The 142,273-nt window shown below is 44.2% G+C and overlaps 13 protein-coding genes and 1 long non-coding RNA gene across 15 annotated transcripts; 5 read left to right on the top strand and 9 right to left on the bottom strand.

Moving 5' to 3' along the window:
* The first annotated feature begins 18,029 nt into the window (after positions 1-18,029).
* Positions 18,030-26,291, top strand: LOC129582807 (tyramine/octopamine receptor-like). The gene is made up of 9 exons (XM_055474421.1): positions 18,030-18,235; positions 18,319-18,436; positions 18,623-18,743; positions 19,597-19,937; positions 20,056-20,329; positions 24,364-24,427; positions 24,471-24,588; positions 24,856-24,976; positions 26,270-26,291. The coding sequence occupies exons 1-9, from the start codon at positions 18,194-18,196 to the stop codon at positions 26,289-26,291; spliced, it is 1,221 nt and encodes a 406-aa protein (XP_055330396.1). The 5' UTR covers positions 18,030-18,193.
* Positions 26,292-31,422: 5,131 nt separating this feature from the next.
* LOC129582808 (blue-sensitive opsin-like) lies at positions 31,423-32,418 on the top strand. The gene has a single exon (XM_055474422.1). The coding sequence runs from the start codon at positions 31,423-31,425 to the stop codon at positions 32,416-32,418; it is 996 nt and encodes a 331-aa protein (XP_055330397.1).
* A 3,406-nt stretch (positions 32,419-35,824) lies between these two features.
* LOC129582635 (trans-Golgi network integral membrane protein 2-like) lies at positions 35,825-37,792 on the top strand. The gene is made up of 2 exons (XM_055474194.1): positions 35,825-36,090; positions 36,535-37,792. Exon 2 carries the CDS (start codon positions 36,553-36,555, stop codon positions 37,654-37,656), a length of 1,104 nt encoding a protein of 367 aa, XP_055330169.1. The 5' UTR covers positions 35,825-36,090; positions 36,535-36,552; the 3' UTR covers positions 37,657-37,792.
* A 9,901-nt stretch (positions 37,793-47,693) lies between these two features.
* On the top strand, positions 47,694-48,035 carry LOC129582809 (uncharacterized). Its single transcript, XM_055474424.1, has one exon. It carries the CDS (start codon positions 47,694-47,696, stop codon positions 48,033-48,035), a length of 342 nt encoding a protein of 113 aa, XP_055330399.1.
* Positions 48,036-48,757: 722 nt separating this feature from the next.
* On the bottom strand, positions 48,758-50,582 carry LOC129582810 (uncharacterized). Its single transcript, XM_055474425.1, has 4 exons — positions 50,006-50,582; positions 49,205-49,646; positions 49,017-49,154; positions 48,758-48,910 (listed from the first exon to the last, which is right to left on the bottom strand). The coding sequence occupies exons 1-4, from the start codon at positions 50,518-50,520 to the stop codon at positions 48,758-48,760; spliced, it is 1,248 nt and encodes a 415-aa protein (XP_055330400.1). The 5' UTR covers positions 50,521-50,582.
* Positions 50,583-65,032: 14,450 nt separating this feature from the next.
* Positions 65,033-66,019, top strand: LOC129582811 (pyroglutamylated RF-amide peptide receptor-like). The gene has a single exon (XM_055474426.1). It carries the CDS (start codon positions 65,033-65,035, stop codon positions 66,017-66,019), a length of 987 nt encoding a protein of 328 aa, XP_055330401.1.
* Positions 66,020-70,403: 4,384 nt separating this feature from the next.
* Positions 70,404-78,925, bottom strand: LOC129582569 (WAS/WASL-interacting protein family member 3-like). Its single transcript, XM_055474096.1, has 5 exons — positions 78,534-78,925; positions 75,560-75,742; positions 74,185-74,648; positions 71,459-71,891; positions 70,404-70,862 (listed from the first exon to the last, which is right to left on the bottom strand). The coding sequence occupies exons 1-5, from the start codon at positions 78,739-78,741 to the stop codon at positions 70,714-70,716; spliced, it is 1,437 nt and encodes a 478-aa protein (XP_055330071.1). The 5' UTR covers positions 78,742-78,925; the 3' UTR covers positions 70,404-70,713.
* A 4,557-nt stretch (positions 78,926-83,482) lies between these two features.
* Positions 83,483-86,702, bottom strand: LOC129582724 (uncharacterized). Its single transcript, XR_008689666.1, has 4 exons — positions 85,674-86,702; positions 85,350-85,452; positions 84,464-85,092; positions 83,483-84,248 (listed from the first exon to the last, which is right to left on the bottom strand). It is a non-coding gene; the product is annotated as an uncharacterized LOC129582724 (long non-coding RNA).
* Positions 86,703-87,621: 919 nt separating this feature from the next.
* On the bottom strand, positions 87,622-89,240 carry LOC129582812 (allatostatin-A receptor-like). Its single transcript, XM_055474427.1, has 3 exons — positions 88,773-89,240; positions 87,784-88,248; positions 87,622-87,633 (listed from the first exon to the last, which is right to left on the bottom strand). The coding sequence occupies exons 1-3, from the start codon at positions 89,184-89,186 to the stop codon at positions 87,622-87,624; spliced, it is 891 nt and encodes a 296-aa protein (XP_055330402.1). The 5' UTR covers positions 89,187-89,240.
* Positions 89,241-90,291: 1,051 nt separating this feature from the next.
* On the bottom strand, positions 90,292-91,755 carry LOC129582566 (uncharacterized). Its single transcript, XM_055474093.1, has 3 exons — positions 91,391-91,755; positions 90,840-90,989; positions 90,292-90,730 (listed from the first exon to the last, which is right to left on the bottom strand). Exons 1-3 carry the CDS (start codon positions 91,733-91,735, stop codon positions 90,596-90,598), a joined length of 630 nt encoding a protein of 209 aa, XP_055330068.1. The 5' UTR covers positions 91,736-91,755; the 3' UTR covers positions 90,292-90,595.
* Positions 91,756-92,147: 392 nt separating this feature from the next.
* On the bottom strand, positions 92,148-94,611 carry LOC129582562 (uncharacterized). The gene is made up of 3 exons (XM_055474087.1): positions 93,605-94,611; positions 93,302-93,457; positions 92,148-93,211 (listed from the first exon to the last, which is right to left on the bottom strand). The coding sequence occupies exons 1-3, from the start codon at positions 94,535-94,537 to the stop codon at positions 93,086-93,088; spliced, it is 1,215 nt and encodes a 404-aa protein (XP_055330062.1). The 5' UTR covers positions 94,538-94,611; the 3' UTR covers positions 92,148-93,085.
* A 3,365-nt stretch (positions 94,612-97,976) lies between these two features.
* LOC129582564 (uncharacterized) lies at positions 97,977-101,073 on the bottom strand. 2 transcript variants are annotated; one of them, XM_055474090.1, is made up of 6 exons: positions 100,620-101,073; positions 99,933-100,075; positions 99,024-99,247; positions 98,694-98,937; positions 98,488-98,537; positions 97,977-98,352 (listed from the first exon to the last, which is right to left on the bottom strand). In XM_055474090.1, the coding sequence occupies exons 1-6, from the start codon at positions 100,661-100,663 to the stop codon at positions 98,224-98,226; spliced, it is 834 nt and encodes a 277-aa protein (XP_055330065.1). In that variant the 5' UTR covers positions 100,664-101,073; the 3' UTR covers positions 97,977-98,223. The 2 variants fall into 2 exon arrangements, with proteins under 2 accessions (XP_055330065.1, XP_055330064.1); XM_055474089.1 differs by having other exon boundaries at positions 99,933-100,100.
* A 2,999-nt stretch (positions 101,074-104,072) lies between these two features.
* Positions 104,073-104,993, bottom strand: LOC129582814 (uncharacterized). The gene has a single exon (XM_055474428.1). The coding sequence runs from the start codon at positions 104,991-104,993 to the stop codon at positions 104,073-104,075; it is 921 nt and encodes a 306-aa protein (XP_055330403.1).
* A 21,597-nt stretch (positions 104,994-126,590) lies between these two features.
* Positions 126,591-127,571, bottom strand: LOC129582815 (uncharacterized). The gene has a single exon (XM_055474429.1). The coding sequence runs from the start codon at positions 127,569-127,571 to the stop codon at positions 126,591-126,593; it is 981 nt and encodes a 326-aa protein (XP_055330404.1).
* Positions 127,572-142,273: the final 14,702 nt, after the last annotated feature.

A 142,273-nucleotide genomic window follows, 5' to 3' on the forward strand; every position in this document is an offset into this window, starting at 1 on the left:
CTGGTCATCATGTATTCGGTGTATGTGGGATGGGCGGCCGGCCCGAAAGTCCTTCAGCTGATGATTGACATGGAAAAGAAATTGCGCTGGCAGTTAACCGCTGTGCAACGCCGCAGCCTGCTAAGGACGATGGCGTTCTGGGGTATACTGAACGCGGTCTTGACGGTATTTAATATTGCCAATAACGACATCCCCGTTTGTTATGGCATTGGCAGCGCAGAGTGTCAAACGTCCGGGTGCAAAATGTGGACTGCACTGCATTGTGGCTTGTGGCGGGTGGACGTCGTATGGGAGCGAGGACTACAGTCACTGGTGTTCTTCACGGCAGTATTCTTGGCGGCAAGAGTGCGGCAATTGAATGAGAAAGCGGTGGCATCTTTAGAAAGCAGCGAGAAAACGGCTGCGTGCCTTGCTTCGTACAAATACATGCGGCAGAGCATTCTGTTCTTCGATCGGCAGTTCGCTTCTTTCAACCTGGCGTGTAATTTTCAGAATGTGGCGTGGGTTATTACGGCGGCGTACCGTCTGGGCGATCACTACGCTCATGAGCAGGCGATAAACTGGCAGAGTTTTATGAATGCATTTCGTGGTACACTCATGCTAACGATCATTGCCGTGGCGTTTATACACCTAAGCGAACAAGTAAGTAAATATGTAATAAGTAAGAAAATAATTTTGCAAATTAGGCATTAGGCAAATAAATTTTTAAAGGCCTCTTATCTTTGCCCTAAACTTTTAGGGCACGTACTCATTCGCACATTAAATTACGTATTGAAATAACAGATAGATAAAATTTGATGGTTCACATTACTACAAATATTTATTATTTGATTACAGATGTCGGCAAGTTTGGCTGTTCTTCGATCAATTACCGCAAAATACGGAAAAAATTTCGAAGATGTGAAACAGCTGGCTGATAAGTTAAAAGTCAGCCCCAGCACCTTCTCAATTGGCGGATTACTTCTAACTCGAGATTTTTGCCTGGGAGTGAGTTTAGTCGACAGCATTAACTGAATGCGGCTTGAGTGCTTCATGAACTTGGTTTTTCAGGTCGCGGGAATGATATTTACTAATGTAATTCTGTTTGCTGAACTCGGCCACGGTGGTCGGATGCCGCCTACGGACTGGTTCATAGAAAGTCTGGGAAATGTCATTTCCAATGGATCAGTTGTGATATTTAGGAATACTTCCAAGCTGGTCACTGCTGAATCATTCTGACGAAAGGCATGTTTTTGTAGATGATTACTTGTACATAAAGGAATATTTCTTGCTTGGAATATTTTTCGTTTCATTTTGTGTTAACTGCTTCCTTTCGTTAATTATAGAATTTTGAACCAGAATCACTGCATCAGGTGTTCACTGGTTTTATTTATTCCTGAAGGCCTTTAATTGTATGCACTAAATATTATTACGTAACGTGCGGAGTTTTGACTTCAGAAAAGAATAAATTGTGCATTATATCAAACAAAACTGCATCCATCAGTGATTTAATGTAATCTTCCGAATACAAATAAGATTAAATCTGACTTCTACAAAACCACCGTTTTTTAAGTGCTGCCAAGTACCAGTTGCCATTTTGAGAAGCATACTAACGAGCACTTAATTATCATAGTCTGTAATTGTATACAGTTACAGACTATGGCCGCTGTTACACTGCATACTATGTAATTTTTCGCTGTATAGTGTATACTATAACCACTAATGTATTGTCGGTTATCAATTGGTTATTGATGGACCTATGCGATCTAGTCAACCCTGCGAGTGTTCAGTGCTGAATTATCGTGCAGAAATTGTTAAGAAGTTCTACTACAAATGTCCACCAGAACTTTTAAAAATTGTAGGCAGTGACCGGGTTAATATTAATATGCGAGGAAATACAAGTGCTCATTAGGTAGAATAAAAGTTAGCAATGCTGCTAATGACTACCACAACACGAAGGTGTCGTCAGTGGGATACGGAGGATGCGGAATATTTCATGTCGTACATCATCCAGACACAAGCCAAATATCACCGGATCCAGAACCGCTTGCAGATAGTAAGTCGCGTCCTTCATATACTGCAGCCATTCGGGGTCGGCGAAAGTTGTGAAGCGGCGCGCAATAAACGGTATTTGCGACGGCGAATAGCAGCACACCACACTGACGGTCATAAAGGTCATAACCGCCAACGATCTTCTTGATTCTTTTAATCGCTTTTTTTGCCTCAGAACGATGCCATTGACCTCGTTACTGGAAATATGGGATGACGTACTCGTTGCCGGTCTACAGATTTTTATAATCACGAACGGATAAGCAACAATCATTAGGAGTACCGGAAGACCGTACACAATTGTTAATAAATCCAGGTAAAGACTACTTGCGTTCTTTTCAAATGAACAAACAGCTATTTCATCTGGCTCATAGATCAGTCTAATAATGACAACTGGAACTGTCAGAAAATTGAGGACTACGAATTCCATTAAGCATACCGCGATCGCAGTTTTGATGTTGTGATATTGCCGGTAATGAAGCGGGAAATACGCAGCCCACAGCCTGTTGGCAGCGATTAAGACATGGCAATACATCGTCACACCAAACAAAACGTAATCACCATACAGATAGATAATGCAGCTGACAAGACGGGTTTTAGTAAACTCAGGGGGAAATAACACTGCTGTGAAAGAGTACGGCAGCACACAAATATCGTCGTTTAAGATGTTGGATAGCAGAAGAAAAATTACGTACACGGTAAACGGCGTAACTAGATGCTTTCGGAAAGCAAATAGTGTCAGCAAAAAAGCGTTGGATGACAAGATTACGCACCACCAAACGATCTCCGTGCTGTAAAGCTCTTTATTTGAATACCAAGTCCATGAAGTGCCGTTGTAAGGGTAGCTGGTGGAAGAATTGGACAGGAAAGCCATTTACTTCTGGTTCGAAAATCACGCGCTCAAGTACAGAAAATTTACATGAAAATGTGTTTCATATTCTGCGATACTTCACTGTTGAGCAACAGTGACAGTGACAGGCCAGTAGTCCGATGGCAATGTAAATTAAGCGTACCGTATACATTACACTTAGTAGGCTTTTTGTTCGCGTATTTAATTACAGTTTTGAGGTTATCCGCGAGGATTTCTGAATAGGCCGCTTTCCAAAGCACTTTTAGCTACGTCCGTTTCTAAGATTTAACGCGCAAGTAAACTTTATCAGATCCGTTACATAACTTTGCAACATTTTTTTTTGGCCTCCGGTATCCGAAAAACGATGCCGTATGCAAACGTGGTTTCCGGACAAGTGCGTGTGCGATCAATTACAAACCAATAATTATTTATAACGGCCGTATTTATTTTATTACTCCGTGTACAGAAATTCGCAGACCATAGTTTTTTAGGCACTGCATTCCGTGTTATATCACTGTTTGATGTTCAAATTTTGTTCCCAGTGTACACAAACAATAACAAAACGATGGATAACAACAAACCAAGGTCAAGGATCGAGCTCAAATCCTGTTCTAGACGTAATGGAAGTCAGCCGTAATGGACGTAGTGGACCTTTGAAATTTCCTGGTTCATGTGCCTAATGTCGCACTAGTGCACAAGGGTGGCCGTCGTTGGCACTACAACTCGCAAAAAAATCCTCCATACTCCAAGGCCGAAAGAGGCATCATGAGGATATCGGCATACCTGCAGAATATCGCAAGATATTCTTAGTTACAGCCAGCAACCTAACGAGAAGCGCCACGCGCCTGACACGTGCTACTAGATACTGACTCAAACGCTACAGTGAGCAAACAATTCTCTTTCTTGTGCTGCTGAACACACATTCTTTAAACAAACAGCGGAAATATGTACACGGCACTTCTCTTGCAGATTCTACCCTGGGAGACAAAATCGGTCATTAGGAATATTAACACTGCGCTTAGAAAACAGTTTTCCTTTGTTATCCTTTTCTATTCTTTTGCACATTTGGATTCTGGAGTAGGAGTCTTGCTACAGACTTGCAAGTAATGGCGTTGTCAATTAACGATTCTATACTGTTACAAAACGCATCACTCAGTAGGTCTGACAGCGAGAACGACGACAATTACTACTATTTGGCAATTGTACTATGGTTTGCGATAATAATAACAAACGGTCTTATTGTTGGCTGCTGCATTCTCCACAGACACCTCATCACACCGTTCTCCGTCTACGTGATCGTACTGCTGTCGCTCAATACATATTTTAACAAACAACGTGTGTATGCTTCCCTATACTATTTTTCTGCGGCACATTCCCGTAGATTCCTCGGCCACGCGCATTTTCCTAGAAATATCAAACCTCTACGGAAGCTGGGCTGCAACTGGGCTTACAATGTATGCTCATCTAATAATCACTCTGAACAGAATATGGGCAATTTATTTCCCAGTACATTACCGACAACACCATAAACGAAAAACAGCGGTGTGTATTGTCCTGGCAATGTCGGTGATTATTCATATTCTCACGTTTCCACCCATGCTGTTGCGGTTGCTGTGTGAGACATCGTTTGGTTTCTCTTGTCCTGTTGATGCAAAACTACGTCATGGGTGGCAGGGTGTCGTTGATATTGCTGCTTATACGTTTCCACCAGTGTTTGTCGTATGCGCCTACCCGTTTATTCTGTATCGCACCATCCGGAATAGCAAGATGAGAACTGTGAAAGAGACATCGGTGATTTCCCATTCCACAGATACCAACCCGCGATTCTGCCCTGGTCGAGATTCAACACGACCGTTTGTAGCCCTGACATTTATGACAATTAGTATAGCGTGTTTCTATCTGCCGTCAGTCATACCTTCCATTGTTGACCACTTTGCGACCTTTGACCGAACTTACTGGTTGGCATTTGTTGAGGATTTTTCGGCCTATTTCCAGGCGCTCATCGACCCGATCGTATTTGGCCTCTGTCTGAAAGACATCCGGCAAGAGTTCGTTTCTATTTTTATGCGATTTTATCATGCATTTTCTTATTTTACTGATTACAAGCGTTGAATACAAGCTACCTATTACAACGGAAATTTGAGTAAAATATTTGAGCCGCTGACTACAAGATTTGATGTAGAATCTCATTCGCTTAGTAAAATGGGGTGAACAATGTGTTCCCGTACTGCTACCTACTAGAACCGGAATTTTACATTTTGTTACTTTTCAGTGATCACTGTTTGTGTGGCAATGTGCATAGAATAATCTGCGACTCAAGCCACTAACGCACTAACTGTACTGTTACTATAGTAGTATAGGCACCTAGAAGTGTTTGTTTATGTGCGCTAGAGCCCGGCACGAGCCGAGCAGCTCGGCTCGGCTCGCGAGCGCTCGGTGCTCGCGAGCACTTCGAGCGAGCAGGCGCTGTTTTGCAAATTTATGAACGAGCCGAGCAACAGGAAAAAAATATGCGAGCGAGCCGAGCGAGCGGGATCGCCGGGTGCGAGCGATCACGAGCTTATAGGCTGACTTTATGCGAACTGAAAGAGTTTCCTGCGTAAAAATCAGCTTGACCAAGCTGAAACGGGTCGTAAATCACCGTCACCTTCGCGCTTCGCGCGAACTAGTTTACTAAATTTTTCCTTGATATGTTAGACTCGGGAGTCGGGACTAAGTAACGATAATCCGTAACCAACAAAGAGAAATTATTGAACCCGTTTCTTAATTCCTTTATTGCCTGGTAAACATTTCAAACATTTTTATTGCATTTCAAAATACAAAAGAAAATGGGAATCAGTTCAAACTGCAGAAAGCTGTCAGCGAAAAAACGAAGAAAAAATTAACTGCCGATGTGGAAGAGAAGTTATTTTAGATATCCTTTTTTGACTAAGATTTTGCTTTTTGGTGAGACTAAAATTTTGGAATATCTGATTCGCGCAAAAAAATTTGAAACGTTAAATTAACTCCGCTCCCGAGCGAGCCGATTTGCAAAAATAAGAATACGATCGAGTCGAGCGAGCGACAACAAGGGAAAATTGAAAAACGAGCGAGCCGAGCGAGCGGCGGTTCGGCCGCGAGCGAGCTGAACGAGCGGAAAGTTTTGGCAAGTGAAAACGAGCGAGCCGAGCAGCACTTCTGCTGCTCGTGCCGGGCTCTAATGTGCGCTATTCCTGAAGATTTTTTTGTCAGTTTCTCGTCAGCGAGTTACTACAAAATTATAAATTTCGCTGACATCCTACTAATCCTGCTCGCAAAGATTTTTGTGCGAATGTGTCTAGTTTCTTCGGGGTTTTAGGCACCATGTACCTGCTATGAAATTTACAAGCAGCATGTTACCAGGTGAATAAAAGCAGAATATACCATTCCCGAAGTATAGGAAGTAGGAAACGATATAGGACAGCTAGGTTTAAAAAACGATGTAAAGGTTTTGATATTTTATCATATCAGGTTAGAGAACGCTGTGCTGCTGTTTCTTAGAAAACTGTTATGCCGTTTTATAGTTCAACGTAGAGAATCTAGAGATGAAAACATACCGGTAGGGCACGTTTTCGAACCGAATCAACAGCAAATTTGTTCTAATAGCACTGTTCAGCACTCACAGAACAAAAAAGTTCCAATACAATAATCGGGTTCTTCGGAAATCTTTAATAAGTTATCAAAAGATCGTGACCTAACCTCAAAGAACCGTAAAAGCAACTAAACCGTTGTCAATGTATTGCGAAAAGGATAAAACCTTTCATGCTTCATACACAGGCCAAAACCAACGGGTCCATTACCGCCTGGGTACGCCGCCGACTGCATTACGAACTGTAACCAATCGGGTGCAACAAACGTATCACCAAAAATAACCGCCCTCCCAGCAGCCGGGATACGGTGCGCATAGTAGATTCCGGGAGCGGTTACATTAGTAACAATTTCGGCGGCACAGTTTTGCTGACGATGAAACGTACATTGGTGACTCTTAACAACGGGATGCCAGTTAACTTGGTATTATGGCAGTACCGAATGCAGTACACTGGGTGGAGACACTGGAGAGTAATTGAAAATGCCACCATCGCGGTGGCTTACCAGTTAACCATATGGTAGCAGGCAATAGCCATGAAATTCGATCGCTGGACGTTTTACAAATTATCCGTAAGTCCGTGATCATCGATAGTTGTTAGGTATTACCGAATACTACAGTGCTTCACGGTGCTCCGAACGATCAGTATTTACAAAGTCAAGTAAGCAATTCCCTTTGCTTCCGGGCTGATCCTACACCAGTGAAACGGATACATGACGGTAGGTCTGCAACATTGTATCTGCATACCCCAGAAAATGGGTTTATGAATATGGTCTTAAAGCAGCTCACAGATCTTTGGTTCGCCAGTTACAGAACACATTTAGAGTAGACGCTCTAGGTCTACACTATGGCGCTAGTATTTGACACCAGTATACTTCGTCACAATGCTTCTCTTAATATGTCACTGACTGAAGATGACAATGAGAGCGACGATAACTATTACTATCTGGCAATTGTTCTATGGTTTATCATATTGATTACAAATGGACTTGTCCTTGCGTGCTTTTTTGTCCATAGATATCTCATCACGGCCTTTTCCGTTTACGTCATCCTTCTGTTATTGTTTAATATTGTATGCAGCAACTTGTGCATACTTCCTTATACCATATTCTTGCGACATATTCCCGTTACTCATTTAGCTACGCACATTTTTCTGGAAATATCTGCGTTGTACGGTGAATGGCCCGCAATGGGCATCGCATTGTCCGCTCATCTTTTAATTACTTTGAACAGAATTTGGGCAGTTTACTTCCCACTGCATTACCGACAACGCCATAACCGTAAAACAGCCGTGTTTATCGTCCTAGCTACGTCGGTGATTATTCACATTCTCACCTTTCCGTCGATGCTGTTAAGTTTCCTTTGTGCGACTTCGTACGGTTTTTCTTGTCCTGTGGATGAGAAACAAAGGCATTATTTGATGAGTGCCGCTGAGATCGCTGTCGATACATTCCCGACAGTGTTTGTCGTGTGTGCATATCCGTTCATTCTGTACCGGACCACGAAGAATCGCAAAGTCAAAATTGTGCAGGCAATGGCAATTTCTAGTGCCACAGATGCCGGTCAACAAGCCCGCCGTGGCCGAGACTCGATGCGACCGTTTGTGGCTTTGACATTTATGACAATCAGTATAGCATGCTTTTATTTACCGTCAATCATACCATCGATTGTTGATAACTTTGTGACATACACGCGATCTTACTGGCTGGCGTTTATCGAGGAATTTGCGGGATATTTCCAGGCTGTCATTGATCCAATCGTGTTTGGTCTCTGCCTAAAGGATATTCGAAGGGAGCTCGTTTCAGATTTTACCATAATTCGTCGTGTGCTTGCCGCTTCGTTGATTGCGAATGTTGATCGCAAAGCTCGGGTACAGATCGTGTAATATAAGCAGACCAATTTATTTACGAACAGTGTAAGAAACCGCCCTGGAAACAATGTATTCCTCTATTATAACGCATCGGAATCGGAGCGCTAGTCTTTGATTACTATTGTTTTGTGCTTTTTTAGCTGAATCGTGAGTGTACAATAACGGTGTGCAGCCATCGGTTAACGGTATCATGTTATTAATCATCCACATAATATGAGTTAACAGTCAACTGTCGAGGGTCAACGTAACAGCTTGTCTTCATGTAAAGAATCCGATACTGACTCAGTTGTACTACACCTCCTCGTACCTCATTTTACGACAAAAGTTTACGATATCCTATAACTAGCGGTGGTTGCCAACCACATTATTGCACGAGCGCGAGCGCCAGCACCACTGAGAAATGGTATCGGGATTGTGGAAATGGAAAAGCGTGACGTACGCTCTTCGTGGCTTCAGACAAATTTTATGCTCTTGACGAAGACTTATTGCAGCACCTCGCGCTTCGCGCTCGGTGCAAAATATTGAGACTGTACTATCGGGGCTGCACTTTACAAATACTATCGGTGACATGTTGGATAAAATGTTCAGGAGGAACTGTCGTAAAAAACAATTCAATAAGAAAAAGCGCCTTCATAAAACGATATTTAAATTACTATACTTGTAGACGGCAAAGAATGATAGAAGAGATAAGAAAAACTTTTGAATTTCCAAGTGAAGCGACATTTCGAGCTCACCATCGCAACGGCTGTTTCTCTTAAATTTACCGGCAATTTTCCGACAAACAACGTGTCGGCGAGTGTCATACAACGGGGTGCAGGCAGTGAAAATCGACGGTTAATTCGAAACAAAGGGTACACAATCATTTTGGCCTGATAAATGATTTCGTTTTCAGGGTTTGTCGGTTGAGCCCATCAGTTTAGAGAAACGGTATGCACCAGGCATAACTCAAATTGAAAAAATTTCTACAAGGAAAAACGATTGTTAGTTCTCTGGACTTTTAATTAGCATCGAGATTGGTGTGTTCATTTATTGGCGATCATAATAAGATCATTCCAGATATCAATTTTCCAACCCTTTGAATTTAACAGTGCAGCGAAACGATTGGTCGAAATTCAACAAAACAAGAGCGTTCAAAGTTTGAAACTGTGGATGGCATACATGTAATACAATATTTTAATGCCCTCACGATATCGATGCTAACGCGGATCCAGCACCGCCTGCAAGTAATATGTCGCATCCTTTACAAACTCCAACCAATCGGGTTCAGTAAGCGTCGTGAAGCGCTTCATAACGAATATTAATGGGACGTTGGACGGCAAACAGCAACAAACCACACTGATTCGAAGGTCATAAAAGTCATAGCCGCCAGGGATCGTGCCGATTCATTTGATCGCTTTTTTCGTTTTTTCTTCTGCACAGCCGATTTTAGGATAATCTTTCCTGTTATACACGGATAAGCAGCGACCACGAAACATACTGGGAGCCCATAAGCGACCGCTAGTACATCCAAGTACGTGCTAAACAATTCTCCATCGAATGTGCAAATCGCAATTTTATCGACTTCGTATATCAGCCTGAAAAACACCATTGGTACACTTAGGAGATGAACAACCGTGATTAAAATCAAGCAAATCTTAATGGCTGTTCTAGTGGTGTGACGTTGTCGGTAATGGAAAGGAAAATACACCGCCCAAAGCCTATTGGCAGCAATCAACACATGACAATACAACGTCACATCCATAATAACGTAGTCACCATACAGATAAAGAAGGCAACCGGCAAAATGTGTTTTCGTGTATTCAGCCGGAAATAATGCTGTCGTGAAAGAATATGGCAGAAGGCAAATATTATCGTTTACAATATTAGATACCAAGAGGAAAATCATATAGACGGTAAACGATGTGACAAGATGCTTCCGGGTAGCAAACAAAAGAAGAAGAAAACTGTTGGACGATAAAACCAAACACCACCAGACAATCTGGGTAATGTAGTACTCTTTGCGCGGGGAACGCGGACCCTGACGTTTTATTGCAATAGTCGTTGGCGGAAGAATTCGTTACACAAGCCATTATGCTTGTTATAAAACAGAAATCACTAACGGTTCCGATATGGACACTCAAAAGTAGGTCTAAACGTTGTGATACTTTACTTTGCTGGTGTCAACCAGGGAAGTATTACGTAGGATTACGTGATACGCTGTCGCCATACGTGCATGTGTTTCGCTTATCACCGCGCCTGTCAGAGTTACAATGTACGACAAAAAGAGGTTGAACCGATCAGTCGGTCCGCGGTTCAAAATAACCTCGCAAGCGTCCAAGTTTTAGTGGTGGCGTGTCGTTGCGAGGTTATTTTGAACCGCGGACCGACTGATCGGTTCAACCTCTTTTTGTCGTACATTGTAATTTCTCGTCGCATTACCTTATTTGGCCATTGACATCTGCTTGCCAAAAATGGGCGACCATATTGATCTACAGCGCGTTCGTAACTGAACCTCTGCAAGTCGATCTGAAATGCGTAACTCATCACTCAGATCACTGACATTCACCAATCCATCACTGCTATCGTACATATCAGCTACTCGGGACTACATACATCAAGATTTGCAGTTTCTTGTTCCAGCTTCCCATCATCTGGCGACCAAAGTGGTCTGTGATTGATTAACGCCATCGTTTCAAATAAAAATATTTACGTATTTGTATTTAAGCTGACTTGACTGGTTATTACGAGGAGTTTCAAGGAATACTACAAATTTAGAGGACTTTCGATGAGTTATTTATGGCTGGCTACGGTAATGCTTTTATAATTTCATGGATCATGGCAGAATATGGAAAATAACTTCCCAAAAATGCCCAAAACGATTTTTAAATTTAAAATATTCATGATTTGCCAGGAAAATGAGAGGTGACATATGCTGAATTTTTGTAACATTTACTGATCTTTGCGAGCAAAGTTGGATATGAGCAATTCAATCATTATTACTGAGGGTTCTACAGCTTAAGGAAATGACTCAAAGTTGCATTAAAATACGCGAAGCTGTTGTCGTTGTTCAAGTTGTTGTACGCGAAGCTTGTTGTTGCTGTTGATGAAAGATAAAATACTCTTTGTGCGGAGTAGTACTGCTCCGCAATTAAGAGCCGCTAGCTGATCAAAAAGGTTAACCTCAAAGCGTTGGCAAACCACACCGCTTTTTTTACATTAATGAATACGCATACGTAATTAAAGTTTATTCAAAAATTTCAAGTCCTTGCCATTAATTTAAAGCAAGTGAAACACCGAAACCACAATCAATTTCCCAAGCCAACAGCAAAGTTTTAAAATTTTGCCAGTGCAAAAGGCCAAACGCAGCATGTTAGCGAGAAGCAAAGAAGGCGCAGTGCTGACAGAAGAAATAAGTCAACATACAGAACGATTACTGATGATTAAGCGCAATAATAAACGCAAGCAAGCATTACCAAGTACAACGATGCACCAAGCGGAAAATATGACTGGAAATAAGACGCAAGCTTTTCAACAATCAGATTCAGCTGTTTGACGGCGGAGAGCACAACTAAAATGTCATTATCAATTAATTCAACCCCTTTTGTGAGTACGCTGCTTAACAGATCATTGAGTGAACGCGACAATGTGAACGATGAATATTATTACGGTTTCGCAAGTTTTCTGTGGCTTGCTGTATTATTTACAAATGGAACTCTTCTGTTTTGCTTTTTCTACCATCAGCACCTTGTCACAACCTTTTCTGTTTATGTTATCTTCCTACTGACCTTCAATATTTTATCAAACAACGTGTGCACACTTCCGTATATCATATTAATGCGCCATGTTCCCACCAGTTACGAAACGACACAGTTGTCCATGGAAGTAGTAAGAATGTACGGGGAATGGGTCGCAGATGGGATCTTAATGTATGCTCATGTTCTAATAACTTTAAACCGTTTATGGGCAGTTTATTTCCCAGTGTTTTATCGCCAAAGGCACAACCAAAGAACAGCGTTGACTATCGTCTTCGTTACGACGGTATTAGTTCACATTTTAACATTTCCAAGTATGATGTTGTATATCTTCTGCTCGACAAAAGTAAATTTAGACTTTTTCTGTCGCGTTGATAAGCGTCTCGTGCAATCATTAACAAACGTCGCGGATATTTTGGCCTATACCTTTCCGACCGTGTTCGTAATGTGCGCTTATCCATTTATTTTATGGCGCACCATACGGAATCGGAACACTTTAACTGTGGCAACGACAACCGATGCTTCTCACACTGCAAGTACCGGCAAACCGACCCGGCGTGGCAGAGACTCAACTCGACCCTTTATCGCTCTGACTTTCATGACAATCAGTGTAGCCTGCTTCTATTTACCCTCGAATATACCATCCGTTGTTGAACATTTTGCGACCTACGAGCGATCTTACTGGTTGCACTTTGTTGAGAATTTTGCATTGTGTTTCCAGGCGGTTGTTGATCCAGTCGTATTTGGTCTCTGTCTCAAGGATATACGCCAAGAGCTTATTTCTGGGTTTATTCGTTTTTGCCGTGTAATTTATGGATTCCTTCGCTGAACTGCTGACTGCAGACACTTCTACTTTAGGCAGGTGTATTTGGATCACTACCAGTTCATCCACTGTGCAGTTTCATGGAGATATGTTCCGTAATTTTGCAACAGATTTACTACGTAGTCTTTGTAGCTGTGCTGCATCGAGTACCCATGCTTGCAGGTTAAACCTCAGAGCGTCCGAACGAGGAAACACCACACGAACAGTGGGTGCACTGTTCATGGGCATATAATTTTACGCTTTCCGATGTGCTGCTTTCCTGTGTGCACACACTACAAGCCTGTGATCTAACTTGGGAGCGTCGCCCGTCGCTACAGTATGCATGACGCATGTAAGTTCGACTTATACCGCAGTGCTTACTTTGTTGAATTACGTTTCCAACTTTCATTACGCTCGGCAATGATTAAATATTTGATGACAAATAAACGTATCCCTTGTTGTTGTTTCAGCTGCTTGAATTTTGGCACAAACACACTGCAAAGTCTAACCTTATCACTGAAGACAGTCCATAATAAAATAATAATACGTATAAACTCAGTTATTTTTTCGCTATCAGCGACTGCAAACAACAAAAATGTAAATTATGTAAAAATAAACCCGCACAATTAGCTATGCGAAACCCGCACAACTGTCTTAGAAAGAGTGATTTGTGAGTGATTATCTTAGAAAGTGATTTGTGAACAAAATATACAGGAAGAATGCAAAGCGTTTATCAAATGCAAGAAAAAACCCTCGGCGTCTTTCTTAATCGCTGTTAGCGAACATACAGCCGCACACCAGCCGCGATAATTAAGTTACGAAACAGGCTTAATATTTCGTGTCTAACATCTTCAAGGCACAAGCTGAAAATCACCGGATCCAGGATCGCTTGCATGTAATATGCCGCATCTTTGACATAATCCAGCCAATCTGGCTCGATGAAGGCCATAAATCGTCGCAGAATAAACGGAACCTGTGGCGGTAAGTAACAGCAAATCAGACTGATAGTCATTACAGTCATCGCTACCACAGATCGTGTCGATTCCTTTGATCGCTTGTTTGGGTTTGGTGCAACCAAACGATTTGTCGCATTACGCGTAGGATGCACTGAACGTTTCCGAAAAGCCTTGATAATTAGGAACGGATAGGCAGCAACCACCAGGCATACCGGAAGGCCATACAAAATGGCCAGTATGTCTTGATATGCACCAAATAAATCCCGGCCAACTGAACAAATAGCACTTCCATCGTGTCCATAAATCAACCTCAAGAAAATTATCGGAAGAGCGAGGAAATGAATCGCCGTGAATTCGATTACGCAAATCACTATAGCTGTTCTGACGCTGTGATGTTGCCGGTAATGAAGAGGAAGGTATGCCGCCCACAGTCTGTTAACAGCAATTAGAACGTGGCTGAACATGGTCACACCCGTAACGACATAGTCACCGTACAAGAACAGAAGGCAACCGACGAAATGTGTTTTAGTGTATTCAAGAGGAAATAATGCTGCCGTGAAAGAGTACGGCAACAAGCAAATATCGTCGTTCAAGATGTTGGATAACAGAAGAAAAATTACATACACGGTGAACGACGTAAATAGATGCCTTCTAGCAGCAAACAGTATCAGAAGACCAGCATTGGAGAGCAGGGTTAAACACCACCAGACAATCTCCGCACTGTACAGCTCCTTATCAGAATTCCGAACCGGTGAGGTGTTGTTAGAAGAGGCGTTGGTGGACGAATTGGATCCGTTTATCATTTTGCTTCCGCAAACACACAAACAGGTTCCCAAAAATTTAAAATAGACCCATACAATCCACGTGCTGCGCGAGAACCACTTATCTGGAATCCAGTCCTTTTACTCTAATAATATATTTAAATCTGGTGTTCGCTGTTCATGTTCTCATGGTAAGGACAACTGGTCAAGCTTGTTAATCCTTAATCAATGCTGTGACGTTAGTAATATCACACTAAAGACATCGATTTGTAAAAACTTGTAATTTCAGTTACCGTTACCGGCGTTACGTAACAAAGCGCCCATACCAACGCTAGTCTGGGGAACGGCGTAATTACTATTGTATCAGCTGCGTCGTATTACTCGTAAATTTGGTTTTATGGTGCACAAGATCCACAGATCGAACGGCGAATAATTGGTTGTTTAAATACCAACCTTGAATTTTTCATGCGTTGTGCAAGAGTAACGTTTTTGAAACAGAAGCTTGAAGGTCTAGAAATTTGTAATTGTAACCGTTACAATGAATGTGTACCAAAACAACGTTTTTGGATCGATGCTGTATGCATTTTGTAATGAAATTCAGAGGTACCACATTCAGGTTCGCCTGTTAATCTGCACTTTTTTTTTGGCGTATCCCGTAAAGCTTTGAAAGGTAATTAAACTGAATTAAAGTAATTATTTGTGACATTCTCTGTAAAACAGAAGTTGAAAAGATTCTTAGCATTTTACAGAGCCGTTGCGGAAAAACTTTCTGAATCGGGAAATAGCTGTTAAAGAGTTGCGAAGTAGATGGAATATCTCTCGTCTAACGTCTTTTAAACACAAGCCGAAAACCACCGGATCCAATATGGCTTGCAGCGAGTACGTAGCGTCCTGTAGCACACCCAACCAGTCCGGCTGGGATAACGGTGTAAAACGCCGAATAACATACGGTAAATTCGTAGGCAGATAACAACAAACCACACTAGCAGTCATAAAGGTCACTGCCGCCAACGAGCGTGTCGATTCCTGTGATCGTTTTCGATGCTTTCGTGCGCTGATTACAGTGTTGGGAATGCCATCACTAAAGGTACTGTTCGACGTAACCGCATCCGATGCGATTTTCTTCTGTACTGACGATTTACAAAGAGTTTTTCGGAGTATGAATGGATAAGCAACGACAATCAAACAAACCGGAAGCCCATACGCAATGGCCAAGATATCCAAATACAAATTTGCTGATTCCTGATCGAAAACACATTCTATAATTTGTGTAGGCTCATAAATCAGTCGCATAAACACCATTGGAACTGTCAAGAAATGAATAACCGTAAATTCCAATAAGCAAATTAAAATGGCTGCTTTGACGGTGTGATGTTGCCGGTAGTGAATTGGACAATATGCTGCCCATAATCTGTTGGCAGCGATTAACACATGACAATATCCAGTGACACTCGTTATAACGTAGTCGCCGTAGAGATACAGGAGACAACTGATAAAGTGGGTTTTATTGTATTCAGGAGGAAATAATGCTGCCGTAAAAGAATACGGCAGCATGCAAATATCGTCCGCTATAATATTGGATAAGAGTAAAAAAATTACATAGACGGCAAAAGATGTAACAAGATGCTTGTAGAAAGAAAAGCATATAAGAAGCATCGCGTTTGGCAACAGCGTTAAGCACCACCAGGCAGCGTCCGCTATATACAATTCCGGGTCTGAAAACCAAGCTGGTAAGGTGTTGTTATAAGATAAAGAGTGGTTAGTCGTCAAATTAGGCGCGTACGTCATTTTGGCATCGGTTAAAACGTGGTGAGTTCTGACATGGCAAGTGACCTTATTAATTACGAACAAGACTATTAGACAGCAAGGAAAACCTTTAAGTCTGTCAAACGCCTTTTCAGCACTGATCTGCTGCCATGGCGCTATCTGCCATGGTGTTCAAACACGCTGATTGATGTAGCGCTTGAAAACGCATCTGTTTTTGGAAACCAGTATGCGATGATTGCGATCGATTACCTCTAAAGTGCCAGGAGTTCTATTGTACCAGCTTTTTTATGACAAATGACTAATCCATTTACTATCGGTTCCGATTGTCCCGTAAGTAAAGCTGTATGACGACGTACTCCCAGAAATTAGAGTACTATTAATTTTTTTAGTTTTACCGCATGTTTTTGTACGACATTAGCGAATCATACGCATTACGCGGTACGCGAATCGTTTATTAAGTGTACGATTAATTTTATTTCGAGCCACTTTATACGCTGTGCTAGGATGCCTATGTGTTTAATATTTTCCGTTAGCCCGTCTTGTTTCTGAAGCGGACTTGAAGCTGTTAGTTAATTTAATGATTTCTATGTGATTGATCTGTACGTGCTAACCCTTCCATTTAAATTTGCGGTATCTGATATTAGCATAAAAATTTTGCAAGCGCGAAAGCCAAAATATGAAGGACTTACAGGCCTATCTCTAATAAAGGTAATTTTTAACTGCCATCTAAAAGCCCGTTTCAGAAATGGGTATATGTACCAAGAATGTTGAATGCACATGGGCCTCGTATAAAGAAATTTACGAAGCAGCTCGTTTTAGATGGCATACTTAATAACGTAAGAAGCAGTGCAATGGCCAAAGCATAGCGCAAATTTAACTTTTGAATTTTGTTTGGTCACGCCCTGTGAACTATGGCAGATAAAAGTATTTTTTATGTATACTCTATTGTTACTCTACCATCCTGCAAAAATCAAACTTTCTGAGAAGGGGGCCGGTGACACTGCCCTGGTTAGAATAACTGACGCCGATGGGTTGAGTAAAAGAAATGTAAGGAGTGTTGTATTTCATTTCCGCCGATAGGACAACAATTATTCAACAGGAGTTATTTAATACGTCCTGCGAAAAGTATTTAAGGCGTTGATACCCGCAACTTTTCAAGGTTTGATCCATATTGATGAACAAAGGCAAAGACCATCAATATGGATTCTACATATACGGGGCATGCTGCTTCACGTCTTATAAATAACTGGCACGTATTAAAGGAGCGATGCACTTGGTTTCGCGAACTACGCGTAGTAGTTACTTATTCTGCAAGTGTCATTACCATCGCTAACCAGACATGGTCGCTTTTACAGTGAAACTGGATAATGTAATTACCTACTTTCGGGAGCGGATGTACAGATACGTTCATCCGTTTCCGAAAACAGATTAAATTGTTGCGTCCGATTTCAGTCTTACACTAGTCCCAGTGTGGAATGGAATTACGTGTTGCAAAAGACCTACATAACACTCGATCAGGCGATGAAAATGTTTGCCGACTATCTTCGTCCTGTTTCTGTCGGATTCATTTTTAATTTCTTTTAATGTATGCATGGCATCAGCCATACGTCAAAGGTTTGCTTGTGTTTTAGTTTAGCTGCAATTTTAAGTTGCACGCCGCGACATTCTTATGTTATTTGTAGTAGAATGTTTAACACAAGTCACCAGTCTCCAACTTCCTACGTTTTTCCGGTTACTAATCTAACCTTATGGGAAGCGCATTACTCAGCATTCCACATTCAATGGCGCCAGCAGCCAACACTGCACTATGTTTTCGTCTCGATAATGAGCATTTTGGCGGTTCTGGGAACATTGATCAATTTCATAGTAAGTTTTCTTAATTTTTGTTTTTAACTGGCCTACCTCACTGCGAAACAACTCTGAATTTGTTACTCGCATCTGAGTTATAGGTCATTGTGTCCTTGCTTATAATCCGTGACCTGCATAAGGTTGAATACGTCTTTGTTGGAAATCTGGCGGCTGCCGATATTCTGGTCACTGGAATAATTATTCCAGTTAACGTATTAGGTAGGCGTTTCATGATTTATCTGTACTCGCCATGGTTTTTGGTGTTTTATGCCGAAGGGACTTTTATATGTGAACAGCAGAATGGCGTTGTTGTTTAGAATTATTTGTACTTAATTTACGCATATAGGAGTACTTAATTTACGCATAAGGGATGTTGAAAGCTGATGCAAAAAATGTGATTTATAGTCACCGTTCGTGGACCATCCATTTTCCGCGATCATCCTTGGTTCTGCCAACTCGACGGAACTATCTGCTCCGCGGCCTGTATCGGATCAATCTGGTGCATCACGGCAATCAGCGTAGAAAGGTACGGCAAAATTGGCCAGTACTTAGTACTATTTTAAACCGTTTTTAGCCCTCGCTATTGAGGAAAAAAATGCTGAATATGCAGTATTAACGTATTATTAATGATTCAGGGTACCTATAACCTTCCGTTTGTTCACGTTCACGCAAAGAGACATTCCGATTCGTTGCTCGTAAATAGTAACTTCATGTTGTAATGCTGGCGCTGTCCAAATTTAAAATTATTGAATAATTTGTACTTACATGTATTTAACTGAAACGAAAGAGCCTAATTCGATGGCCTGCTTTCTCAACTTGACTGCTCAATTTCGCATTGATTACCTGAAGTGAGCAGCAGGCGCAAAGTAATTAACTGAAGAACGATACAATGTCATCAGGGTTGCTGGGAATAAGGATCAGCATAATTAAGGAAAGGTCAGGAAAACAACCTCGTTATACCTGGTTAGAGCGCCGCACGTGCAGTAGAAACGCTAAAGTTATCCTCAAAACTCATGATAGCTTCCTACGTACTTAAATGAGCTCTTATTATAGCCATACAGAGTTTCTAATGCGCTAATCAAAAACGCTATCACAGTTGCTGTAATACGACAAGACGCAGCATGTCGTCTTACAGGTGTTTAACGAGTTGTGGTTGCTTTACTAGCCCAATAGCATATTTGATGTTCTTCAACGGATAAGAATACTTCTATGTGAGAATGTCACTTTGCGGGCCTGGCTGCTCTAAAATAAATTCAATCGAATTTAATCAAATCAATGTATGCAGAAATGTTCCTTATATGCCTTATGCGTTTGTTTTTAAACGAAGTGTCTCATTTGCTAACGGAATGTACCGCGGAATTAAGTGTTTTTCACGACAGGTACATATGCATCTGCCACTACCACTCTGTCTATCAGAAACTGTTTACCCCGCCCAAAGCAGCATTAATGATCATTGGCATGTGGATCGCTGCACATGGGCTGCATCTGCCCAATTTTGTGGGATGGGGTAGCACCGCTTATTCCGGTGACCTGTATCTATGCACCACGGAACTACATGTGCGGTCGTACTCTGTTTTTTATGGAGCCACCGGGATTCTGCTACCCATTGGCATCAGTTTCTATGCATACCTAATGATTTATCTGCGCGTACGCCGCAGTCAGGCTGTGCGTCGACACTTCATTGGTAACAAGAGCGCAAGACCTTCGAGCACTATTACGAGTAAGCTGCCCAGTTTGTCACTTATACGTGTATCACGTTGCAAATGCAGGATTGCAAATCCGAGCTGCGCGACACACTAAAACTACCAACTTACAACGGAATAATGGTTGCCTTGTAGGTCTACCACCGGACGCAGGTCTCAAGAACGCCAGGGAGGAGGCCACCACTACCAGTGTGCAGGATGAGATGAAACTGTTGAGGGCACTCTTCAAGGTGTTCCTCATATTTTTGACATCGTGGCTGGTAATGGGGATGTTCTTCGTGCTGCGAGCCTGGATGTACTTTCCCAAGTGGTATACATGTATCGGACTGATTCTATCACACGGAAGCAGCGCCACGAATTCAGTGGTCTACTTTTGGATGACTGATTTATTGCAGATTACGAAAAACGGGTACATACGATTGTGGAGACAGTTTCGAGCGGCGCGAACAGAACCACAGCTCTTTTGATTTAAACAGTTTAAAGCCTCTATATTTGTGTGCTAGTTGCTGGACTGCATTATCTCAAAATTAATCTTTTGAATAACAACGACGGGTAGCGTAATCAACGATTTAGAGCAAAATATAACTTTCGTCAAGAAGGCGAATAAAAATGTCGTTGCTGAGACAATTTTAAGTTACCGAAACGGACACACTGGACTTATAAAGAAAGAAGCCGCGCTATACTCTCATTCAGTAAAATGAGAAACCAAATTTTATTCCAATCTCCGCACGGTTAATCTTTTGTAGAGATAAGTTGCAAAATCTTCAAACCAAATGCCAACTGGAATCAGTTCGCTTTTGTCCGCTTTCGCCGGCAAATAAAGGAAAGTATCTCTCCTAACACTAAACACATCTCATGTCTAATATCTTGCAAGCACAAACTAAACACCACCGGGTCCAGCACAGCCTGCAGATAGTACGTTGCATCTTGTAGCACCTCCAGCCAGTCTGGTTCGAAAAGTGTCGTAAAACGGCAAACCAAGAACGGAAAGTTCGTCGGCAAGTAGCAGCAGACCACACTGACAGTCATAAAAGTCACCGCAACAAAGGAACGTGTTGACGCTCTTGACGACCTTCTTAACTTCTGCTCGGAGATTGTCGCCCCCGTTTGACTAATGGGTCCTTGATAGGCTGTGGAAAACTCTTTCCGTCGCCAAAATGTTTTAACCAGAATAAACGGATACGCCGCAATAATCAAAGCAATAGGCAAACCGTATCCACCCAGCGCCAGCGCATCCAAATACCAATCTATCGTTGTATCTCCAAATGTGCAGGTAGGAATTCCCTCCGGTTGATAAATTAGATAGAGAAACACCATTGGCGTAGTAGTTACAGTAATGATTGTCCAAGCCGTCACGCAGATAATAAAACCCATCCGCTTTGTGTGACGCTGTCGGTACTGAACAGGAAAATACACAGCCCACAGCCGGTTCGCGGAGATGAGAACATGACAATATATTGTAATGCTCATAATCACCCATTCACCGCACAGATACAAAACGCACCGAATAAAGTTGGTTTTCGTGTGCTCAGACGACACGAACGGTCTTGTTAATGAGTATGGTAGAGTGCACACATCATCCGCTAAGATGTTTGAAATTAACAGCGAAATAATGTAAATAGTGAATGGCGTGATAAGGTGCCGACGCAGAACAAAGAGCAGCAGGAGGAAACAATTCGGCAGCAGTGTAAAAATCCACCAGATTATGGTAATACGATAGTAATGTGGACTAGAATGCCAGTTCGGTGAGAGACGAGCATTGAGGGACACGCCTTCTGCCGAAAAATTGGTGTGATTGTCCATTGCGGCAAAAAGTGGTGTGGTCGTCCATTGGTGTTACTTATTATGCCAGTAACAGTCTGCAGTTTCATGGAACACAATTAAAACTTTAAAAGGCGCATACTCAGTCTCGAATAAAGCTTTTTTTTATCTAAATATCTCGTGTATAAAAGAGGACGTTTGACACTTGAATGGGATACTGACATGCAGCTCTGACGTATTGAAAATAGAGCAAAAATACTCGCTACCATGTCCTATCATTTTTAACCGTACCTTCTCAAAGGTGTTTGCACGCGTTTGTGAGGCACTAGTCCCATTTTGTTGCTAAATTTTATCTGCGTAGGTTCCTCAAAATAGGTGGCAGGTGACAAGCAAAATGAGTTCAATTGCGCTGAAACAACAGGCCGTGTTCAAACAACAAGGTACCTCCACTGTAAGAAGCTATAATCTAAAACACGAGAATCGAGAAATTGACACTGTATGGTTGATTACCGAAACGGTGAACTTACTGTACGTACTTATATGATTGAGTGATTTCAGTTGTTACTCAGACAGGTAAAAATTCAAACCGGCAACATTCATAAGTGTTTATTTACTTTAATGTAATCAAGTACTACATAGCCAACTCGGTCCACTTCTCTTTGGTTGTGGTGTAGTCGTTAAGATTTTGAGATTACAAGCGCGATGTGGTTCTCACTTCCGGTAAAAGGTGGCTGGGCAATAATACATATAATCGTATAATCTGGGTTGGTCGATTCAGATCGAAACGTTGATCCACTTCAGAATCTGTACTGCTCCGCCGGTATGGTGAAGGACTTAACTGCCATTGCGATTTGCGCCTTTATTGTATAACAGCCCTCTTATTCTCATTAAACTGAGTAAGAACTGTTCTGGACTTCTGGTACACTCAGTACAGATGGTCACGTTGTCATTCAGCTCATAGTCAGGTGCTGCCGTCTCGCCAAACTACGCTCTTAAAGAAACCAAAAAGCAGCATCTGCCATTCCAAAAAGGATATACGGTGCTAAAAGGGAAATTTTTGTACCATGTCGGTTGCTGTGATGAGATTTCAAATAAAAAATTGTGTATTAATGTTTTGGTTGCATAATCAAATTCTTAATCAATAATCAAGTGTGGGAAAGTTTGTTCTGGATTTCTTCTAATCGCTTTTCGTCGCGTTAATATAGGGATTAGAGAAAATGCATTATGTCCCACGGTCAGTGGAATACAGTTGCAACGCTTTGACTTCAAAGGCCGGGTACCTACTTCCGGGTGAAAATGGGTCGCGCCAGCAAAAGAGCAGCTGTGAGGGAAGGTCTGTCGCGGACGAGCGAACAGATGGGTAAAACTGTACAAGACGCCGGCTCGGTCTCATTGAAATACCTGAATAACGGCCAGAGCTGCATATGGAACTGCTTTTGTATCTCCAGTGTTTTACCGCTTGCTCGAAACAGTGCCAGTGTCAGTGGCAACAGCCGGTGGCAGGTGCCCACCGCCAACCTTTACATCCTGCATATCAGCACTATCTGTCCGCAGACTGATTTAGCACATTCACTTTAACGGGACGTTAATCCGCTTCTTTCAAACAATTAGTGCGCAATTGCATTTAGTGATGCTGGCACCTGAACAGAAGTCTTGCACGTGTTGGTTCTTATGCTCATGAGTCGGATAAAATGTTTACTCCTGCAAACTGGCCTCCTAATATTGGGGTGCGCGAGTGGTTGTTCGCCCCCAAGGATGCTCAGTGATTCCTAATCCCTAAAAACGCATTTTCCCCTCACTAATTTCAGTTCGATTTAACCAATAGAGAATCGGCTTATGTTGCGAGCTCTTTCTGTCCTTACCGAAAAACGCTACAGCTAATCAGACTATTATTGCATGGCACTTGCAACGTTGACCACCGAAGTAAAAGTGACCTTTTTTCTGCCATGCAAAACTTTTATGGTTGTCTTGAAATCTCTTCCCGCTCTGATGTTCCTATTCCACATGGAACATGGAACTGAAGCACATTCTCATTACCGCTAACAGGATGTGAACTTTTCTAAACTCAGCCGGAGTTACACGGCAATAACCGAAACTTTATACTGAAAGCATTTCAACCGGCAGCTTAATTGAGCTCATTCACTTTAGCGGGACGGTATAATCCCCTTTCTTATAAACAAGTGGGACGCATTTTAATGGGTGACGCTGACACTTGAAAATAAGTCAAATCCGCCAATGATACGACTGTAAGATAGCTTTTCGAATCGCACATATTCGCTTGGATAACTTCGGAAGGATTTATGTGTTAGTTATCTTTTCCCTCCGACGGATGTACGTACGAGCACTTGCTTCTCGAAGGCATAAACTTAAATTTAACGACATTCACAATCATACGTGGCCTTAGTGTGATGAGTCTTTTCGCGCTGCAGGTGTTGAAAGGGAATAATCAATACACAATCCCGTAGTGAAATAATCACCGATTGTCTTTTTGCTTTGTCAATAATTATGTTGAAATTTCTCTTATATTGGATGATAAGATGCCGAACACAACATCCTCCTTTTATACGAACTCTAATATCACCTTTTGGGAATCGCAAATTTTAGCCTTCGAGCTACAATGGCACCAGCAGTCAACGTTGAATTATTTTTTCGTAGCCATTATGACCCTTTTGGCGATTGTAGGAATATTGGTCAATGTATTAGTAAGAGTTTTTCCGGATGCAAATTTTCGCTGACCCAGGCCAATGTACAGAATTTTATGTATTTTACCAAAATTAACATTGTTACAGGTGATCGTTTCCTTGCTGGTGATCCGCGAACTGCATATAATCGAATACGCTTTCGTCGTAAATCTGGCGGCTGCCGACCTGCTGGTCACGGGAATACTCCTTCCAGTAAATATTTTAGGTACATAAATGTCTTCGGTTACCAGAGGTACGTGCCATGTATTACCGGTAACAGCTAACAGGCACCCTTACCACTAGTCATTCTTCTTTGTGCTGGTCGTATAAATTTAAAAAAACGATTTGCTGATGGGTAACAAATGCAGGTAACTGAAGGGTAGTATCCCCACGTTAGTACTTCTGCGGCTGTTAGTTCATTTCTGATCTCATGTGTTCGTGAAACGTTTTAAATTAATACTATAATTATATTGAGTAATTGTATGTTTTATAGTGACCGTTTCGGGGCCTACCGTTTTCCGCGATCATCCCTGGTTCTGTGAATTGGATGGCACCATCTGCGTTGCGGCCTGTACCGGATCCATCTGGTGCATTACGGCAATTAGCATGGAAAGGTAAGTATTAAGTAGTGTAGAAAAGTGTAAAACAAGTATTCGCTCATGATCACTATTAATTTTGGCCACCCCTGACCAGCCCAGCCCAGCCTTAAGGAAATATTTCAGTGGCTAGCAGCCAACGGCTATTCTGTTGTGGATTTTTATTTATTTATTTTGTTTGGAGAATAGCGACGCGGTAATGTGTAGTTTAACAGAACAATATTTTTCAATTCTGCCCTGTGATACCGAGCTATTGATCTCAACAAGTCAAAGTTAATATTTGAAACAGATTCTAGCAACTTTAACTTAAAGTTACAGAAGTACACCCGAAAATAATATTGGGAAAGGCATAGTGTTATAAAGCAGTAGAGCCGCAAGGGGATGAGAATAGCCAAAGGTGATGCGAGTAGCCAAAAACGGGGTGAAAGGGGTGACTATAGCCCACGGCGATGTCAGGGTGGTGAGAATAGCCATTTCCATATCTATGAAATTTTGTCGAATAAATCGTGCTTATACAAATATTGTGCTTATATGTACAAGCACATCGGGCTTATACAAAAAATATAAAAGCGCTCATTAAGACAAGCTCAGCACGGGCATAGCCGTCCAAAACATCTGTCGTAAATTTTGCCAAGACTTTTACGATCATGACCTGAAGGAAACATCTGGATACGACTTTTGTACCTAAACCAAAGTGCCCAGATACCACAGTATAATTAGTGAAGCGGTGTTTTTTCGAAAACGCAAGTAAACCAGGGCTGGAAGAATTGCAAGGATGACGTGATCTGTAATCCCTCGAACGTTATAGACTTTCACACATTAAGAATGGTGTGAGATTACAATGCAACGAAAATATTAACGTTCTAAATTTTTTTTGTACACGGTGATTCAGTAAATTAACAAAACCGTTTTCCAGTCTTCCGGGTCACTCTTCCCTACAAACAGTTTACGTTAAACATTACTTCTGTTCCAAATGCTGAAGCGTAGCTTGCAAACGTTTTCTTTTAACAGATACATCTGCATTTGCCACTATAGCAACTGTCAAATTTACCACTATTTGGATTCAGATGCGAATTGTATCTAGGTCAAAACGCTCGAGTGCGCTCCAACTCACGCATTGATTTGTGAGTCAGGCAGATTCACTGATAACGCTGCGCGCATTGGTCAGATGGAGAATCAGTTGCTGAATTATAAAACCGAGCTGTTGAGCTCGGTTTTATAATTCGTGGCCACATTCACGACCGCACATCAACTCGTTAAAATTATCCTGAGCTGCTTATAAATGTTCGTAATGATTCCGTGCTGCATTAGGCTGTATGAAATTACGCTGTAGTCCGTAATTAAGTGTTGAGATAATATGGTTTAATTAACTAAATTACTAATTAGTAATTAAGCAAAACTTTGATGAACTTTGAATAACTGGAATCATTTACGCCTAATTAGAACATTTACACCTACTTAATTAGCAAATTTTGCACCTAATTAGTAATTTTGCACCTGAATTTTTAGCGCCTAATTAGCAAATTTTGCACACACGAAGAAAAATTTAATTATTGCATGTCATTAAGCTTAAATTATTTTCTCAATAAGTTTGCACTTGTTGTGTTTTGTTGACCGTGGCAGTAAACGGCAATGATAGCTGATTTATTGCAGAATTCACGGTGCTCTCAGATATGGTATTTATTTCTACTCGTGTATCCGTTATCACTGGTGGGAACATATTTCAGTTTTTTCTCTTAGTCATAGAAGAAAGATGAGTAACAGATACGTGCGCAGCAGTCGTGTCGCAGATACAAGCGGGCTGCTGATATTTGACAGTTGCTATAAGCAACTGTCAAATATCAGCAGGCAAAAACAGCATTAATGCTTATTGGCATGTGGATCATTGTACACGGCCTGCATCTGCCCAATTACGTGGGATGGGGTAGCACCGGTTACTCCGATGATCTGTATCTCTGCACTACGAAATTACATTTGTGGTCGTACTCTCTTTTCTTGGGAATCAGCTCTATTCTCCTACCAATCGGCATCAGTTTCTATGCGTACTTAATGATCTATCTCCGGGTGCGTCGTAGTCAAGCGGTGCGCCGACAAATCATCGGTAACAAAAGTGCAAAACCTTCCAGCACGAGTACGGGTAAGCTGTATCTTTTGCATAAACGCACAGTAACTATCGTACGTTTCGTACCACTCTGAAAATGAGACTTCTTTTCTTGCTGTGTATTATTGTATTCCTGATTTCCATTGTATGTGACCTGTACACCGCTTTCTGTGCTCGATATTCGTCATGCGATACAGTTCTGGACGAACACCACCTGTATTCTTGCTTTATTCCACTTGTATTACGCCTACATTCTGGTTTAATGCATGTATTAGTATTTTCAATAACCTTGCATGTATAGCCAAAATCTACGTGTAATGTACGTATTCCTGTTTACCGCGCACTGAAACTTCTTACCATTCGAGCTTCTTATTAGGGTAGGTTTTTTATGCTTAAGATTTTTTTAAGGTTTCTTATATTATATTTGTGAAATAAAACAATAGGGGATGCGCTAGAAAACTGCAGTTCATTACTTAAAAGAATGACGTAAGCACGCAAGCGAGGTAACGGAAAATTAACCAAAAATACGACAGAAAGCAAGTGGGATACGCTGAAATACCGGCGCCGCTTTGTGTCAGATATATCGAGCTCTTGGCACAAAAGGAAGTAATATACATTTGTCGAAATACCTCAAAATGTCAGTAGGCGAGCAGAAATAGCAAGAATAACTTATCTGGAAAAAATGGATCGTATTTTGTTTGAGGTATTTTCAATTTTGGTTGTCGTTCATATATCGATATTATTTCCCTTCTCTCTACGAGGGACGTATCCGACTTGTTTCTATCTTTCCGGCCTATCTGTACACGAGCGACAGCAGACTGACACTTCTTATTGTTAAATTTTCTGCCCTTGCATTTGCAAAGTAAAGTAGAAGTTTTAATAGGACGAATTCAAGGACTTTCGAAGTGCGAAACCATTACAGCAGTTTGGTGCCAATCAGGCCAGCACGAAATGCCAAAACATCCAAAGTAATAAAGGGAATATTTAATTTGTAGGGCAAGAATCGGATGCATGCACCAGGACTGTTAAACCGGAGACCACCACTGTGCACGATGAGGTGAAACTACTGAAGGCATTTGTCAAGGGCACGGGCTGTACGACGTGCCCTGACGTGGCGGGACGACACAACTGAAGCTGGACCTTTATTGGCTACTCTCTGCTCTAGCATATTATAATGCGCTAGCATTATATAGGAAGGCAACAAACAAACAAACAAACTAGCCGAAGGCTAGATTGCACAACGAACGATGATCATTAGCAGCGCTAATGATCAAAAGCACTGAGCTTGAAACAATGAAGGATGACACATAGAACAAGAGGATCGCCATATATAGAAGCATCTAAGCAAGCTATGGCACGAGGAGTACTCGTGACACATTGTTTAAAGTGTTCCTCATATTTGTGGCATCGTGGCTGATGATGGGGCTCGTTTTTGTGCTGCGAGCCTGGATGGACTTTCCAAAGTGGTATTCATACATCGCATTAATCCTGTCGCACGGAAGTAGCGCCACCAATTCTGTGGTGTGCTTTTAGATGGCAAATTTGGTACAAAAAACGAAAAATGGATACATCCGATTGTGGAGGAAATTTCGACCGGCACGAACGGGACCAGGATCGTTTTGATAGAAGTACAAGCTCTTGTAGTAAAAGGATGTTTCAACTATGCTAACAAGCACGAGGACCCAGTTGTGGTTGGACTTCAGGTTCGAGCTTAGGCTCAAAATGAAGCTTAGAAAGTACTTTATTTTTTACCATTTTTATCAATGCCACTGATATTATAGATAAGTTTAAAAAAGCACTCAAAGTTAGTATTGAGTAGCGTTCCATGACGTCGGTATGCGCAGATCAAAAGCACCGCCTTCACATGCGCAGCCGCCGCACCGCTGCTGAAACTCAGGTAACCGCCCACCCAAATTGCAGCATGCGAAAACTAAATTGATTTTACTTTCTTGACTGATCATACATATTTTAATGTTTTTAAAAATGATATTGATATGGAAAACGTTTTCGGTAAATCGAGTGTGTGTAAATATAGCAAGTTGAACTGTGAAACCACTGCCCCTCACACCAGGGGCGCCCCAGAAACCACAACAAACTCGGATTCACACTTGAATGGAACAATATCAGAGCCTGGAATTCGTCGATTCTTTTAATTTCTGTTGCCAATAATTAGGTTAAATTGTATCTCTGTTTAAACATACCTAAATCCTAGTTTGTTGTGGTTTCTGGGGCGCCCCTGGTGTGAGGGGCAGTGGTTTCACAGTTCAACTTGCTATATTTACACACACTCGATTTACCGAAAACGTTTTCCATATCAATATCATTTTTAAAAACATTAAAATATGTATGATCAGTCAAGAAAGTAAAATCAATTTAGTTTTCGCATGCTGCAATTTGGGTGGGCGGTTACCTGAGTTTCAGCAGCGGTGCGGCGGCTGCGCATGTGAAGGCGGTGCTTTTGATCTGCGCATACCGACGTCATGGAACGCTACTCAATACTAACTTTGAGTGCTTTTTTAAACTTATCTATAATATCAGTGGCATTGATAAAAATGGTAAAAAATAAAGTACTTTCTAAGCTTCATTTTGAGCCTAAGCTCGAACCTGAAGTCCAACCACAACTGGGTCCTCGTGCTTGTAAGGACCATGCTAATTCAGAAATAATTGAATTCTGCAATTAAAAAAAATCTACTTTTGTCAACTAATCAGCGACGTTTTGTTTTAAAACGCAAAAGCTTACTTTGTTTTGTGCTAGGCGCTTGGCTCCATAATCTTTGAAATTATCTTTGAATGACGAAAATTGCCGATCTGTTTGACCGTAGAATTTATAAACGGTATTGTTCGTCAAGAACGCGGGCTTGCTCTACGCCTGCACGTGCACTGTACATAAAACATCGTATTAAACTAGCCCTGAATTCGCGATAATTTGTGTCCCAGGTAGGGTGTGAGTCGACTTCGAAGAGCGGTTAAGGGAGTTTGAAGTATACCGGCATCCAGAGGTGCGCAATTGCAGTCAGGATCTTACCTAGGGTAGGTGGCTGTGGGTACAGCGCACTCACTGCTGTTTTGGGCACTGCATATGTCGATTAATTAGCGGGATCCGTACTGCACAGACTTATGATCGTTGTTGTGGCTGCGGTTGCGACGTAAAAAAGGCATCGGCACTGCATGGCTTTGTAAAGAAGACCGAGGCAGTATATAAGTGACAGAATGCAGCAAAATAGAAGCAAAGCAAAATTCACACGTGAGTAACAACCGAAGACTGTCATCAACAATCACATTACATATTGTGATTTAGTGTTTCTTTAAATATGACTAATGAATAATGATACGGGAGCTTTGCCAAAATGTCAACCATTTGGGTAGAGCAACAAGTTTTTTCGTCTATTTATCAAGTACTTACTAGTGTACTTCAGTAAACACTCTCTTTTGTTGAAGAGCAGCCGATGACTTGATGTTGAGCTTTCATACTGAAAGTGCTGCTCTCTTCGGCAATACGAGTACAGATGAAATTTTAATCGTCGTCGGCATTGGTACTGATCTGCCAGTAGGAATCGACCGTATCGTGTACATATCGCAAGCGGATTAGACTGGGTATAAATTATTATTTTGAGCTGTATCGTATAAAACACTGAGTACTGAGTTTCCAATACACTGAGTACGGCCTGTAGTACGGGACCTGGACCTACTCCGCACAGATAGTGCTGACGATGAGTTACCAATACACTGAGTACGGCCTGTACGGGACCTGGACCTACTCCGCAGTCCGCACAGATAGTGCTTTCTAGGTCTGCTCAGATGCTACCGTCTCATCAAACGGACATTTGAAACGAATCCAAAAACAGCATCGGCCATTGCAAAAAAGTAAAATCATAGTATTTTGGCGGTATAACGACGATGTGACATTTCAGTACACAATAAGAATGACAATGTGGCGAGGAACGGCAGGGGAAAATATAATACTCGGCAAACAACTTTAATACTCGACCAGAACTGAAACACTAACACACTCTCTTGGAACCCGTGCACATCATCGCTATATTATATACTCCCAAATAAGGGGCGGAAACAGAGATACTGGAACATACATAGAGGCGTATCATACAACTGCAAGGGGAGGGACGATTCCCTTCACAACAATACCGTCACACCTGTTTTTGGTAAAGTTCATTCTGACAGTAAAATGTCAAATCAAATGAAACAGCAAAGCAGCCAACCAGTTAAAATTTCCCAACAAAGCGGTCGCGCAAAGGCGCAGCCTGTTAGAATTTTCCGTCTATGCCGCAGCTTTTCCAGTAATACAAGTTCGTAGTTTTTGCGGCCGCATCTTCTTAAGCCGATCTTCACAAAATTCCAAGCAACAATGAGCTACGACTACAACATCTCCCGGGAGGAACGTGAGTTTTTCCTGTCCTCAATGAAAAACGCCAGCGTCAACCAGACTCTAAATGCCTTGCACATCTGCGCGCCATTAACGCCGGAAGTAATTTTTCTTCTGACGTGCGGTATCCTTATGGTTGTTTTGAATTCTCTTCTCGTGGTAATTTTCATATTCCACCGCGAACTCCGTTCCCCGTTCTCTGTGTACCTCATTGCTTTGTCCATCGCCAATGTCCTGTGTTCGGGTCGCAGCTTTTGCAACGCGATACAAGAAGTCTGCCCTCATTTTCTCTACCATCCAGTTTTATGCGATTTGCGGCTGTACGTTGGATGGTGTCTATCCGGATTGCCGGAAAACGTCCACCTTCTGATAGCGGTTAACCGAATCTGGGCGGTCGCCCTACCCATATCGTACCGCAATCACCATAGCATCAAACTGGCGATTGTTTTAAGTGCAGCAGCATTCGTATATGTGCAGGTTCTAACGATACCGAGTGTAGCGATAAATGCCTGGTACTATCGCCCACCACTGGATAAATACGGTTGCTTTGTTAATACATTTAGAATGCCGGTGTGGTACGAGATCTCCATCATTCTCATCTTTGAGTTCCCTGTAGTGTTTGTTCTGTTTACGTGGATTTATCTCATGGTGAGACTGCATCGCAGCGCCAAAAGAGCAGCTATGAGAAAAGGTCTATCGCAGATGAGCGAACAGATGGGTGCCATTCGGCAGAACAAGTTCAACGGATCGTTCGCAGTATTTTCTTTTCTGACAATAGGTGCGGTGGTATGTTGGCTCCCCTACGAGACCATGTACGTGGTGTGGGGATTCCGCAACCGCACGGAAAGCGAGCGGAAACTGCCTTTGAATCTACTGGCAGTGTATACGCTTCAGCAGGTGCTGGATCCGGTGCTGATTGTGCTCACCAGTAAACCGCTGCGATTATGCGTGAGGCGCATTGTCGGCTGCAGGACGTAAAACGTCATGAAAGAGTACACGGGTTTTGTATGGAAAGTACGAGTACTTAGTTTTTGCCGAGTCTAATGTGGATGTTTTCTAGGTACAGAGAGTTGCTCTGCTAGTCTGCTGTGTGTTCAACCAACTGACTTCGTTATTTCCAAAGCAAGGTCTCTTTTACATTTACTGCGGTCTTGAGTATGCCCATCTTGTAATAGCTTGCAACCTTGGTTCAGCTGATGATCTTTGTTTATTGTGGTGAATATTGCAACTGTCCATCGGAAGGTTCGGGTGTACTCTTTACAAAGTCAGTGGGTCTTTCTTGTTGCTCGCACTTGTCTAGTAGTGAATTAAATCGTGTTGCCTGGCATCTTTCAGTCAACTGACCGACGAGTTTTGCAGAACTTATTAGAGAAACCTTCTTTGTGCCCTGCTTAGATTGCAGCCTGAATAACTGACTTATTATTTAACCCATTTTTATTTTAGATTGCATTATTAACTTGGCAGCTCTGTCCTACAGATGGATTAACATGGCATGAAAAAAGGACTATGATAATAAAATAATGTATTACCGGGCTATTTGATTCATCAGTGTTTGCAATAAAATTAATATTTATTACTAGTAGGCCCCGCGCAAACTGCGCGGAAGAGATTTAATGAACTACTGTATACATAAGGGTATAACTTACCTTACGGCTACTTACTGCACACTACTTGCGTCGCTGAAAAGACTGTTTTTCTAACTTATTTCTAAGCGTATTCAGGAATACTTCTATACTTAATTTTTACAATAAATGTGATGCTGGATTAAATGATCTGTCATTTAACCCAGGACTTCCCGGTGCCCGATCCCGTGCGAATTAGACCATGAAAATTAAGAATTGTCGATACAATAATTCAATCAAGAAATCAAATTTTTTTCAGAATTTTGCTAGCCATAGGTCAGCTACAGCAGAATGGTATCAATTTGACAACAACGGGCGGATTGGTACGCGTGACAAATTTAATTTTTGTTTGTTAAGGTTGAAATATAAAATATTTTTGGCTAACAAACATTTTAAACTAGACAGTTTTCAAGGGGCTATTTGTGAGCATAGTATTGGTAGCCGTCGAAATGACCACCGGTCAGCAACACAATATTCCATCTCTGACTGCTTCAAATCGTTTGGCTATACAGAAACTGTACAGAAAACAATCAAAAACCGTCTGTGGGAATACTGGACACTGTCCAGTTAACGCTGCGGGTCACTAGAAGAGCATTCAATCGTCACACAGCTAAAATTATAGCCCACAGGGGCGAAATCGCATCGGTATTTGATTTCCGGTCAATGATTAACGCCAAAAGCTCAATGTTAACTTGATTACCTCAGACCACGCTCGTATCAGAGCAGTCAGCAAGCCTCGCTGACCACTATAGAAGGTAGCCACTACTAGCCCGCAGTCAGTGGTCAAGCTTCGGACGCTTTCCTGGACGTTAGAGCAACAGCCCTCATAAATAACCGGAAATTTATGCGTATACTTGCAGGTTATGCGCTCGTATTCTACGGTATAGCGCACGCAGATAAACGCACAGTGCCGAATAAGTGACCACTGACCACCGTTTGCTTGTCCCATTTGTCTGCATGCATGTTGTCCTGCGACAATAACTTTCGGCAGCAAAAAAGGCAAAAAATATCTGTTTCATGGGGCATCCATTTTCCCAACTGGACGGTGGTCACTTCGGTGACCACCAACACATTTCCAGTTGAAAGCCCATAAAAGGTTGTCTTAGAATACCAACCTGCAGAATGTTGCGACTTAAACTGAGTTTACTAGAAAATCTTGTACTGTAGCCGCTAGATGAAGTGAGACCACAGTTAGATCCGGGCGCTGCCTTCCACTCGTCAGGCATTGAGCACGAGCCTTCCTCCCACCGGGTGGCGCACACTTTGCACTGCATTTAGTATTGTGCTGCCCCTGCCAGGGGCACCCCAGAAACCACAACAAATCGGATTTATAAACAGAAAACTATCAGAGCTCTGTCACTGTGCTCTTAAAACTAATATCTTTCATTGCAAAGAATTAAAAAAATAGCAAAGAACAGTAAAACATGTCAAATGTTGGTAGCAGCAGAGGGAAATCAAAAACATTTTTGCATGGAGCAAAGTATGTATATTGAGCTTGCATTTTTCCGTACACCAGACTCTGTGGTCTCACTTCATCTAGCGGCTACAGTATTTTGGATGTAATGTACCCCATTGCCCGTTGTTGTCAAAATGGGTAGCACGTCAATTCGCCGACCTACAATTTGCTGACCGTCATGTTGCTGACTTATACAACTACCATGTTTTTTAAAAGATCACCAGTGGTCACCCATTTCACATAATACAAAAATTTAAGTTGTGTCAGGTAACACATAAAGTCAACTATCTAATTCATTTATTTACATTTTTCCCATCACGCGAATGGCCAGGAGGTGTTAGCGAACTTCGGTCACCCATGATATCGAAAAATGGTCGACTTTGGTGACCACTGGCGAGTGTGCCGTAGACTTGTACTTAGCGGTCAAGCTTTGTAAAATGGGCCTCAACATCTTAACTCGCTAATAAAACTGAAAGATCAAAATTCCCGTGCTGCGTTCAGGTACAGGAGTAAAAGTCCTCCCCGGTATCACTTTGATATCAATGGGAAGAAACAGGTTAATTAAGTATCCTAACAGAGTTACTGCAACCGTACGAGTTGTAGTCCGGTTCACTGTTTCCGTAATTCTGTTGTTACAATGATGACCGAAGCCGAGTAGTAAAAAAGTAAAAATGTATTGTTGATGCATATCTGTACAAGCGAAAGAGTGCTATACTGTAAGTATGTTTGTTGTTTATGTTTGACGAAAACGTTTGTTTCCCTCTGTAAAACAGAAAACATTCAGCTCACAGCAACATACGTACAGTACTGAAATTTGTAAGACAGTAAACTCATGAAGACTTAACGTTTCGGAGGAAAATATGCAGGACGTATCGATTTGCATATCTGCAAGAGCTGCTGATACGAACGAAAGAAAATTATGGAAGATACGGCGGCTCAAAAATTAATGTTATAAGCACAGGGGAGATTCCAGTAAGTTTAATTCATTGACGGCGTTAGAAGCTGCTCATCCCAATACGTTATCCGATATAAAAAATGCTACGCGCAGTCGCACAGGAACTTGCTTCTCTGAATTATGTGGTCCAACGCTTGAGAAACCTCGACAAGTTTGCATGTCATGGCAGCCGAAAAACGTGAACTGTAAGGGTACAAGTGTCACGTGGAGACACTTCAACTACCGGTGTGGCTGCCGGAATTCATCATCCATAGCTGACGACATATGCTCAACGTTCTGCTGCAATCAGCAAACGGCTTTTAACAGCCGGATGCCCAGGTGTGGGTTAATGCAAAAATCGACGTTATCAATATGCTCGGAGTAACGCCGGAAAATTCAAAACTGCAAAATACTGTGGTGTTTGCACCCGTTTTTCGTGTCTCCTTGGCGATGGACATCCGGCTTCCCTATTACCGACTTTACTATATATAGCTCCGACGTTAATTTAGCAATCAGTAATCACAACCTATTGTTCTCTGCCTTGATAAAAGCTTGTCCTTTCTGCAGCAACAACAAATCCACTTTCAATTCTGCAGCCGCTACCATGAAATCTACCTTAGTATTCCTTGCATTGGCCGGTGAGTCATTTGTTCTTTAAGAATCTTAAATTTTTTAGTACAGAAGAGAAAAGTGCTAGTACGAGTAATATGTACTTGTTATAAAAATTAATACTATACGAGTAGCACACATATGTACAAGCCATTGTAATACTTTAATTAGAGGCTTAATAAATAAATTTAAGCTGATTTTTAAGAGTTTCTTTGCACACCATCGTCTTGCATTTGTCTGTAGTGCAGTTAAAACTATAAATTTATGGCAACCGTTAAAGTTGACTTCGATTATGACTTTTTTGGAACATGTTGAATTCCCGTTAGATTCGATCTTTTGATTTCATCATGCAGCTACAAAGCATAACTGCAACGAAAGGAACCGGTTTCTACAAACAGTTCCGATACATCCAATACATTCTGTAATCATGTAGAACTCGTTCGAGCAAATAACGATGCGCTACTACATTGTAGGCCTTGTTGCCGTTATGCATGCTCATCCTTCCCAAATGCAACAAGGACCTCCCCAACAACAAGGTGGCCAACAAGGAAACCAACAAGGAGGTCAACAAAGACCTCCCCAGCAAGGCGGGCAACAAAGCCAACAAGGTGGTATGCAAGGATCTCCTCAACAAGGCGGTCAACAAGGCGGTCAGCAAGGCGGTCAGCAAGGACCTCCCCAACAAGGTGGTCAACAAGGCGGTCAGCAGGGACCTTCCCAACAAGGCGGTCAGCAAGGACCTCCCCAGCAAGGCGGGCAACAAAGCCAACAAGGTGGTATGCAAGGACCTCCTCAACAAGGCGGTCAGCAGGGACCTCCCCAACAAGGCGGTCAGCAAGGACCTCCCCAGCAAGGCGGGCAACAAAGCCAACAAGGTGGTATGCAAGGACCTCCTCAACAAGGCGGTCAACAAGGCGGTCAGCAGGGACCTCCCCAACAAGGAGGTATGCAAGGACCTCCCCAACAAGGAGGCCAACAACAAGGCCAACAAGGTGGTCAGCAACAACAAGGTGGTCAGCAAGGACCTCCCCAACAAGGTGGTCAGCAACAAGGTGGTCAGCAACAACAAGGCCAACAAGGCGGCCAGCAAGGACCTCCCCAACAAGGCGGCCAGCAAGGACCTCCCCAACAAGGAGGCCAACAACAAGGCCAACAAGGTGGTCAGCAACAACAAGGTGGTCAGCAAGGACCTCCCCAACAAGGTGGCCAGCAACAAGGTGGTCAGCAACAAGGTGGTCAGCAACAACAAGGCCAACAAGGCGGCCAGCAAGGACCTCCCCAACAAGGCGGCCAGCAAGGACCTCCCCAACAAGGAGGCCAACAACAAGGCCAACAAGGTGGTCAGCAACAACAAGGTGGTCAGCAAGGACCTCCCCAACAAGGTGGCCAGCAACAAGGTGGTCAGCAACAACAAGGCCAACAAGCTGGTCAGCAAGGACCTCCTCAGTATGCGCCCTTCAGTAACTAAACTTACTGACGTTCTCCATATTTCTTCCTTTCTAGCTAATGACTATAACGAAGAATTCGTTAGAGCAGCGTATGGCATTTTTAGCCATTATAATATTCATTTTATTAAACTTGTGGTCTGCCTTTAGCATTTAGCGATCTGAATGGCTTACTTGTTAGGCTCTGCGTGTCGTGGCGTCCAGGTGAAGCAATGGATGCTGTATGTTTGCAATATAGTATGCGTTCGGCGATACTGCCGTTGAGCAAAAGCGAAAGCTCATGTTGGTATTCCTGAAATTCAATCTAAAATAAATACAAGTCTGTACCTGCGGCTTATGTACAGTATTACGGTAACGAACGTCAGTCCCATCGCTAAACAGCTTTTGAGACACACAGTATTTAGCTATAATTGGTCAACGGTGAATCATTTTCCGGCAGAGTTTTTCTAATCCATGATCAAGTGTTTCGCGTTACTTCGGAATGGTCGAATTCATTGAGAAGGCGATAAGGCCATTGTTTTTTCTTGTCAACGTTCTTGGCATTATGCACACTCCCGTTATTGGTGACACCAACCGCTGGTTCTCAAAAACGCTAAAAACGGTGTCCACAGTGATGATAACTCTTTCAATGTTCGCGTTGGCATATTACGCCTTTGACAGCAGCACATCAGATGTATCATCTTTTACGCACTTTTCTTCGTATATAGTCCTAACCGTCCGAATCTTTGATATGCTAACGTTGCCCACAATCATTCTACTGGTAAAAAATTCTGGACAGCAACTTTATACAATAATGCAGCAAATCAGCACAAGATACTCAACAATTTTGACGTTTTTCGACAGAGCAGCAATTATTGCTGTTAGTGGGACTTGGACGGCAATTTGTCTCGGACCGAAGATGTATGTCTTAAGCAGTGACCTGCAACAGTTGGACGTGGACTTACAGTATTATCAGACGCGTTATGTAGCAGTACTGCCCGTCAATTTGGGATATTTTATTATAGTATTTTACAATGTGGTGTGGAATATTGGTACGTTAAGCAAAGAATTGGTCCAGCTGATGATCGTAATGATCGTCCTGGTAGCCGGTTTGATATTTCGACGACTCACGATTAATGGCTCATTACTGCTGAGAATGCTGCCAAAAAAGAGCGGAGCAGGAATTATGCTGCTGCAAAAAGATCACGAATACTTGCGAGAATGCGTGCGCTGGTTTGACACATTACTGCGCTGGGTAAATTTTGTACGCTGCATTGAATTGTGGGCACTGCTGATGACGTCGGGTTACACAATCAGCGGAGCCTTCCAGCATGCACTACAGGAGGATTCCATGCGCATAGCGATTACCTCTGGAGCTGAACTTTTTATGTATTCAGCGTTTTTGCTAATTCACATGGCGACACTAGTATTCCTTTTGGAACAGGTAAATCATGGTGAGAATGTCTTGTATCATTGCTTACTTTTCTGTGTGTTTTCAGAGCCAAGCGATTCGCTATGTCTTGCATAAAGAAGCACGCACTAATACCCACCTGAAGCATTATCTAAATCTGCTGTCGGATGAGCCTATCGCCCTTACCCTGGGAGGTGTAACTTTTACAAGAGAATCGGCCATTGCTGTGCGTTTGTAACTTATAACCGGAATTTAATAGCATTTTCTTCAACACAAGGTTGTATTTTGCTTTTATAGACGGCAGGCAGCACATTGGGTTACATATTGGTATTTGCGGAACTGGCCGACACGGCAAAAGATTTTGACAGACAGTTGTTTCTGGAAAAAATCACGAGTTACGTCCACAACAAGTCGATCAGTAGCAGCAATGATTGAAAATTTTCTCGTTTCTTAAGCGACTTGCTACAGTCAAAAATGGCACGGAGACTATATCCACGGGAACGCGTCGATGGATGAAAAGATGCAGCGACAGCCAAACCGATTACTGGCGGACTGGAATTCAGAACAATTTTTATGGTGATTGACTATCGATCCAAAGGCTCGTCTATCGATCTGCAAATTGCAGTCCTAGCTGCCATTTGTCATTAGCCGCTTTTCTCCTTCGCTACTCACTACCCTCGTGCTCGGAAGTCCTCGAAAATGTTTGTTTCTGTGCTATGTTTAAACGATATTAGATAAACTGTTTTTCATTGATCTCTAATTCTTTCGTGTGAAATGCAAGAAAACGCGTCGCCTTTGACAATCAGCGATCATCCTTTCCAGAACAAGAAAATGCATTGAGCGCGTATGCCGGTATACGAAGTGCATGAGATCTGACAAGCATCGCAGAAAACAGAGCAAATTTTCACTATGCTATAAGATCTGTATGTAAACTTTCATATTAGAGTTTTCATGCATGCCTCAGGACATTTGGGAACGCTGCTGCGCAAATAGAAGAGCGTCTGTTTCACCTCAAACAAATTGGAATTTTGCCATGATATTATTTGCTATCCAAAGGTTCGGCTATCGATGCAGCGTTTGGTCCAGTATGACTCAAGTCATGGATATCAGTGCCTAGACGCCTACTAACATAATATGAAATTTGGCGTTGTATTGTGCCGTTACTGCCGTAAACCATGTTTTTTATTCTGGCGCTCGAGTACCACCGGACAGCTCTTATCCCAAAGTTCATAATTTAAATTTCTACTGCTTGTGATTTCCGTCGTTCAACTTTGCGGCGGCCAGCGTAATTTGGCACCATTTTTAAGCAGAACAGAAAATGAATAATGAGATAAAATTGTTAATTTTAAACGGTTCCGACACCAACATTACAACCGAGTGGTTCACAGGCTACGGATATTCCGCAACAGCATCTGTATACTGGTGCTTAACGGTTATACCTAACGGCGCCCTTTTATTACTGTTTATGTTTCGTCGCCATCTCATCACATCTTTTACGGTCTATATTATTACCCTTCTGATTTCCAACATTTTGGCGGAAGATATCTGCATGCTCCCGTACTTTTTCATTTACGATAATTTTTCCCTGGAATATGCAACTGTGCGTCTTGTCGGCTGTGTCGCCTACCTGTACGGAGCTTGGGTCGCCTTAAGCATCACGATGTATTGCCATGCATTAATAGCGCTCAACAGATTATGGGCCGTTTATTTTCCCATAAATTACCGACAATATCATAACAGGAAAGCAGCTGCCTTCATCTGCCTGGGAATGTGTACAGCGGTGCATTTGCTAGCCGTACCAGAGGTTCTGATGCGGCTTATTATCGAGCCGGATGGTATTCCAGCCTGCGCATTCGACGACCTGAAGACCAGCGCATATATCGACTCACTGTTGGTCCTCGCATACGGATTCCCGATTCTTCTCATTCTCACTACGTACCCTTTCATTTTATGGAAAATTGTATGGAATAGTCCCCTAAAACACAGAGGAGAACAAATTTCGCACGTGAATATTGACAATCAGCTTCACGGAGGAGCGCCTAAAACTGCATTTCGTCCCAAAGAATCAGCGAAATCGTTTGCAGTGTTGACCTTTATGACAGCGAGCGTAGCGGTATGCTATGTGCCGACTAATTTGCTTTTTGTGCTGCGGCGCTTTACAACATTCACGGAGCCGGCGTGGTTGTCGTATTATGAGGATGCGGCATACTATCTGCAAGCGGTCATCGACGCGTTTGTGTTTGGCTTTGGTATGAAAGACACCAGAGACGAGCTGATTAAAATTTTCTCGTGGCCTTTTCGAAAATTCGCACGTGCTGTTGCTCGTCAAGCTTAGATTATTCTAAAATAAAACTGATATCACTGTTATCAAAGACTGCTGGTAAACATAGAAAAGATATATAGTGCTGTCACTACTTCCATCGGTTTTCGGTGTGAAGATACAGCTAACGGCACGTTATTCTTAAACACAGTGACATTGTTTGCGGTTTGAAATCATTGAGTGACTGATTGCGTCAGTGAACATGAAATAAAACGAACCAGTGAAAGGAAAACGAAATGAAATGAATAAGTGAAAATAAAGGAATAATATTATGCAGCATAATGAAATGCAACTTCGTGGAAACAGCCATCCATCATTGGTCCGTTGAGTGCTGTACTTTAATAATGCGCTTCTCATGAATTCAGCTGGTCATGTAAATTTCCACCATCGCCGTGATAATTCATTGAGATTAAATACACCATTGGGATTTGGAATTGCTGCAAACTACAGTAATACTCAGAGCCACACAAACAAGTGCGCGCGCCGCTGGAAGCACCTATGATCTGCAACAGCGTTTCCAGCTTCTAGACGGAGTTTCATATCTCTTCTACGTACGGAGCAAGTGTCTATGTTCATTTGCTTACCTGGTTAATAAGAGTCATAGACTCATAGTTTTTCATTGGTTGTCTGTGTATCTGGGCTAAAGTTAAACAATGGTACTTCAAAATTAACTCGCCGGTACTGTATATCATAAAGTTATGGCAAACGCAGCAGTCAATATTCTGTCGCTAAACGCAACTTTTGAGCGCAATCCACCAAAATCGGATATCGAGGCTGGCTACTACCAAGCAGCAATCGTTTGGTGGCTCGTAACCATTATTCCAAACGGCTTCCTCTTGGGCATTATAATATTCCATCGGCATCTCATTACGCCTTTCACTTTGTATGTAATTTCGCTCCTAATTTCCAATATCCTAGCGGATAATATTTGCATGCTACCGTTTTCCATCACCGCGATAATCTTTCCTCCCGAGTACAGGACTATACATCTCCTTAATTGTGCTGCATTTTTATACGGAACATGGGTGGTGTCAGCCATCACCATGTACTGCCACGCACTCGTCGCTATGAACCGCCTGTGGGCGATATTTTTCCCGAATAATTATCGGCAGCATCATAACACACGAACAGCAATTGCCATATGCAGCGTAGTCTGGCTGATTATGCACTGTTTTGCGTTGCCGGTGGTCGTTATATGTTTAGTATATGAACCTTATGGGATTTTTGAATGTGGTTTCGATGTGAAGGCATCGGATGTTTATCTAGATGCACTGGCAATTATTGCGTACGCTTTTCCTATATGCTTTGTCATCGGTGCGTATCCGTTGATTTTGAGAAAAACTCTGCTGCTTAAAAAATCGGCAAGGATTCATCAGAAGAATGGACGGATTATCGGTGAAGAAAAGCACAGAGGCAAAACAAGAAGCTCTTTTGCTGCCTTGACCTTTATGACTGTCAGTGTCGTTGTGTGCTATGTACCATCCAATGTGCCTTTTATGATTCGGCGCTTCACTATTTTCGTCGACCCGGATTGGTTGCACTGGCTGGAGGACGTGACGTTCTACGGTCAAGCAATGCTCGATCCGCTGGTGTTCGGATTGTGTTTAAAAGATATTAGAGAAGAAATTTTTAAATCTTTTCGCGGACGAATTTCAAGAGTATTTCCACTTTCTAGCACTGTTGACCATGAAGAACCTTGCGCCACTCAGGCTTGCGATAAACATTTGGCTGAAACTTGTGAGTTGTGACATTCGATGCATTGCAATTTGTTTCGTAATGGAATAACTTTCATTAATTTACTACTTCCGCTTACGTTATGAGTAAGTGTGGTTTTTACCAGCAGTACCTACATCATATATGCACGAATAAATTCAAAGTACGTTTTCGGACGCAAAGCTTTCTTTTCGTACAAATATATAGATATATATTTGTACATCTACTTTATGCAATTTATGCAAAGTTTTCGATGTGGTCCAACGAAAACCCGACAAAGATAATGCACCGAGTAAGCAAGCGTTATTGATTTAGAAACTATCACAGAAATACTACCCTCACAGCTCCCCCCTAATGTACATACAGCAAAATCCTGTTAGTGTCGATCTGTAGATTGTTCGTTCGTGTTCGTAGCCGTTCTTTACAACTCAGGACGAAAAACGCAAGTATCCAACGTGCACTTCATTCAGTTGTCAAACACATTATTCTCAAAAGTAATGCATGATATTGTTTCTCTGGCAATTTACAGTTTTTTGAAATATGTTGTTTGTTTAACAGTGTGCGTATTAGTATCACCCGAAATGCCTATTGCGGGAGAACGTAGATTTATCCGGGAATGCTGATGCAGGTAGGAAAAGGACCAAGTGGAAAAATCCTAATCAACAAGATTTCTGTCGAAACGTGCCTTCCTGTTGAAGCCTCGTAAGACGCATAAAGTTAAAGGTTATCCTTGTAGCGTAACTTTAACAAATACTGTTTGTAAGTAATCGTTGCAGTAATTCTAAAATGGCTTATGGATGATTATGAGTTTGAAGGACCGGGTTTTTTCAAATAAGAAGAAACTTATTCCCTTGCTGACATTAAAATGACGGCTATGCCAAATTTATCTGCTCCCCCGTGGAATTCCACACTATTCATGCAAACTGGTATTCCATCGAAGGTTATTATCGCGTATTAGCAACCTGGTGGTGCGTTATCTTTATTCCAAACGTGGCGCTGTTCCTTTTCCTCGCATGCCATCGCCACCTCATCACACCATTCACGGTCTACATCATCTTCTTGCTATCCTGTAATGTTTTATCCGATAATATTTGCATGCTTCCCTATTCTGTTATAACGGCTTTTGTTCCGCCGGACTACACTGTGGTACATTTAATTAGTTGCTTTCTGTATCTGTACGGTGACTGGGTCGTTCTGGGGATGACAATGTACTGTCACGCTCTGGTGTCGATGAGCCGATTATGGGCGATGTACTTTCCCATACATTACCGGCATCGGCATACGATTAAGACAGCAGCGGTCATTTGTGCTGGTGTTGGACTGGTGCTACATGCACTGACACTGCCGCTCGTGTTCACGCGACTAACTTATCAACTGGAAGGTGTTCCGAAGTGTGCATTCCGAGAACTGGAGCCGAGCCATTATCTTAATACACTGGCGGTGATTTGCTATGGTGTCCCTATTGGTTTCGTTATCGCGGCTTATCCATTCCTGTTAATAAAAATGTTGGCGAAAAGATCAAGAACTGTCAAAGCCAAGGAGCTTATTGTTAGTGTTACTGTGTTATCTGAAGCATTCGCTGCTGCTGAGCAAAAGCAGCGCAAGCGATTAAGACGGTCGCTCGTCGCTTTGACCTTGATGACCGTGGGTGTGGTCGTATGTTATCTGCCTTCCAATATTCCCTTTATAATGCGACGCTTCATTACATTTAAAAGTCCGAATTGGCTGCATTTTCTTGGTGATAATACATATTATCTTCAGGCCGTCCTAGATCCCTTTATTTTTGGGTTTTGTTTAAAAGAAATTAGAGAAGAAATGTTTCGTATGGTAGGCAAGCTGGTCGTACCGGCATTTAATCGTCGTTCTCTATTTGTATATTATAAAAACTGCATGTGACTCGAGATCACTGCTAGTAGTGCTTAAATTGTTTTGTTGTTTTTGAATATTCGGGTGTTTCTAATTTTTTGTTGTCCAACTCTGAAAATTGTCACAGTTCAGCGGCGTCGTTTCGATGAAGTGCAGAAACGATTGCTGTACAAACAAGGCATTGTTACCGCTTTTACACATACCTGCGCACCTTTCACAGAAATGAGAAATCCAATGTGGGCTTCGTGCGTTAAATTCCCAGCAGACCGCATTCGGCACTTTTGCTACACCGCTCTACAAATTAAATGTGCTAGAGTGTATTAAACTAATCGTATTGAATAAAAACCTACAAGTAGGCGGAAGAATCTTTAGGGATGATCTTTCGGAAACAGAACAAAATTTTCTATGCCCTTACCTGTAAGATTTGCCCTGTGCTTTCATTTTCTTTTGACCAAGATTTAATTACGAGTAATTTGAACAGTTTATCTTGCTTCTCTGCTTGTCGGCGAGAAATGGCAAATAATTTCACTGTTCTGCTCAACGGTTCGTTATCTAATACCACAAAGTACTCGACAGATACCGACGAAAATTATTACCGGGTGATAGTCAGTCGGTGGTTCTTCACAGCAGTACCGAACGGTTCCCTGCTGGCTTTATTCGCATTTCGCCGTCATCTCATCACACCCTTCACAATCTACATCATTGCTTTGCTCATCTCCAATATCATAACCGAAGACGTGTGTATGTTGCAGTACGACATAATCGCAGCGCTGTTTCCGCCAGAATCCTATGTCGATATTCACTTCATTGGCTGCGTTTTTTACCGATGTGGCGATTGGATCTTTCTGAGTATTACAATGTACTGCCATGCAATAATGGCTATGAATAGATTGTGGGCTGTGTATTTTCCTATAAACTACCGACAGTGCCACAATAAAAAAGTGGCGGTTCTTATTAGCACCGCGATGTGCATGCATGGACGATGCCTGCAGTATTATTTGGCCTTATCAACGAACCGGAAGGAATTCCTGACTGCTACTTTGTTTCAGAGCTTTCCAGGCTGTACATGGACGCTCTGGCACTGATCGGCTACGCGTTCCCTTTGGGCTTTGTTATAGTTGCGTATCCGTTTATTCTGACAAAAACGTTCCTAAAACAATGGAATGCAAAAACTTATGCATATCACAGTAATCACGGGATATCACAGACTAAAATAATCAAATTCCAAGAAACCAAAGGCAAGGAACGGTGGAGAAGGTCCTTCATAGCTTTGACCTTTATGACTACTAGCGAGATTGTGTGCTACCTGCCGCTAAATTTACCATTTATTATTCGCCGATTCGTTGCCTTCCAAGACCCTCCGTGGTGGAGACATCTAGCAGATTCCATATATTATCTACAAGCTGTTGTAGATCCGCTTGTCTTTGGATTCTGCCTTAAAGATATACGGCAGGAATTGTGTCAGATCCTTGTCAATTTGTTATCGGCTGTTTTTTCCTATTGTTATATGAAACGTATCAGCCGCCGCTACTAGATTGGGTTGCAGATCTGAGTCACGAACGAGAAAACTTTGGCGGTTTTACTTAATTAACGTAAAATAGTTACAGTACGAGTATGTGTATTAATTTCATGATCCAGATGATCTACGCATGAAAAGCCGGAAAAAATCAGATCACTACACCCGGTTGCCAGAATCCATTGTCAAAGTATAATTCCGGAAGTTTACAAGTGTAACTACTATTATCATTTTACTCGTATACTCCGCAATATACTGTGAATCTTTCCACATTCAAACAGTAATTAGTACCTGGGGCGCTCTCAGCTAATGGAAAAAGAAAACTGTATTGCATAAACTAACATACATTGTAGTTTAACAACTATTATGGCGTATTTCCAGATTTTCATATTAGTGAGTGGGTGCGGTGACCGCGTCAACCATGCTGTTTCCTAGTTTAACTACGCAACTGGGTATATACAGAATAGTAAACAGAAATCCGGGTTAATACCCCGACTGGTGCGGATACGGGAAACATCGAAGAACAATACCGTATTAAATTCTTGAAGGCTCTTAACCGTTTGCACAAATTTCAGTTTGCTTTTCGAATTCTCGTTAATTCAGTGCCTCTACTCTGACTAAAGCTTGGAGAGTAATCTGCAAGCAGACATGGCCGCTACTCTAAAAGAGCATGCTCCCAGCAAAACTCCATATGTGGGGATAAGTCCCGTTACCGTAGAATATGAAATTCGCACAGATGATTTTTCGAGCGAAATCGAGGGAACTGAACGTTCTCTTCTTTTCAGATGGATCCATGAAGCATGCATTCAGGTACCAAAATACGGGGAATATCCAGAAATTCCCGAATCCGTTTGGGTCGTCCGCTTAGAAATTGGGGTGCGCGACGGCGATATATCAGCAAGCGTGGAACCGAAGGGGAAACCCAAAGGGTGGGATTTTTGGACTCAAACGATTAAAGTCGATCGCATAGTTAGGTAAAAAGCGTTCAAGACTCGGTAGATTATCTAGAATTACAGTTATTACATAACACTTAACTTTGCAATTTTTTTGGGTCCTCTAGCGAAAGCGGTAAATCCCCTTCTGCGTTCTGCGTGGATTCTAATGCGACACACTGGGAATGTCGCGGCGCCGTTAATCCCTTGGCCAGATTGGTGACAAAACCAGATCCGCGGCTGTCCACACATCCTCACCACAGTTTATTGCATGGACGTTATGTCAACGTGAAGCTGGTATTTCATGTTACCACTTCCCGGCATCGGAGTGACCTGAAAGAGCTGCTGGAATCTGGCGTACTAACAGACTGCACTTTAAAATCCAATGACAACAAGCAGTTTGCAGCCCATCGCAGTATCTTGGCTGCCCAATCGCCAGTTTTTGCCGCGATGTTCCAGACCGAGATGAAGGAACAGTCTACTGGTCTGTGTGAGATCGCCGACTTGGATGGCAACGTGCTAGACACACTCATCCATTACGCTTACACTCATGAACTGAAGTTTAACGACGATTTTGATCAATCTGAAATAGATGAAAGTCTTGAGCAGCTATGGATGGCGGCCGAGAAATACGACATGAAGAAGCTACGAGCAGCCTGTGAAGTTCGGATGACGGAGGAAGTGTATGCGGATAATGCGTTCCGTTTCCTGGCGTTTGCTCGAGAACACGAGATTAAGCAACTGCGAATGACAGCGGCGAAATGTATTGGCGACCATCCTTCGAGTATCTGATCATGCAGCTGCGAATTTTGACCTCCGTATGAATGCACTATTATAATTATTATGCAATGCAGGAAATAGGCTGCATTAATTTAACGCATATAGCGCAAACAACCCTTTCTCTGTTCGTACAGTTCTGACTTTACGTAACTGACGCGCACTTGCTCTGCTACTCTTGCATACTAGTTTACTTATTTTTAAATTGGACCGACTGACCAATCCCGTAATTTTTGTCATACTTTTGTAATATTCATGCTTTGACAGACATACAGTATGTTTAACTCTGTTCTTTATTACTTGTAGCTTCGTGTATGAATCTGCTTGATACACCGCGCAAACATCTTTGTATTCCACTAATATTAATTTCGATATTTATAATGACGTTAATAGTAGCAGGATTAGAATTTGCAAACTCCATCTAAAAACGTATTATATTAGAATAAATACGAACAATACAAAAGCATGAGTATCCGTCTGTTTTTTTTTGCAGTTTCACAGATAAAGCAGCAGACACTACAAGAAGTGCATAGTCGTGACGACACGCTACACGGATAAAACTTAAATAAATTTAAGATGCCTTGCAGCAAATTATATTTTCGACGAAATCACCATGATATACAACACAGAAAGCTTCCTATTATATATTCTACCCGTAGTATAAATAGCAACAATAATTCGTATTAACAGAATTAGAGTTTGAAAATTTAATCCAAAAACTTAGTACTGCTTGCTGATCATACGCCTTTTCCTCGGGCGGGTACGTATAGGCTGGAACTGTTTCGCACGAACAATTTCAGTTTCTCCACAAACTCGTTCTTATCAAAATCCTTTCCGCTGTCGGCCAGTTCTGAGAAGATCAAAATATAACCCATGGTGCTACCTGCGGTCTAAGAAACATAGGGACACATTTACACATCGCGACGTTGCCGTAACCATGGTACTACAGTAACAATAAAAACTGTTGTCTGACAATAAATTAAATCTTAAACCCACCGCAATAGCCGATTCCCGACTAAAGGTCACACCGCCCATGGTAATGGACACCGGCTCCTCTCGGATTTGTTTGACATATCTCTTCAAATCGCGATCTTTGCCGGCTTCGCCGTCCAGAGCGTTAGCGATCATTTGGCTCTGCAAAATTCTAGTGAAATCACGAACATCGTATTCACACAAAAACGAACCTTCTCAAACAGGAAAACCAGAGCACCAACGTGAAGCATCAGCAGCACTCCATATTGAATCAGCTCCATGCCGGCCAGAATAGCCATACGATCCGATCTTGCGTTCATCGCCTCGCTGAAGCGCTGACTAATAGAATAACCACATGCCAGGCACAGCCCATACAGTTCCATGCAGCGGATAAAATTCACGGCGTTCAACTGTTTATCGAATTCTCGCATTTTATCCATCAGAAATTTATGATCTTCAAATGCCTGCACAATCAATTCTCTCTGTTTAACCTGGACTTTTTCTGGGACTTCGACATCCGGATCAAAGGTAACGTTGAGGGCAATGCGGCGAAATATAATTCCCAAGATCAGCGCGACAAAAACCACGAGGAATTGAATGGCTTCTTTACTGAAGATCGACACCGTCCAGAAGACGTCGAACAGCGCCGTTAACCTAGAGTAGAATCGAAATCATAATTTCAAGATTTTTAATTTCAAACACCCGATCAAATTTATTGAAAATCAAACAAGCTTTTATGTGTTAAAATATATGATTTGTACAAAAACTCTTTTAGTTTGAGTAATTCTTGTTAAGACAATTTTAAACAAAAAAATTAATGGGTATATAAACTGCCCAAAGGCAGCTGATGAAATTATAAAAATTATAAAATAGAGGAGAATCCTGACTTTTATTCTATGGCCTAAAGGGAAGCATTTTCGAAAACTACTTCCCAGCCTATTCCCAGCCTCAAATTTATTCCTAAGCATCTCGAAATCGGATGAAATGGGATTTCATTTCAACGCTATACTAACCAGCGCGCCACGTTATCCGGTATTATAGGCGCTGGATATTTCTCCCGAAACTGCACCAAGTCACTTTCCAGATTCTCGTACAGATCATCGCGAAAATAATAGATTCCCGGTCCAAGGCAGGCCACAAACCAGGTTACGGCGAAAATCACTACGGTGCGTTTGTCTTCTTTTGTAATAATACCGGAGAATTTCTCGCTGATTTCTTTCAGTAGAGAGTGGATCGGGGCGCCGGCTTTACGTAACAGGATAATAGCAATGGGTAGTGTCACGCCTTCGGTGATGTAGACAATCAGGAGGATGTATGAGGAAAAATGGGTAAATTTTGGAATGGTGTCGCTGAGATAGTCGTAACAGTGAAACAGCAGTGTGGATGCTTGAAAGACTGCGAGAACTTTCGATATCAGCTGGCGTAGTTTTGTCCAACAGGTTGGTTTGGAAAAGGGAGCGGGCATAAGACCCAGTATGTCCAGGACCCACAAGAGGGGTACGGTGAACTTTTCAATAATTTGTGCCATTCCGGTTCTCCGAAACTCGTTGCACGCTTACAGTGTAACCACGCATTTGGTACATCACTACATGTCTATAGCGGTATACTGTATGACGGTATAAGCAAGCAGAATGTTTTATTCACTTCAGACACATGGTGGATTCGTTGAATTTAGTGCAGCATTCAACTTGCAAGATCATTACATCCTGTCATTTAATATTGACATTCTCTATCTCGGGTTGCGTTAAGGTGCATATCCCGCTGTTCATCGTGCATAAGGTGCTACTGCCGGTCGCATGACTGTTGACAGAGCTTCCTATCGGGAATTACATGGGTGTGTAACAGCTCGCGTCAAGCAACTTAGGTCAGACTGAAACCGATGCATGCTGGTAGCCCTTAGTAAGCTAAATAAGCTGTAACCGCACGACGGAAGCGAGTCGCATGTGGATCGCAGATGTCAGTAAGAGGGGTGATTAATTTTCTTTTCCCTAACAGTCTCATGTCAAAACTGACATTTGTTGTGCATGATTTTGGAAGAAAAATTAATATCAGAGCAAACAAATCTGGTTGGAGTTCGGTGGCGAATTATTTGGCAGCGCGGCGAAGACTGAACCCGGAGCACTGCTTTGACATTTCATGCTATTCATCGGTGGGAACTCGTAGTACCGTTAACAGCCTATACCGTAAACATATAATAGTGCACGTATTATTTTTTGTGGTACTTGCTACGGATGCTAGCATTTTGCGTGCATTACTCATAATACGCTCATTTCACACTGACATGACCTCTACGCAGCTAAGCACCACATATGATGACTCGAGAAAACTAAATTGAGCGTCTGCTTCTCTTTTGTGACAATAGCTTTGACGGCGTCGTGGCACATAGGTGCAAATCTGTTTATTGCCGTGACTTAAAAAGGGGAACAGATAAAATGCCGAATTCCTTATGCACGAAAGCCTGAGAAATATCGTATCTGTCGAGAAATTTAACGCAAAATACTACTACCTAAATTAACATCGTGTGGTGATGCTTGGCCATTGTACCCAATGGTATTCGACTGATGTTTTTTTTTTGCTTTACACCGGCATGCCGTTGCGCCATTCCGTGTGCACATTTTCTTCCTCGTGGCATCCAACATCGTAGCCGACAATGTCAGCAAGCTATCATACAGTCTGTCTCCAAACATCATGTCTGCCGACAAAATATTCCGGTGCACACGGCAGTGCTTATTCTGTACATGTAAGGAAACTACATGCTCTGTGCTGCCCCATTGCACATGTATCCATGTTGAAAAAGCATCAGTATTTTATCTACATAAAAATGTATAAAACATGACCGTCCACTCTGATAAATTTTACAATCTGCATACAAGTTACTACGTTTCTACAATCATGTCACACAGCGTAAACCCGGTGCCAATCTTGCCACATTTTTATTATCTACATGCCGTTAAAGCAAAGAAGATGTTTCCAAAAGTACGTGTAATTTTGTCATCAACGTCTGTTTGCTTGTTAGCCGCCACCAGCCCAGCCAGTTATGTTCATCGTTTTCAGGCATTCTTGGTTTGGTGAATTCTTGTTGGCCAATTCAGAAAATAGGAGCACGTAGCTAATTGCACCTCCAGCAGCCTACGCACCTTTCGCATACGATTACACCATCGATTATCTGCAGAAGCTAGATAAGCAGGATGGATCGCCAAGTGTTGGCATTATCGCGCTGGTGTTGCTCCGCTACCTTTACTGGTTATCTAACTTGCTGTTCTTCTGGATGATGGCGCAGTGATTAATTTTCTTTTCCCTAACAGTCTCATGTCAAAACTGACATTTGTTGTGCATGATTTTGGAAGAAAAATTAATATCAGAGCAAACAAATCTGGTTGGAGTTCGGTGGCGAATTATTTGGCAGCGCGGCGAAGACTGAACCCGGAGCACTGCTTTGACATTTCATGCTATTCATCGGTGGGAACTCGTAGTACCGTTAACAGCCTATACCGTAAACATATAATAGTGCACGTATTATTTTTTGTGGTACTTGCTACGGATGCTAGCATTTTGCGTGCATTACTCATAATACGCTCATTTCACACTGACATGACCTCTACGCAGCTAAGCACCACATATGATGACTCGAGAAAAACTAAATTGAGCGTCTGCTTCTCTTTTGTGACAATAGCTTTGACGGCGTCGTGGCACATAGGTGCAAATCTGTTTATTGCCGTGACTTAAAAAAGGGGGAACAGATAAAAATGCCGAATTCCTTATGCACGAAAGCCTGAGAAATATCGTATCTGTCGAGAAATTTAACGCAAAATACTACTACCTAAATTAACATCGTGTGGTGATGCTTGGCCATTGTACCCAATGGTATTCGACTGATGTTTTTTTTTTGCTTTACACCGGCATGCCGTTGCGCCATTCCGTGTGCACATTTTCTTCCTCGTGGCATCCAACATCGTAGCCGACAATGTCAGCAAGCTATCATACAGTCTGTCTCCAAACATCATGTCTGCCGACAAAATATTCCGGTGCACACGGCAGTGCTTATTCTGTACATGTAAGGAAACTACATGCTCTGTGCTGCCCCATTGCACATGTATCCATGTTGAAAAAGCATCAGTATTTTATCTACATAAAAATGTATAAAACATGACCGTCCACTCTGATAAATTTTACAATCTGCATACAAGTTACTACGTTTCTACAATCATGTCACACAGCGTAAACCCGGTGCCAATCTTGCCACATTTTTATTATCTACATGCCGTTAAAGCAAAGAAGATGTTTCCAAAAGTACGTGTAATTTTGTCATCAACGTCTGTTTGCTTGTTAGCCGCCACCAGCCCAGCCAGTTATGTTCATCGTTTTCAGGCATTCTTGGTTTGGTGAATTCTTGTTGGCCAATTCAGAAAATAGGAGCACGTAGCTAATTGCACCTCCAGCAGCCTACGCAGCAAAACAACATTTAAGTTTCATGCTATAAAAGTTTTAATTCGAACCTACGGCTCCATCCTGCTTGTTTAATTCGAACTCCAAAAGTTTTAATTCCAAAAGTTTTAACTCCAAAAGTTTTAATTCGAACCTACGGCTCCAACTATCCTGCTTGCTACAAGTTCAAACAAATTTTACAGATGGGAGCAACGAGAAAGCCAGAGTGCAAATAGTGGCGCGCGATTTCTTTACCCACCGCAAATGCTGCCTCTCGGGTCACCACAATGCCGCCAAGCGTGAAACAGCCAGGTCGCCGAAAAGCACAAGTTCTTCGGAGTTGTGCCACATTTTGACCGCACAATGTTTCCGGTATTAATATGGCTTCGTCTATCCATTCCATTGTCAGTTGGCCCTATACAAAAAGCCCAGACAAATCTAGGTAGTTTTGTTTCTTTCAAGAGCAGGTTGCTTCCGTAAAATGCTGCTGTATATTAAGAACGAACTTTAATACGTTCCTTAAAGAACGTACTTTAATACTGCGTTGTTTGTTCACGCTTGCATTTCTATTTATCCTCCTGGCGGTAAGAACAACAACAAACAGATCCTCACCTGCTCGTAACAGTGCACCGTTGCACAAACAATTAGCGTTACCATAAAAAAATTATACGCCAATGCAGCGAAGTCACCCGGCATAATCGGCTTATCATCTCGCAAAGCAATACTGTCAGAGTACGCAATATCCACAATCCAGCCGAAATGATCCAGACACCCTAGTAATGTGATGATCGATAGATGACCATCCAAATCGGCTACGAGCTTGGATAGCTGGATAAACGATTCAAAGCACATTAACTTGGCTTTGGGTGAGTCGTGTTGTTGTGATACGATCCCGGTTCTTAGCAGATGGTAAAGGCACGCTGTTAGGTTACCCAAAAGTACATTGAAACCAACCGATAATATTTTGCCCAGATGATTTATCCGCACAAGAATAATATTGCACACCATCATGATGTCCGCATGCTTCCAATTAAAGGGACCGCCATACAAGTTCTGCAAGAGTTTGACGGTGTCACCCAGTGGTACCGCAATGTCATAGGTGTATGTTACAAATAGGAACACAGTGAGAACAACTGCACAGTGAATGAGTAAACCGATAATAATTTTTATTTTAATCTTGTTTGTGAAGAGATGCGAATATTTATCAAGCTCGATCAGAATCTGCTCAATCTGACCACTGCAACTCCACATTTTTCCCATGCATAGTATGGTCGAAAGCCAGTAGATATAGCGTAAACTTCCCATAGCAAAAATTCCGAAACTCGGAGAGGTTGCCTCGCGGTTGAAGTGGTGTTGAGCGGTGAAATCGTAGGCAGAAAATCCTTGTACAACAAACTGCAGAGCAATACTGATAAACATGTAGCAAGAAACTGCACATTTGGCAGTCCTTGATTTTAGTGTAATGCAGAAAAGCCCCGTAAGCTGCAGCGCTACCATCCATGGAAAGGTCACTTTTCCCATGAAACCGCTGGCTTTCCAATAATATCCGAATTTGTTGGCCATTATTTCGAAACTAAATTGTGTCAGGTGTAAATTTTATATGCTAGCGCAGTAATTACCGAAACGTCAAAGAGTTAAAATATTGTCTCAGCGGAAGCCGACAGCCGTATTTTCACATTTCCGTGTTCGGGAAAGGGATTAATAGGTGGTACGAATCTTGACAGAATCCCGTTTTGACAGAATTTTATTTGTTGAGTGTATGATACGGCCAACGGCATTCACGGTTTATTAACCTCTCATTGCACCTAATACAGTGTGATCGAAACTGATGGAATCATCGGCTCGTCAAAGACTGGCGGAACCGTGCAGTGTTGATGCAGCTGCGCACTGTTACGCAAGCAAAGAGGTTTTTGTCAAATACTTAGGGAGCTACAAGTTATCGCTGCGGCCACACAGTTTGTTTTCAGAGCATTTTATGCAAGTAAAGCTGCAGATTTATGATATAACAGCATTATGATATTTATGCTTTAAAAATATTTGCGCTCACTTTTGATCAGTGGTCCGCAGGAGAAGCACACCATGAATGATCTTGTCAAAGAGAACAGCGGGCACGTTAGCAGCGGTTTCATAGGAACAATCATGCGCCCACTGCTATTTCCACTGCAGATTACCGGCTTCTTCTATTTCCGTCCAGTTTCGAAATTCGCTCGTTTAGCGCTGCGTGCGAATATGATCGTGTATGGTTGCATTCAGTTTATTGTACAAGGGTTTTTCGCATACGATTACACCATCGATTATCTGCAGAAGCTAGATAAGCAGGATGGATCGCCAAGTGTTGGCATTATCGCGCTGGTGTTGCTCCGCTACCTTTACTGGTTATCTAACTTGCTGTTCTTCTGGATGATGGCGCAGTGCAGCCCGCAAATCGAATTGCTGATTGCCTACTTGGATACAGATTACTACCCTCAGTTCACGCGAAAAAACAAGATTCACTTCCTCCTCTGCCATGTCGCCTTCGTGACTCTGTTGATTATCGTCGCCGGATGTGTAATCTACCAGTCGGAGATGGCGCTGTCTCTGGAAGCAGACCTCGCCGGGTATCAGAACATGTACGGTGGCATATTTCTTTGGAAGCATTCCAATATTCTGCTGATGGTGTACCGTATATTGAATCGGACAAACCAATTCGCCCGGATATTATTGCAGTCCTTCACCGGCCTTCTAGCATGCTGTGCGGGAATGGCGTATTCGGTCTTGAAAACCACTGCTTTATTGCAACATAACCTGGATAAGGCCAGGGTGGGAAATCTTCGGCATTTTATAAAACTGTCGAAGGCAATAGCTGATCTAGATGGTTATTTATCCATCCTGGTGCTTCTCGGGTGTCTTGATGAATTAGGATGGATAATTGATACGGCGTACAACATTAGCAATGACTGGAAGGACGGCATACAACTTGATCCGGCATACACTGCTCTGCTCGGTTTGACTTGCTGTATGCTCTTGTCTAACGTAGCCGCAATGGTGTACAGTTACGAACAGGTATTCCTAAACTGTATAAGTCGAACACTGCACAAGCCTGTCCAATGGCTCAAACTTGTGCGTTCAGTTGTATTGCTTACTTTTATTCCTCGACTTTATTAGCACAAGCCAGTTACATTGCAAATTTTGTAAAACAGGATTAATTATAACAGAAAAATTTCTCGTAAATTATCCGTAACAACATTTTCGAGAAATGATTTTTAAACGGGGTGCAACCCAGTGCGCCAAGTGCACATGTTCAGTGTGCCCGTAATCTCTAAACCTGGATATTTATTTTTATTATATTCTCGTATCACTGTATTCCTGGTCTTCGTATGCGCTTTAGGCAATATCGGCAATGGACGCTATTAATGAGCATTCGGCGTATCGACTAGCATCCACAAGCGACGACGAGGAAGTGCGAATGTGCAAAAGTCGTTCTTTTCTGAGACCGGGATGTTTTACGCTGGGAGGCGTAATTATTTCAAGAGAAATCGCATTTGCGGTAAGAATGCATGCAAAAAATATATAAGTGATTTACGTGTTTCGCCCGCTGAAGTGGGTGTTTGACGTAGGCGACGGGTGGCGTGGTTAGCTACGTGTTTCTTTTCTCTGAACTGGCCAACAAAAATTCTACTGGACAAGAGCCGCTTCTGAAAGCCGTACAAGAGCTGTTATTACAGTGCACCAACGTAACGGCGCCAACAACAGCCGGAACAAATGTTGGATGACCGCAACGAATTTAAAATTTTTTTTACGGATTTGATATTGGATTCGTCAAGCGTGTTTTATCTGCTGTCATGTTATAACTAACAGTGACCGACGAAAATTTGTCCACCGTTCATTAAGTCGAAGGGCTATGGCGCAACGCCCATTAAATACAACCTGTTCGCATTGCAAAGACTGTAGAATTAGCTGCTGCAGTAATCCTCCATAATATGCAGGGCCGGGAAACGGGCTGATTCGAAGGAGTTAGTGTATGTCAATTGCACTTTATGAGTATTCACTAGACCGGTTCATGAAAGCCAATGGTAAACAGCAGAAATGAGGGAGGCATATACAACTGCCTTACGTTAATCTAATGACTTCGCTCTTTGAAGTCATTAAGGAACAAAACAATTTCAAGAAACTATTTTCGGGGAGGACCCTGTTGTCCTCCTTGTTGGCCTTGCTGTTGGCCTTGTTGGGGAGGTCCTTGCTGACCACCTTGTTGTTGCTGACCACCTTGTTGGCCTTGTTGTTGGCCTCCTTGTTGGGGAGGTCCTTGCATACCTCCTTGTTGGGGAGGTCCCTGCTGACCGCCTTGTTGTTGCTGACCACCTTGTTGTTGCTGACCACCTTGTTGGCCTTGCTGTTGGCCTTGCTGGGGAGGTCCTTGTTGACCACTTTGTTGGCCTTGTTGTTGACCTCCTTGTTGGGGAGGTCCTTGCTGGCCGCCTTGTTGGGGAGGTCCTTGCTGACCACTTTGTTGGCCTTGTTGTTGACCTCCTTGTTGGGGAGGTCCTTGCTGACCACCTTGTTGTTGCTGACCACCTTGTTGGCCTTGTTGTTGGCCTCCTTGTTGGGGAGGTCCTTGCTGGCCGCCTTGTTGGGGAGGTCCTTGCTGACCACTTTGTTGGCCTTGTTGTTGACCTCCTTGTTGGGGAGGTCCTTGCTGGCCGCCTTGTTGGGGAGGTCCTTGCTGACCACTTTGTTGGCCTTGTTGTTGACCTCCTTGTTGGGGAGGTCCTTGCTGACCACCTTGTTGTTGCTGACCACCTTGTTGGCCTTGTTGTTGGCCTCCTTGTTGGGGAGGTCCTTGCTGACCACCTTGTTGTTGCTGACCACCTTGTTGGCCTTGTTGTTGGCCTCCTTGTTGGGGAGGTCCTTGCTGGCCGCCTTGTTGGGGAGGTCCTTGTTGCTGCTGACCACCTTGTTGGGGAGGTCCTTGCTGTTGCTGTGTTGGACGGGCGTGCATAACGGCGACAAGGCCTGTAATGTAAAAGTTAGTTAACACAATATTGCAGTCACAATACAGTGTACAGTATATTATGCTACAAAAGTTCCGCTTCGATGTTTAGAACGTTTTTCTCTATGATATAGCTGATGAGTTATAACGGCTGCGTCAGCGTTATAACTTCTGTAGTTACATTTGACTCACCGGCTAGCGCAAGGAATACCAAAGCTGCCTTCATGGTTAATATTAAAACAAATCACACGGTTTAATTAAACTTTTTACCAGAAGGGCTAGTCTTGGTTAAGGTAGAAAACAAGTGACTGTGGCTTTTAAGTCGGCTGCGGTGTATTTATATAGGAAAGTTTCTGTTCGCCAAGCGCTTTCCAACCGGATATCCAAAATCTTGCAGGGCACCGTAAAACTTTCAAACGGTGCCCTGGGTTGCGTATAAACTCTTGCAAATTTGCGCACCCAGCATACATGGGCATCCTACTCGTCGACAAGGTTCTTTAGCTTTGCTGAAGACAGCACAAATTGAGCTTGTACCGTTAACTACAACTTCCTGTTGCATGTGCCAGCCACGCGTTAGGTTGAAGTGGCGACACGTGCCACTTTACGCGTTTATTTCATACAGTTACTATCAGGAAATACATGGTACCCACCTGGTATTCCAGGTTTTTAAATTTTAATGCATCTTAAATGGATGAGTTTTAATGTTTCACAATTGCGCTTCGTAGTTATTATTTTGTTAACTTGTATGCCGTACCGGCCGTGGTATTCGCATCTTTTTTTCAAAACAGCTAAAATTAACTTTGGTCCTATGGAATTTGGATACTTCTATATGTAATCCCGCATTCAGTTTTTGCGTATTTCTCCTTATTTTCTTTTCTATGAAAGCTGTTTTAGAGCTGTTCATATCTATCCTTACTTTATTTCATTATATCACGTGGTATTGCATTTCGCATTTCAAAGTCGTTTCAGTTTTTTTTGTTGCGGTAATCGATCGAAGAGAAGAAATAAATGCTAAAATTAACATCCATGCGCTTTTTCAATATGCATCATTTTTTGACCTCTGATGTGACCTTGATTCGTAATGTCACTTTTACTTTCTGGAAATACAATGTAAAAAAAGGTAAAAAAAGGTGTTTGCTGGTTGCTGCCCATGGATGCTGGTTGTTGCCCTTTTAGAACTAAGTTTACCCATATACTGAAGCACATGAGTGTATTCTGAGCGGCTCACCATTTTGTGAGTTGGATGTACGTGCTCTGAAAAGCTTATTAAGAACTTAGTAGCATGATTTCTATCGGAAACCCTTTACTCTGTTATTAAACTCGTTAATAACTCGACTTTTGTTTTCGCTTCTTAGTCGACTGTGCTGTTTACTACGAAGTTACAAACAGTTGCCTCAGTTTCCTTTGATGATTTTCAGATACTAAACCCTATCCTGGTGTTACAAAAATACAATTTAGGACACTATTATCTTTTAACCACACGTCGTAATTCTGTGTTCGTACGATAAAGTGCATGTATATGACGCTAAGACCGATTTTCTGAGCGAGGACTGAAAAAAGCCGGTTTTATATTCTTATCAGCCGTAGACGTCGTAAACGTCTGCTTTGCCATTGAAATTTTGGGTACTGAAACATTGACCTGGCGGCTCACACAGCATCCTAAATTGTACTGCACCGGATGGACAACAGATACCACGAAACACTGATCGCCTTATTTGAACAAGAGCGTTTGCAGTCTCACTTTAAAATGCCAGGGCTTGCTGATATTGTGGGCAGTCGCTTCTACGAAATCATTCAAATAAGCAACACATCATGCAGTACTATCCCTAAACGTTTGCACATCATTATACGAGCTGGAACACTGCGCTATGCTTATCCCTGCCTTCCTTTGAGCGAGCTAGGGGGTCGTTGAAAACAGACAGCTACGGTAACCTTAAATCAGATGACTTTACAGTGATTCACTGCTGCAGCGGCGCTCGCTAACCTTCCATGGAGCAATCAGACGGTCGTTCTCCTGGATTTATATGCAAACTCTACAGTAACTGGTTTGTCGTTCTTTCGCTTTTTGGGTTTGGGAGACTTCCCAACACTGATTTGACAAATCACCGATGGATGAATTGTTCAGTAAATATTTTTATTCTTTCTCAAGCGACAATAATTGGAGCAGCGCAGTTGTATGTCATATACGACAATGTTGCCGAAGTGCAGTTGGATTTAAATTTTACAAGAATTCTGATCTACCTTATGGAGCTGTTCAGTTCCGTCTTTGTACTATCAACACTTGGAATTTGTTGGTGTGTGAATAGTAAGATTTCAGTACTCTTAGCAAAAATTGACAAGAAATTTGCTCATTACCTTTCTAAATCTGACAAGCGAAGGATAATGTTGTCGCTTTCGGTTTGGCTCAGTTTCCACCTAGCTCTTCAGATTCACAGCGTCGTTGCAGAAGACATCCTTTCATATGGACAAGAAACAGGAACCTGTCTTTCGAAACCTTGCTACGCCTTCACGGCAATTTATTTTGCCTACTGGAGGATCGGGAATTTTTGGAAGAGACTCTTTGAGACTCTGATGATTTTTACTGTTTGGCTGTTGGCCACACTGCTTCGCTATATTAACCATATTTTGGAGCAAAGTTTAGCCGAAAATAACTGGGAAAAATTTAACAAGGGCTTTGATCTCCACATAATGTTACGAGAAATCATAGCGGAAATCAGTGGAGATTTGGTGTGGTTCAATTTCTGTGTTGTGCTCCAGTACAGCAGCTGGATGGTCGCTTCAACATATACTCTAGGTGCGGCGTTTGCGGATAATCACAGCCTAGCGCATGAACTGTCCGACCTTTTCCTTATAATACGCTCTGGATCCATGCTAGCTGCTCTCCTGTTGACTTCGCTATTTTATCACGAAAGCGTAAGCATAGAAATACCGAGACGGTTTTCTTGTGCAGGAGCACAAACAAAATTTTTGGTCATTCCAAGATTTCAAAAAAACAACGTTTTTTGCTCGTTTTAGCTTTTATCCGTTATCCCCTTTTTGAGAACCGCGACTATTAATTTCCATGAGTTCTCCGCCGAGTTAAACGATGAAATAGAGGTAATAAAACTGGATATGGACCGAACAACTATCGTTGGATTCAGAATAACCCCGGAACACTGCCTTGCGGTAAGGTTAAGAGGCACCTTAAGTCACCCGGAACAAATTCCTTAATCTTTTTCCGATGTTGATTTGTTCAGATAGCAGCAGCAATTACCGCCAACGTCATGCTGTTCGCCGATTTTGGTCACGAAAGCCGGACACCCAGAGAGGATTGGTTCGTGAAGCAAATTCATGAAATACTGGCAAATGAGTCAGTGGTCGCTATTGCCGGGGTCAACTAAGAAAGTATTTCTTATTTGTTTGTTACTTGTATTTTGTGCATCCTTGTAAATGCAGCCATTAAAACTAATGCGCCTTACAATGCAGCCATTAAAATTTCGGAAACGTACAGCAATTAATAAGCGTGTCACACAGCTGATCCAACTTGATCAATCAGCTTACAGATACCAATCGGCCACATCTGTGGCAATACCTACAGTAGCTACGGTACTGCGGAAAATGCCCACTTTTAACGGCACGAGCAAAGCAAAACGTATTAAATTTCAAGCTGCAGATTGGCTTGTCAATGGCCGAATTTGCCAAAAATGACAAAACGTCGAAAAACAGTCCAGTTCCGCAAACAGACATGAGACAGTTCACGGGAGCATGTACCGCGTAGTTGAGATTCCTACTTTATGGCACAGAGCTCAGGAACTGCCTTTCTTTCCTTAATTAACGGTAAAGCGAAGCATTACTGATAAATACAGTACTGAGTTTTTACTCATCAGGCAAGCGATGTCGAATAAACAGCATCCTCGACACTTGCCTCCTTTCATCGCTGCAGTAACTAAACCTTGGCTGGTGATTTTACGAGTGTCAGGCTTCTTCAACGGTTCATTTCCAACTTTACGTTTTGCCAGGACTGCCTTATTCACTTATTTGACTATATACATTTTTATTCAACTGACCGTACAAGGATTCTACGCTTATGACTTTTCAGTAGTGTTTTATTTCAACCAGAACATGTCTACGCGTAGCTTCGGGGTACTGGCTCTAGGATTACTTCGCTATGTTAATTTGTTCTCCACCTTCTTCTACATCTTTTGCATGTTCAGATGCAACAGGCAGATTGACAAAGCCTTGCGGCATCTCGATATTACTTATTCTCGACATTTCACCGGAAAAGCGAAAGTGCCGATTATATGTGGAATGGCGGCGCAGTGGACCATATTAATAACAATGTTTTGCACTATGATTTACGTGTTTGACACCGGGGTTGCTTTTCAGACCCTTTTTCAAAGATTTCGCACCGCTTATGGCGGAGTGTTTCTATACTCAAAAGCTGAAATCTTTGTGATATGCTACATTTTCTTTAACCGCGTCAATCAATTGGGACGAGAAATACTACAGAGCTTTGTTGCCTTTTTGGGATTCTTGATAGGAATTGCATACTCTTTGCTTAGAACGAAAGTTGCTTCGGAACATGCAAATCCAGCAACAGCCGTAAAAAGCTATTGGGCTTTTGTTCGATTGTCCAGAATGGTTAAAGAACTCGATAGCTGGTTATCAGTGGTCACTTTTTTTGGGTGTCTCGATCATCTCGGATGGATTGTTGACACCGTGTACAAAGTGTGCGGTGATCTCCGAGACAACAAAGTCGTCGCACCTGGCTATGTAGCGCTTCTGGCGTTTGACATTGTTTTACTGGCGATCAGTATCAGCGCGTTGGTGTACAGTTACGAGCAGGTACAGTAACAACTTAAGGGAAGTGGCCCGGTACATGGTACCAAATTCGTGTACATGCATGAAATCTTTCACTTTCGCGCACTCCCAAACCCTTTTTTCTCTTGTTTTACGACATTCTGCAGCCAAATTATTTGTATACACCGGCATGAAAACCGTTCGTGCGCACAACATCCGGTTCGGGAGTTGTGGCTGTTAAAAAATTCCCAAAAGTTTAAATGCATTCAGGTGTACCAAAAGTCTCAGTATGGACTGATGTCTTTCATATATTGCACGTAAATGCACACAGCCAGGAAAATGTTTTTACATCGATCCACTGTTCTAGCATGTTTTTCAAATTTTAAAATGAATTCCAAAAATTTTAAAATTGATTTTAAAATTTGAAAAAAATCATGGAAGTCTGGATCGGTGTAAAAACCATCTTCATGGCCATGTGCTTTTACGTGCAAAATTGGAAGGAGATCGGTCCATAATAAATCTTTTGGAACACCTGAATGCATTTAACTTTTCGAAATTTTATATTTTAGTTCTGTAATTTTGTAGTTTTTGGTAACTTTATAATTTAGTTCACCACTGAAATTAAACTATGAAATTAATTAATGTTAAGCTAAAAGCAAAAGCGGGAGTATATTGAAAGTTCACTGTGGTACAGGCTCACTCAGCAATGCTACAGCTAGAAGAAGCCCTGCATGCTACCACACCTTCGCTTGCGGTTAGATTATGCGTGAATTCCTCGTACGTACACCCTGGATGCTTCACTTTAGGCGGTATAATCGTGACACGAGAAGCCGCATACGCGGTAAGTCTTGGCATACAGCGGATAATTGTTAATTACAGTTTTATCTGTATTTAGCCTATCTCGGTAACTGCTTCATAGAAAGCCTGTGTCCAACAATAAAAAAAAAATATAATAAACTGCTCCTTTGCATAATAATATAATAAACTGCTCCTAATAATATAATAAACTGCTCCTTTGCAGACGGCGGGAGGAGTGTTAAGTTATGTCCTGCTCTTTTCCGAACTGGCTAACAGGAATTCATCTAAACAGGAAGGCGTAAAAGTCGCCTTGGAACAACTTCTCACACGGTGTACAAACGTGATTACCCAAAATCAGGTTGAATAAACTGCGCCTGCTGCGTTTGCATGACGTTGCTGCGAATTCTGTGCAAGCACATTACGTTTCATTTTGCTAATTTTTTGTTAAAAATTAGTAGGATAATTTTGGCTGTTGTACACGAACTACGCATGCACTAAACACGCAATTCTGTAACGCCGCTAGCAGTTGGCGCAGCTTCTTTGCAGATGAGACTCATGAGAGTATAACTTCCGTTTAGATGCAAACAGCGTGATGCACAAATGACAGATACAAAATTTCTACCGCGATACAACGAAACGTTGCGCGCTCTCATAATAACACTTTTGGTATAAGGAGCTTATTCTAATTCCCTGGAGATCACGATCACACAGCACCGGTGTCACCACCCTGGTAATTGTGCTGCTACTAATTAAAGTACAGCATCGGTTTACCTCGTGCAGTCGATACATTTCGCCTATATTTGGAAGCCCTCAACGAGATTGATGCTGCTCTTAGAGATGCTTACTGCTTCGCATCTGTTTCTCCCGGATGTGATGTTCATAATTTTTTAATGTCCAGGTTTTTAGTTAAAATGTAGTGCAACCGTGCTTGCATGTTGAATTTTCTTGTCCTTCCTCCATACTCGGTCAAAATATTTTAACGTACAACTTCTTCGAGCTTACAACTTCAGTGAGATGCACAATTCTAATAGTATAGTTATTTTCAAGTGATATCGTTGTAATAGTAATTATGCCGGGAAATTTTACGCATCTCATGGATACTGACACATCGAACATCGCCGACATTTCAGCCAATTCGTCCTCGGTAGAGTCCCCTCCAACAGATTGGTTCACAGTGGTCTTCCCCGTCGTAACAGGTCTCCATGTCTTTCTTAACGCCCTGGTCCTCCTACCGTTTATTGTGAAAGAAGACCTCCGTACATCCTTCACCGTTTATGTCATCTGTCTTTCGCTCTCCAACACAATCCAAGGTTCTGTAATGAACGTTATTCAGCTCATCGGTTTATATCGCGTACCTTTCTGGGCCATAAAGAATGAATTCGAATGCTCGGTGTATCTGTACATGGACAGTGTATTTGCCGCCGGTGCCACTTACTGCCACGTCCTCATCACCATCAACCGTCTCTGGGCGCTGACCTTTCCGGTATCCTACCGCCAATCCCACACGAAGGGCGTGGCCATTGTGATTTGCGGGGCGATGTGGTTGTACGTGCACGCGATCTCTCTACCTTTCTATCTCCAGGACGAAGTAGTGTACCGCCGCCGCCCGGTGGCGGTGAACGGATGCATGGCTAATACTGAAGCGCAGCCGCACTGGGTGTTGGTGGTTGTGGTGTCCATGTACATTATTCCCACGGTGGTTATTTTGGGAGCGTACCCGTTTCTATGGTATTTTCATCAGATCCGCAATAAACGCGTTGGACAGACCGTGGATACCGGTACGCAGGAGCAGCCACGGATGCTGCGGCGGCAAGGAAGAAGCGGGGAAGCGTTCAGGGTGTTAACGTGTCTGACAATTACCATCGCGGTGTGCTGGCTGCCGACGGATTCGCTGTATATCCTGCGGACGGTCAGCTCGTTTGACACTTCGTTTCTGGATGAGCCGGCCCTAGTTTTGTATGTCTTACAAGGTGTTATTGATCCGGTGCTGTTTGTTATCTCCCTGCGGGATTTAAAAAAATTTATTATGGCGATCCTATGCCACATGCATAGGTAATGCTGTCGTTCAAGGATACAATTTGTTGAAATGGATCGAGTTCTTTTGCTTATACTTAATTCTCACTATTGATCAGTCAAGCCTTGCAGTTCTGTGTAATGACTGATCCAAATAAGAATTAGCCTATCGGTAAATAATATTTACTTCGTGAGTGTTCTGTACCGCATTCTCTAGAGTAGTACTCTGAAGTGTACTGTACTTTGCACTCCCCGTTCATTAAAACAATTATTAATACCAATACACTTTCAACTACCCGGTTGACGTGAGAAGTAACACGTAATGCAGTTCCAGCAAATGGAACGATGCGTTTGACGACCGAAATAAATTAAAAATTTACACAAAATATATTAATACAGTTTTAGGAATAAGCGAAGACCTAACGTTTAAGCATGCAGTGGGCTGATTCAAGGCTCAAGCCATTAGTTGTGCCGACTCATAAATCGTGCGAAAGCCGCGGGTTCAGGCGATACACTACCAGAACGTGGGGCGCTGCTTCTAAAGTATTATGAATCAAAATCCACGTACGCCGAGATTTCACTGAAAAGTCTCGCTGTGATTACTATCGTGTACTCAAAGGTCAGTGTGAACACACTGCGTATAATAGATTTCACGCGGTTCGTTCTCAACGAGTTTGCGTTCATTTACCACTCCGTTCTCGCGTGATTCCTTTAGTCGTACAAAGGGATAAATTTATTTTTATTTAACTTTTTCTGTATTAGTGCTGTCACAGTAAAAAAATGAACTACATTCCTCTGATTGTATTCCTGGTGGGCAGCCTGTTCACCCTTGCTCAGGCACAGACCTCACAATCAGCGCAATCCATAGGCCAGGTGACCGGAATGAAAAGCTGCCGATGGGTAAGAGAATCGTAATTTAGATCTTTCATTGATTTCCCGGCCTTCTTTGATTTTACGGCCATCCTCAAGAATTACTTGTAGACATATTTAGGTACTATCGACGGCAGATTTACAGATACAATACAGGGTGTTTATGTAAAAATATTTCAGCATTAACATTTCTTCTTACGCATTAATGTTATTCTTCACAATACATCAGACGCATGTACGTATGCTGCCACTAAAAAATAAAAACCATTTGCAAACGCTTTAGAACCAGTTTTTGTTCCATGTATAAATTTTGTAATAATTTTAAGTACGAGTAGTGTCCATTAATTGCTCGCTTAATGTACATGTGATATTATGTAATAGTGAGAATTAACTTGCGCTATTTTAAATTTAAATATCTTAATTATTTAGTGGCGCAGGTGATTTTTAAACAGTGAAAATGTACAAGTGCACACATCTTTTAACAAGGTTAGATGATTTCTATCGGATTACGTTATAATTCACGTAGGTCCGAATAAAATTTCGCCGAGCGTAATAAATACCTTTTACTGTAATTTTAACCTTGTTATACATATGTTTATGCACGTCGGCTATTCCACTTTAATTTTTTTCCAGATCGGCGTGGCCCCGTTTTGTAATGCCGGATGCGAACACGGCGAATCACAAGAGGAAAAATCAGCTTGTGGTGACGGCGCCTGCTGTTGGACCGGCTACAAATACAAGTGCTGCTCAATGTAGCCACCAATCTCGTATCAAAGCTGTCATCGTGATGACCTATGCAGCTCGCCCTGCGCTATGCGCTCTCTGTTGCATAATTCACCGTTACGTTCATGAATAAACATCCACATCCCATGATCCCATTCCATAACATTTCATTCAGATTCTCGTACCGCTGCCGACTTTGACTGTGTAATCATCTGCTCTAGCATGGAATTCATCCCATTGACAGAATGTTTTGCATATAGAGTCCATGTTGTTGTCATTCCTTATATACACTGTATCGTTAACTTGTTTGTTCTGGCTTTTGAATATTATCACTGACAATTACGGGTACAATAAATTTATTTGTAATGGCGAGGATGTGAAGAAAACAACAAATGCACTTATAAAATGATTTTTGGTAGAAGTTCATTACTATTACTAGAAATTAAAGAGCGAAGAGATATTGTATGTATTTTGATGGATGAAGACGTTAACCGTCTAGGCAAACACTTCCAGACAAAATTAATATGTAGTGGGTATAAAGTGGCAGCAACCAACATATACAAAAACTCGACGGGAATTTCCTGGCTTCACGCTTTGTGTGCTGTATATGTATGTATACACTGTAGCGGTGATACAGCGAGATTTTATAGGAAAGATTCGACCACGATTACGGCTTATCCACTTCACTGCCCTGCAGAAATCGGTCCCCTACCGGAAATTGGCCTTCTGTCGCCTTTTTAAAGCCACAGTACCGTGAGCGCTTCCAACATTCTGTTTAACAAACCAGCGCAGTGCAATACTTTGTCGGCGGAATTTTTTAAGTATTTTAAATACTTCTACGGTAATTAGCAATATGTTGAAGCTTACGGCCTTGATTTTCTTGGGATTATTGCTGGGTTGCCAGGCACAGACCACGTCCACATACTACGATGGAATAACGCTGCCCGGCACAACATGCCGCTGGGTAAGGAAATTTTGATCAAATATGCAACTTTATCTTCATAACAAGTTCAACTTTTTTGCACATGCAGTATTGCGTATAGCATTTTATATTTAGGCGAAATATGTTTTGAAACAATAGTTTATTGTTTTTTCAATGTTTAAATTTTATTCATTTTAATTAGTGTAAACCTGTGAAAGCATACCGATATGTGCATTGGCTGCTGCCTATTAAAACAGTAATAGTTTATTCACTTCAGTTATTTAGGCATCGTTCATTATCTGGATAATACGCAATCAAATAAAATTCTCACAATATTAAGCAAAGAATGACCTTTGCAATCTGCTGTAACAAAGATTTGACGCCAGTACAGTATACGATGCATAGCCTCTTACAAATTTTTTGTTATAATACGTATATGCACGCTGCAATAAGGTTATGTTTTCCGAAATAATTTAGTTTACTAAACCAACTAAATGCAGTTTTTTTGGCGCTTATTATATATGCACTATGTTTATGTTTTCACGTTTTTCTTAATAAATAGGATTACAATTCGGGTATCGCTTGTCGAATGCATGGCTCTTCCTGTCGACTGTAATATATGTGAATTATTGTGGATGATACCAAAAGCATTGTTGTTTATAATTATTGTGAATTGTAATCGTGATTGTATTTATTGTGGTCGTAAGTAAATACTGCATGTTCTGGACTTTTATTGTATTTTTACGTAGGGAATTCTATGCAGGCAAAACTTCATGTTGAATATTATACTCGTACTCGATCCTGTTAGCATTTTGAGGCAAACAGTCAACGTAACCGATGTTTTGTACGGCGGTCTCAATTAAGTCTAATTAATTCATTCGATAGAACGATAAGACTGGCGCACAATGTGAAGTTTTTTCCCTTGTTGTACCCCGCAATGTTTATCGTGGTACTGGTCGTTGACGTGGATTGTCTTCCTGGCTGTTGTTGTCAATTATTACATTCCGTTACATAACAGAATAAATACACCGGCAGAAGCGATAAGTATTAAGTTTGTCCATTATACTATTTTAGGTGGGCACATCGCCCTTCTGCAATTCCGTGTGCGAGAAGGGTGAGAACCAAGTGGCCACGCACAGCTGCGGTGACGGTGCCTGCTGCTGGACCGGCTCCAAAGTGCGCTGCTGCACTGCACCCCTCGGTCTCGGCTGATAGGATGAACTGCGAGTAACTGCTCGGCTGTGCCAACACCGATTACAGCCTATCCAGTATCCATATCGTGTAAAGTCCTCAAAACGATAACATATACCGCGACGGTACAAACGGTGCGGAAGACGATAACGATCCCTTTTTCTGTACTTGTACATTCACAGTGTGAATTTCGGCCTGCGTTACCAAGGTTAACGCATCATTCGATGTGCAAAAATGTTGAGTAAACTCTTGCAAATGTGTTTATGAATTTGTAGTGTGTCTCAACAGAATAAATCAACAAAAAACGTTTCCCGCCAATTTTGTTAGACTGTCTTGTTTATATTAATTTTGTGCCGCACGTAATTACATATGTTCCAACTAGTAGATCCCGCGCGAATTGCGCTAATGCGCAACCGATAACGTTTGTTTTGACTTGCCATCTGTAGACGTACTGGTACAAACATTTTCTGTCCGTTGCCCAGCTCAATCTGCGCTGTTTTAATTTTTCATTTCAAAATCTCAAGATAAACAACACTGCGAGTATAAGTACCATGTATGCCACGTATGTTTTACATTTTCAAAACAATTATTTATTAAAATTGTTAGTAAAAATCAGCATTTATTATCATTTATTCATCAATTCACAAAAATTATTATCGAAATTAAAATTAGTTTATTATCGTTTTCATTTGCTCTGGCAAAATACCTCGCACGAAACGGATAATCCAATAATTTTTCATTCATTTTACAATATAGAAAAGCATACAAAACCTACGATATAAACTACAAATTCATCCAGTGTAAACAATCTGTAAAGCCAGCGGATGTTAAACCACATTGACACGTAAATACAGGATAAAAATTTCACAAAAACACAATAATCGCCCGATAAACTGTACGTGGCTGCCGTCGACACATTTCCTCACCGTAAGGCGCGAAAATATCAAAAATCCGTAAAAAAACACTATCCTTGCACCGTAAAAAAAAGGAAAAAGAGAAACGAAAAAAATCCCCAACTATTAAATCCACATTTATCGGACCTGCCCGACGACAGGAGGAGCCGGCGCGACGGGCCGCGGGGTGCGGCTCTTGGTTGACGGGTAGGTCTTGGGCATTCCGGAGAACCTCCCGGGTGCTGGTAGCTCGCTGATGGCGTGGAATTGGAATTTCGCTTCAAATTCTACGCAATAAAACCAAATTTCATCAGCAAAATTTTTTTTCTGAAGTATTTATACTAGAATTAAACAGTAAAAAAAAGAAAGCAATTCACCAAAAACACAAAACCATCTGAATATTATTATGACTGTTATACTTTTTTCAGAAGTTCAAATCCAAAAAAAAATTAAGAATAAACACAAAAAATATACAAAATAAAGAAACATCCTGTAATCTGAAATAGAGTGAATAGATGATTTACAATTTTTTCAGGACTATATGCGAAAATAAGCAAAAAATTTGATTAAATACGAATAATTTCGAAAAAATCTCATAAATCAGATAATTCACATAAACAACACCCATTTCTGGGGAAACATACGCGGGGAAATTTCCAGAGAAACACTACGAGTACTGAAACATTTCTGGGTGACTAATACAAACATTTCAGCGAAAAACTCATGAGAGAAATTAATTGTAAACATGGACAATATCCTGCGAAAAGCAAACGAAAACCATACATAAATGATAAAAATCAAGAATAAACTTTTAACCAGTGACGATTTTTAAGACGAAAATTATGTGATCTGTAACGTTCTAGACAAAAATTTAAGAACCCACCTTGAGCAATCAGGGCCGCAGCCGATCCGCGCGGCGACCGCCCTCCCACGGGCACCGGCGGGGCCGGGGCGCCGCGCAACGTCCCCTTGCCATTTTCCACTATACCCTCGTGATTATCCGTACGCCGCGGTGGGCGTACACTCCCGTTGTTGTGTCCCGGCAGGGAACTCAATGAAGAACTGTGCGACATCGTCACGGGCACCGGGGCCATCGGGCCGACCGGCGGCTGCGGGGTCTTGCCCATCACCGGGGGCCGCGAGGGTGGTGGGGGTTTCTGCTGCACATTGACCACCAACCCATCCACCTGGCTGCCGGGAGGTGGGGGCGGCGGCGGCCCAGTGGCCGGCCGTTGTCCGCCACGTTGACTGGGCATCCGTTCAGGAACACGCGGCGCTGGAGGGCTGGAATCCCCGCCCGATACTGCCATACTGTCCTATAGGGTTAAAATCATGCTTTCACATTTTATTCTTCATTTTATATTACTCCACAATCAAATCTCAAACGGGGATCGGGCATGAAAGTGTGTGAAGCGAAAAGTTTTTTTAATTTGATAAGCTCAACCATTCTAAAGCGAAGGCATTACAGTTACAGATCAATAAAAAAAGGGTGAGACTATAGGCACCCCTTTCACCCCCGTTTGCTATAGGCACCCCCTTTTGCACCCTGTTTTACTATAGGCACCCCTTTTCCGTTAGATAATTCTCGCACCCCGTTTTTATCCGCGGACTATAGGCACCCATTTTTATTTTTTTTGAGTCAGTTGAGAGCTACGCGGCAAAAGCTGAACACTTTCGTCTTTTGCTAGCGCAGGAGGAGCGTCACTTTCCTTGCCATTGCTGTCACTTTTGGAACTCGTTTCATCGTCGCTACTCCCGCTAGGGACATCATTTGCTTCCAGTGATTCGATAAAGTCAACCAAGATTTTGCTGAAACGGGCAGACGCCGTTACGAATCGCTTAGGCGGAAGTTCTGCAAGTCTCGACATAACCGGCTTGCACACCTTTCTGGCTTCGTCCCATCTCTGCTGGGCGTTCAGCGGTTTAGACAACGGTGGATGTCGTCCTCAAACTGTTCGGCGTTCGAAAGGGTTCCCTTGTATAGTGCGCCCGTCGTCTTCATAGCTCGCGCATAGCGCGCGATACATTCTTGAGGATTCACCACTGGCTTTTTGCGTGCTGAATGTACCGCCATAATGTGGCGGCAAGTTAAACCATATGAACAGGCAAAGTCGCAGTCACACTCCAGTGTGTCTTGACCGGTCACCGCGAAACGTTTTTCGCTGTTTGGATTGGTAACAACATATATCCCATCCATTACCGTTTCCACCTCGTAACTGACACGCTTCAACACAGCAAGTTGTTTGAACAGAAGACGATTGGCAAAATCATTCAGCAGGTGACCAAGTTCTTCGAAAAGTCGTTGGTGTTCTGGTGCATGTATCTTTAGTGATGTGGTGTCATGCAGATATTCAAAGTATTCTGATGACTGGATAGACTCGCATGCAAACTCATGGACAACTCGAATACATTCAGCCAAGTGTGGTCTTGTTCGGCGGGTCATGCGAATGGCTGCCTTGACGGCTCTGAAAAATGACTCCACAAAGTTGTTTGTGTTGTTGCCAACAAGACGAAATCCCAGTCTGAATGCGAGGCTCCACATTCTCCGGCAATTGCACCAATTCTTTTGTAGGTAAGTATTCGATCATGTCTCCCGGCAGAACTTCTTCCAGGGCGTGCCACTGTTCCTCAAACTCTGCTTCCGACTTCGCATAAAGAGCGAAGTACAAATGGTTGTTGTACAACAGGCTTTCAGATCGCCTGACTACGATTGGAACGTATCTCTTTGATACTGCTTGAAAGCAGCTTCGAATTCGGAAAACGCCGGGTGATTGTCCTTCAGGTCGTTTTCTTCGGTAGTGGTTGGGTAAACCAAGTCATTGTCAGATCGTGGATTATTTTCGGATGGGCTACTTATTACAGAACTGTCAGACATTATTATTACAGAGCTGTTTCTCCTGCAGCAACTCACATATATTACAAAAGGAACAGGCAAAAGATCCGGAGCCGGTGGTAAAATGACTTTCTTGAAAATTCTCTAAGGTCAACAAAATTCGACCTTAAAACATAGCAACAGACAATAGGGGGTGCCTATAGCTTTCGCACACGAGGGGGTGCAGAGATTAATTAATCGAAAGGGGTACCTATAGTCTAAGTGGGTGCGAAAGGGGGTGCCTATAGATAACGGGGGTGAAAGGGGGTGCCTATAGCCATTTCCATAAAAAAAACGATTAACTGCAGGAAAAGACAGTAAAACGTGCACAAATAAAATAAACCGGTTGGCTAACAGTTGGACTATTTTATGTATAAAAAAAGATGAATATAACTGCAGAAAATAAATTTTAATTTCATATTTAATATTTTCATGTTTTTAACGGCTTTTCATGTTTTTTTTTAATATCATACCGTAGAAAATTTTAAATTAAGTGCAGGTTAAGATATCACTCAGAATAATAATTAGTAAACCAATCGAATTAAAATTTAAATTAAAACTGAAAACAGAAAAACATACAGGAAGAAGTTCGTTACTATTTAACATGCGATTAACCCCTATATCAAACAGCCAAAAATGTTGAACAATTTCCAAATAAAATAATTATTCCTTAAATTTTCGTTTCCATTTTATTTCAAAATATTTTTAAAAAACAGATGCCTAAATTGTATCCCTACCGTCGGCAGCGAGGGACGCTGGTGTTTGACCGGCCGCGGCATGGTGGAGCTGATTCTCGGTGGTGGATTGCTGGGCAGCGGCGGCGGGGGATTTTTCGGTTTCTGCGGCGGCACGGTGGCCATCATGCTGGGGATGGGTTTCCGGTCGGAGGGGCGTTGAATGTGCAATGTCTGTGATCCACCATTGTTGTAGTTGAGACCGTTGTTGTTGAATTGCGGGGGTTTGGGCGTGGGAGCCGGTTTAGGGGTGACGGGACTGTCCTGGTTGGGCAGCTGGCGGATGTCGAGAAAACTGGGTTTGCTGGAGGCTGGCGGAGGGGCCGGCGGGGTGTTGGGGCTGAGGCGGGGCACCGGGGGCGCCGCCGTGGGGATGCTGGGCGCGCGGTTGGGTTTGGAGAAACCGGCTGCCGGTGCGGGCGGTATGAACTGGGGTGGTGATGGGAGTGATTCATCGGATGGACTGACTGTTCAACGACAGAGAAACAGTCACCAACTTTGTGACTAATGGTTAAAAGTTTTCAAATTACAGCATCCGCAAAAGTTTTCTGCACATAACATCATCGGCATTTGCGAATATTTTTTCCTAGCTGATTTATTTTACTTATAAAGGTCATTCTTTTTTTCACCTCGCGTTTTTTTCAGCGCTGTTTTTGATACGTACAGACCACAGTGAAGATGCATCTCGCACTTTATTTTTTCAGTTTAAATTCACCTATATAACACCACTCGTATTTACTGAATAGTTCGTTCAGAAAAATTCTAATTCAATATCATAACCCAATAAATATCTCTGACAAAAATAAGCTATCACGATAACATTAAAAGCTGATAATATTCAACGTATACTGATAAATTTAGGCGCTAATGGCATCGTATCTATGGCATGGAAACAAAACATCGGTAGTTTACGCCCTTACTTTACGACAAATCATCTCCGAAACTGAAATATGAAGCTAATAGCTTCCAAGTTCTAACCTTTGTGTCGTTTGTGACCACCAATTATATAATGCACATAATATCATTCTAATCATCTAATGATTCCCGTAAAAAACTGAAGAAAACAAAATGTATATTTCGTTACAAACAATGCCAGAAAAAGCCCAGCTCAGGAAGAACAAATCTGACACACAATTCAGCAATTTTTTTGTACATGGCTTGTTGGCCTTAAATTTCAACATCAACCCAGACAGCCTAATAATGCCACTATTCTACAATATTCAACATATTTCTACGAGTGATGTTTTTAAAAGGGAAAGTAAATTTTCAGTTTCTGTACTTCCAGGGCTGTTTCCATCACAAACAAAATCCGTGCGATCATTAAATCAAATTCGTAAATTACAAAAAATCAATTCTTCATGACTGCACGTTATCTCACCTTTTTCCGCCTGTGGTCCGTTGCGTTTGCCCAGTTTGCGCTGCAGTTCATCCTGCAGGGACATGGGCGAGCCGCCCGCTGGTCGCCGCGCCGCGGTCCCCGTGCCCGCCGCCGGGGGCGGTCCGCGGGAACTTCCGGTGGAGGCTGAATCACCGGATGAGCCAGAGGCTGACGAAGCCGAGCCTGCAACGACGTGCGTGCACACCAATTTTAAACGCACAATATTTATCGCAAAACAAACACGATTACATGATAGCAACAGCCCGTATGCAAATACGGAACACGGCGACATTTATATCGGATTACAATTGCAGCTGCAACGATAAAAATTGGCAAGCCCCCGTGGCAAGCCTATAACATCAATGCCTACTTTTTCCGTTCAATTTTCGAAAATGCACGCTGCTCTGTACGGAGATAAGATAATTTTGGCATTAGCGATTACATTCCTCAGTTACTGGGTAAAGATCATGCCAAAATAAAGCCAAATAAAGACGAACAGAATACGTAGATATCTAACGGTGTCAGGTACTTCATGCTGTTTTACATCAATTTCTAAATCATGACAAAACCGCGAAATTAAATTATATAAATATATAAACTGCTGAGTGTAGTTACTCTATATCACCAGAATACGTACAATAGTACTGTACTAGTAAACGCAAAGATCACAACATACAACACCCAAAGCTGCGGTCATTTCATTTATTCCATCAAATTACAAGCATATAAATTATAATATTATTAAAATACACAAAAAATTCAAATGTTGCTCAAAAATCGATTTAACGCTTTTAAAGCATCAACGCCGCAAGACGTAGAAGAATATGAGATAAATAATATACAGATACTACTCGTACTCGTACAATACTGTGTATTAAGCATATAAAGATGAAGATATGTTTTGGCGAGAGCGAGCATAAAACTACCGGAAGTAAGCGATTAACCATGAAAAAAATTTTTAAAAAACGTGCAAAATAAATTTATATTTAGGACGGAAAGTCACAACTCCAGGTTGTCCCTATGCCAAAATCGGAAAATCCAGAACGCAAATTTCTCCAATTCTATTAGTCCACATTTATTTAATTTTTGCTCAGTTGGCCATTTTGTTCTTAAACAAAAACAACACCCAAATCTTTTCTTGCGTTTTATTAATCTGTAAAATATAACGCGACTATTTAAAGATCAAAAAATTCGAAATGTTACGATTGCCGCGCAAAAAAACACAATCAACGCAAACAATAATCAACAACCTCCGCTACTGCTCGTAATATGGAAATAGCCGCTTTATTCTCCACAACAAACACAAACCAAACATCGCCACTTTCGCCAGCCACACTCCATGTTGTCCACCGTGTGTGTTAACTGTGTTTACCGTTTAGCCTCATTTTACAGCGGCGCAACAGCCCCACCACTGCGCCGTGTGTGGACAATAAAAACAGCAGCGATTAGCACATAAAGTGATATATCGGCATCCAACACACACACACACACGCATGAATTAATTTCCATCTCGCTTTCATTTTCCGCCAACTGCACTGCGCCGTGCAGAGCGCACACCTGCGGTTAGGACATTTAGGTAGCTGAAGAAAAACGACCATCGCATGACGCGTCGATCGAGCAGCCAAGTGCCCGTCCATCGGCACGCACCACTGTCCGATTTTCCCAACCAACAGACACCACCACTGTCTTTCGCCGCGGAATACCATCGCGCCGCGGCGTGTAATTAACAATACGGTGTTGTTTAGAGATTTATACTGTCGCTACGACCTCATTCAATGTACTGCATTCTGTTTGCGCAGCGGCAAGAAAAATCGCACGAGAAAAAGTAGTTTTTGTAAAAAATCCACGGCGAAATGCTTTTGACATGGTTCGAAGCTGGTGAAGGTTTTCCGCTCGGAAACTCTGCATGCTCATGACTAATTAAACTAAAAACCATTAAAGTTAACTACAAAAAATTGCGAGTGCGCATGCAACATATTCTTGAGTTAATTTATCTACATTTTTATTTTTCTGATTGAAAAATTCAAAGTCTTTCGACATTTACTAGTCATGTTTTACAATTTTACAATTACCGAAAGATCGTAGAACATGGGCAAAAATGAGACATCCAGGACAAAATTTTAAAACACTGCAAATAAAATTAAATGGAATTTTCGCGCGTTGTTATGTTAACAAATAATTTTATTTTTTAAAATCGTTGCACAGTGTCCAAAAATTATTCCGTATTTCTATTTTTTTGGAATAGCCAGAATCTGGGCTAAATCACGCTGAAATGCTGGGTTGCTTTTAAAAAAAACTTACACAATTAGGAAATCAAAACAAACAAAAAGCATCCTTAAAAATCGAAAAAACAAACAATTATGCAACGCGACAACGGATACATATGCGTTATACAACAAAAGCAACTTCCAATGGAAAATTATCTGTCGGATGTCGATCAAATAACACCTCGCAAAAAATATCGCCAATCAAACAGACAGACCACATAAGAGTTACCGAACAATACCATAAGGGAATGCTAAAAAAGCATTTCATGCAAAACTGACAGCAGAACAAGATTCATCATCGAATTTGACAAACATACAAGAAAAACGATAAAAAATAATTGAGTAAAAATTTTCATGAAATACAAATACTCGCATTAAATGATTAAAATGCATTAAAATCCTCTTAAAAACCCGAATTCCTTTTATTATCCTTCATGAAATTCCAATTTACCAACACCGAAAAATGAATAAAACAACACTCTTGATTTCAAATAATAAAATTATAAAGATTTCAATTTCTGACTCAAGAGTCAAGTAAGTGTACGAGAAAACTTAGAAAAGTCAAAACTCAAAAGCAGAGAATTTGCAAGGCACAACAAACAACACAAAACCGCAGCACGCGCCTACCAGTTCCCTGTACTGCCCTATGCTTGCACGCGCAGGTGAACGATGAATCACCCAGCACCGCCGTAATTACAGCCACCCACCTGCCACGGCTGGCGCACTGCGATCCTTGATTTCGCTCCTGTCGACTTTCTTCAGTCTGGCGCCTTTTCGGATATCCGCCATTACCATCGCTCGGTCTGTGGATGCGGCGGCAGGCTTGGCGACCGGCGGAGCGCCAGCGGAGGGGGGCGGTGGGGGACCAGGAGGTGGGGGTGGTCCGGGGGGAGGACGCGGTGGTGGTGGAGGCATGGTGCAGTGGATAAAGGCACAACCTGACAACCAGTCCAATGATAAAAAATCCGATAATGTGATGCGCGCAAAAAGAAGATTTTGAAAAGTCAAAATTTCAATTGGGAAAGCGCTGAAAGCTGAAAGTGTTAGAAATGGATTATTTGTAGCGATGCGAATGACACACTTTGCGTTTTGCACCAGCAAGCACATCTGACTGCGATTCACAGCCACATTAAATTTTGCTCACGGTTGCACTTACGAGCGTGGTGTAGAGAGACGAGCCTCTTATGCTCCCCGCCAACCGGTGCCGTCACTGCCAACCTGCCAGGCAGTCATAAGGTTTTTAAAGGGGATGCTCGTCTCGCCCACTTATTCCGCTCTAGCTAGCCTTTTATGGAACAATACGTGTGCATGCTAGCTCCCTGAAAGCCGGGAGTGTCGCACAACTGGCGGAAAATTTCAAGCGGCGGAAGTACGCATTCGTCGAGGGCTTGGGCTATTTTTTCTACGCTCTGGCGGTCGAGACGTTCGGAACTTTTGGAACATCGTTTGCGGAACTGATTCGTTTTGTTGGCCGGAAGATCCGCGACGCTACAGGAGAGCCTAGATCCACGGCCTTTTTAAGACAGCGATTAAGTTTGGCTGTAGTAAGAGGAAACGCAGCAGCTGTTTTGGGTACCTTGAGTGCACATCATAAGATTTTGAATGACAATAATGATTATGGGTGTTTTTTCAATGTTTAAAATTTAATCATTTTAATTAGTGTAAACCTGCTGAAGCATACCGATATGTGGATTGGCTGTTGCCCATTAAATGTATGTATACGTAGGAAATCCCCGGATGCTAATAATTACAAATTCTGGTAGTTCAGACTTAACATGAATATTTTTAAACTATATTTTAATTATGGACTTATGGTAAATTTAGCTCGAATATTCCGTCAACACTAGAAATCTTACAGTCTCAATCGGAACACTCTGACCGATATGCAACGTGCTGTATATGTATTATGTACTGTACATGCAATACATACCACGATCTTTATCATCTTTTGCAGTCCCGTCATAGTATCGCAATTTTAAAAGAACATACAGCAAAACATAATAATTTTGAAGAACAGCCGAAATTCGAACAGCAAAAATTACATATTTTTGACTATTAATAAATGATAGACTATATAGACTACATATAGACTAGAGTATCATTTATTAATAGTCCAAAATATGTAATTTCTGCTGTTCGAATTTCGGCTATCAGCTAAAGTTCGCCAGGCTGTTCGCAGTGCCTTCCTCGAGTCTTTTCCTGACCTCCAGTGCCCGCAGTTGGAAGAACTGCAGTACCTTGGCGCTCCACTCCACGATGCTGCCGTGGCGGGGACGCTAACAACTGCGACAGCTCGAATTGCGAAAATGATACAGCGACTGAAAGTGTTACCGGCTCATCACGCGCTTTATTTATTAAAGTGCAGCATGGGACCGGTAAGAATGACCTACCAGCTACGCACCGCTCGCTGTTATCTACAGAGAGGCCTGCTGACCAAATTCGACAGTATGATTCGTGAATGCCTTTGTGCAATCACCAACGTAAACCTCACCGACATGAACTGGACTCAGGCATCACTTCCGGTTGCAGAAGGTGGCCTCGGAATCCGGAGTCTTGAGAAGCTTGCCCTTCCGGCCTTTCTGGCCTCGGCTTACTCAGTGACCCGATTGGCATCCGATATTTCCGATTTCGACCCGGAGGTGTACTGCGGTGATGCCGAAGCCGAGTGGCAGCGTGTGACCGAAGTTAACCTTCCAGCTGTAGAAGCCCGAAAGTATCAGAAAGTGTGGGATGAACCAGTTATCCAGACCTCCGTGAAGACGCTAACCGAAATTGCCCAGTCTGATATTTCCAGCCAAGCGCGGCTTTTAGGTGTTAGCACGAAGGACAACGGGGCATGGCTGGATGCTCTACCAGCTGCATCTCTGGGTAATCTTTTGAACGATTCTGCACTACGGATTGCCGTTGGCTTGCGCTTGGGAGCACCGATTGTAACTCCGCACAGATGCATCTGCAATGAATGGGTGGACGATCGAGGATACCATGGCTTGAGCTGCAAAAAAAGTCGAGGCCGAAAGTCTAGACACAGCAGCTTAAACGCCACGCTTAAGCGAGCCTTCGCCTCAGCCACCATTGAGACTGAACTGGAGCCTTTGGGAATTTCACCGACCAACGGCCTACGCCCGGACGGTGTCACCCTAGTGCCATGGGAACGAGGCAAAATGTTGACATGGGATGTGACTTGTGTGTGTACGATGGCCCTCTCCCATATTGCAGCAACATCCATCCAAGCTGGCGCAGCAGCGGCACAGGCCGAACGGAAGAAAACCGCGAAGTACCAGAACATCGCCCAGGACTACCTGTTCCGTGCAGTGGGCGTGGAGACAGTAGGACCACTCGGACCGGAAGCCTCTCGGCTGATCAGCGAACTGGGCAAGATGATATGGCAGGAAACAGGCGAGATACGTGCAACTGAGTATCTGCGCCAGAGGTTCAGCATCGAAATCCAGCGTGGAAACGCCGCATCCGTCCTGGGAACGGCACCAGCCTCGGCTGATTTAGATCAAATGTTCTCAGTGATTCGGGCGCCTGTTTCTGCTGTCTGTTGATGCTGTGTGACGCTCCTGTTTTTCATTTGTTTAATTGATAGACGTATTACTAAAAATTAAAGCTAAAGTTATCAATATAAATTTCGGCTAAAGTTATCAATATAGCTATATTGATAACTTTAACTGTTAACTATAAATGTGTGATGTAATCTGAATATCTATACGTACCCGGAAGTTATACATGTTGATTAATAACTTTGGCCCGACTAACATTATTCACCGCACCCACATCCAGTCTGGTCACACAATACTGGAAAGTTGTCAAAAAGTTTAACAGCTCGGTAACATCATAGTCCAACTTTCCAGTACTGGGTGAATCCAGACTGGATATGGATGCGGTGAACCATGTTACTTCCGGTACGTATAGATATCAAGTTCACATGTCAAAAAGTTTAATAGCTCTGTAACATCATGCTTCCATTTAAGTCCTTGTATCCTCACTATCCCACTCTTATGTCCTACAGTGTACTCTATGCGTATCCTTAATTTGCATCCCATCTACTTATTTTGCAGCCGACTTTTTGTTTCGCTGCCGTATCGGTCACTGTATTCCTGCAGTTCTCATTGTTTACTCCGCATATATATTACTAAGGTACCTAAAATACTTTGTAATTAACAGGATATACTTGAGGTGGATACGCGCCGCGGGAACAGTAATGATACGTTAGGATACTAAAGCGATAACATGCTTGCATTCTAAGCCGCTAAGTTGGTACTTGAAAGTTGAAAGTGATACGCATGCCAACATTTTGCTGGTTTTTCGGCAAGGTTGTGCCTTATTTTTTGCACATGCATCCTACAGATCCACAAGTGCAATATAAATATTCTCACAGTATCGATTCTCCATGTACACATGTACTGTACCCTATTAATTTTCTTTGATTTCTCAGACTTTTTACGTTTTATTATTTTTCCTTATACTTTTTGTTGTTTTCGTAGGTTTTCGTATTATTTCTCTTTTTGTTGTTTTCGTATGTTTTCTAATGTCTGGGGTAGGCTGCATGGTACACATATGCAGGGGATACACATCGCACACCTGCAGTATCCGTACGAGTACTATTTATCCCGCATGGATATGTAACGGATATACTGTCGCTGTAACGTACTTGTAAGCCGCTACGCTATTAACAATGAATAAAATTAATTACATGAAGAATACACAAAAATTTAGTAGAGGTATTCGCAGAGAGTACTACTGGATACAGTGGCAGAATGCGGATTTTGAAGATACTCGTACAATGCAAACTTCACTACTACTACTTCAATGCTTGTGATTCTGCACCTTTTGCGGTGGTTTTAAGTACAGCATTTTTTTGAATGACAAAGTAATGCTGGATTCGCAAAATCACAACAAAACTACGAAACCGAAGAAAATATTTGGGCAGAAGCAGATGGTACAATCGTTTAATTGCGGCTAGACAATTTTGAAGACAATGTACATCCTTTGTATGCTTGTATGTACATGTACAGACCAGGAGGTGGTAAAACAACGCTTGCTATGGTGACATATTATGGTCGAACAACAGCAATACAATGCACACTGCACATTATCCCGCGGTACCATACAATTCGAAAACCTGCACACTACGTAGGCCGACTTACTTTCTCATTAGCGCAACTTCAAGTAAACAGAATTATAAAATGTGGTGAGCAACTTTAGATTATTCAATTTTGGCACGGTAAGCAGTGGAGTAATAATTAAATCCTCATGAGATTATTGTGGTCCGAAAATATATTTGCATACCATGCTGTACGTCAAGATGCGGCGCTAAGCGATTTACGAAAAAGGCATTAATTGCGTGCTCTGTAGGTACGGTGCAGAAACGGTAAAACTCTGAGCCCAGTTCACTCACAGAGAGTCCAGGTAGCCTTTTTGTGGCATTTAAAAATGGTGTGGATTTTGATAAAATGGTTTTGACGATGACTACAGTACAAGCCAATTCATTGCCTTGATCGTGTTTTTCATGGGATCCTCGTAACAAACTCCACCTCTACAGTCCATCTCTACTCTAGAGTAAATTGTCAGCCTTAATTTTCCAAAAAATGGCTTATATATCGTGCGCAGAAGAGTAAACTCGATCGGAATTCGGCGCTCGTAGGTCGCAGATTTTTATTCAACAAAGGTCAATGCTACAAAACACAAAGTAGTAACGATCGAGTTCTGACGTTGTATCAGCTCAGTTACGTTACTCGCAGCACCGATTTAAATTGCATGTACGGATACGGAAAAGCACTACTTAGACAAAAACAAAGCAAATAAAAAGTTTATCCAAACTAACGTGGTACACTCACTCATCACATCTCCTTACACAATTTCGAAGCTCAAAGATTGAAAAAAAACTAAGCGAAGCTGTGAAACAGCTCTTTCTCTGCCAACCTTCCTTATCAACAAGACACTTCCGCATCGCACCATGTTGCAAAACAAGACTCACTTTCATTTCGTGCCTTCTTTTTGACAGCGGTTGCCAGCGCCGAGCAAACATTTGCAAAGTTGCTGTACTGAACGATTTCTAATAATATAATGCATAATTACACAACGCAGTGAATGTACTGTAGCCTGTAGGTTGCTGTTATCCCTCTATAGGGAATTTCGATAACACCTTATATATATGCGGAACAGTGTCGGCCATCCTGTTCTGCATAAGGAAGTTCGAATCTCCGTGGTGGAACGTACTGAACGCGCAAAGCACCTAAAGACAAATACCACAAAAATATTGTGTTCGCCTAAGCGGTTCATATTTTAACTCGCTTTCGATCGTGGCAACCCAGGAAGCAAGCGCTAATAGCAATACGTTCCTTCCTGCGACATCTTTAAACGAAGTCTTAAAAGACTGTTCCAGATCGGACATACACTTCGGTGGCTCGAGGTTTAGCCTGCAAAAGAGCAATCAACCAGTCTAAATAATTCGATAGAAATCTATTTCGGAATTAACGTTTACAAAATTATTTGGGTGAATTGTGACTTACAGCTAAGGATACCAATATCAGCAGTACTTATGCACGTAGCACTCGGTAATCGGTACACTATGTAGTGTTGTGGTAACTGTACTGTCCTCTCGCCAAACCGTTACAATACGTAATGCATGTACCTTGTAAAGCATAATAGCAGCTCTTTCCAGTACCATTTCTTTACGGATTTGTTCTTTTTTGCGGATACACGGATTTTGGCGAACCGTTCTGACAACGTGGTGTATGTCCTTGAATCCATTTCTGGGCAGCAGGTGTTTATGCATTCGTACAGCGCGCCTTGGAAGTTCTCCACGGGTTGGTAATCAAAGCGGTAAATAAACTCAGAAACACGAAATTCCGGGTTAATCGGGGTGCACTGTCTCAAGAGCCAACACCAACCGTTTTTGCGGAACCGGAAGTCGTTGATTATCAGTGTTCGACATATCTTGGAAACGTCGCCGACGGAGAAGTGTCCAGGTTCCGGGGGATCCGGTTCGAAGAATTCGGAGACGTAGTCTGCCTGGATTCGACGGATGACAACGTAATGCAGTCTGATGGACAGTCAAGAAAGCACACGGACTAGTGTTGATATGGGTGACTGCCATGGCCCCGTTAAATATACAGTTTTTGTATTCGGCGTCAGCGACATCTGCATTTGATGAGGAAGTTCGGATAGTTATTCGTTGTAGTTGCTAGCCATTGGATTTGCAAATATGATGTCTTGCTGCATCAGAGGAAGTCCCTAATGGATGACCAGCTCGAATCCACTCTGTCATTGCAGAACACATACCCGTATATTATCGACTATGCTTTTCGCGCCATAAATAAAGTGTTAAATAAATCTTCAGCAGATTCGGAAATTTTGTTTTTTCGGACAGTCGAGAAAGCACCCCGACTAGTGTTTTCGCGACTGTCCGAAGAAACAAATTTTAGAATCTGCTGAAGATTTATTTAACACTATGTTTATGGCGCGAAAAGCATTCTTAGATAGTTGGTTGTGCTACAAAATTTTACTGGGACGCTTACCTTTTCAGTATATTCCGATCGTAAATGTCGAGGTTAGAAAATACCGACGCTTTCACCGAGGAAGACATTTCCGAGAAACTTGCCAAGCTGCCAGTCGAACAACCTACCATAAAAATTATGTAACCGCAATTATAAAAAAATAAAAATTACATAAAAGTTTCGAAAAATTATTACTGAAGAGGTTCATAAAAATTTGAGAGAGCTGGGAAGTGTGCTCACGCATATCTATGCAGACTATACTATAAAGGCTGCCTAAATAACCATAAGATATACTGTAGAACAAAAACCGGAATACCATACAATATGCTTGGTTCAAAGTCTTACCATCATTATCTGCTGCAAACCGAACGATATCTGCTGAGGCGCTTGGTCAATGACGTTACATCGGGGATGGTCCAGTATAAATATTCTGGGCACGTCCACACACCAACATATTCATGTAAAAAGGTCGTTAATTGTAGCTGGGCCGCTTTGCTGAGCGGTCCACGGCTGAGCACGTCAATGCTGCAATAATGCACTGCCACCATCATGGTTTGCGACTTTTCAAGGCACCGGCCGCCACTGGAAACCGCGTTGGAACGTTCTAGAGAGTAAGCACTGGCGTAATGTACGGGCGCAATCACGTGAAAGAAAAACAGACGTCTTCATAAATGTGTTAGGTTTCGTGTTGGGAAATCGGCGAATTAGGTAGCGTATTCGCTGGCTGAGTTGAAAATCTGCAGGGTAGGCACAATGGTCATTAATCAGGTACTGCTGATCGGTGCCATCTGGTGTTTTCACCTGGATGTGTAATAGCCTCCACAGAAAAGCTTCTGGGATGTTGCTGTCGGTCTTCTTCAGCAATTTCCGCATGGGTCCACTCACACTGTAACGGCCGACCGTTTCCAGCGCTCATCAAAACTTCTATCGGAAGCTTAGCCCATGTATGCCAGAGGTCTTTGATCATCCCACGGCGGAATTCTCGTAGTTCTGTCGGCTGTGCTATGATGCGGTTAAACGGGGCCAGCTGCGACGTTGTATCCCATAGTCGAGATGTTATCAGAAGTCCTTGTTTGTTCACATCACAAACGTAACCTCGGGCCAGTGTATTGTCGTTGGTGATGAAGTCCACCACGAATCTGCCATGTTCTCCCCACCAACATATATCAAGTGATGAGATGAAATCCGTCTTGATAGGACTCCCGATTTTTGCTGGTAACATGATGCTAACACCGTTATACCGCACAGAAAATCAGATAATAAGTAATAATTAGTATGTATTTGGTAAGCCAAATGTGTAACTACTGTCCGCAGCCAGACTTCTACTTGCAAAAAAATGTTTTACTTTTGTCGGCTGGTTTAAGTTAAACACCTTCCAAGGATGCAAAAGACGATCCGTAACATCAGCAAGCTTACTGTAACGTACACTGGAATTTTAAACCCGAGCTGAAAAATCAATACTTCCATCGCGATTGTATGGTTGTAGCTTTGAAAATGTCGATCGATCGTACAGATGTTGACGTCAGATGGACACAATTTATGTGTGCATGCTGTTCAGCATCCACTGCACCACTCTGACCATTGCGCTTTCTATGGTCCCACTCCTAGCAACATATACCATTCACCATTGCCGGGAAAATAGGATAAGTTTTGCAATGGCCACACACTCTGCAGGAGTGGCGAACCTGTTTAAATGCGTTTTCTGGTTTATTAAAAAAATGCCGTTTTGAAAAATAATAAATTATACGCTATAAAATGCGATTTGTGGTTTATTATAGGCCTTTATTATTGGCATAAACCGAAATTTTTAACTTTGACAGCAATCAATAACGTACTTTATACAGTGGGGAAAAGCTTCGGAAAGCAAATGTATGTAAGAGAGCACAAGTATACTGTACATAATGCAACAAAAATGCAGCAAATCAGATTCTATGGTGGCGAGTCTGGCAGCCATTAATTAATTAATCAGTGCCAGTAATAGATTTCGGTAAATAAGAAGAGTTGACGGACAGCTGATATTCCGCCGGGTGGGGCCCAATTTCCGCTTTCTTGATGCAGCACTTTCTCATCCGGCTGAGTAATACCCGACCACCCTTTCTGTATTCTTGGCTCATTGCGACAAAGAATAACTGAAAAAAGGCATTATATTGGTAGAGTAGGGGACAACGTACAAAGAATTTGTAATCCGTAACCAGGCATAATCAAAAAAAGTAAAACGAACACTTTCATTAGAGATACTTTCAAATATTAAAAATGGCACACAAAAATCAAGTGGGATAATTTTGCAACCAATCTAAAATCTATGCTAGAATATTACAATTGCATTATTATTATCACAACCTTATTTCGGTACTGGGTTAGTTATTGTATGCACAGTATACGAAATTATTCGTGAAAGAAAAGCAATTCGGCTAGGTCCGCGTTATACGAAATATCGCCTTCATCTTATTCTTACCGGGTTAACCGCGTATCCAACCATCAGCAAGGTGCGCGTCCACATGAGTAAACGGAATTCGCGTCGCCAGACATCCGGATAAAAGTTAATCAGAATCGGTGGCGGCAGCATACACAGACAATACCACAGAAATGAACAAAACAGCACTTTCGCCAAGGCAATACGCCGCCGATGCGACTCCCGCTGACGTTCGGATGGTTCAGTCCGGTAACGTTCAGTAAACCGGCTGAATTTTTGAAGGAGAAATAGCGTTATGTAGAGCACTCCCAATAGTGCGATGGGCAGGTACGTGGACACGAAACCCATGATGCCGAAAAATGGCCCGGTGATTTTTAACGTGCCACACGCACCGGTGGGTTGCATTCCTAGCACCACGTTGAAGTTAAGGTACATCGGTAAACTGCATCCTAAGGAAATCGCCCATGCCGTGAGCAAGCTCAGTGCCAGGGTCCAGTGCGTGGTAACCTTTAACATATCAAACGGTTTTATAATTTGTGCTGCGTTTGCGATTCCAGGCGTTAGTAATACTTATAATTATTGTCTTACCGCCGGATAATGTAAACCAACCAGATGACTAAATATAGATATTTAATAGTATAGTAGCCGACATACACGTTGGTCACATGATGAAACCAGTTTCTCATACCTTTTTGCGCCACATACACGGTAGCATCGAAAAAGTGGAAATGGGCTTATCAGCCTGTCGCTAAATAACTATTGGTAAAAGCAACAAATATAGTACGTCTCGAACAGAGAAGCGTTCGTTGCGCATTATGCGTTAAAACCAACGTATTTCCCAAATTGTATATATCGCAATTGCAACGAATATCAATATTGCGCAATATATCCCAATATAGCGTACATAGCGCAATATGTATATGTTTCCTTAAACTGTATTTACCTAGCGCAATTCCAACGTGTATAGCGTTATTGTATATAGCGCAATTCAAATAGAAACGAATATAAAGGCACACAAAAAATTATGAAACCTTTTTGTAGTAGAATGGCATGACAATGGCGACGAATCGATTGGCCGCCAGGAACACCGCTGACCAGTTGCCAACAAAGACAAACAGCATTTGCAGAAACTGCACCGTGCGGCAGTCTATGGGCGTGAACCGCCCACTCTGCACTTGCAGGATGGTGGCGTTCTGTACAATGTTTAGAATTGTGCAGATAATGAAGTCGACAATTTGCGAGTGGGCGATCATGATGCCGGAGCCGGTTTGGAATTTGTTGAGAACGATCATAATCATCAGCAGACAACAGGTAAATATTGCGCCAATAGCGCCGACTACTATAGTTACGGTGAACCATGCATACAGTTCCTGCTGGCTGACCAATCGCGGTCGCGTGAAATTTGCCAACTCGGAAGTCAGATTGGAGAAGTTCGCGGTCGACATGTTTCGCACAACGATTTTTGGGACAAATGTGCCGTGCGGTGCAATAAGCTAACGAATTTACTTGAACAGGAATATACAACAAATTTTGATATTATTTTTCTGACGCCTTATACATGTGTTACTGACTCTGATGATGACGGTACCGTGATCATCAGAGCCAGTAACACATGTATAAGGAGGCTGCATTACAGTGTACGTAATTAGAGGCTGCATTACAGTGTACGTAATTTAAACCGGTTTAAATTACGTACACTGTAATGCAGCCTCTAATTAGTAATTACATTACAGACCGTACTTTATAATTAAAGGCTTGGCTAGTCATCTTTCCTGGCCGACGTTTTTGTCCGTAGGCAGTTTAGGTTTCGGCGCGTTCTGTGAGTTCAATTATGTTTGCAATTTTTGATAGAAGTATATCACGTGCCAGATCAATTTTGTTTACGGTAGACCTTTGAGGTATACCGTTATCACTATCCCGCTACCCGGTGCTTTGAGAAAAAACATTACAAATACAAATAGCAATTTAGCAAATGCGCACTTACTTAATTTTGCTTAAAAATTGAGTTCAGATTTAAAAAAATAATCCCGATAATGTCTAAACAATTTTATTTTTTTTTATTACTGTAGTAAAATCCTTCATTACGTCCCGACCCTGGTTAGGTAATAGGTGGGCTAGTCTGACACGCTCTGGTTACATTCGGGATAATTTGACAATCAATCATGTGCTGACTCATTCCAAATGATAGGTTGTGACGAACCTACCCGTTACGAAAACGCACTTCAAATCACCATAGCGAATTGTGGTTTTCAGCGTTTGTCATTTATTCAGCTGCACAATGCCAAAACTAGAGTAGCAACCAGATAAGGCACACCTTTCTGCATCAAACACTAAGTTAAAGAATCGAAATGTAAAATGTCTACACTCGGTAAGATGCTTTTTGAGCGAACACAGGAGAAACGGTCCACTCAGTTTCTGAAGCAGAGAATCAGTATTGCTTTAATGCGAGGCAATGCTGCTTGTGTACAGGAAACGTTCATTATCGGTAAGAGGTTGGACGAAGTGTATTACGTACTGAAGTGATTTACTGCCTAGTTTTCTGTTTCATTTACTTATGTAAAGAACCGATTAAACTCATAAAATCGCTAAGTCAAACATTAACAGTGAGCAGAAACATCGGTTCCCGAACTTCTCGCGTCCGGTGGTTGTCAAATTTGTGACTAAAATAATGTTGTTGCTGTGCGCAACGTAATCGTTCAGTTACAGTCAAGACATTTGCGAAATCATCCATTACTTGTGTAAAGAAAGGCAAATAAAATAAAATCTGCACAGATTCCCATGGAAGAAATTACATGATTGATTAACAGGAAGATTGGCTTTAGACATCATTTGTTCCTGTCTTCTACGTATAACGTCATGTATAAAAATACACCGACTGATTCTGGAAAGTCCGATCAACCGTCTTAAGAAGCCAGTTAACAGACGGCTTTCGGTTTTCGTGTCCAAGTTCAGCAAATAGTACCACATTGGCAAATATGGTCCCGGCTGCCTGTTGAAATCGGTTGGTCAGAAATAATAACTGATATCGTTTTCCTGATAATTATATCGTAAAGTGATATCTTAAAACTGCAGGCACTGAAATTACGCGGTACGTGTACCTCAAAGCAGATTTCATACGTAATGACGACCCCAGCCATGGAGAAACCCATCGGATCCTCTTTCACTTTCCGTGCTAACTGGTCAAAATTTCCGAACTCAGTCCCGTACTTGAATGCAAACTTGCGCAATGTTGGAAGTACAGCGACCATCTACGTAATAATTATAAAAATCATTTTCCATAATATAAGGCATTTCCGCTGTTCTTTGCGCGCAAATGATGCGCGAGGATAGTTACCTTACGAGAAATAAAAATCGCATAAAAACCTCAAAATTAAATTGTTCTTTAGGTTTCTCGAGATCCACTTTCAAATTCGAAAAAAGGTTGAATTCCTGTAAAAGTATTGGGAAAAAAAGTTGAGTGCGCGAAAGCAAAACTTGCCATATAGGCACACGAATTTGGTACCCTGTACTGTGTACTGACTACTGACTATTTCCTTTAACGAACTATTAGCAATTTAATAATAGCAAAGGAAAGCTAAAATCTTAGCCAAATACTGCGATTAAGCCACTGATACTGGCAAATATTGCTTAAAAGTGATGCTACACGTACGTTTCGGTGACACGTTACAAAAACCACAGCAACAATCACCAGTGAGGCCATGTTCCGAACAATGACGTAGAAGCCGGACGATCCAACCGTCTGGGTATCCGCATAGGACTTCCCCAAGGAATACATATACACCAACAATAAAGCAAAGTAATGCAAGGTATATAAAAAGTTGAAGGTGGAGAACTGTTTCCCGAATTTCATAATGTTTTGCCGAATATGCTCGTATCGCTGAATGGACAGAACAGCGTCGGTTACACAAGCTGCGGTGCCCGCTTTAGCGCAGATCGAAGAAGCCAGTTTCGTTAACATAATCATTGTAAACCATATCAAAGTCTGAAGAAGCATTTTGTTTAAAAAGCATATACGCCAGTACGCATAGTACACAGCAGTCAAGATATAACATGTTCTCAAGCGGCAACTGTTCGTTCCCATGTCAAGATAATAAGGCACGTCGATGAGCGCAATATCTGTAACTGTTACACTTAGGTTAAACATCACAGCTATGCAGAGAAGATAGACAGCGTTACGCTTCTCTCGTGCCGAGATATAATAGCCGAACTCCGCCTCTGTCGTCGCAACCAGTTGGTAATGCGGCCGGACGGTTTTCCATCCCACCAGGCACGCATAGATGAGGACAATGGAATAAAGAGTGTTGGACGCGTATCCAAAGATGTCGTGGAAACTAGTGGCTCTCCCCAGCGCTACGGTATCAAATACCATGTAGCACACCTGACTGGCTACATTTGCTGCGGCTTGTACGAGTCCGAATGAACTGGCCGCTGCCGTCAGCAGCGAACCAGTAGAAAACAACTCTTGAGGAAATTGACTGAATCCCATTATCCACAATACTGTCATCAAGATTTCGTAGATCCGGCTTATAAAGCCGGTAGCTGGAGCGTTTTTGTGCATTTTATTGGTAAGGGTCATTGCTCTCTAAATATTAACGAATCAAACAGATGGAATAATCAGCTAATTCGCTTATACCGAATTCCTGATCGCAACGCTAAGCATTTTTTGATTTGAGCGGTTTCCGCTGGTCCACCGCATAATACGGGCGCGTTATTGATGTAATTCTATATATCTGTACGTTTGTTTGACAGAACTTGACATTACTGAACCAGCAGCGGAGTCGAATGTCCGAAGTGTGCTCATGGTGTGCACCAACAACGATTGTCATTTAAACCCGTCAACCGGAAATGGACTCCTCAAATTTCCTTCGGGTTTCACAGAAAGCATATTTTTCCAACATCCACTCCAAACTACCGATTAAGTTTAATGATAAATGTTCTTTCGAAATATCACTGTCAACAGCTCGTATGCGGCATGCAAAAAACCGTCCATGCACTCACATTAATATTATGTTAGACATTATTTCTAGTTTTTGTTTTGCATAACCACACGAAATCGTGCACCATAATGCCGGTACATTGCAGCAGTGACGCAGTCTTAACATTTTGTCGTGATGTTGCCGATAAAAACAATTCATCTGTATTTGAATCGTACAACTCAATGCGATCGCAACTTTTGAAAACACAGAACCAAACTTTTAAATAACCCGTTGTCTGTGATATGCATATGCAAAAAGAGTTTAAAAAACGTTCGAACAACCGTGTCTGTATATTAATTGCACCAGAAAATGCCGAGTTAAAACTAGATACCGAATAGCAGTAACAAGAATTTCAGTCATTCCTTATATTACCAAGGAACCGGCCGACTGGTTCCTGATAACTGTCGCAAAGCTTTCAAGGAACCAGTAAGAAGATGGTTCTCGTGTCCCAGTTCAGCAAAAAGCACCACGTTAGCAAATATAATGCCAGCCGCCTGTTAAAAGTGGTTTTACAATGGAGATATCCTTTGAATCAACTCAAATAGACATAAGAATACACTATAATTTGTTTGTTTATCGCTTACCTCGAAACATAGGTCAAATGTAATGGTTACCCCTCCCATGGAAAAGCCAACAGGATCATTCTTAACCTTGTCCGCCAACTGTTGAAAGTTAGCTGATCTGAAGCTTTTCCCATATTTAAATATCAGTCTGCTTATTACTGGAAGAACTGCTGTCATCTGTCACGATAAAAGGCAATCAGTTTATTTTAGCATTCGAATCACAAATGTAGAGATAGGTCAAATATTGGGGCAGCATATAGCAAATGATGTTCAATAAACCAGGCTACTGTAATATATCTGTAGATGCTACGCTCAGCAGCTTACATTTTCATGGCTGGTAACAAATACCGTTGCGATAGTTGCCAGTACAAATGCACTGCGGGTAAAAAAGTAGAAGTTAGACCAATCGATCGTCTGAGTTACCGCATAGTCCTTGCCAAGAGAATACGAATTTGTCAGCAACAAGACGAAATAATGCAGAGTATACAGGAAATTAAAGACAGAAAACTGTTTTCCGAATTGCATGGTTTGTTGGCGAATGTGTTCGTAGCGCTTTATGGACAGACCAACGAAGTCTGGACTTGTGCCGTTGAAAGCGTCAGCTTCAACGCTGACAACACGGGCCAACCTCGTCAACATAATCATTGTGAACCACAACAAAATTTGTAAAAACATTTTGGAAAAAAAGCATACGCGCCAGTACGCATAATACACGGCAATCAATACAAAACAGATCTTAGAGCGACAACTGGCCGTTCCCGCGCTTTGATACAGAGGAACATCGCTCAGCACAATATCGAGAACGGTTCCACTGATGTTGACCACTAATGCCACGCCCAGAACAATCAGAGCGCTGCGCTGCACACGTGCAGGAATATGATGGATAAATTGCGTATCGATGGTCTTAACCAACTGGTACGACGGTCGAACAGTTTTCCATCCAATTAGACAAGCGTAAATCATTACAAACGAGTACAGAATCTGAGACGCGTATTCAATCAGATCGTTGAAACTAGTTTCCGTTGTCAACGGCGCGGAATCAAAGAGCATAAAATACAGTTGACTGATAATATTCGCTGCTGCTTGTACGGCTCCGAAAACGGTAGCGGCTGCCGTCAGCATTGGACGGGTGGAGTAAACTTCCTGAGGAAACTGGCTGAATCCCATCATCCACAGAACCGTCATATAGATTCCGTATATCCGGCTGATAAAACCGGTGGACGGTACATCGTTGTGCGATGCATTTATAGAAGTCATCCTTGATAACTTGATAAGTTCGTTAAAGTGTTCATCTAGCGGACGAGCAGATACAATGTTCCTGATTACCGAAGAAAAATTGTCTAAGTCGAAAGAGTTTCCGAGGCATCAGTGCATGATACCGAGACGTTGTTAGCTGTACTGACGTGATGTTATAGTTCCACGAATGATGCCAATCGTGATTCACCAAACAAAAAACTTACAAAATATTTGCATCAGCTGCCACGCCAACCAGTCATGTGTTAGGTTTCTCAAATTTCCTTTGAGTTGTGTCAGAAAATGTACAATACTATATATAGGTTCGAAAATAAATGTCCCTGCCAAAGGATCTTGTTAGGTGGTTAACCTCGCAATCTGATACGCAAGAAAAGAGTAAGAGGTTATAATTAGCATGTTGATAGAAAGTTCTTGAAAATTGCCGCCGGCATTAATTTGCGTTCTGAATAATTTCCCAATGGGTATACAGCTACGCTAACGTTAAGATGAGCGATCAAAATTAATGCGCTCTGACTTGAGCCTTTTTATCCGGCAAAGCACAACATAATGAGCACAACTTTCTGGTAGCATTTGTAACCGATAAAAACAGGAAACGAGGAAAGTGCACTCATTTTTGGAGGGCTTGACCGAAACGTGGCAGGGACACATGATAAACGAAGGTTAGTGCTGGCGGCAGCGCGGTTTAATTTGTTTTCTACAGAGAAACAGCAAATTTGCATATTTGTTACGAAGCTCAGTAAAAGCCTGTAAACGGCAAAACGACCTAACATGTATGTTGTAACTACATATTTGGACATGCCACTGCCACTGGGCGCTGATGGACTGCGCAAACTCGTTGAAGTTTCAACGGAAAACATCTGTTTTAAAATTTCCACTCCTAATTAATGAAAAGCTTTGATAACTAATAATAGGTGCTGAATGTTCTTTCAAAATTCTTATCCTTGACAGATGCAAAGTCATGCAACCACTTACATAGCCTACCTACCATTCATCACTTACCTACCATTCATCATGCTGAATTTGTTTTCGTAGTTGTTTTGAAGAACATAAATAAACGGAATCACCCACGCTAATGCCGGCATCTGCATGGGTAACGTAATACGAGCAGATTATTCTTACCGGTAACCGGTGACAGTTTTACGTCTTACGTAGTTAAGCAATCACAATTTGAGAACATACAGTACATACCTACCAGACTTGATCCCGTCTTCCGATCTGTTTTACCTAACCTTATCACATCAGTACAATCATGTTACCGTATTATTGCGCCGGGCGAAAATGATAGTCACAAATAAAAAATGCACGTAGCCGTGACACAGGGACAAAGATTCCACAGTTCTTTATTTTAGGAAAACACAACAGACTGATTTCTCATAACCGCCTCAAAGCTGTCCAGGAACCAGTCAGGAGACGGCATTCGATTCTCGTGCCCGAGTTCAGCAAAAAGCACCACGTTCGCAAATATTATGCCAGCTGCCTGTTAAAATTATTTATTAGTTTTGGATTAGAGCGCCTCCTTTTTAGCAACTCAGATAGACAAAATAAAAGAGCCAGCCATTTTGTTTATGTATCACTTACCTCGAAACACAATTCAAAAGTAATGGTAACTCCTCCCATGGAAAAGCCAAGAGGGTTGCTCTGTACCTTTTCTGCCAGCTGCTGGAATTTTACTGCTCCGAAGCTCTTCCCAAATTCAGATCTAAGTTTGCGTAGCACTGGAAGAATTGCTGTCATCTGTTGCGACAAAGGTCACCATTTTACGTGGAATACTTGTGCTTTGGCTTTGCTTGCTTGATAACCTAAGTCTTTCTTACGGCTGTTAAGGATATTGTATTTAGTCGCTTACATTTTCGTGGCAGGTAACGAATACCGTTGCGATAGTTGCCAAAACAAACGCACTGCGGGCAAAATAATAAAAATCGGACCAATCGATCGTCTCAGTTTCTGCGTAGTCCTTGCCAAGAAAGTACGCACTTGTCAGCAATAAGACAAAATAATGCAGAGTATAAAGGAAATTGAACATGGAAAACTGTTTTCCGACTTGTATAACATGGTGTCGAATGTACTCGTAGCGCTTAATGGACAGGACAGTGTCGGCTGGACCGTCTTTGTCAGCGCCGACATCAGCGCTAACAACACGAGCCAATCTTGTCAGCGTTATCATGGTGAACCATATCAAAGTTTGTAAGAGCATCTTGGAGAAATAACATACGCGCCAGTAAGCATAATACACGGCGATCAAGACAAAACAGCTGGTGGAGCGGCATCTGGCTGTTCCCGCGCCCCTGTACAGAGGGACATCGTTCTGCATTATGTCGAATACGGTTCCGGTGATGTTAAACGCCAGCGCCACACCGAGAAGAAAGAGGGTATTGCGCGGTACGCGGGCCGGAATATAATGCGCAAACTGCGCAGTCATGGTATTGACTGTCTTGTAAGACGGTCGCACAGTCTTCCATCCAATCAGACAAGCGAACATCAGAACGATCGAATACACAATTTCGAACGCGTAATTAATTAGGTCATTAAAACTGTGGTTTTTTGTCAACGGTACGGAGTCGAAAGTCATATAGTATACTTGGCTGGCTAAATTCGCTGCTGCTTGTGCGACGCCAAAAGCGGTAGCGGTTGCCGTTACAAACGGACCGGTGGAGAATACTTCTTGGGGAAACTGACTGAATCCCATTATCCACAAAACCGTCATACAGATTCCGTAGATCCGGCTGATAAAGCCGGTGGGTGTTATGCTGGAGTGCGGCTTAACAGCAAAAGTCATTTTCCAGGTAATTTGAAGGTGAACTTAACTAACACGCTGAGAATGTTCGGTATAATTATGCAGAAGATAGCACAAAGGGAAATTTTGGCGGTAGCACGACACAATAGTAACACGTTGTGGCGTTATTCTCGTGAACTTTTTATTTCACGGATTACGGCGATACTCTTACTGAGCCAACGAATGGCTGGCTGTTATAGCGGCCTTGTGTCTGCGTACATCAGCCTCCAGAATTATAAGCCTGTCACTTCGTGTTGGGTTACTCAAATTTCTTTATAGGTGTGGCAGAAATAATGACTAGAAAGTGTGCACAATGACAATGCACACGCCTTAAATAGCTATTTGCAACATAAGCTTCCATGAGGTCCGAATTTCGAGTAGCGATTCGACATTAGCCGCTGTGTTATTTATGCTGGAACTGCATGGATGTTGCACAACTGAACTGACAATTTTCCCGAATAAAGAATACATACCGAGTTGTGACCGGTATGACACGTACGTTTTTCTTTGCGAATCCAAAAGCTAGCCTTCTACGATTGCTATGGGAAATGCAGTTAGCGTCGCGGGGTTACGAAAAATAACACCGCCGCATAACAAGCTCAAACACACGCAATGAAAAGGTCAAACCGACGAAAATCGCGTCACACAAGCATACGTAACTGGGACGCACCGATGCCTTTACCGAAGTACGGACCATTGCTTCAGTGGGAAGCTTTCGCAACACGTTTATAACAATGGTGAACCACTTTTAACAATAATTATTTATGATGTGCCGCAATGTAACGGAATGAAAGGAATGAACTCCCAGATCAAAGAGCAACAAGAATTTACACACCGCAAAATTACACACAAGACACAGATCTGAATGGAATTATTGCTGGCAGATTAAGGCTGGGCTTAAACGTCCAACGCATACTTAATCGTCTCCGCCACTGTCACCAGATTCAGTATTACTGGCTTCTGTGGCGGCGCTGCTTGTACTGTCCTTTCGCTTGCGAATTTTGAACCAATACCACAAACCTCCGGCTAGTGCAGCCAAAATTACCTGAACAATGTAATAACAGCCTGCAGTCGTAAAATACTCATTAAAGGGTTCAAATTAATCGCTACAGTTATATTAAGCACTGATTATTAAGCCCTACTACGTCTGCTTATATGTCTGAACGAAAGTACGACTTACAACTCCGGCTGCGATCCCAGCAATCAATCCCGTGCTGGATCCGCTCCCACCTACAAAGTTCAAGTCAGAACAGCTATCTTGTTGATCTGTCGCTGGGCCTTCAAGTTTTGATAAGCAGCCAGATTTTGCTTAAACAGGTAACAACAACAAACAAATTAAACACTGATACTTCTGCGTTTAGGAAACAGGTCAAAAAGTTTAGTCACCGGCAGTACTAGCAACGCCATTGCTTGAGTTGTTGGCGGAAACGGCCGTAGAATTTTCGGTTGCATCTGTTGGCACGCCGGAGATGCTGCCGGTCGAACTGCTTGTGGTGGCAGTGGCGGTGTTGCCGCCGGTGCCGATATCAGTGCCAAGTGACGCAAAATTCAAATTCAGTACGTCTTGTAATGCGGCCAGCGAATAATTCCCTGGTTTGGGCTTTACCACATCGTTGTTTGAGTAGTTCGCCTACATAAGCACACTAGCCCGTTACTACCGTATTAACTACGGATTTCGCAGCGGTGTAATGGAATCATATTATGCCATTACTGTACCGGTAAAACAGGCTGCTGCATTAATCTGTCCCACCCTAACTCATTGCATTTGTCTTCCGCGCAGATGCATCGGCGATCGGTTATCGGCACACCCGTCGGGCCAGGCATGCCGTCGCGCACAATCTCATAACAGAGCATCTTCTGCCCTTTCGCCATGGTATTCCAAATCTTAGTATCGCCTCTAGCGTCAGAGGAGAATGAACACGATCTGCCCACTGCTGGCGCTGTAAAATACGATACATCGGTAAACGCATTATTATTATTATTATTATTATTATTATTATTATTATTATTATTATTATTATTATTATTATTATTATTATTATTATTATTATTATTATTATTATTATTATTATTATTATTATTATTATTATTATTATTATTATTATTATTATTATTATTATTATTATTAAAACTTTTTAGCTATTAAAATTATTAAAGGAGACTTTAACCCTAAAGTTTTTTGGTGTTTTGGCTATTGGAAAATTTTTTTGTTTAATTTTGAAAATTTTATACTTTTTTTGGATTGATTTTATGAGATAAAAGTTACCCACCTAGGAATCGAACTAGGAATCGAGATAAAAGTTACCCACCTAGGAATCGAATTATTAGAAGGGCTGCCGTTATACGGTACATCACTACTCGATTGGATTTATATTTGACCACCTTGAGTGGGCCTCCAATAACTGGGGGGTATATTGTATATTTCGATAGTAACGGTAATATGCTGCTTTTAATATAATGTAAGTAATCGGGTAATGGGCGATACCAAAACGAACGCTGGTAGCTGTCGTTTTTCCTGTGATTTACGGTAGAAGCGTTTCAAAAAGGAATTTTTCATAGGCTCGAGATATTGCTTTATTTCTAGCAATTTAGATTCACATGTTAGTTAAAATAAAGATAACTTACCGAACGCTACCGGCTTGCGGTCTGGTATCTGTCGGATCCCGCCCGCAATGACGCAAGTTGTAATAGTATCAGAACATGCATCCACTTCATCATGCCTGTTTGTCACGCACCAATCCGGTAACGGGTGCTGGTCGTGCATGCACCTATAGCATTCAAGCGATTTTACTCCTGCAAAAAAAACGCCGTTCTAGCAATTTAAAATAAACAACGCGCCGTACAATACGATTGTAGCTTCTGTGGGTTGACACTAAAACAATTACTGTAATTGGGCAGAAATTCTCACTCCACGTACATTGTAGCGCGTAGCGGATAACAAACGTTCGGGTCGACAAGACATTTTTCCCACGTAGGTTCTCGTTTCCCGTGTCTCGGAGGCTCTTAGGTCAAAGCGGAGATTTGAGCAGCTTAAAGTTTCTCGGCGTTGCCGCACTCCATCGGATTTAGAACATTAAGTGATCTAAATCCGAATGTATCATTTTCGAGCGCGGTGACTACTAAATTTTAGTAGTCATCAGGCCCGAAAATATACATTCGGGCGTTTCGGTTTTGTTACCGGCTGCTGATGCATGGACCGCTAAATGCTAATTCGTGATCGTTGTGCTTACATTTCCCCCACAGGTTGCGCAATATATGGCTGCTTCAAAAAAAGGAACTACAAAAATATAAAATTAATACGATTGATATTACCTTGTAGTTGCAGTGCGAGAATCCATAACATATAACAACAGCATGGTACACCCCGAAACATTCCGATAAGAAAACTTGCCGTACCACACGCGGTCATGTATAATAACTAGAAGTATAGGAAAAATGTTTAAGCTGCTTTAATTCTGCCGGATCGAGTTTCTGATGAATTTGGTTCGATGTCAGAGTTTTACACAATTAGGGACAAAATATTTTTTGAGTACAGAGTACAACCTTGGAAAACTACAAATAACATGAATACCACTGCGAAATAAATGCAAGTATGGCAAAGTGCACGCAAAATTTCAAGGGTCAGAAGATGCACCGATTTTTGAAGTTGGAGTACTGTAATACAGAGCTGGTAGTGTTTGTGTCAGCCCATAGCGCATGAAACTGATGCAAGAATTCTACCCTACAGAAAGTATTAGTACTTCAGAAATTTTGAAATTTGCACAGGCAGAACTAAGTAAGTACAATAGCATTATTGGTTTCCACTGCATTCATATAGTTATCGGTGCCAGGCAACACGAGAAAATTAATAGTACTCGTACTACAATCAAAATAAAGTAACTGTTTTTGCGTCAGCCGATCAGGATAGAAATCCAACGAAGAAACGCAGCATCTAGCCCGGGACAGCTCCACCGGTGACCGACTGCAAAGTTAGAGGATATTTTGGCTGCTATTATGTAGATCGCCTCTATAATAGTAGTCTACTGCTGTGGAAATCGCTGTCTGCTTTATAGTTGCGATGATTTTAGGGAAGTGTGAAAAATGAAACATTAGTGCCGGTAATTAGATAAAGTACTCTGCAACGAAAAACAAAGTAACTATGCCGCCTGTGCGGTGCTATGTTCGTATCGTTAATAAGCGGTTTGGTTTGTATCGTTTGGTAATTAGTAAGTAATTTATGGATGTGATAAGTACTTAGCTGTCTTACGTACGAGTTTTAGCCGCAAAACGTGTACTACACATCTTACTTTCAGTAGAGCAATACGTACTCAAAGGTGCTGTAGCGGCTCCATCAGATTGTACAGCTGAGTTTATGTACGGGAAACGAGCACCAAAAATCCAGTATAAAGCTCAAGTGCAACAGCGTTTTATGCCGCAACTAATTTCACTTGTATACGTGATGCGAAAGTGAACTGTGAAACCGGTGCAAGTTTTCAAGGTGACAAAACCTTGTGACATCTGTTGCTTCTTTACTTTTTGCGGTTTACCACATCTACCGTCCCATCTGTTAGTACATTAGAATGATATAGGACATCTTAATGAAACTGATACAGAGATTTTCCAAACAAGCTGATAAGAAAAGCTTGTAGCCGTACGTACTGGCAGCGGTGCAGTAACCACCCTGCAATTAAAGAGATACCGAGCAAAGTAGATAAGTAAACAACTGTCGGTTAGGGTCCCATAACGGTTACGATTGCCAGTTATAAAAACCGTCTGTTACCGTAAGGCATTTATCTAGGATAATCTAAGGCTTTTACGCAGCTCCTTGGTAGTTAGTACAATCAGAATCGGATCGAGAACCGGTTGTATTAAATACAGTACCAGACAAGCGCTAACAAAACGCTTATGCGTTTCACTCAGATCGACAAACGCCATCGCCGTATAATACGCTTCGTACGGCGTCCAGCAGACAATCGCACTAATCGTCAAAGCCGAGTATACCAGAAATCCTTTACTATAGCGCTTCGACTTGTCGTTAACCGGCTGCTTCATGGGTTCATCGGCATCAATAGTTCCATTCTGCGTCAACGCCCGCATCCTGTTGCTAGCATTGCGGATTTTAATACTACGTCTTCTCTGGATGAACAACAAGTATATCCACGTGATCGCCATAAAAATCTCCGGGAATAGATAAATCAGTAGCATTACGGTGCGATTCCACTGCCGCATAGAGTAATCGATGTCGTTGATATTGCAGCCGTGTTTCTCCGCTGGTAAACGATAGTATAAGGCATTAAGTATCACACCCGGCAAACACGTAACGTGCACATAAATGATCGTCATCAGCACCAGAAGTAACGAGGTTTTGACGGAATGGTGATTACGGTAGGATACCGGGAAGGCCATGGCCCATAACCGGTTAAAAGTTATAAGAACGTGAAGGTTTAGCGGAATTCCCGTGATCACCCAGGAAACATATAGCCGAAAATCGCACAAACGATGGCTTAGCATTAAATACGGATAGCATTTTTTGATGACGCTCAAGCAGCCGTGAATACTGGAGACGGTGTTGGACAGCAGCAGCGCCACGAGATACGCGGTAAAGGATGAGCGGTACGCTGGTCGGAGCAAAAAGGCTAAGGCTAATGAGGAGTTTAAAATGAATACTAAGATACTGCAGACGGCGGTAAGGATCACGTCCGATGTCCATAAAGAGGCACCCGAAATTTTAGTAGAATTTGTATAATTCATCTTTAGTGTCTGCCGCTATCTCGGCCCTTTTAATTGAAGCTGATGTATATGTATATATGAAGCTGATGTATATAATTATGACGGTATCGAAACGATAGAGTCTGACAAGATCCAACCGGCAATATGTACTTTACGTGTGCTGCAAATGGCATGGCAAATAAATCGTCTGTATTGCGGAGGTTGTACCTGTGCAGGTAACGTCGTTAGTCGTTGCAGAAATTTTTCTACTGTGATTTGCCGAACGTGACGATAAACAGGTTGACCAGCTAATTTAATCAACTGTGAATCTGTGATATGCTTACCGCAGTTTGCTTTGAAGGTATCGTGTTCCAAGCATGACAGAAACTTTTACAGGACTTTAAAGTCCGGGTATGGTTTGAGATCCAACTTACTTAACGCTCAAGCATCGATTATAATGCATGGAATTTGATTTGAGATCTCGTATATTTACATGTTAAGGATGTCACAACTACCAGCTGCCAGGTGGTCGATTAGGTTTGATCTACCGTAATTGGTTACGTAAATTTGTTCGCCTCCTGAGCACCACTGCACGCTAATAAGACCACTTGTGATAGCAGGACATAAGGCTAAACGTGACAGACCATTTTCGCAGTGTCATCAACAAAAGTCGATTTAGTTTTCTTCGTTCTGCTCCGCAATTTTAATTTTTACTCTCCTAAATTTCTAGTGCTACGTATTAGTGCGGAGTGAAAACTCACCTCGCTTTGTGTCAGAAACTTTGAGTATTTGACAGCCTGTTATTTTTCGAAGGCGTTAATTATAGTACGTAATGGTGCCGCTTTACCTGTTGGCGCAGCTAATATACCGAGAATTTATTCGTAAAGTATCTTTCAATTTACAAAATAAACGCGGTGTTTAACTTCAGAGTATATTCAGAGAAGCGGCAAATCCCAAAAATTTCCGATCCGAGCTCTTTCAAATCCCGAATAATTTCCGTATATATAGGAAATACACAGCCTGTGAATGCATTCCGTAATGTACAGTACAAAAGTTACAGGGAAAGTCTGGTGACCTTCATGTCCGGGTAAATACCGACGTCAGTTTACTCAAAATCCCCTTAATCGTCCACCGCAAATCCGGCATAGTTAGCACAATGAGAATGGGATCCAGAACCGGTTGGATTAAGTACAATCCCAGACACAACATAATAAAGCGTCGATCCGTTTCATTCAAATCCACAAACGCCCAGATAACATAATACGTCTCATATGGTGTCCAGCACAGAAGCGCGCTGAGCGTTAACGTAGAGAAGACAATAAATCCTCGGGTAAACCGTCTCCTCTTTGACCGCACCTTCCCGCTGTGGGCATGCTCGTGAGGATTGGATCCGTCATTGTTCGTCGCCACTGTCGCCATGGTTATCGCCGCCACCGTGTTTCTTTGCCGTCGCTGTTTCGCTAGCAAGTAAATCCAGGAAATCCCAATGAAAACAATAGGGAATTCGTATATAAGCAGCATGGCCATTTGGTTCCAGCGCGGCATCGCCAGACTGTTAATCGAACAGCCTTTCTCCGGCGGCATTCGATAGTATAGCACATCTAACAAAACACCCGGCAAACACACAACATGCACATAAACCACCACCGACGCGACAAGAAGCCAGGCTAACCGCGGAGAATGCCGGTTACGGTACGAAACCGGGAAGGCGATGGCCCAGATGCGGTTGATCGTAATTAAAATATGAAGATTCAAAGGGATTCCGGTTATCACCCAGGAAACATATAAGCGGAAATCGCATAAACGTTGATTGCGCATATACACGGGATAGCGCGATTTGACGACGTTAAGAAATCCGTGGATGGAAACCAGGGCGTTGAAAATGAGGAGGGCGGTTAGATAGGATGCAAAAGAAGAGCGCAAATCAGGTTTGCTGAGGAATACGGCAGCCAGCACCGAGTTTAGGATGGCCATGAGGATGCTGCAGGTTAAAGTCATTATGGAGTCGAACGGCCATATTACACGCGGCGGTGATGTAAGGGTTTGATTGGAAAAACTGGAGGAGAAATTTACGCTGGTGCTGTTGAACATGGCTGTGACGAGGAAATAACGGAATAAACATTTTCTATAAGTTTCTGTGTTTTATAGCGGTGCAACCGGGAAAATCCGTGGTTGCAGAAATATAAGGCGATATTGTCCGCAATCAATGCCAGGCAAATAATGCATTTTCAGCAACGATGGCGTAGAAGATCACAGGAAGGTATGTTGCTCTCGGACTAGGTATTTCAGTCCGGTAATCAAATAGCTCGGACAACAGAGTGCGACAAAAGCTGGGATCCATCTAATGCAGTTATAATGGCATAGTCCCACGCAGAGATACCGATATGATATTATGTAAATAATTAAATAAAGTCACTCGCTGCAAGATCAAACGACCATGGGAAGACTAACGAGGGCATAAATACCTGACCGATGGATCGAACGGAAGTCCGTTTCGTCCGCCGTTTATCTTTGCAACAACCAACAGAAACTTTCACAACAACTGGTTGCGGAACAAAGCGGCACTGCCATCGCCGGAAGACGAAGACGAGACGGTTGTGCGTGCTCTTTGTTAATTATCTCAAAAGGCATTTTCGGATGGATTTCGAGAAAATCAAACTATCTCGTAGGTCACACGCGGGAAACGGTGATCGCGTCATCAAGAGCAGCTGATTACCTGATGGTACTGATTATAATACCAATAACAACGATAACAGCTAATTGACCGTAGCTCCATATGAAGAGAAGGACCGCTTCTGCATGCTGTGCGGAATGTATTGCGTTTATAATCTTGGCGTATTAGAGCCATTGTGCAAGCCAGACAAAATTATCGATTCCGCGATATTACTGAGTACTTATAAACAGCCCGTACAACTTCCGCCGCCGATCGCTACTCTGTACAGATATATGCCGCCATGATACTACCAAGCTGATCGAAAAATAGGCAGCAATTGTTTTTATGGCTTTGGTCAGATTAATAACAATATTGTACCTGTCAAAAAACATATTAATAGGTGTTCACTATAAACGGAGTGCCACTCCGGCACGAAACTATGAAATATTTAAACCATGCGATCGCGCATGAATTTGATACCGGAAAGATTAAGCCTGTTTCTATTCGAACACAATCCTCATTTGTGTAGGAAGGCCACTATCACTTTGTGACTATGTACTAAGAGGCTGTCCACGTGACCTTAAATTTTTGCAATAATAATTTTTTATGTTCGCTTGGAAAGTGATTTACAAGGATCGTTAGCTTAATTTGGGCGCTGGTAAAAGAGATGAAACCATATTGATATTGCTGCCGAAGCCTAGAATAAGTTTCTTGTGGATTCGGTATTGTATTTTTTAAGGCCAAAGCTTGGGAGCGGTGGATAATGCGCGCCTTTAATGGGAAACATGCTAACTGTCATATTGTATAGAACATTAGGATTACAGAATACATACTGTATCTGTAGACTGTAATCAACTAAAACTGATACTTCTATAGCCTGTAATTGTTATTAAAGTAAGGCTGATGCGAAGTTCTCTTATTCCCATAAGTATGACATATTTCCCGGCCTGAACCTCCTCTACGCAAGCAGGACTTAAGGGAGGGCTATTTACACAAACACAATTTACATTCGCAAATGTCCCATATACGTAATCGAGTTGCTTTGCCGATCATCTTTACAAATATAAACGCTCCTGCCATCGGCAGCAATGCAGCAACATGATCACGCTTTTGCATCGTGTAAGTATATAACAACTCAACTCCTCAGTTATTTTTCGATAATACAGAGAACCACAAAAAGACACGGATAGTGGCGGCTCATTTGCGTAAGATCCTTGAAAATTAATTTCTAATCGGCTATCAGTATGACCATGACGCGGACCAGTCCAATGCTGTTAAACGAAACCAAACCTTTTACAAAAGGTTTTATTAGCAAAACGTACCGATATCTTCTGGTAGTGCTATGGATGATGGGCTTTACCAACTTTCCGGATGACATTTTTTCGTCCCGCTTATTAACTTGGGCGTGCAAAGCGTTCGCTGCCTTACAAGCTACGATTGTGGTGTCCGTTCAGTGTTACTTACTATACGATTATACCGTTGGCTACGAGTTCATTAATTTTATTGAAGTTGTTATGTACGCTTCGGACGTCGTCAGTGCCGGTACCGTACTGTATGCTGTGCGAGCGGGATGGAGATTAGGGGAGATCGTTCGGCGTGTAATGGGCGATGTTGACGCCAAGTACAGTCAATTCTTCGATAAACAAGACAAGCTGAAATTGTTTTTACTGTTCGCCGCTTGGTTAATATTCCAGTCGATTACGCAGTTTTACTGCTGTTGTTTGTATGACCTCCAAGAATATTATTTGGCCGTGGCAGAACCATGCAACGTGATCTGTTACGTTCTTACGACTCTCTACTACATATTTTGGAGAGTTCATTTTCTTTGGAAGCGGATATTGGAAACTCTAGTCCTGTTTTCGGCCGCTTTAATTATTCAGTTGGTAAACAAAATTAATTGGAAATTTGAAACAACGCAGAAGTCACTGACTGATTTTTGTCGAGAGTGGAATGATGTGCTTTGCTGTGTGAACATCTTGAACCAGGAATTCTGCTGGTTTACCCTTCTTACTGCTTTTCAGTACTTGTATTATGTGATAACACCAGCATATTATGTGGGACAATCATTTGCTAATGAGAAATTAATCGATGGATATTACCCGGTTTTGTTGGGCAATGCCACGGTATCACTGGGTGTGATGGGTGCGCTGTTCGTGGCGCTTCGTGAATATGTATGAAGAAAATTCCCAGAATCAAGCAGAACATGATCATCAAAATTTACACCAAAAATATTTATTTTATTTAAAATGTCCAATTTTTCTGTAGATGACCTCCGCCTTACCGACACTGAATTTTCATTCGGCAAATGCCACTGACAGCAGTCAAGACATTCAGAGACTGGTAAAACGTCTGAGAACGGAAGCGCGTACTTTTTCCATCGGGGGATTATGTCTGACCAGAGATTTATATTTGGGGGTATGTTTTCTCATACTGCCTTGGTTTCTTATTTGGCTGTTTCTCATCGTTAAACTTTCAGCTGGCTGGAACGATTTTCGCCAACGCTGTGATGTTTGCCGAAATTGGACATGATAGAGGACGACCAAATGTTGACTGGTTCTTGGAACAAATAACGCTGCTCTCTGGACAGAGTACCACAATTAAGCCGGATAATAGCCATTTGTTCTTCTGATGTTTTTTTTTTCATAAAAGATTATTGTTGCTGTTCTCGTAAACAACAAATATTAGAATAAACAGGGAACCAAAAGCTTCTTGCAAAAATGAAAGACTGGATACATAAGACCGGATCTGCACAAGGCGCGACCTTAACAATTTATCTTTGAAAAACTTGATGGACTACCGTATGCATTCATACTTCCATGCCGAGCACCAATTTTTTCAAACAGTTCTACACTATTTCTGTGCGCAAACATGACTGTGGTATATGAGGGCATCCGCTCTCCAGCATCCAGAATGTTCGCGGTAAACGTACACAACGAGAAATTTACAAACTTAAACAGTGTTCGCCATGCAAACCCTACTACAGGTCAACCACGATATCTGACTTTTGTTGAAGGGTATTGACGCGAATAAACACTCACGAACCCTGCTGTCATAAGCAACATTCCAGCACCATTCTCACGGTTTTGCATCACGCAGAAGATCCAGTGATTAACTCAGCTCCTAAGTTATTTGTCAACAGTACGGAAAGTCATAAAGCGACACGACTAATGACGGCGCATTTTGCAAAACTCTTTGAAAATCTTTTGTAACTTCTTACTGCTAATCGGTATGACCATGGCAAGAGCACAGGGAAAGCTGTAGAACGGTAGTAAACCTTTAAAAAGGGCTTTATCATGGAAATGGAAACTCAAGTCTTTTTTTGGCCGTTTTAATTATCCAGTTGGCAAACAAAATTTAGCGGAAACCTGAAGCAGCGCAGAAGTCATGGACTGATTTGTGTCGACAGTGGAATGACGCACTTTTTTGTGTGAACGTCTTGAACGAGGAACTCTGCTGGTTCACCATTCTTACCGCCTGACAGTATCTGTGTTATATATTTTTCATTAGAACGTGTTGGTATGTTATGGTAGTTTTATGGATCCCTGGGCACTCCTCTTTTGATCTTTTGCCCCGTGTAATAACACGGCGTGTGTCTTGCGCGCCTGTATTGTGTGTCCGTTCAGTGCTGTACTTAGTGTACGATTATATCTCTAGTTGCGCTTTCATAAACTTTCTTGAAATTATTTTGTATGTGTTGGATGTAATCAGTGCCGGGATTGTTTTGTACGCTGGTATGTTGTGTGATGGGGATTAAAGGAAAACGTTCGACGTTAATAATGTGGACTCAGTTTACCGCTCTTGGTAGCTTCGTTATTGTCCCAGCCAGCAACGCTTTTGTATGAATGACCTTGCAGAATTCTATAACGTAGTGGCAGGGAAGTGTGGCACCGTCCGTTATGTTTTTGCGACTCTGTGCTGTGTGTTCTGGATAGTTCATTTCCTCTGGAAACGGATACTGGAGAGTATTGTCCTGTTTTCGGCCATCTTATTTAATCAGCTGACAAAAACAGCTTTAAACAGGCCTTCGAAGCACGTCAGAAGACTTTGGCGGACTTTTGTAGAGAGTGGAATGACGTGTTAAACGGTATCACCATCCTGAGCCACGAATTCGGCTGGTTAAACTTACTTCTTTCTTCCTTTCGGTACTTCTTCGGTACTTCTATTATATGATCACACCAGCATACTATATTGGGCTATGGGCAGTCATTTTACCAATGAGAAAGTTATTGACGGATTCAATCTGGTTCTGTTGAGCAATGCAGCGGTGCCACTGCGTGTGATGGGTGCGCTAATCGTAGCTACTGCTTCGCGAACGTGTATGGACTAGGGAATACGAGAAGATCGATATTCTGCTGCAACATCATCCCCAAACCGCCACACCACTTAAAAATATTTTATTAGCAGCGTGTGGTTTTTCTTGTAGATTACCTAAGACACTGAAAAGCTCGTCAAACGTCTTCGAACGGAATCGTGTACCTTTTCCATCGAATGGATGATGAATGACCAGAGATCTGTAATTGGGGGTACCGGGTACGCTTTTCGCTGCATTGCTATGTGCTATTTAGTACTTTCGATGCTGATCGTTATTAGATTTTTAGGTACTTGGAACGGTTTTTGCCAACGCTGTGATGTTTGCCGAAGTTGAACACGATAGTCGACGGCCAACTGATATCTGGCTCTTGGAACAAATAACGCCTGCTATCCGCACAAAATACTTGTTACTTCTGTGCTCCGGCTTTTGCCAATTTGACACTAGCCGATCGGACCTTCATCCAGGGTCACTCACAAATTTCGCTGTACAAACCTATGGAACTGCGGGGCCATTAAAAGCGCTATGGAATAGTACACAACCGCCCACCGATTTTTCTACATGGATACATGGTTTTTTTTGAAGGTGGCACTTGCATTGCTTTGAGCACGCTGTCTACCGCTGGTTTTGTTTTGGTGACGGTCAGCCATATCAATTTGTCAAGCCTTGTTTTTCGGACGAGTATGCTGCAAACCAAACTTTTACGCAGACGCTTGCGTTAAGTGATAACTACTTATTTGAATTTGTTGAATCAAAAAGGTAACACGGAATTTCGATCACTGCAGGCACCGTGACATTTCGCCGCGGACAACTAGTCGCAGCACTTTCGGTCGCAGACATTTCGCCGCAAGGCCATTTCGCCCCGCGACGATTCGTCGCAGGACATTTCGTCGGTAGGACTTTACGCCGCGAGACTTTCCGTCGCATGGCCGTTTCGAAGCAAGGAAATTTCGCCGCAAGGTTATCTCGACGCAGCGACATTTCGACAAACCGATAAATAATTTACTAAGCTAACTCCAAGAGTCAGTATAGGGAAAAATAAAAAAACAACAAAATCACGCGAACAACCTAAGAAACCCAAGAAACCTAAAAAACCTAAAAAAGCTAAGAAACCTAAGAAACCTAAGAAACCTAAGAAACCTAAGAAACCTAAGAAACCTAAGAAACCTAAGAACATCTAAAAAAGCACGAGAAGACCTATGAAAGTCTAAGAAAGACTAAGGAAGCCTAAGAAAAACTTAGAACAAGCTTAAAAAACTGAAAAACTATTGAGAATTAAGCGCGGTGAATTACTTTGCGGCGATTAGTCGCATCGTTCGAAATGTCCCTAGACGATTTGTCCGCGACCAGATGTCTTGCGTCGAAATGTCGTAAAGGTAAAATGTCTCAAAGCATGATGTCCCAAACCGAAGTGTCCCAGCGTCTGAATGTCCGGCGGCGAAACGTCTTCTAGGCGAAAAGTCGCGCGTCGAGTTTAAGTGCGGCGAAATGTCACACTCCCAATTGTCCGGGTGCGGTTTTGAATCGTTCAAAACATCGAATTGCTATACGTACCAAATAAAAAGAAACTACTTTCCGAGATTGCCGGGATACGTTTCCGCGATTCGCTCATAGACTGTACCGTGGTCCGTGGTAGCGTCTTCATATTCACGAGAGCACAGGTACCGCGGCTTAATGCTAGCTTCAGCCCTCGGCAGTCCAGTTCTGCAAAGGCACAGTGCTGTCGGCTCTGCATGGTCGCGGGGGACCATGCATGGTCGTGCGGTGTACGTACTTACAGCAAGGCAGAGCCTGTTAGTACGAGTATCATTACTCACAGTTCACTACAGAGCGCTGCAGCCGCTGCACTGTCACAGTGAGTGTCCCCGGCTGCACAACATTATACGGTTGTTGTTGCTTGGTCGTCCTTATTCGTTAGCGATTCTTTTAACAAATCTCCACCGTTTCAGAATTTTTTTTAAATCTGATTCAAGAATAATTTTTTATACTCATTTTTGTGCGAGGAACAGGGACGGTTTTCATTAGTAGTTATTACTGCTGACCGGAAGTGGACACTGTTTGAAAAAGAACGAAAGGTACGAATTAATTTAGTTCCTTAATAACGGAGCAATCTTGAGAAAGTTTTTAAACATAAGCTAGCTACTCTGCTTGTTTCATACGTGACCAGTGTTGGTCAGAGTTAGAGCCGGCATGCAGTCGTAGTGATTTCAGGCAGTTACAAAAGAAACCAGTCGATAAACATCGTAGATAAACTAGCAGCAGTTGCAATGTCATAAATTCGTTAAACATTGTTCTTTTGTCAATTGTTTTAATTAAGCGTTACCTATTTAAATATTAGTGTTGTATAACGGTTTTTAATTTACTGTTCTAGCGCAGAAGGTGTGTAACCAGTATTAGTGTCAGAAAATAAAACTCGCGAAAGTGGTTTTTTGTATGGCCACATATCAGACCAGGACAGCAGATTACTGAAGGTTCTGATTGCTTTATCGTTATTATCTTGTGTATTTTTAATAATTTAATACAAACAACGTCTTGTTATAATGAGACTGCAAGAGATATGTGTTGCTGTGAATTCTGTATGACTTTTCGGTATGTCAGGATGCTGTAGCACAGTGGCTGACGGATCCAAACACAATCAGAGGCTTCAGAGCTGTTGTACAATTTTGCAAGTTGCTTTCAGAATTAGGATTACAGAGAGGTCATCTATGTCTACAGTGCTAGATGACGGGGGAAATTTCACTGTGCTGTTGTTTTAGTTGTTTGAGAATACATGTACTACATGCGTGCCATGGGTTTTGTACTGTGGATTGTATGGAAGAAGATTACTCTGTAGTAGAAAATGGAAGTACAGAGTATAGTATTTCGCCGCAAGCTTGCCTGTTTTGTAGGAAAGGGGTGCAAAAAGATTTGACAATTGCATAGGCAATAATAGGAATTGCTTTGGAAGTAACGTTACTATCATCCCAAGTAGCATAAATAGGATCTTTCTATACCCAGAATGCGTCGCTCGTTGCATGGCAGAACAGGTTTCTAAAGCTTCACTCCCGCTTGCCGTTACCATCCGTAAATTAGTACGAACAACTTCACTATCGCCGATCGCGAGACTAAAAGAAATGGAGCGCTTTTTTCGAAAACCGCTATTTAGCTTGCTGCTACATGGCAGCCTGCCTGGCAGCAGGTAGCTGCTGCTACATCGTCGCTGTCTGGTCCCCGAAGTTTGGCGTGAGACGTTAAAAAAATACTGCAAAGAAATGTCAGTCGCATGGCGTGGGAAAGTCCGGTAGGCAAGCTTTGTCCTGTCTGTTTGTTGTATCGTAACGCAGTAATAAAACAAGCCGGCTGTTTGGGCAGCGCAAGGCTGGCTACACGGCGGCACCTTTGACCTTTGAAGAGCCGCTATCACTCGTGGGGGATGCGAGCAGCTAAGTACAGAGTAACCACGATTTTGGTTGAATCTCGGCTTTAACTTCTAAGTAAAGTGGCATAACAAGCCGAAAGCGCAGCTGCGGTCAGTTTATTAAGCTCTTCGTCGCTTTAAAATACCGGGTGGTGTGTTGTATGATTTTCACAAATTAAGATAATGGCAGAGCATCCCGCCAAGCGGCGCCCTGGCCATGAAACAAAACGCAAAAGCGCGTAAACATACACTGACTTCACTTTTAAGGTTAAAGTTAGATTTTCGAAATCTATAGTTTTTTAAGAATACTGTAATTCCGTATGAAGTTTGATGGATAATGAAACTGCATTCATTCCAGCAAATTGCTAAATCTCTAGCTTTTGCTTCTGTAATTGGCTCGCTTTCGAACATTCAGCGCAACCCAATGACAGCCTTCCAGAGGTGCAAATTTTGTTGATGATAGTGAATGCCAGAATAACGGCACTGAGCTAAAGTTAATCTGTTAATGTAAAACATAGTAATAATTATCCGCAATAAATCCGTGGACTGCGTACAACGCTGCTCGTACTTACCTCTATTTGACATTGGTTACTGATTATGACAGTGTAGTACGGTTGTTGTCGAGGAAATAAGTTTGTGACACATTTCCTGTAGATGGCGACTGGCAGTAATATCTTGGAAACCGGCAAGAAGGATGTGGGGAGTGGCGTGGCGCGGCTGCGGGCCATGTGGGAGGACCGCGGGAAAGAAGACAAGTTTTTGGTAGTGGTGACAAGAAGTGAGATCTTGCAGTGCTGTGAAACACAATTACTATGTACTGTACATAAATGTCATAATGTCATGTACTTTGTAACGAAGCGATTAACTATGCTCTGCATTTCGAAATATTTTCGTCTAGTGGAAGCGGCTAGATTGGATGAGATTGCCAAGAAACGCACGCTGCGCAGTTTTGCACTCATGCGGAAAGGGCGCACTGATGGGCCAGTACGCCCATTGTTGGCGCTTTTGTGCCATGGGACAGATGCTCACCTAATTCCATTTAAAAAAGAGCTGAAAACTCATGAGTAAAAACTAAAACTTATCTGCACTTATGCGCGTTTTTTTGCGTTTCGTGAAGCGTTGTGTTTTGCTTGTTTTCATAGCTTGTTCCGTACCCACGACTTAAAATTCTTCGCTGACGTGGACTTCCATGCCACGAGTCCATATTTTGGTCCATGTCGCACAACGGGCACCTTCCAGATGAATCAGCGCCTGGAAAGTGCGGCAAAGCATGCATGGAACGACTTGCACGTCTTGAACGTCAACTATGATTTGGCCACTCAAATCGGTACGCGATAGGATGACCCTGGGTTGCAAACTGTATGTTTTTAGCATTTTCGAATATTCAAGTAATGTAAATTTGTGTACCATTGTGCTGCAGCATCCCAATACAGAGAAAACCTGGACGTGCTGAGCGAGCAGTATGGACTGACCAGGGTCGAGATCGAAGGTGATAATTTCCACAACTGACTTTTGAAAACTTCTGCAATTACAACCTCTTTTATGAAGGACCTGATGCTATCCTAGTACTGTCATTTAAGTACCATTTCTTGGTAGTCAGCTTGGTAGTTAATGCACTACAATTAATAAGTATCACGATGCAAGTACAAACAAAGTGCACACTAAAATACAGGTCATGAAAAGAACAACACGGAGATGCGATTAGATAAGAACAAAACTTTACGGCTCCTTAGAGGAAAACGCCCACTCACGCACCATTTATCTGGAGTGAACATTTTCTCGGTTGTCGGTATCGCTGGCATAGGAACCATAGTTAATACTGTTTGCTACAAGGTGAGAAGATGCGCTGAGCGTAATGGCAGCACTAGCTGATGACACGTACCACTACAGTGACTACACACACTGTATTTATTAACGTAAATAATGCGTTCCGGTGTACTATGTTTACGCGAAAGTTTCGCCGCTTGCGTTTAAGAAAGCAAGACGCTAATCTAAATAACCGTTGCAAACTGTAGGTACTGCAGAACCGGGGAATTCATTTGCGGTTAAGCAGAAACTCGAAGGAATAATCGAATTGGCGAAATCGCGGGTTGCTAATGAGGGCGATTTTGACGTGTTCCATCTCAGCGTTCCTAAAACCGACGGAAATCAGTTAGGATTTGATCTGCGAATGCCTCACAGTGGCGACGCTGGTGGACCCTTCCCACTGGTGAGAAAAACTTTCCTGCGTTAAAGTTTGACATATGTATGTGTTGCCAGCTCAGCGAGTTTTTTTGGTTCTTGCTCCGTACTTATGATATTCCAGTTAGAGTCTTTCAGTAACCAGCGTACAAATTTATAAATTTATTGCTTTTAATGTACTGTAGCCGCGCGATGAGTTTGCAACACAGAGTCTGGTATACGGAAAACGTCGCACACGCTATAGCACGTTCTGTGTAACGTGTTCGCTGTCCGACCGGAGGCAGGCAGCGCCCGGACCTAAAAGTGGTACGAACTCATCGCGCGGCTACAGTATGTGCTGTTTCCATATCTTTTTTATGAGGGCGGACACAAATGTCGGCATGTTGTTAACCGTTGGAAGAGGTCAGAGCCCAACTATTTCTTAAGCCATTGCCGGCTTCCGTCCCCAGCGCGTAAAACCTTTTATTTGACTTCCGGCAGATAAGATAGCACAGCATGGTAATGATTAATTGTAGATCATTGCAGATCCTAAAATTTTCACCGCCGTAGTGGCGTAAAAAGCAGAAAGTGCTAGTAGCGGAACGAAAAAATGTTCCAGATAGAACTCGCATATTAATACCAATAAAGCTTGTTTAAGTGGGCCATCCGAAGGCTTAAACTAAAGCCAGGGAACGTGCAATGCACATTTCGAGTATGTTCTTAGTACTGTTTTTGTGGAAAGTTGCGCCCATTGCGTTTATAACATTAGATTGAACGTTTGTCGTTTTGCCAGTGCTTTCGCAAGTACAATGTAGGACTAAATGGTCGCATAGCCCCATACCCAGCATTCTGTACGCAAGCGGTGCAGTGCACTTATACGAAACGGATATTTTGAACTCAGTCGTACAGTGCACTGCGCTGCATTCGTACTGAATGTGGAGATGTTGGGTATGCGACCATTTTGTCCTAAGCTGTATTCTGGTAAGAAGAACCTCGATAATCATTAATCAGGCTGTAAGAAAAACTGCTTAGTCTGTATCGAAAGCGCCGCTATCGAGCGACTTTCTTACTGTTGCAATGCCGCTGTCGCGCGCTGCATAACCTGCATTTGTGAATCACTGACAAGGTAACTGAACAGTGCTTAAATGGATGCTACCAATCTTTATCATCGTCGTTTTCCTATGCTGTTTGGATGTATTGTAAATTGTAAAGAAACAAAAGCTTTGATGAAAACAACAGAAACAATCGTTTCCAAAGAAATCGTACTTCTATATTTACGCATCGTTGCTTCGTTTCGCAGTAAGGTTGCAAGGGATGGTTATTTAAGGCATGTTAATTAGTTATTTAAGGCATGGGTGAAGATAATTCCAATAAGCAGTGCTGACATGTTTTACAGGTTCATGCACTGGTTGAGAATTCTGCGGCTAGCCGCCTCCTTGTCACTGGGGACTGGCTGATGTATGTGTACGTTCAAGGGGTCCCTATGCGCACAGAAGACTTGCCGGTAGCGGATGTTATTGCCATGGTCGAAGGGGAACCGAAAGAGGTGCGCCTGGTCATTGCCCGCAACCAGACACCCAAGTAACTGATCGTCCAAACGAGGCTCAACAGTTTAATTAGTTTTTTACTCCTAGCATTATGGGAGTCAATAATGTGCAATAATTTCAACCACTTGCCTTACGAAAACTGACGCTTCTTTGGTTACATTTTGCCCAGATTGCACTGTCGTTGTTCAAATTAGTACTAAAGCTCCTTCTTGCAGTGCTCCGGCCATAATTGCTCCTTCTTGCAAAGCTCTTGCCATAATTAATTTTCTTAAGTTTACTGTACAGTCTCTGTACATACTTCCTTACTATAACAATTTTTTCGTTTCTGTTTTTTTTTCAAGTTGGTTGTAGAGACTGTCAGTGACTCTTGTTTAAAAATATAAAAAAATAGTAAGCAGTTAGTGTTTGATTCGTTGTTTATCCTAGAAAAATGCACGTTGGCGTGCATTGGCAGACGGGAGCGAGGTTTAAGCGAAATTTCGTCCGGGGTGGGCACACACAGAGGTGATAATCCACGAAATGTACCACACAGTGGGCTGACGAAAAATGGTATCTATAAATACATGCTCCAAAGTTAATTTACTACAGAGTTGCTCTTTTTATTGTAATGTTAACTTCCAAATTTGTTGCAAATAACACTTCTCTAAGAAATATGTTTAGAAAGATATGGTCAAAAACTGAGAGAAATCCAGTTCGCGGTAAAGTACGGAGTCATAATATACATACGTAATATACCGTAATTTATTAGGCTCTAAGGTCACTTTACTGGCATTGGCATAAAGGGACTACACGTAAAGGTAAGGAAGCGGAAGAGGTAGTGCTCAAGCTGTTGTCAGATATGACACAGAAGCAGATGGAAAATGGGGCAAATAGCCTTTATTGTGAAACAATAAAGCAACCACAAACAAACACAGAAAAAGCCAATGCGGCATATGCTGTGGAAAGTAGCTGCCAGCGAGCTCGTAAGAATCGTGATAATGATTCGGCGTGCTGCAGGTATGCAACAGCTGATGTCGTAAAGCATAGAATCGCTCGTAAACGCTGGGCTACGCCCCCAAGAGTGCAGAAATACGCTGATTGGTCAGCGTAGACAAAGTATACGCTGAGTGAGCAGCGTAATAGCGCGGCACGAATGGAGTAGCCATGTGCGGGCGGGCGACAGAGCAAAGCCACAAGAGGTGTCTACCGCCTCGAGTGTGCGGTCTCTGACATGCCTCTGGGCGGGAGTGGGAGCTCCTGCGAGCACCTTCCGACTCTGCCCCTGGCCAACCCGGTAGGGTGCCAGGATCCGATACCCGGTAGGGCCGGATGCCACTTTGTCTCTAAACCCGTTAGGGTCGGTTGCTCCAGACCCGCGGTGCAGTGCACCGAACGGCCGAAATCTGGAGTGCACTCTGGTTGCAGGGGGTTCAAGTGTGGTTTGAAGGCTTGGTTTGGTCGAACAGTTAAAATAATAAAGTTTATAAGGCTCATTGGTTAAACATCGAAATAGAAAAATCACAATTTCGGTGAGAATTTAAGAAAGTAAGATCATAGTTAGAGATCCCAAAGCCAATTCCTTTGGTTATTTGGCTAAATAAAAACATCAATTTCTTTGGTTAATAAAGTCTAGAAAAACCAGGTTTGGTTAAAAAACTAGACGAAAAATGGCTTATTCCGACTAGGTTTACCACAGGGCAGATTCTGTCCACACGGGTCCTAGTCAACGGTCCGCTTTATCCGATAGGATTGGTCTGGTCCTGTAGATCCGGGGCGACGGTTCCCAGAGATGTCCACAGGGATCCAGTAAAGTAAATCCAGCGGTGCGGTATATGGAAGGCACGGTTGCATGCGCAAGGACAAGTTGTCCCCTTCCTTGTTAAAGTATGGTGGACCAAGCCCGGTTGGGCGGTCCATGATGGGCCAAAGTGATGCCTCTGGACAGGAGAGGTGCTCTTGTGACCAAATTAGTGTGCTTGGACCGATTCCGTTAGGATGGCCATGCTTTGGTCTGACATGCCTCTGTTGGACCTGACCCGTTAGGGTTGTCCCTGGTGTGGCGGGAGTGGGAGTCCTGTCGGATTCCTTCCCAGTGGCCAAAATTGGTGCTTTGGACCAGTCCCGTTAAGGTGGTCCATTTTGGTCGGGTTTGGCCCTTCATGCCGGTTTGGTCATGCACCTCGGGCCAAAAATCTTCTAAGTCCAGGAGGGCCATAATGGAAAAATTTTCTAAGTCCCAGGACCGAAGTGGTATAGAGGACCAAACCCGTTAGGGCGGTCCAAACTCGGTTTTGACATGCCTTGGGCGGGATCCTAGGTTCCATTGTAATGGGGCTTACCTCTGGCAGGTGTTGGACACGGAAGTCCGATGTGGCCAGGTTTTGGCTCTCCGATGTGGACTTAGTCGTTTTTTGATGAGCCACATCGTTGGACGGGCCAAAAGACTTAGTCTTTTTCGACGGTCCAAAATTGGTGGCGGGCCAAATGGACTTAGTCGTTTTTTCGACGGTCCAAGGTTGATGGCGGGCCAAATGGACTTAGTCGTTTTTTTGACGGTCCAAGGTTGATGGCGGGCCAAATGGACTTAGTCGTTTTTTCGACGGTCCAAAGTTACGGACTTGTTAGGTCTGGTCCGTCTCACTGGCCGTGGGCCATGAGTTAGCTACCATGTCCGATGAGTCAGATAGGCAATTTTCCTTGAGACCGTGGTTATAACAAAATTAAGTGGCTTCTGACGAAAACGTCAGGTTAGCCGGGCCAAACTCCAAAAAATTAAGTTGTGGGCGCCGGTAGGCGTTTTCCACAAAGGAGTCGGTCTGCTGACTAGAAGCATCCTCATTTGGCCTCTGGGCGGTCCGTGGCGAGGATGTTGGACGTGGCATGCAAAGTGGGTGTACCACAACTTCTATGTGGCTCCCTTACTTACTTATCCTAGTTGCCTGGTATGGCAACTAAACTCGTGAGCCGCATATGGTCCGTTGGACACACAGCGGGCCTGGTCCAACTTCTATGGGCCAGGACTTGGCCTTGGCTTGTCGCAACTTCTATGCGGGCCAGGCTGATCCTTGGCTTGTCGCAACTTCTATGCGGGCCAGGATCGATCCACGGCTTGTCGCAACTTCTATGCGGGCCGTCGCCGCCTTCTGGGCGCTGGATCCTTTCCATGCCGGTGAACCAGGCCTTGCGCCAAGTTCGGTCCGGTGGACTCCGTCGGATGGTCTGGGATGGCCGAGCCAAATTCATGGTCCCAGCCGCTAAGCCTAAGCCTATCCGGGGAATCCGGTTAAGATCCAGGGATTAAGGTCCGGTGAGGTAGACGATACATGGCCGTAAGCCACGTTTGTTAGGCGAGGGTAACAACCGTTGGATTGTACCCATGGTGTTCAAGTCTGGTTCAGCCGATGTCGGTCCATTTCTAGGGCCGACATGCAGGAATGGCCGTTGGCCTAATCCTGCCCTTCTTGTCCAGCTTGGTCGCCGTCGCCCAACCCTGGGTTGAGTGGGTCAACGACGCTTTCCTCCATGTCCGCCAATTCCTGTTCAGTAAGGTTATGTTGATGTTGGCTGGAGGTGCTGGTCGGCTGGACTTCTGGGCCAGACTGTTCGGCCTGGGTCTGGACGTGTGCGGACGATCCTGTTGAGGATCGTTGAGTGCGAAACTTCGTTGGAAGTTTCCGCGCTGCCGTTCGATTAACGAACGCTTCCGCTCCGTCGTCGAAGTCCGTTGGATGTCGATAACGGTAGTCTTTGGCGCGGCTCCTGAAAACGTTCAGGGCACTCTGGATTTTGACTCCCGCTTCGATTTCATGGACTTGGTTTCCAAGGAGAGCCACCTGAGTCAGTAATCGAGGGATGATCTTCCCTTGCCGGTAGGCAACTTCAAGGTCCCAGTGGCACCGTAGGTGTCCCAGTCTGGCGGCAAAGATGCGTATCATCGTGCCGTTGTACGAGTAAGTGTACGTCCCTGGGGCCTCCTTGTGATCGGCCGGCTTGCATGGGATTTCCATGGCGGCTCGTGAGGCTGCGACTATAAAGCTGGCGTTTGCGTCCGGTAGGACAAACTGGGCCAGGTATTTGACGACATCGAGTTGGTCGTCCTTTATGTGCAGTTGGCCCAAGTCGTTCCAGTCCGGTCGGGTGATAAGCTGTCCAAGTAAGTTCACGTCCGTGATGCTCGATAGAGCATTGTCGCGGACCATTGGATAGCCCTCGCGGTTTTCGGTGTGTTCCGCCATGCTGAAAGCACGGGGCCACTCCTTTTTCTGCATCTCCATTTCGAGGCCGGACCGGATGACGAAGGTTTGCAAGTTCTGGACCATGGCGTTAAGTTGGGCCCATCGCTCCCTAGGGTATGGGATAGCGCCCATGATGTAGTCCGTCACCTCCCGATGGGGACGTGGCCGGATATTGATGCCCTGGTCCTCAGCATGTTTATATGGGTCAAAGTCCGTGGCACTGACGCTTGCGTCTTATCGGGCCGGTGGGTCCGATGACGGCGGTGCGGACTCCGTATCCATTGGGAACTGGATGCTAATGTTGTGGGCCACCGAGCTGACACTTCGTTCTGGTCGCTTGGTAGACTGAGCGACAACCAAGTTGGACTCTGCCTCGCTCCGTTTTCCGGGTGATGTGCGCGTTTGGCGCTCCTCGGGCTGGCTACGGCGGCCCGTTTGGTCCTGGTTGCGGCTCTGTATCTGGTGACGTAAGTCATCTGGGTTTCGCGGTAGCGGTGCCACTGGCGCATACTGTTCGGTACGCGCTGGCGGATACTGTCCTTTCAGGGCGTCCAACAATCCACCTTCCATCAGCTGCTTGGCCACCTGGTCAACCATGGCTTTGTTGATGTTTTCCAGGATCTGGTTATATGCCGTCGGTGTGGGCATCTCATATCCGTAGGATCGAGAGCCTGACGATGGCCGCCGCTGATGTCCATATGTTTTCGGGGCGGCCGTTGGGCCGCGCCCTGAGGACTGGTCAGAACCCGTGTTACGGGCTCGGCGTTCCCGGTCTCGTTGCTCTTTCCGTTCTCGAGCCGATTGGCTGAGTGGAGGAATCTGAGTTCCGGTGCTGCTCCAGCCAGGTTGTCGGTTGCCACTGCGTTGCATATAGAGATCGTAGATCTCTATCTGCTCATGGTCCCTCAGTAGGGGAAACAGGTGGCTTCCATCTTGGCTGGTCATGTGGCAGTATGCATCAAAGTTGCCTCTCACCACTTCCAAGTAGAAGCAGTAGGCTCTATCACTCTCGTCGCGGAAGCCCGGCCGCAGATGATATGCGCAAGGGAACAATTCCCGTGGGGCGTTGTCCCGGCGGTTTAAATGGTCTCCGCTGTTGCGCCTGCAGTCCGAACATCGCGGTTCATACTTCTGCTGTGGTGTAAGTCCCATTCTCTGTGGTAACAGAAATGAAACTTGCAGAATGAGGTTAAGTCCACTTTCTATGACGAGTCCCTATGATAATTACGCCCTATATTTTACGTCCCTATGATTTTAAGTGTGATTTGTTAACTAGGCTTTCCTTGCCCGGTGAATTATATCGGGTTCACCCCCTAGACCCTATGCGAATTCTACGCCTAGGTCACTGATGGTAAGTACGCCGCTTCTTCTTGGACTTGGTTGAGGCCAAGGAGGCGGGTCCGGTGGGACGAGGGCCGTATCGGTCTGGTGGGTTATTCTTCATCCGGTACCGCTGCTGGGCTTCTGGCTCGTCAACAGTTTGCTCGAGCCAGCCTTCGCGCAGCATCTTTTTGACGATGTATCGCACGTCCTCGCTGAGGTAGTACAACCCGTTGCGGCGACTAGGGGGATATTCATTCCCGTCACTCAGCTGAGGATCGTACGTCGAAAGTTGTACGTCGTATCGTCCAAGGAGTTGATTGGCCATTTCGCCTCTTGTCAGGCCCAAGGGATGTTGCGTGGTGGTCAGTACCGCCAAGATGGCATTCCGCCATTCCCAGTAGCCTTGAGGCGCATCGTCACGTCTTTCCGGTGGGAACGTGTAGAACATCTGCATGTTGGGCAGATGGGTTCGAAGGATGGCTCCTTCTTCATAGGCCGTTCTAATGTATTTCATCACCTTGGACTTGGTGACTGGTGGGCCATTCCATTTCTGGATAAGTTGGAATGCCAAGCCTCCTGTAGCAAGGGTTGTACCCGTTTGGGACAACACCTTTAAGGCTGCCTTAATATATGCCCACGTCTCGTCCGTATTGGAGATCTTCGGCTTCTTTGATGGATCTCCGCCGTACCCATTTCCTCGCCACATTGGTCCTTGGTGGCGGCACATAGTCTATGCGCGGTTTGGCCGGGCATGGGTCGGGTAAAGTCCACTGAATCTCACCGTTATTCGATTCTAGTGAGGTGGAGTCTCGCACTCTGTCCCGTTCGGGCTGTGCACCGCTTCCACTTGGCTCAGCGTCTCCTACGCTGGCCTGACTTTCCCGATCGGCGCCTTCTGCGCTACTTTGATCCTAACTGGCGCCTTCTGCGCCGCCCTGGTCCTCCATGTCCTGGTCACCGTTAGGTGGCTGATTTTCATCACCAGGTGGGATTTCCATGTCGTGGTCCGGTGCGACGTCAATGGTAAGTTTACCAGGGCTCTGATCATCATCGTCGTCCGAGTCGGACTTTTGGGATTCCATAGTTTGGTCCTGGTCCGGCTCTTCTTGTTGTTCCTCCTCCGAGTCCTCCGGTTCGGAGTCCTCAGAGTCCGATACGTCTCGGCCCGGTGGTGGTGGGCCCTTCCTCCCGCTCCTTTTTCCAGCCATGGCCTTTGTGGCCGTGGTCTTTCGACTCTTAGTTGATGTGGCTGATGGAGTCGGTGAAGGAGGTCTGGACTGGCCAGCTGCGTTAGGCAGTGACACAGTGTCCCTTGGCACGGGTCGGATTCCGGCCGCGCGCATTTCATCTTCGGCTTCTTGCCGTGCAGCCTTCTCCCTTCTAGTGACCGATGGTCGAGGAGGCTTTTCGACCGGCAAGTTCTTTGGACCTGGCAGTTTGGCCTCTTGGGAGATTAAGTAAGCCTCCTTGGCTCTGCCGGTCAGCTTGTCCTTCGGCGGTCCAACCGCTTTCTTTCTGTCCGGATCCCATTCTGTGTCAACGTCGTGTGACACGTACAGAGACCGTTGGGTCTTCTGTGGGATGAATCCCGGGATGGTGAAGCGAATTGGTTCCGCCCTGTGTGCGTTGGTCGTTTCTAGGGTTCCTTCCCTAACCAGCGCAATTAGCTCATCGGCCAGTCTGGTAATGAGTTTATCCAGGTTCTCTTCTCCCTGGTAATAGAGGGCATTGAGTGTCCTGGCGATATCGGTCAGGTTGGACCCTCTTGGGTTGTGCAGGTAAGCGATGGTCCTGCATATCTGATGGAAAGGAAAGTCCCTGCTACGGGAAAGTCCTGCTGGCCGATGGGCCACATGTAATTCCATCATATTGTTCCAATCGCGGTGTGTGCGAACCAAAAGTCCCATGTCCGGAATCCGAGATACCATCCGCCGCATAAAGGGTGCCGTTAGTACACGGTCCGCCGGCGGTAGGCCTTGGTATTCTTCCTTATACTTCATACGGGACCGGAGGACGCAGACGAGGCATTGGTACATGTCTCGTCCTGTTGCGCGCCTCATAGCCCTGGCGGCTGCCACGGTTAATCGCACATAGTGATCCGCTGGGACCTCTATGTGTGTGGCCTCCGGTCCAGGATCCGGTAGCTCGGCCTCATCGTCCCAGGGCGAGGGAAGCATGACTTCTTCTGAGGGCGGTTCTGTCCCGAAGCGTGGTTCATACTCCTCGTCCCGCCGTGAGCGATTTAGTGCGGGCTCTGCGGGTTTGTCTGGACTGTCCGATAGGACTTGGACATCTTCATCGCCTGACAGCCGCTTTTCAAGCTAGGCGATTTTGGCCTCTTGACTTTTCTTGTCCTTGGCCGCTTGCTTCTTTTGGCGGTTCCTTTCGGCCTCTGGATCAGATGTTGGCCGAGGTTTGGCCGCCTGGCTTCCACTCGGTTGAGGGGAGTTTGGACGAGTGGTCAGTTTGGCCCTCGGTTGAAGAGAAGTTGGACGAGAGGCCGGTCTGGCCCTCTCTGGGTTTTTGGCTTTTCTCGGCTGCTTATTCCGTTGGGAATTAACTGAGTGGATCACTCCCATGCCAAGTGCCAAGGCGTCCAATGTCCCGGTTACGGGGAAGGTTACTGGACGGCCAAAAGGTATGTCGTCGACACTGGCGGGCATGTTCGTCAATATTGTCGGAGCAGCGGCCGTTGGCCCTGTTCCGGACTGGCTTTGGCCTGCCGATTCTTGTGCCGACAAAGTGGCCTTCGGTGGCTCCTCCTGTTGGACCGGTTTTGGCTGTGGCTCTACGGCCACAGGTCCGGACGGAGAAGTATCCATTGGCTCTGAAGCCGCTGGTGCCTGCGTTTTTGGCGGTACAACAATCAGTGGGGCACTTGACAACAGGGCTTCAGTCATCATTGGGTCTTGCTCCGGTGGGGGAAAGGCCCTTTGATTGCGACGGGTCCGGTAATCTTTTACCGTTCGGTAAATTAATGGCGCGAGCATCTCGGATAACATGTCATATTCTTCCATGTTATTCTGCTCCTTCGCCTCCTGCCTCTTTGTTAGCAGAAATCGATATCGCCGTCGCTCGTTTTGGTCTGCATGGATGTATAGGTGTCTCTACTCGGTAGGAGTGAGAGCACTCATGGGCATCAGGGCCGTGTCAAGTTCCACTTCTTGGTCCGAGACGGCCGGAGTTATCTGCACCGTCATTCTGGCCGATTCTGTGACCACTGGTGCAGGAGTTCTGACCGTGACCGTTACTGGCTCCAGTGATGAACCTGCAGACACAGTAGGTGCTGCGATTCGTTCCACAGTAATGGTCATGGTTGGCTGCTGAGGAGGTGTGGTGTCCATCCTCTCTTTGGTCGGGGACTTGCCTGGCCGGCTCGGTGTGAACCTGGCGGGAGCCGGTTCGATGGCCGGCATGCTGGGCATTCGCGCCGGGGTTGATGTGGCGCGTCCAGGAGAAGTCCTTTTTGACGGCCTTCGTTGAAGGTGGCCGGACCTGACTGGTCTCATATAACGCCCTTTGGATATGTTCGTCTAAATCTTCTTCATTCTCCGACTCCTCGCTAAACGAGACGCCCCAGAAGGCCGCAGGCAGTTGAGGACGTTCGTCCTCGCTTTCTGCCTCTTCCGGTGGAAGTTCGTCTTCCACTGGCTGGCCTGGTCGTGGGCGCGGTTCAACTGTCCATGCCCTTGGATTAATATGTGGGCCTCGTATATAGATGGCGTGCTCAATAATTTCGCTAGGCAACTTGCGTTGGCGAAGGGCCTGGCTTTTGCTCCGCATGGCCATCAGTTTTCTGATGAGGATTGTCCGTTCTTTGACCATCAATTGACAACCTCGGCTGATGCGGTCAATCTCACGGTCCGTTAGTGCTGGATCGCCGGCGCGTAGTCGTTGGCGCATGTCCTCCTCAGTCAGATTTAAGCGTAGGTCAACTTCTATGATCTCGCTTACAGCCCTGTTATGCGGGTCATCCCATGACTCCGTTTGAGTCAATCGAATGCGATGCCTCGTGGAGGTTCGTCCCGCAATGGCTGAGTTATTCCTGACGGAATTGCTGGTGCTTCCGGTGGGGAAAGCACGTGTCCCTTGCCAGGAAAGTTCTTCGGCGGCGACTTCTTCTTCTTGGCCGGTAGGCCACGAAGCGTCAAAGTCGGTGGTTCCGCCTTCTTCGGTTTGAGTATGGACGGGCCAGGCCTGGGAGGGCCGGGAACGTCTAAGTCCTTTGGCAGACCACTCCACGCTGGTAGAGTGGGCCTAGTTGGACGGTTAAGTTCCAGGTTTTCACGCGGTCCTCTCCAAGGTGGGAGTGACCGCTGCGAAGGAGGCTCCTCGGCTTCTGGGGGAGTCCTCTTCTTCTTTTTGAACCTGGGCGACTGTGGACCGCTTGTTGTGGCAGGAGCGGCTGGTTCTGGCCTTCCTCCTGTGGATTTCCTGTCCGTTGGTCGAACAACAAGGGTGCCACCAGATGTGTCGCCTTCGATTGGTTTCGGGGTGGGCGGTGATGACACCGTTGGTGCATCAACAGCCATTGGACTTGTCGGTTCATCAGCCGGTTGGACTGGTGTCGACTCCAATTCGACCGGCTTTTCCGGCGAAAGGTCGAAGGTTTTATCAGGCAGGCTCACGTCCATTTCGACGTCCTGCGGTGGAATTTCTATGCTGCTGTTCGGTGTAGCAGCTCCAGCAGTGTCCACAGTTTGGCTTGATGTTGGACCAGGCACCGTTAGGGCCTGGGCCAAATCAGCTGGAATTGGCTGTCCAACTGATGTTGAGGCGGCCGGTTCGTATGTCAGGGCCAAAAGTGCTGGCGCAGACACTGGTGATGGTCGCCATTCATTTACTGGGTCGAAGTCCTTGGGGCGTGCCGTCGTTGACGGGCCAGGTCGTTGGACCTTCCAGTAATCTTTGATAAATTCTCGGATCCATCTTGTGGTGTAGTCCAAAACAGTTAACGATTGGCCGGTAGGCATCGTACTGTTCGGAGTGAGTTCCTTGAGCAGAACCAACTGTTGGGTAGGGCTCTGTTGCTGTTCTGTCAGCCTGACCGCTTCTGGGTCGAATGGGCTGAGATCTTGGATCCGGTTAGTTCGGCGACGATCGATGTCCTCGGCATCTCTAATAAGGTTCTATTTCTCATAGCCTGAGGATCGTCATCCTAATGGGTCCGGTGTCAGCATCGCGCAACCGTTAGTCCGCTGCTGCTTGTTCTTCGTCCCACTGTTGGCGTAAAGTCCGAGGGGTCGATTGATTGTCGTTAACCAGTTGGTTTAACACAGGAAAGTCGTCCGCATAAGCTGGTCTGCCTTGCGTAACGTTGGCCCTCATTATTTGAGCCAACCGTTCCCGTGTTTCCTCTGGGGCCGCGTATATGGGACCAACGTCTTCGTCCGGTGGGACTGCAAGGCCAGGTACTGGTATAGGATCTGGCATGTCGAACCATTCAATATCGCTGTCGGTTTCTGTGTCCGGCGCGCTGGCTGGTCGACTAAGTGCCGGTCCGGCTGCGAATGGTTCAGCCGGGATCCGCATGATTCTCAAAAACCGCATCCCCAATTCTTCTGCCGGTTGGCGTGTTGAGGAAAGTGTCGGCGTGAGAAGTCCAGTTTGTCCGACACGTGTTGGCTGCCCCGGTCGGGGTTTAGGCAACACGCGCCTAAGTGCTTCATCGATCAGGCCAAGCTGGTATTGTCGGTTACGGAAGCGCGCAGTGCTGGCGCGTCATTGGCCGTATTTAATGGCTTGTCCATAAACCGCAGCATGGCCCGTCGGATCCTGGTTATGTATTCCAGGACGCGTTGGAATTCTAAGTCCAACGCGACTTTTCTCCGTATAATGGCGATGTCCACGCCTTTCAGACTGCTGATAGTCTTGCGGATTTCCTCTTCTAGGACTTCCGCGGCGTGAAGTTCGCGCTCCAAGGGCGGTATATCCGGGTAAGCACTCAGGTCGTACGGAGAGGATGCTGGTTCTCGCAGTTCCAATCCAGTGGCCGTTAACATTGCCTCGTCGGTAGACGTAAGCTGGGCTACCGGTGGCGCGGAAGGTTCCCCTGTCGTAGCGGTAACTGCGACTGTTGGGTTCTGTGGGGGAGGCGGTGCTTACGGTGCTGGTGGCGGACGTGTTGGTGCTGCGGATCCTTCTGTCCTCAGCTGTCTGTCCGTCCGGTGCTGTACCAGCTGATCCCTCAGCCTGCGAGATGCCGCCAGCAATGCCTGACCGGTTTTATCTCGTACTGAACCTGGCGGGTCGCAATTTCCTCGCTAAGTTCATGTGCGAGGCGCCGGAATTCTTCTTGGTCGAGGAGGATGCGCTGGACCAACTCACGGTAGTTAAGGCTGCGCCTGTCCAACTCTCGAATCATGGCCTCCAGTTCTTGGATGGCATTCTCTACATCCTTCAGATTGTCCTGAAGTTGATAGAGTGGAGTCCGGCCGTCGGCCAAAAGTTCGGTAGGGGATTCGATCCTCATTGGCGGGGTAACTGGATCCAACTGGACGTCCCCTTCATCTTTCTCTTCGTCTGGAATTGGCGATGACACAGGTTCTGTCGGTGGGACAGTCTGGTCGCGCCCGGCCAACACTGGGTTCAGTGCTGGCCCTGCCGCTGGTTCCGGTTCGGCTAGGCCAAGTAGGGCCGCCAATTCTGGTGGAACCTCTTCTGGCCGGCTGTAAACTCTAAGTCGTCCGTCCACGAATACCCGTAATGGGTAATCACGTAACCCGTCGGGCCGTGATGTACTTGGCTGGGGTTCCGGCGGCGCTGGAGTTCGATACGCTTCCGATCCCGCTCGTGGGGGCTCAATGGATGAGTCAGACGGCGCCTGGCCCGTAGGGTCAGGTTGTGCCGCTGAAGGTGGGCTATACGGCGGTTGGCCGTATGCTCCATATCCGCCATAAGGCGGTGGATATCCATAAGGTCCAGGCGGATACATCCACGGTGGTGGGTATCGCCATTGGTTTGGATCTGGCTGCGGCTGGTTTGAAGGTCCAGGCGCAGGATACGGTGGATACCCATAATGTGGATTGTAGTATGGCGGCGGGGTAAACTGTGGCCGCGGTCCAGTGTGGAAAGGCGTAGTCGTGACCGTTGGCCCGACTGCCGCAGTTGTAAAAACCGGCTGACTTGCCGAAATGGTCGGTAGGCCACCATACAGAATTGGTTGAGGTGGGCCTGTTTGGCCACGAGGATAACATCGGACCGTTTGGCCCGACGTAGAGCTTGGCTGGCTGCCAGCTACTGCTGCGTTCACCAGGAGTCCGGTATCGTCAGAGAATGTCCCTGGCGGCCAAAGTTGTGGCGGAATGGCTCGAGGTGGCAGAGGCTGGGACCGCGGTAGCGGTGTGTCGGCCCGTGAACTGGGGCCGACTGACATAGTAGCCAGCTGCTCAGCGGTTAGAATGGCCCTAATGTTAGGTACCTGTACACTCGGAGGCCGGTTAGACGACCGAGTGGAAGATCCGCCCGACCGGGATTCCGGTTGTGAATATGGATGTGATCGGTTGCTTCGGTCGGAGTCATCTAAGCGATCAGTACGTCGACGTCCTTCCATCGTTGAATGGGGCGCTGTCACGAGACGAATCACGCGGTGTTAGACTCCTACCTACTTGATTAATACGGCTAGCTACTTCTAAGCTACCATGTCGAGTATCGGGCCAGATTAAGCTACTTCTAAGCTACTGGTCATTTAGGGTTAGGTTAGTTGATTTTTAGGTTAGTTAGTTTCGATAGCAGATCACGGTAGCGATCGTGGGACTTTAAGGTTAGTTAGACTAATTCTAAGTCTACCATGTCAGATATTATTTTACTATTTCAGAATGACGTAAAACACTTTGTCCAGCCTTATCAACCGCCTTGTCCAGTACATTCGGTGGGACTGTACTGGACTTGTCCGATACGCCCGGTGGGTGCGTATTGGACTTCTGCTTTTTGCCCTTTGAGACTTTCTCAGATTTTTCCCGTCCCGTGGTTATACGGGTGAGTAAGTCTTTATCCGCCTCATTATCAGCAACTACGTCCTCTTCTAGGACTTGCTGGGCCGTAAGGGTTGCCTTAGGCTTCTTGGGCGTCTTTGGTCTTTTGGGCTTCTCTTTGGGCGCCGTGGCCACCTTTGGCTCTGCGGTCACCGCTGGCTTGTCCGTGACGGATGTCCCTTTTTCTGGTTCCGCCGGGGCCAAAGTTGGGTCAATGACGGTTAATGGCTGGTTTTGAAGCTTGGTCAGCGCTGGTGTCTCGAAATCCGGTTTGGCCTTTCGAGGTCGGCCTGGGCCACGCTTCACTGTTGTTGAGTCTGAAGTCTTTGGGTCAGGTGGGCCATAGCCTGGGATTTGCAGCTTCTTTTGCTGCTCCGCCACGAGTTTTTTGGACGGGCCCTTTCCGGGCTTCTGCTTCCTCAGCAGCTCCTCCAATTTACTCTGGGCCTGTGGGAGCTCTGCGTTTTGTCCCGGCTCTGCCTTGTTGTTGCACCTTTCCGACTCTGTGGGTTGAAGTTCCGCGTCGCCGCCCTTCTTTTTGGTTGAGCGAGTTATTCTGCGACTCGGGCCTTCCGGGTTAAGGTATGGCTTTAGGCGATCGACACATACGGTGTGTTCCACACCGGTGTCCCGCTCTCGGATCCAGTAAGTGTTCGGCTTGGGTATGCCGATGACGATGTAGACGCCTTCGAACTTGTTTGGGTTGGTCGGGTCGTCTACCATATTCTTCAGGGTGATCAAGTCCCGCTTCTTGAACTCGGCCTGCGACTTCTTTTTGTTGTAGATGGCCGCGTCCCTGAGGAATCCTTCTTCAATCCGCGTTTTCCCAATTTCATGCGCCCGGTTCAGGCGCTGTTGCATCCTCTGGACATAACGTTCGTTAGTCGTAAATATTTCTGGGACGTTGGTCCCAGCGAGGACGTCTTGTGGTATGGTCATTTCTCGTCCATATAGCATGTGATACGGCGAGAATCCAGTGGTTGCGTGAACGGCACGGTTCATGCCGGAAATCACGTAAGGTAGGGCCCGGTGCCAACGATGTTCGTCGCCGGCGCCGCCAAAGTTACGAATTCCGTCCCAGATCGTTTGCATCTGGCGTTCGACTTGGCCTTGGCCCTCTGGGTGGTAAGCGGATCCGAAGGTCTGCTCGATGCCGAAGATTTTCGCCACTTTGGCGAAGGATTTTGCCTTAAAATGCGTGCCCCGGTCGGAGTGCATTGTATGTGGCATGCCGTACTTTAGTACGACTTCTTCGACAAAGAACTTCTCAAATTCCTTGGCCGAGTTTGTCTTGGTCGGCCGGGCTATGGTGAACTTCGTCATTTGGTCGACCAGCACAGCGATGTACCGGTATTTCTTAGTTTGGGTGACCGGTACAGGTCCTTTGAAGTCGGCGAAGACGCGGTACCAAGGTGCAACAGCTTCGGTCGGCTGCAGCTTACCGTAGGTAGCTCGCCGCGGTACTTTGCCAAAAATATACGTCTGACATCGATCGATGTAGTCGTGTATGTCGCAGCTCAAGCGGTCCCAGTAGTACCTGAGTTTGGCTGCTTCAATCGTCTTGCGGTATCGAAAATGGTTCCCTGTTTTTCCATCGTGGAGGGACTGGATAATGTTTTTCCACATAAACAGAGGGACAACGAATCTCCTTTCGAGTTTCGCATTGATTTCGGTGAGTCGGTAGAGCACACCTTTGTCCATCTGGTAATGTTCAGGTAATTTGGACCTTTTGTCCATTTCGCTTTGATGTTCCAACTCATGGATTTTCTTGGCCAGAGTTGGATCGCGATGTTGCATCCGTCGCAGTTCTTGCGCGGTGCGGTCCGTGACTTTTTCTGGACACGGTGGGACTTCGGGCTCTGGCTCTCCCGGTGTGGGCGCCGGTACATTGATGACCCGTATGTCCGCCGTGCTGAATTCATTCCAATCACTGATTGCGTTACAATCAAGTAGGAGAGGCTTGTCCCATTCATCTGCGCGGTCCTCGTCAGTTACTTGCAGCCTGCGCACCTTTATAATGCGTACTGGGATCTCGTCTTTATATTCCTCGAAGTTAGGGACTTGGTCCAACTCTTCGTGTGGGCCTTTGTCATCGTCCCGTTCGAGTGGCCATCTGGACAAAGCGTCAGCATTGTCACAGAATGTGCCTGGCTTGTACTCGATGGTGATGTCCCGTCCCTGTAAGGCGAGGGCCCATCGAGTAAGACGAGGGTTGATGCCGGGCCGGTTTGACTCGCATCTGAGCAGATTGGTTAGGGCTCTGTGGTCCGTCCTTACTGTGAAAGGTCCGTGGTCAATGTAATGCTTAAACTTTTGGACGGCCCACACTACGGCTAAGCATTCCCATTCGGTCACGCCATAGTTCTTCTCAGCTCCATGTAGGACACGGCTTGCATATGTAATTGGCCTCGAGTCCTGGCTGAGTATGGCTCCTATGCCAGCGCCACTTGCATCACATTCGATGGTGGTCTGCTTGGTTGCATCGAATTTGGCGCTTCCGTTAGGGCCTTTTGATTTCGTTGAACTCATCGGTGTGGGCGTCAGTCCAGTCGTTTTTCACTGAACTTTCCTTCCGCAGGAGTTCATACATCTTGGAAGTCTTTTGGGCGTAGCCCTGGATGAACTTTCGGTAATAGATTGTAGTCGCAAGTGAAAAAGACCTTACGATAGACGGTACGATATACGGTAGGCTCTTGCACGTCATCACGGCGTACCCTTATCGGACCGTTTGACGATAAGTAAGACGGTACGCGGCGATCCTATCGTATCGTTTCTGTGGGCGTAACGTTTGTCCCTGCGAAACTGCAGCCGCCTTCGGCGATATGTACGTGAATGTGCGTTCTGCTCGATCCAACGAAATCAAGAATTCTGATTGGTTGTTTACAGATTCCCATACTTTGCTGTGTAATGTGAACAAAGCATTTTCTGATGAATTTTTGTGGAAGTTCTTTACTTCGTTGAAGCTCCTGCCAAAAGTTTTTTGTTTTTTCGCTGTATGTTCAAGAAAATCTGCTGAAATAGCAGCCTTCGAAAATATATTTTCGGTAATTAATTGTGTCTGTGAGGCCTTCGCAATGGATGCTGTTACTGGTGAATCAACTGCAGATATCCGTAATGTGCGATTTGTGGAATGTCGATTTTTGGCACTCTTGGATTTGATTAAACACTACAATCCGTACGTTTCCGCCAACAAAACTGCTGCATGGAAAGATGTTGTGCGTTCGCTTAATGAAACGAAGGTACTTACTACTTTGTAATTAAAGCCTTGAATGTCGTGACATGCAAGCGTTTATTTGTGTAGCACAGCGTGTAATGCTAACTTTACAACATCGTAGATTTTCGTGAAGCATGTTTCTGACAGAGGTGTGAAGGAGCGCTTTGCGAACCTGGTAGCCTGGTTCAAGGTGCAAGACCTGCGCAACAAAAGCCGTAGCGGAACAGAAGAACAGTACGGAAAAATGGAAGCTCTTCTCACAGAGTTGTGCGAGCTCATCAGAGGATGTGAAGAAGCGGAGGCGGAGAAGAAGCGCGCAGCCACGGAAGCGCAGGAAGAACGCCAGGAGATATCGAAGGTTATGAAAGCTGCAGGTGAACACGGTCGCAACATTCCCACGGACGAAGAAGATCATCCTGTCTGTTTTTTTACGAGTCTTAACGCAGCAAACTGTTTTCTGTCTATTCTTCTTGTCCTCAGTAAGTTAGCAATAATAAAAAATCGCATTTTATCTTCAGAACATTTACATGCGTTTGAACTGAAAAGCGTGTTGCAAAATCATTTAAAAACTACGATGGAGAAAAATAAAAACATCTTAACAGTTGATCTTATACCGTACGACCGCAGACGCCTGCGACTACACAAAGCACTTGCCGGTGCACTTCCGATGCGGTCGGCACTCACCGTACATCGTCTACCGTCTATCGGAGCTTTATGGCGACTACAATCTAATAATTAGCGAGTCCAAGGAACGAGCGAAGTTGACGCTCGGTCTTGGGCGGTAGTTTCTCGGCGATGGCCGCTACCTTCTCGGGATCAGTATGGACACCGTCCTTGCTGAGGATGTGTCCAAGGAGTTTTTCCATTCCGAATTCGCATTTCGACGGTTTTATCGTGAACCCGGCGTCTCTGAGGCAGAGGAGCGTGTTTCTGAACGCTTTTATGAATTCCTCGAATGTCTTGCCGAAGAATATCACGTCGTCGATGTATGCGAAGACGCCGCCTTGCTTTCGTGCTGGCGCCATAATCTTGTCCATAGTTATTTGGAATGTGGCTGGCCCATTGCAGACGCCAAACGGCATTCGTTTGAACCGGAACATCCTTTCTGGAGTCACGAAGGTAGTGTAGTCCATGGACGCTGGGTCCATAGGGATTTGCCAGAATCCGGACTGACAATCTACCTTGCCATAGTAGGCGTTTCCTGCGCATTGATCCAGAAGTTCGTCTGGATTGGGCAATGGGTAATTGTTCTTCTTGGTCACCGTGTTTAGCTTTATATAGTTTATGCAGAACCTGGTGCCCATGGTCCCGTCGCCGTTTTTCTTCGAAGCGAGGACCACTGGAAAACTCCACGCTGCCATGGACGGTTCAATCACGCCTTGGTCCAACATTTCTTGGACGTGCTTATTTATGAACTCTCGTTCCTTCCAACTCGTTCGGGTTGGGTTCATTTTAATTGGTGCAGCGTCGCCAACTTCTATGACGTGGGTCACTCCTTTGACGTCACCATAAGGCTTTTTGGACGTCGGGAATATGGCCCTGAGTTCCCATAAGTCCTGACGGAGCAGAGCGGTCTGCTCCTCAGTCAGGTGGTCGCCAAAATGTGCGTTGGCGATGTGGACGCGGATTTCGCGCTCCACTTCTGGATCTTCCTCTCCGGTTTGGAGGGAATTAATTCGGGCGTATTCTTCGTCCGAGATTTCCTCGTATGGCTCCACTTGGCCCATGTTAACTCCTTTCCGGAGTATATGGGGCTCTTTGGAGTAGTTTGACACCAGTATGGTGAAACTAGTGCCGTTATGCTGGACTGGTCCGTCGAGCATGGCCAGACTCCGTTTGGTGTCTTGGCTTCCGAGGTACATAAGTTTCTGTCTCGGATCGACAGGAAAGTCAATGCTAACTTGGACCGGGGTGACGGACTCCGGTGGGAGTTCCACTTTTACAGTTGCCTGGACCATAGCATGGTCATTAATGGTGCGGTACCGATTTGGGTTGTTCCCTGCCACTTTTGGCCATGGTAAGGCATCGGCATTAGGAATGGACCAATTTACGCCGTCGTCCTTGATGTCCGGCTCATATATGTCACTGTAGTACATATGGCCAATCTTTGCACCTTTGTAGAGGATTTGGTCACGTCGGGATTTATTTTGGACCTGGATCCACGCATGTGCGCTATTTCGAGTTTGGACCTCCGCTTCGATCGGTAAAATCAAGCGGCGTGGTCGTCTTAGCGATTTAAAGTGGATTGGCCGTCCCGGGTCCATAGTCCGATAGGACCGGACCTTAATCCAGCAGGTTGAGTAGGCTGGTAGAGTGTACCGCTGATGAACGAAGACAACTTCTCTCTCCTCCTTAAGGCAGTCCGTTGGACGTTCGGTCCGCAGTTTGCGGATTATCGGTGCCTCGGCCCGGAGTTGGAGAATTTCTGTGTCCTCTTCGTCATCACTTGACTCCTCCGATGATTGGTTATCGGAGTCCGTGTCCGGTGAGTCACTTGAGCTTTGGACGTCCGAATCGGTAGACTCGGGTTTATCGTCCTGCTCAGGTTTTGGCACGCCATTGTCCTCGTTAGAGGCTGGCGGCCTGCCGGTCACCGTTGGTGCCGGTGTGGTCATAAGATCCACTTTTTGGATCTCTGGCGTCCCGGTTGTGATTTCCTGTTTCTCAGGTTCATCCGGTTCCGCCAAGTGGTTGGACGGCTCCCGTTAGGGAGTGGCGAGGCTGGTCGGCCTCCTGCCCAACGTTGGGCCGAACAAGTCTGTATGGCCCGTATTACCGCCTCAACGCCGTCTCCACAAAGAGGACAAGTCAGTTGGACTTCCTCCGATGAAGGGTCCTGTTTGTTCTGGCTGGTGTCCCTTCGATGGCCTCCCTGTTCCGGGTATGGGCCATCATTGAAGCGCACTTTTGTCGCTATATGCGGTGCTGCTTCTGGCAATGGTTCTGGTATGGTCCTAACGTTGGTCAGGCTCAAGTCATACTTTGGCCATATGCTGACGGTTAAGCCAGGATGTTGGGCCACTTGTCTTCAAAGTGTTATTATGTCATCGAAGAGATCCGTGCACATCTTTTGGAGTGCTTTCGGAGCTTCCATGTGGTACTCTCTGTATTCCCACACGAGGGCTAGACGTTCTTCCTCCCATAAAGCTCCTTCTTGGACCAAGTCGTCCAGTTCTTGGGCGAATGGTCCGTATTGTTCGGCAATTTGCGGCCACGTTAGTGGTTCGCCTTTTTCTTCAAGCCAGCTCTCTTCTAGAGCAAGGAGTTGGTTAACGCGGTATTCCAGGAAATTTCTTACTCCTGTAAACCAAGTTTTATAGCGCTGGACCAGGTTCTCCTTAATTTCTCTGTCAGGCACCGGCCGTTGGCCCGGTGCCTCTGGTATCGGGATAGTCTTTACTATCCCGTGATTTGGCTTGAGTATGCCTGCACGGAATTGGGTCATGTAACGCTCGATTGCATTATGGACGCGCAGCTCCCCTATGAGGCTTTCAATGGTGTCCAGGCATTGCCAGCAGGTAGAAGGAAAACTTTTCGGGTGATCAAGCCGATTAACTCTCACTTCATCCTCGGGTCCCGGTGCCTCTGGTATCGGGATTGACTTTACCGCGTCCCAAACGATTTCTTCGTTTGGCTTGAGAATAAACGTAAACTTGGACTGAAGATAGTCACAGCCAAGTAATACGTGCACGTCCGTTAACGTCGGTTGGACGAAGAACGTGTGGTGGCTCTTGTATCCTTGCAGTGTCACCGGTACGGTGCAGCAGTGGGAGACCACAAAGGCGGTTTGTCCGCCAACACCAAGGATTTTGGTGTTCCGTCCTAATGGCTCTGTTTAGATGCCATTGGCGGTGCAGAATTGCTGGCTGATGAGGGATGTCTCCGCTCCAGTGTCCAGCATAGCGAGCGTGTGGACTGGTCCAATTTGGACTTTGTGTGTCCATGCTCTAACGGTTTTTGGTTTACGATTTTCAGCGAGGCCAACTGTCACTTCCCGCATCACCGGTACAATGTGGATTAGCGACACTGGTCCTGGGTCATCAGGAGCATACTGGGGTGCTGAAGGCTCCTGTTGGACAGATTCTCCCTGCGGTGATGTTTCCGCTACCCGTAGGGTCGAAAACATATTTTTGGTGTTCAGGAAGGTCCGTGAGCTGTTGATGGTTCGCACCGTTGGTGTGGTGCCGAGGGGTCGTCCACCGGTCTGGGGCCAGCAGGTGCGGGGACTTGACGCCCCAAGAGGTTCGGCTGTCCACTCTTCTAGTGATCCGACCTCACTGTCCGTATTTTCTACGGACCATCCTTCCGTTGCGCTGTCGGAGGATGTGTCTGACGCCGATTTAGGATACGTCATGTTCGTGGTGCGACGTCTCGCTTTGCCACGTAGTCGGTTGGCCTTAAGGTTGGTTGAGGCTCCGAGTTTTGGTGATCGGTTGGCCTTAGGGTTAGTTGAGGCTCCGAAAATCGACTTGGTCGAACTGTACAGGGGTTATATCCGGCGGTTTAGGCTCCGGTATTAGGTCGGGTGAGTTGCCGATACTCCCCGACCTTAAGCGTTTCCCGCGGTTGGGCTGGCCCGGTTAGGGCCGCCGCCGTTGCCGTTTGGCTTCACCAGCTGGTCCGGTATGGGTGGTAGCGCTGGCCTTTCGTTGGCTGGCGTTTGGTATCCCTGTTTTGGACCGTTCTGGCGATTGCTGCCACCAGACCCATTTCCTGAGCCGGTGGACTGTCTTCGGCTGCCATTCCTCCACTACCACGTTGTGGTCTGGGTTGTTTGGGTGGCACTAAGCCGAAGCGGTTAGGGTTTGCTGACCCGGTAGGGTAGCCCTTTGTGTAACGGCTCCGCCAATCCAAGTACCACTTTCGGTTTGGATTTTCGCCGTATGGTCTGTTTGCATAGCCACAGCCTTCGGTTGTGTGGTTTCCCCACAGGCAGTGGCTGCAAGTGATTATTCCGTCTTTGGCCCATCGTTCGAACATGCGCTCGACTCGGTCGGTGTACATTTCCTCTTGTTTGCGGGCCTGTTCGGGGGTTAATGTTTGACGTTGGCCGGTTTGGCCCTCGCCATTCCCCTGGCTTCGGTTTTTTCCTCCGTAGCCGCCTTGGCTTCCGGTGAAGCTGGCGTTTTGGCCTTTGGAGAAATTGCCTTTTGGTCCTCCACCGCCGTTGCCCTGGCTATAGCCAAAGTTGCCCTGGTTCCGGGCCTGGCCATAGCCACCACCACCGCCGTTTGGCGGTGTGGGCCCACGCTGTGGGGAGGCCAAGTTCAAAGCCGCGATAGCGGCGTATGCTGCCTTCATTTGGGCCTGTGTCGGCGTCAGCGTTTGCGGAGGGTAGAATGCCGGTTGTTGTGGTACGACTTGGGCCGGTGACGTTTGTGTGGCCATACGGATGATTGATCCGCGGCCCGTCCTTACCTCGTACTCCGGCTTTCCCATGGTATATTGCCGGACATAGTCCCGGAATTCTGCCGGTGACTTCGGTATCCGGATATCCAGAGCGCGGCGTAGTTCTAGCTCTTTCACATTCTCTCTCAAGAAGTGAAGGGTCATTGTGTCGTCCAAGCCGGCACGCGTCTGGAGTGTCAGCATGGCGTCGTAGTACTGCTCTGGGGTTTCGAACCCGTGTTGGTAACACCGGTGTGTGATTTCCCCCATGGCAGTGGCCTGCTGATTATCGTCGCCGTAGCGAGTGGCGAATTTCTGAAGCCACTGTTCCACTGTCCAGCCGTCTTCGTCTTCACGATTGGCCCTGATTATCGTCGCCGTAGCGAGTGGCGAATTTCGTACTGTTCCACAGCCGTCTTCGTCTTCACGATTGGCTTGGCCAGTGTACCATTCCTTTACAGGGTCCGACAGCTCATAAAGTCCGGATCTGGTTTATTCAGATCGGACGACTGCTTACAGATCCGTCGGACCTGAGCAAGCCATCCTTTCACCATTGTTTTGTTGCCGTCAAATTTTGGCAACGCGGTGCGGACTTGAGCTCTCGCATTTGCTTTTCCTATCTCCTGGGCCATCTCCTTAATTTGCTCTCGGGTTGTGAGAGCTGGGCTGGCCGGTGGTGACGGGGCAGGTGTTAGCTGCAATTATATCTGCGGCACCTGCTGGGGTTGAGCCAACATTGGCTGTCCCGGTATTATCTGGATGGCCCCGTTGGACGCCATCCATCCGTATGCTTCGTTTGGGAGTTGGACCAGCATGGGCGCATTCTGGCCCAAGCCTGGTTGGGCTGCGGGTCCTAGTGGCGTGGCCGCTGTTGGCGGTACGCCTGGTGGTTGGGGCACGCTTTGGCCCATGGGCACATTCTGGCCCGTCTGCGGCTGAGCTTGGCCCGTTTGGGCTGCCGCCGAGATGGGAGGGCCAAATAGGCTTAGTTGGCCTACCAATGGTTGTTGCACCGTTGGTGTACCACTTTGGCCTCCCATCTGTCCTTGTGTGGCCGGTGGTCCGAACATTGGGCTCAGCGGGTTGGTCCGGTTTGGATCCACGCCGCTGGTATGAGCCTGGCTTGTGGCCGGATGTGGACTGAAGTTAAAGTCCATGTTCGGGAATATAGACGGATACAAGGACGGGTACAGTGGCCTTGACCCAAAGTGGCTGTGGCTGGGTATTGCCTGGCTTGGGTCAAAGCCTGGCCCGCTTGACGTAGACAGATAAGTCTGCGTTGCGGGTGTCACTATCGTCGTTGGACCAATAGTGATGGATGTGGTGACCGAGATCGGTGGTGGCGGCAGCGTTACTGTCGCCGTTGATGTTCCACGGTCCACTGGACTGGGAGGTGTCGGTATGGTTGGCCCCGTTGGGGGATGTCCAACCGATGGTCCTTCCACAGCCATGTTTACATGGTAGTTTTGCTGATGATACACTGGCTCGCGGTAGAAGCGTTGGCCCTGCCGCAGAGCCTCGTCGACTTTTCTTGTCGACGTTGTGTATCCGAGTCCGGAAAAGTGTGGTAGGACGGTGGTTCTGCGGACAACTCGGAGTTTAGGTCTACGAGATGTGATTTTTCCGCATCTAAGCAGGCGTTCTCCGTGCTTAGCTTTTCCAGGTCCTCGTTCAGCTCAGTTATACGTTGGGTGGCCGCCTGGTAGTCTTTGACAAGCCGGCATTAGTGGCCTCCAATGTGATGATCCGGTCATGCTAGCCCTGGATCACCTGTTTGGCTTGTGCGAAGGCCTGCTCCAATTGGACAAAGTTTTGATGTCCAATGGCGCTGTTTTGCTCAAGTTGGACCCGAATGGTTGATTCGGTCTTGAGCTGGCTCTGGAGGGCAACGATCTGTTGCTGGAGTTGCACGTTCTGTGCCTCCTTTTGTTGAACCGTTTGGCTCAACAGTCCTCCTTGTTGAATCGTCTTCATGAGATTTTGGTGGCTCTCATAAAGAAGATTATATCCGTTCCGCAGGCGGTTGATTTCGTCCTGCAGATTGGACATGTCGTCGGTAAGACGCTCATTTTCATTCAAGAGGCGGTCCGCCTCTGAATCGGTTTCGTCAATGGTGGTCCGGGCCGCAGTCAGGTCATCCCTGGCTTTGGCTAGCTCAGTCCACGTGGAGGTGAGCAAGGCTTCGAGTCCCGCCACTGCCATTTCTAGGCTGTGGATTGTCCTGTTGAACTGGTCTCGCTCAGCATTGGGACATGGTGACAACTTGAGCTGAGTCAGCTCAAGTTGGGTCTGGGCCAGTATGGCCGAGACACGTTTAGCCTCTACGTCCGATTTGGACGCAAGGTCTTTATGTTTGCAGATCTCGTCCTGCATCCAACGTTCGGATGACAGGGCTGCTTCTGCTATGTCCGCCAGCAGTTTGGTCAGGTCCCGTACTGTGGTCCGGAGTTGGTCGACTTCGTCGATCTCCTCGGGCCGGGTTGCCTGGATCAGCTTTGGCGGGCTGACGTTGGCGCTGTTTGTGTACCAGGTGGGCTGATTCAGGTCCATCCTGGCTGTGGCCCTGTTAAGTTGGGCCAGGTCCACAATTGGCTCTCGGTCCTGTTTGGACTGGCCAGGCGCGCCGGTGACGTCATTGGTTGGCGATGGCGTTGCTTGTGTTGAGCCATCGACTTAAAACATGATTGGCGACTGACTCACGGGCTGTTGGCCCTGGTCATGTGCCTTTGGACCAGCCTTTTTGGCTTGGCACTTTGCCTTGCGTCCACCTTTAGCCACCGTTGGTGCCTCAGGTCGGATCTGGTCCAAGCCCGGTAGGGTTGGACTTGTTGTCAGATCCTGGACGTCAAGGTTGGACCGGGCCAAGTTGTTTGGCCCTGGTCCATCGGTGCGTGTCTTGTCCTCACTTGTGGCCGCCGTTGGCGCCTCAAGTTGGACTTGGCCCGAGCCAGGTATGGCCGGTTGTTGTGCCAAGTCCTGAGGGACACTGTTGGCCTGGGCCCGTTTATCGGCGCCAGGTTGGCTGTCCTGAAGCTGGTTGGCCTCGGACAACCGGTCGGACGCTTCCAGGAATGTGTCGTCCCGGGTGGCGTCCAGACTT

This window comes from Paramacrobiotus metropolitanus, unplaced genomic scaffold, assembly GCF_019649055.1.
Source record: "Paramacrobiotus metropolitanus isolate TYO unplaced genomic scaffold, Prichtersi_v1.0 Parri_scaffold0000008, whole genome shotgun sequence".
NCBI lineage: Eukaryota > Metazoa > Tardigrada > Eutardigrada > Parachela > Macrobiotidae > Paramacrobiotus > Paramacrobiotus metropolitanus.

Bases quoted from the DNA above. Each gene is read 5' to 3' on its own strand.
- LOC129582807 (XM_055474421.1), top strand. From the start codon at position 18,194: ATGAGCATTTTGGCGGTTCTGGGAACATTGATCAATTTCATA. The intron at 18,744-19,596 runs GTACGGCAAAAT...TTTTCACGACAG, and splicing joins ACGGCAATCAGCGTAGAAAG to GTACATATGCATCTGCCACT. The intron at 24,589-24,855 runs GTACATAAATGT...TATGTTTTATAG, and splicing joins CCTTCCAGTAAATATTTTAG to TGACCGTTTCGGGGCCTACC.
- LOC129582808 (XM_055474422.1), top strand. From the start codon at position 31,423: ATGAGCTACGACTACAACATCTCCCGGGAGGAACGTGAGTTTTTCCTG.
- LOC129582635 (XM_055474194.1), top strand. From the start codon at position 36,553: ATGCTCATCCTTCCCAAATGCAACAAGGACCTCCCCAACAACAAGGTG.
- LOC129582809 (XM_055474424.1), top strand. From the start codon at position 47,694: ATGTTCCAGACCGAGATGAAGGAACAGTCTACTGGTCTGTGTGAGATC.
- LOC129582810 (XM_055474425.1), bottom strand. From the start codon at position 50,520: ATGGCACAAATTATTGAAAAGTTCACCGTACCCCTCTTGTGGGTCCTG. The intron at 49,647-50,005 runs GTTAGTATAGCG...ATTCTACTCTAG, and splicing joins CCGGATAACGTGGCGCGCTG to GTTAACGGCGCTGTTCGACG. The intron at 49,155-49,204 runs GTTCGTTTTTGT...AGAATTTTGCAG, and splicing joins TGGTTTTCCTGTTTGAGAAG to AGCCAAATGATCGCTAACGC.
- LOC129582811 (XM_055474426.1), top strand. From the start codon at position 65,033: ATGCCGGGAAATTTTACGCATCTCATGGATACTGACACATCGAACATC.
- LOC129582569 (XM_055474096.1), bottom strand. From the start codon at position 78,741: ATGCCTCCACCACCACCGCGTCCTCCCCCCGGACCACCCCCACCTCCT. The intron at 71,892-74,184 runs GTAGGGATACAA...TTAACCCTATAG, and splicing joins AGCGTCCCTCGCTGCCGACG to GACAGTATGGCAGTATCGGG. The intron at 70,863-71,458 runs GTGGGTTCTTAA...TTTATTGCGTAG, and splicing joins TGCGGCCCTGATTGCTCAAG to AATTTGAAGCGAAATTCCAA.
- LOC129582812 (XM_055474427.1), bottom strand. From the start codon at position 89,186: ATGTCGACCGCGAACTTCTCCAATCTGACTTCCGAGTTGGCAAATTTC. The intron at 88,249-88,772 runs GTTTCATAATTT...GATATGTTAAAG, and splicing joins TGCCATTCTACTACAAAAAG to GTTACCACGCACTGGACCCT.
- LOC129582566 (XM_055474093.1), bottom strand. From the start codon at position 91,735: ATGCTTCTTCAGACTTTGATATGGTTTACAATGATTATGTTAACGAAA. The intron at 90,990-91,390 runs GTACGTGTAGCA...ATTATTACGTAG, and splicing joins TTGTAACGTGTCACCGAAAC to ATGGTCGCTGTACTTCCAAC. The intron at 90,731-90,839 runs GTACACGTACCG...CGATTTCAACAG, and splicing joins CGTATGAAATCTGCTTTGAG to GCAGCCGGGACCATATTTGC.
- LOC129582562 (XM_055474087.1), bottom strand. From the start codon at position 94,537: ATGACTTCTATAAATGCATCGCACAACGATGTACCGTCCACCGGTTTT. The intron at 93,458-93,604 runs GTAAGCTGCTGA...TTATCGTGACAG, and splicing joins TTGTTACCAGCCATGAAAAT to ATGACAGCAGTTCTTCCAGT. The intron at 93,212-93,301 runs GTAAGCGATAAA...CACTTTTAACAG, and splicing joins CATTTGACCTATGTTTCGAG to GCGGCTGGCATTATATTTGC.
- LOC129582564 (XM_055474089.1), bottom strand. From the start codon at position 100,716: ATGACCGCGTGTGGTACGGCAAGTTTTCTTATCGGAATGTTTCGGGGT. The intron at 98,938-99,023 runs GTACAGTAATGG...GTGCTTATGTAG, and splicing joins TGCAGCAGCCTGTTTTACCG to GCGAACTACTCAAACAACGA. The intron at 98,538-98,693 runs GTGACTAAACTT...TGAACTTTGTAG, and splicing joins TGGCGTTGCTAGTACTGCCG to GTGGGAGCGGATCCAGCACG.
- LOC129582814 (XM_055474428.1), bottom strand. From the start codon at position 104,993: ATGACTTTAACCTGCAGCATCCTCATGGCCATCCTAAACTCGGTGCTG.
- LOC129582815 (XM_055474429.1), bottom strand. From the start codon at position 127,571: ATGCCTACCGGCCAATCGTTAACTGTTTTGGACTACACCACAAGATGG.